The sequence below is a fragment of the Panicum virgatum genome, chromosome 5N (genome assembly GCF_016808335.1).
Source record: "Panicum virgatum strain AP13 chromosome 5N, P.virgatum_v5, whole genome shotgun sequence".
In the NCBI taxonomy this organism is placed as follows: domain Eukaryota; kingdom Viridiplantae; phylum Streptophyta; class Magnoliopsida; order Poales; family Poaceae; genus Panicum; species Panicum virgatum.
In genome coordinates, this window is record NC_053149.1 from 68,918,863 (window position 1) to 69,032,930 (window position 114,068).

The 114,068-nt window shown below is 46.1% G+C and overlaps 6 protein-coding genes and 2 long non-coding RNA genes across 12 annotated transcripts; 5 read left to right on the forward strand and 3 right to left on the reverse strand.

Moving 5' to 3' along the window:
• Positions 1-33,444: 33,444 nt before the first annotated feature.
• On the reverse strand, positions 33,445-34,793 carry LOC120675797. The gene is made up of 2 exons (XR_005675492.1): positions 34,653-34,793; positions 33,445-33,890 (listed from the first exon to the last, which is right to left on the reverse strand). It is a non-coding gene; the product is annotated as an uncharacterized LOC120675797 (long non-coding RNA).
• Positions 34,794-44,325: 9,532 nt separating this feature from the next.
• On the forward strand, positions 44,326-53,526 carry LOC120673467 (MADS-box transcription factor 51-like). 2 transcript variants are annotated; one of them, XR_005674661.1, is made up of 6 exons: positions 44,326-44,688; positions 51,110-51,191; positions 51,411-51,466; positions 51,549-51,645; positions 52,757-53,024; positions 53,160-53,526. XR_005674661.1 is itself a non-coding variant. In XM_039954311.1 (5 exons), exons 1-5 carry the CDS (start codon positions 44,504-44,506, stop codon positions 52,835-52,837), a joined length of 501 nt encoding a protein of 166 aa, XP_039810245.1. In that variant the 5' UTR covers positions 44,326-44,503; the 3' UTR covers positions 52,838-53,423. The 2 variants fall into 2 exon arrangements, 1 of the variants encoding a protein (XP_039810245.1); XM_039954311.1 differs by having other exon boundaries at positions 52,757-53,423.
• Positions 51,193-54,759, reverse strand: LOC120673468. Its single transcript, XR_005674662.1, has 3 exons — positions 54,202-54,759; positions 52,186-52,613; positions 51,193-52,074 (listed from the first exon to the last, which is right to left on the reverse strand). It is a non-coding gene; the product is annotated as an uncharacterized LOC120673468 (long non-coding RNA).
• Positions 54,760-63,459: 8,700 nt separating this feature from the next.
• LOC120676384 lies at positions 63,460-64,247 on the forward strand. Its single transcript, XM_039957648.1, has one exon. It carries the CDS (start codon positions 63,645-63,647, stop codon positions 63,990-63,992), a length of 348 nt encoding a protein of 115 aa, XP_039813582.1. The 5' UTR covers positions 63,460-63,644; the 3' UTR covers positions 63,993-64,247.
• Positions 64,248-66,264: 2,017 nt separating this feature from the next.
• On the forward strand, positions 66,265-67,062 carry LOC120676383. Its single transcript, XM_039957647.1, has one exon. The coding sequence runs from the start codon at positions 66,391-66,393 to the stop codon at positions 66,868-66,870; it is 480 nt and encodes a 159-aa protein (XP_039813581.1). The 5' UTR covers positions 66,265-66,390; the 3' UTR covers positions 66,871-67,062.
• Positions 67,063-68,893: 1,831 nt separating this feature from the next.
• Positions 68,894-72,939, forward strand: LOC120673833 (CBS domain-containing protein CBSCBSPB1-like). 2 transcript variants are annotated; one of them, XM_039954856.1, is made up of 14 exons: positions 68,894-69,225; positions 69,717-69,885; positions 69,980-70,112; positions 70,194-70,364; positions 70,558-70,636; positions 70,741-70,854; positions 70,942-71,008; positions 71,114-71,219; positions 71,313-71,371; positions 71,682-71,791; positions 71,883-72,016; positions 72,118-72,203; positions 72,304-72,393; positions 72,474-72,937. In XM_039954856.1, exons 1-14 carry the CDS (start codon positions 69,095-69,097, stop codon positions 72,648-72,650), a joined length of 1,626 nt encoding a protein of 541 aa, XP_039810790.1. In that variant the 5' UTR covers positions 68,894-69,094; the 3' UTR covers positions 72,651-72,937. The 2 variants fall into 2 exon arrangements, with proteins under 2 accessions (XP_039810790.1, XP_039810789.1); XM_039954855.1 differs by having other exon boundaries at positions 68,978-69,258; positions 72,474-72,939.
• A 6,964-nt stretch (positions 72,940-79,903) lies between these two features.
• Positions 79,904-86,256, forward strand: LOC120672399 (calmodulin-binding transcription activator 4-like). 2 transcript variants are annotated; one of them, XM_039952771.1, is made up of 11 exons: positions 79,904-80,286; positions 80,849-80,974; positions 81,086-81,201; positions 81,469-81,557; positions 82,232-82,277; positions 82,433-82,895; positions 83,029-83,156; positions 83,697-84,400; positions 84,647-85,193; positions 85,307-85,643; positions 85,785-86,256. In XM_039952771.1, the coding sequence occupies exons 1-11, from the start codon at positions 80,274-80,276 to the stop codon at positions 85,787-85,789; spliced, it is 2,574 nt and encodes an 857-aa protein (XP_039808705.1). In that variant the 5' UTR covers positions 79,904-80,273; the 3' UTR covers positions 85,790-86,256. The 2 variants fall into 2 exon arrangements, with proteins under 2 accessions (XP_039808705.1, XP_039808706.1); XM_039952772.1 differs by having other exon boundaries at positions 79,928-80,286; positions 83,769-84,400.
• Positions 86,257-87,638: 1,382 nt separating this feature from the next.
• On the reverse strand, positions 87,639-95,089 carry LOC120672400 (probable histidine kinase 3). 2 transcript variants are annotated; one of them, XM_039952773.1, is made up of 12 exons: positions 92,710-95,089; positions 92,351-92,626; positions 91,931-92,097; positions 91,637-91,846; positions 91,329-91,515; positions 91,151-91,202; positions 90,839-91,068; positions 90,629-90,727; positions 89,443-90,551; positions 88,947-89,301; positions 88,660-88,728; positions 87,639-88,377 (listed from the first exon to the last, which is right to left on the reverse strand). In XM_039952773.1, the coding sequence occupies exons 1-10, from the start codon at positions 93,145-93,147 to the stop codon at positions 89,043-89,045; spliced, it is 3,027 nt and encodes a 1,008-aa protein (XP_039808707.1). In that variant the 5' UTR covers positions 93,148-95,089; the 3' UTR covers positions 87,639-88,377; positions 88,660-88,728; positions 88,947-89,042. The 2 variants fall into 2 exon arrangements, with proteins under 2 accessions (XP_039808707.1, XP_039808708.1); XM_039952774.1 differs by lacking the exon at positions 88,660-88,728.
• Between the last annotated feature and the right edge of the window lie 18,979 nt (positions 95,090-114,068).

A 114,068-nucleotide genomic window follows, 5' to 3' on the forward strand; every position in this document is an offset into this window, starting at 1 on the left:
CATTTGTTTGGACACTAGTTACATAACAGGCCTTTGAGACTCTGAAACTGTCTTTGACTTCTGCTCCTGTCTTGGCCTTACCAGATTTTCAGCATGCTTTTGTTTTGGAAACTGATGCAAGTGACTTTGGCATAGGTGCAGTCCTCACGCAGAATAACCATCCTATTGCTTTTCTGAGTCAAGCACTCAGTACAAGAAATGCTGCACTGTCAACATATGAAAAGGAATGCTTGGCCATCATTCTTGCTGTGGAGAAGTGGAGATCCTATTTACAGGCTAGACCTTTCACTATCAAAACTGATCACAAAAGCTTGTTGCACCTGTCTAATCAGAAAATCGATACCAAGATTCAGCAAAAAGCTCTTCTGAAACTCATGGACTTGGATTTCACTATTGTCTACAAGCAAGGCCCCACTAACCAGGCAGCAGATGCACTATCTAGACAGCCTGGATTCTCACCCTTGTTGGCTATATCTCTGAGTACTCCTACTTGGTTGACCAATCTGACCACTGGCTATGTTGAGGATTCTCAGGCCCAATAACTCCTTACTGAACTCAGCTTGTGCTCTCCTAATGCTGCAGGGTTTGAGCTAACTAATGGCATCATCAAGTTTAAGGGCCGTGTTTGGGTAGGCAATAACACTTTGGCCCAGAATCACATTCTGCAAGCCTTACATGACAGTGCTATTGGAGGACACTCTGGATTTCCAGCGACCTATCATTGAGTAAAACAGTTGTTTGCTTGGCCCAAAATGAAACAGTTCATCAGGGATTATGTCAGATCATGCACCACATGTCAACAGGCCAAACCTGAACATGTCAAGTCACCAGATTTGTTACAGCCTCTTCCCATTCCTGATCAAGCCTGGTCCATTGTTTGCATGGATTTTGTGGAAGGTCTGCCCAGCTCATGTGGTTATACTGTTATCATGGTGATTGTGGATAAACTTTCAAAATATGCCCATTTCCTTCCACTTTCTCATCCCTTTACAGCACTACAAGTAGCTCAGTTATACTTTGATCAGATCTATCGGCTCCATGGGCTTCCAAAGGCTATTATTTCTGACAGAGATAAGATTTTCACCAGCACTATTTGGTAGACCTTGTTCAAGCTCTCTGACACAACCTTGTTGATGAGTTCGTCGTATCATCCTCAGACTGACGGTCAAACCGAACGCCTAAATCAATGTTTGGAGACCTTTCTTCGCTGTTTGGTCAGTTCTTGTCCTCGCAAATGGAAAGATTACTTACCACTGGCCGAATTCTGGTACAATACAACTATGCATTCAGCTTTGGGTCGCTCTCCCTTTGAGGTCCTATATGGCCATCCTCCTAGGATGCTCGGTATCACCCCAGAGACAGTTTGTGATCTGCCTGACTTAGATGCCTGGCTCAAGGATCGTGCTAGTTTGACTCAGGTCATTCAGATGCAGCTTCAACGTGCTCAACATCAGATGAAACAACAGGCTGACAAGAATCGCTCTCAGCGGGAATTCAATGTTGGCGACATGGTTTATCTCAAGTTGCAACCATATGTGCAGGCTTCAGTCGCCCCTCGTAGTAACCGGAAATTATCCTTTCGGTTCTATGGACCCTTCCGAGTTCTGGCCAGAGTGGGTAAGGTTGCCTACAAATTGGAGCTTCCACCAACCTGTCGCATTCATCCTGTCATCCATGTTTCTCAACTCAAGCTCCATGTGCCACCATCAGTTTAGGTTAGCTTCACCCTACCGGCACACTCGGACTCTGTCACGCCCCTGTGCCCCATGGTGCTTCTACGTCGAGCTTTGGTTCCTCATGGTGGCGCCACATCTTCCCGAGTTTTGATCAGGTGGACATCTGCTCCTTCTCACCTGGATACTTGGGAAGCTGAAGATGATCTTCGCCGGCGTTTTCCTGATGCCCCAGCCTGGGGACAGGCCGTTTCCTATGGAGGGGGGAATGTCAGGGCCTCATAGTAGTAGCGGACCGTATTGGTTATCTGGGCTTGGCCCATTTCTTCGCCAACTCATGTTGAGCTATGGCCAGCCAGTCGGCCTGTGCCGTTTAAAACTGAGACCCGGTGTCCTACTCGGGGTAACGAATAACAGAAGACAAGAACATTCCGTTGCTTCCTCTCTGCTTTTCCTCTTGTTCTTCCCCTGCTGCCGCTTCTTTCTCGTTTCTTCTCCGAATCACCCTCTTTCTTCCCTCGGATTGCCTCTGGATGCTAACTCGGCGATGGATTGTTTACGTCGGAGAGAAGACACATGGCACACGGAGACTGCGGCACAGTTTCTGCTTTGAGCTCGTACGGAGCAGCGGAGCACTGGTTTCACGGCGTCGTCGGTCAGCTGCCTTTGTCTTGTCCCGGAGCGATCGGATTTTTTTTGGACGGGAGGAGGAAGCTCTGCAAAAGTAAAACAGAAAGTGTACCGCGTCGGCTGACACAGTACTAGCGGCCCTATCCTCGCAGCCCTGCAGGTGGATCCCGATACGCTGCTTGGTTTGAAATTGGAATTCGAACAACTGCCCTTACGACTTCAAAAGCAAATTGAAAGCCATTTTCCGAACGTCGACTTCTCCGTGCCTTCCTGCAAAAGTTACGAACCCGGCTTGCTGGCACTCCTTGAGGCCTTCGATTTAATCTGTTTTTTTATTGCCCAAATACAGTACTATTTTGACGATTTTAATCCGTCGTTTATTATAGCCAACTAATCATCGTAAGGCGAAGAAATCGTCACAAGCAAATAAATACCTCCACAACCACGCCTCACGCCACACATGGCACTGATGACACACACAGAGGTGACTTAGGCTCACCAATGATGGAGCACACAAGAACATATCAAGATAATATGTTCTTATGATATTATCAAGTTCCAAATATTTTATGAAATACATGGCCTGGAAACTTTTGTAGATTTTTGGCACACAACTAGATGCAAAGTTCACTCCAGTGTCTGAACTGATGTCATCCTTCCCATTGTTTTGTTCTCTCAGCGCTTTAATTGAATTAGGATATCTTGATACGGGCTACCCTTTGCTTTTGCGTGCATGGGAATTGTATTGTGGTGCTGGTGAACACCGTCGTTTGGAGGCCCTGTGTGCTTCCGTAATGGTTTTGCTGTTGCTTTTCGTACTAGTTTATTCGGAGAGCGGCTACCAAGCACTGCCACTGTGAAGTCGATTCACTTTTCCTCGTTTCCTCTCGAAAATCTGCCGCCTTTTCATTAATCGTTATTTATTATAGTCGGTGATGCTTCGTCTGTGTGTCGGAACTGGAGGATAAATGTGCCCATGATCTGTCGATTTTTTTGTTTGGTTGTTGTTTTGGTATTTGCTATGCTCGGCATTTTTTAGAGATCGTTGTTTTTCCTTCTCGTGTGCTCTGCGGATGCTTTTGGATTTGCAAAACCCCACGAGATTTCGACCCGCAGATTTGGTCTTGGCGTGAGTTGTTCCTCGGTGTTTTTAGTGCTGTTGGTAGCAGTGTCGTTGTTGAGGGGGCCGCGGGGGCACCGATGGCTGCATGGCGATCTCCGATGGGATACTGCTTCTTCTGGTTCGTCTCGATCTCTTGATACGGGCTACCCTTTGCTTTTGTGTGCTTGGGATGTGTGCTGTCTTCGCGAGGCTCTGGATCTCTGAAACTTGGCGGACTTCGTGCTTGGCGTCGTTTATCCTTTAACGCCTTATCGTTCTTGATGATTCGTTTATGTGTGTCCCAACTGGAGGATACATCTGGCCATCATCTGTCGATCTTTTTTTTGGGTGGTTGTTTCGGTATCTGCTATGCTCATGTTTGAGAGATTGCTTTTTTTTTTTGATGTAGAGATTGCTGTTTTTGAGGACGGGGTTGAGCCCTAGTGGCTCCTAGAGCCCCCTCCCATGCCGGCAGCCCGGGTTCGATCCCCGGGGCTGGCACCGGGAGGCACCTCTGCAACTCTCCTGCTGAAAAAAAAGAGATTGCTGTTTTTGAATGTGGTTTTAGGGAAGGTGTGGTGGGATTTGAAGTTTTGAACGATTTTTTTTCTTACCCCGTTTTATGTTAATCTTTTGTTTTTCTGTTTGCTTGCATCTGACCTTTGTTGCATCACCATCTTGATTTTTTTTTCCAGAGGAGAGCCATGGCTTCCATGGCGTTCACATTGTTCGTTGGCTTGGCCACTCTGGTCTCGGCTGCCAGTGACAAGAACACGGAGGCCGCCTACTGGGTTGCCATCGCCGGTAAGACTCTCTTTGATCTTCTTCCTAATCCCCACCAAAGCAAGGTAGCAGCACGCTTGAGCACATCGACTCACTGGAAAAACTTACTACCACAAGCTTGGCGATGATTTGGTGCAACACTTACTATGAATTGGGACAGTGGGATGATACACTGCTCATGCATTGGAATTATTTCATCACTGCTAATTGAGAATTATTTCATCATTGCTAGTTGCTAGCTTAAATTTGAAGTGCCTTTAATGCCTTCTATGGAAGCAGAATATGTATTAGCACTGACTTAGAAATACAAATAGAGTATATATGATGAAACTACTCCGTGTTATTTCATATATGATTCTAAGTAGATGTATTTAAGAGTATATATGATGAAACTATTCCGTATAATAACATCCTACTCCATTTGTATTTAAAAGTAAATGTACCAAGGCTTAAATTTGAAGTACCTTTAATGTTATTACTTTTTAATGAAATTGTTATCCATCACTTGATACGCAATGTAAATGATTCAGATTTATAATACTTAGCCAATTTTATTTGGATGGAGTACTACCTATGTCGACCTATCAATGTCCCTTTCTTTTTGAAAACTGCGCCGCCTTGGCCGTGTAGACCTCAATTCTAATTCTAGTCACAAAAGTTGTTTTTTTGGTTTGATACAGGCGACGTCGCTTCACTGTTCCTCTTTGCTGCGCCACTGCGCGGACTTTCCGAAGGATCAGGAGCGACGGGTCCGTGGGGGAGGTGTCACCGTACCCATACATCGCCGGGCTCTTCAACTGTGGCATATGGTTACTGTATGCTCACGTTCTTGAGAACAGTGATCCAGTGACGTGGATCAACTTCATCGGGCTAGCTGTTCTACTACCTTGACGATGATGAGATGCGCCACACTGTTCTCAGTATGCTCGTGGGCGGGCTTTTCTTCGTCGGTGCGGTGGGGGCGATTGGGTTTGGACCAGTGTTTAAAATAGCGGGCTAATGCATTTAGCAGTTGGTGTTTGTAGAGGCTAAGATAGACTATAGCGGGCTATAGCCTAGCTAACTCATTTAGCGGTTCTGGAAATACCATGTGTTGAGAAATCGGCGCCCCTACCACTTTCACCTGGGCACTAATACGAGAGACCAACTCTATATGAGAAATCAACTCTTTATTCATCATAATTTAGTATAACACAATACTCTTACACTCTTTATATCGCTACCCTATCATGACACTACTACACTACATGGAAACTTTGCCATCTTCTACTTGAAACCTCTTATGTCTTGGTATGGCAAGAGGGGGAGGGAAGCACCCCTATTTATAGGACTCTATGGCTCATATGGTTTTGTCATGTGTTCATCTTCTACACAATGCTTTACAAAATATCTAACTTTAGAATTTTTTCCATGCTTATCTAATCATACAAATATCTAATTTCTAGAGTATTCCATATTTCACCATGAAACATAGTAACCATGGTTCATGCATGCTCTCTAATTTTCTAGAAACTTCTCACAATTATACATTTCTATTTCAATATCATCTATAAATCTATGAGTAATTTTGCATATAAATATGAAATAAAGAAAATTTCATTGACTGAAGTACATCTTGGGCTTCATTTCCCTCATTACATCATTGATGAAATACTAAGTTTTGTAAATGATGAGGTTCATTACTAAACAAATAATAAATAAAAAGTAATTATATGATTTAGCTGGCTAAATAATCCATAATTTAGCTGCTATAGCGGGATATAGCTGGCTATTAGCGGATTTAGCCATTTAGAGCTAAGAGATGCATATGCTAGTTTTCTCCTCTCCCAAAGGCTATAGCGGTGGCTATAGCCGGCTATTTAGAACCTTGGTTTGGACTGTCCCATGAGGCGTTCGCATACGTGGCTGCGGCATCTAGCAGCGCCATGTATGTCGTGCCCCTACGCGACACGGTAAGCACCCTTTCGTTGCTTATGCAATTCTATTGATATGAAACATATGTACACATGCTTATTCTGCTTGCTTGATACTTGTATGTGCATGGATTAATTAGTACATAGCGTACGAGAGTGAGAGCACGGAGGGCCTGAATCCCATCATGTCCGTGGCAATGCTGATCAACGCATTCTTCTGGATCATCTACGCGTCCATTCTCTCCAACTACTTCATCCTGATACGTGCAGCCAGCCGCTGCCTTTCACTTTTGTTGCATGCTACGGCTACACTGCGTCGAATGCAATAAATACAAAGTTCTAAATAGCCGGCTATAGCCACCGCTATAGCCGGCTATAGCCACCGCTATAGCCTGCTATAGCTTTTGGGAGAGGAGAAAACTAGGATATCCATCTCTTAGCTCTAAATGGCTAAATCCGCTAATAGTCGGCTATATCCCACTATAGCTGCTAAATTATGGATTAATTTAGCCAACTAAATTATATAATTAGTCTTTATTTATTATTAGTTTAGTAATGAACTTCATCATTTACAAAACTTAGTATTTCATCAACGATGTAACGAGGGAAATGAAGCCCAAGACGTACTTCAGTCAATGAAATTTTCTTTATTTCATATTTATATGCAAAATTACTCATAGATTTATAGATGATATTGAAATAGAAATGTATAATTGTGAGAAGTTTCTAGAAAATTAGAGAGCATGCATGAACCATGGTTACTATGTTTCATGGTGAAATATGGAATACTCTAGAAATTAGATATTTGTATGATTAGATAAGCATGGAAAAAATTCTAAAGTTAGATATTTTGTAAAGCATTGTGTAGAAGATGAACACATGACAAAACCATATGAGCCATAGAGTCCTATAAATAGGGGTGCTCCCCTCCCCCTCTTGCCATACCAAGACATAAGAGGTCTCAAGTAGAAGATGACAAGGTTGCCATGTAGTGTAGTAGTGTCATGGTAGGGTAGCGATATAAAGAGTGCAAGAGTATTGTGTTGTACTAAGTTATAATGAATAAAGAGTTGATTTCCCATATAGAGTTGGTCTCTCGTATTAATGCCTACATGAAGGTGGTAGGGGCGTCGACTTCTCAACACATGTATTTACAGAACCGCTAAATGAGTTAGCTAGTCTATAGCCAGCTATAGTTTTTCTTAGCCTCTACAATCACCAACCGCTAAATGCCTTAGCCCATTATTTTAAACACTGAATAAATAACATGGGCATTCATGCAGATACCGAACCTACTCGGCTTGGTGTCGGCTGGGGCGCAACTCTGGGTGTACATCAAACTCAAGGCACAGCATGGTGACCTCGCCTAGTGCACTTTCATGCATCCCGTTAAGTGATGAACAAATAATACATTTGGCTGATACCCCGTGTGATGTACGGGCAGTAGTCGTTTGGAAAACTTTGGTCGGTTACGTTGATGTGACAGGTTTTCATTGGATCACCTCATTATTGTAATTCATAACTAAGTTTTTGGCCTCTATGTTTTATCTATTCTCTGATGGTCAGATGACTTTCTGCCAAATTCCTAATGACATTTACTATTGTGATTTTCTTAATGTTAATTGCACTTCTCCTTTATGTTTCATTTGTTATATCATTGCTGGTATTCATTGGCTCACCTCATCATGTATCACCATTTAGCTAAATTATCAGTGCTCCTTCATAATTCATAAGTGAGATTTTAGGGCTCTCCATGTTTCAGAAACATAATGCAAGACCTAACATCATTTTTTGTGTATAGTCATGTCAGGGAAAATCTGTTTTAAAAGCTGCTCTTTTTTACACTTATTTCTGCCCTTCAATAGTAACCACTGCAAACTTGCATATGTTGATTAGCAAATAATCTGATTGTGCAGAATCTTGCATACTCAGTCTGCAACTTGCATATGTTGATTAGGCACCTCAACACATCAGTTTTGGTCTAACATTATTTCTGATCGTGGTGCTTTCCTTGAGAGTTTTGAATTGCTTGGTTCAACAAAAGTGAAAATATGTTTCTCCTTTGTACTACGACATATAGTTATGTATCTAGATCTAGCCTTGACATCAACAAAGAGCCTGCATCTTTGTTAGTTTCCTCAATCCTAAAGAAGATGGAAAGAATTGCAATGCAGATGCAGGATACATAGGTAAGCTCCATTCCATCAGCTAGGTCATATGTAGATAAAGATCGTGTTCAATTGCTTCAGTATGATTCCATCAGCTCTTGGCTCTGATGAATCACTAAACTATTCTGATCACCGCTTGGCCCCCATTGTATAAAGTTTCTGAAGGATTTAACTTGCTGGGGAAGTCGTTAGTGGCATGTGTTAATAGTCCTGTTGGTATTGCTCATTATTTGTTTTCAGCAGTTCGGAGGTGCATACAGTGGCGAAGCCAAGAAAAAATTTAGGAGGGGCTGAAAAAAAAAAACGCTATAACGACATGGCTCCACTACGACACCTCACAAAAGACAAATATAATAGTTTGAAGTAGTTTTATATTAAAACATCGGTAGACAATGAAAATCACAAAATACATCATGAAAAAAATAACGGATGCGGTTTATCCATATCGAAAAACCAAATTACGAAACTAATAGACGCCGCGCGTGACAGTGACACCCATTATTCATCTGAAGAAGCAATCTATAGAAATAGACATAATTGATTAGTCAAATATATATGGACCTCCAAATTATGAATTTAGAATAGAACAAAGCTTACCATTAATTTTTTAGGCAATAACATACGGCATTTTTTCATCTCTTTAAACATCTTTTTGATCTTTTCATTACCAATCTTTCTAAATATCTCCTTGATGTGCAAAGACCGAACTACGAAACTTTTCAGGCTTTGCCGAATTAAAGAAGAGATAGCAATAAGCTGCATCCTTGTACTCACTGTACTCTAACCAATCAAACTCATCAAACCAAGACTTCTAAAAAGATCTAAATTCACCACTCATCTATTTACGAGGAGAGATGAGATCAAGAGGTTGAGTTGGTCCATTTAAAGCATATGCCCTCTTTACTTGATCTCTAATTTCAGGCTGATAATCATCAATTGGTTTGCGCTTTCTAGGGTCCCCAATTAAATCTGAATGTCTAAACTCTGCTCTAGATTTCTTTGGTTGAGATGTGCTCTCATTAGTATGTGGAGTTGAAGAACTAGAACTTGAAAAATATGTATGTATGATTCTTTTCGACATTTTGAAGTCTGTCGTACCAATCAAAAATTGAATCATTGAAATATGATAATAGAAACGGAATCATAAATTCGCGGACAAATAGAAGTACAAATTGAATGATTGAATCCTAGAAATTGAATCATACCAAGCTACCAGCACTGCTGCAGCACTGCGGCCCCTGCCTGTAGCTGCACCTCCACTGCTGCAGCACGGCAGCGCCGCATTGCTGCCGCCTGCCACACGCCCAGCTGCGTCGCGCGCAGGTGTGCTGTCCAGCGGCTGGGTGGTGCACGGGCGCAAGCGCAGCGCAGGGAGGTGCAGCCACGCCCCTGGCCGCTTGCCGCTCGCCGGCGCCTCGCTTCGCCCCCAGTCACCCGCCGCAGGACTGACCCGCCGTGCGCCGCCGCCGCCCCTGCGAGCCTGATGCGCCGCGATGGGGATGGTCGGATGGATGGACTGGGATAGGGTTTGCTCTGTCCACTCTTCTGCTATTGGGCTTGGGCCTTGTGCTCGTGACCTTGAGTGGGCTGCTATATTCTACTACTGGCCCAACTCAACCCGGAGTCATCTTCAACCTCCAGCCCCCTAGAGCTTGCATCCAGCATCAAAAATCCATGGAGGGGCTTCAGGGGGGCTCCATGGCTCCAGCGGCGGTAGGGGAGGCTCAAGCCCCCCTGACCCACCGCTGGATCCGCCCCTGGGTGCATACATATTCAGTGTAGGCATGCTCAGTGCTTAAATAGGGCTTGCCATCTGTCTGAGCCTTATCTAAGTACCGTTTTGCTGTTGTGTTTCAGATGAAGTCAAGCAACTGGCCTAGGGGTTCCACAACAAATTAAAGTTACGTGACCTGATTTGTTCCGAGAAATTTGTTGAAGTCTACAAGAACTGCATGCCAAGCGTAAGTGGCATATGTCAGCCAGGCACTGGGAACACAAGAGGATGAAGATCGGTAGGTGGGATGAGGTAGTTCTGTATAGGCTCTCCGTGGAATTCGGTGGCAACACAACGGGATCATCTAATTGTAGAGGTTTTGTATTGCTATTTTGCGGTATTCGGTGGCAACGCAACGGAATCATCTAATTGTAGAGGTTTTGTACTGCTATTTTTTTTGCTAGAAGTTCTGGCATAAAACTAAGTTTCCGTTTAAGCAGATAGAAAACTCTGTTTGATACGCTGTGTCACTAACTTTTGACTGGCCGACCTAATTTTGTTTTTGATTTTGCCGAATCTAAATCTAAAAATATTACCATATAACTAATAAATATAGCAAACCTAAACATATTGTTCAGAAAATCTTGCCTATTTCCCTAACGACTTTTGCTCATCGATTCAGGCTCCAGCAGCATGGACAAAAGCATCGGACCAAATCTAATCTATTTATCTATCTATCTATCTCTAATATATATATTCCTCCTCCCTAATAATAAAAAAGGCAAAATTTCAGGCGTCCAGCCCATTCGAATTGGCCCAACCAATCTTTCCAATTCGCTTGGATCCAGCCCACTCTCTCGCATGCAGCGCAGCTCACGGGATTTAGCTCATGTCTGATGTCTCGCTCGGAATTAAAAAAATAAAATGGCCGTCTCCTTAGTCCTCACGCCGCCGCCGCATCTCTTTCGCGCAGCGCTGCTGCTCCTCCCGTCCGTGCGCAGGAACGAGGTCGCCGCTCTCTCGTCCAGGGCGCTTTGCCATGGCGGATTATGATCAAGATGGTGCTGACCGTTGTGAGAAATTGATTACAACGAGGGAGGGAATCCAGACCATTGCTTTGTACTCCTCGTCCATTGGGAGGTGATTTAGCTTGTCTGAACTTTTCCTTGTCCGCTGTGGAAAACCACATATATCAATATATATCATATTATATAATGCTTTGTTTATTAATCCGTCTTTCATATAGCTTTAGAGAAGATATATGCAATCTAACATGTAAAATCTTAAAATAACATAACTGTGGCGGTATAATTTTACATTTTATTTTTCACCATACAGGTTCGCTAATGCAGAATGCGCTTTCATTTATCCCAGTGGCGGATCTAGGATTTCAATCATAGGGGTACGGATCTAAGTGATGCAATTTGCTAATGATTTAATATGACGACTTAAGTGATGTGATTTACTAAGAGTAATTTGAAAAAGGTTCTTTATATTGTTTATCATTTATGGGAATAGAGATTTTGGTGAAGAAAATTCCCTCCAACAGCCTCTTTAATTAGATCTCCAAATATAGACATCCTTTATTTTGGATATTCGTATTTAGTTAAAGATAGAGAACGGTTATGGCTCTCTATGTGTGCACACCAAAACAGATATCATTTGTTACCTCTTGTAAAACCATTGGCATACCAACCAGGACTTGGTGCCGCTTTCATAATTCTCGGTGAACAAATGATGATATAATTTTTTAATATTCTCTTCGTTCCAAAACAAACCAAGTTCTACAAATGGCGCGGGCCCAGTCCACAGTGAACATGCCACTTTAGCAAAACTGGGCTGGTTTTGGCATTTGGACCTGGGGCGAACGGTTTCGCAAGTTTGAGAGACTAGATATTTGGTTTCTTAGTCCATGGACCTATTTGACACAACGATGCAAGTTCAGGGGCCTACAGTGCATTTTACTCGTTAAGTTAAGGGAAGAAAAAATTAAGCAACTCTAAAGAATCTTAATCTACAATGGAAAGTATATTTTACGTATAAAAAACTCTTAATCTACCATGCAAAATATATTTTAGCTTCGCTTAATAGGATCTATAGTCTTCGTGTGGAGCGGCGTTGCGCAAAAGCCGGTTCAAGAGGCGGCAATGTCCACCGACTCGGGCTTCTATAACTTGGACCACAGTATTGGATCAAATCCAACACAAATTTCTTACTGTCTAACACATAGACTTCGCGAGAGTCTGAGTCCTGCATGACCAGGAGTTTAAACCTAACAGAAAAAACACCGTGGAGTCGAATATCAAAAGAGGATTTCGTCAAAAAAGGAAAAATAATCAAAAAATGCATCTTTATTGGCATTATTATTCAAAAGGTGTTCATCGGCCGATCAAAACATATTGGCATTATTATTTCTACTCTATTAATTCACCAACTTTATCTTTTCTAGGTCCACACAAAAAAACGTCCCCCGCTGAGAGACTCATCCTTCATCCACCCAACAAACGTACCCAGAAAAATAACATCTTTCAAAATAAACGGTCAGATTTATTCTTTAACTTTCTCTTTCCTCACTCACTCATCATCCAAGGGCCAAGATTAAGTGTGTCAACTCATCTGTCATCCTCCCTCCCACACCCGCGCCAGCGCCCGATCGCCGCCATTCACGCGCGCGGAGCGGACATCCCGCTTCCGCAAACCATCCATGGGTCTCGATCGCGTACCTCGCAACCACCAGCCTCCCACATCCGCTCCACCGGCTAGGCTTCCCCGCAGCCGCCACACCGGTGCCACCCTGCGGCCCGTGGGAGCATCTCCAAGGACGGCTGCCTAGCGCGCCGCCGCCTCTGTGTGTGCCTGTCGCAGTCTTGTGCACTCGAAGTCCAACGCCACCCTGCCGCCGCTGTGCCCCTCATCGCAGAGGCAGAGCAGCTGTCGCGGTGAACCGGGCGCTGGACGCGGCCATCACTGCCTGGGGAGCCCCCGTGGCGCTGCACGATGCAATGCGAGACGCACTGCAAGCGGGCGGGCCGGCCGCGCGTGCGCCCCACGCTGTGCCTGGCATTGTTTAGATGGACTGGGTCGCATATGTGGTTTTTTTGAAGACTTTATACCATCATGCATGTATGGCTTCTGCGTATGTTGTCATTCCCTTTTGGTTTCATCCTGCAATTAAATTATGCTACTGAAATTTGGTGGTGCTATATTGCACAGATTTCTGCCTTTCATTACTGCTGTATTGTCTATTCCTAAATTGCTGATTTGGATTTCTCATCCTCTGTGCGTCGCGTTCAAGCTGTATTGATCGAAGGGGGACAGGTTACATACAAAGAAGAGGTGATCGTCCATTCAGTCTCATATGTGTTTGTTTGCAACGATCTCGTTATTATTCTAACATGTATTGTACCGGTCTGTTTGGAGTGCAGAGGTTCAGTCCAGCGGACTCAAATGGAGACGGCATGATATGTCCTGAAGAATTGGAGTCGGAGGGAGTTGCGTTGTATTTCTTAAATTGCTATTTCTTGTCCTTTCCTTTCCAAGTGATGTTCCCTTGTTAAAAAAAAATTGACATTTCCAAGCTTCATAATCCGTTCTGAAGCCAGTGACTGAAATATTTTTGTACAGCTCGTGTATAAGGAAGCACAATTCCATAAGCTCTGTTGTGCCATAGTTTCTCCTGAAATTTTTGAGGTTGAGGGCAAATTCGACTTTAGCATAGTCCATGGCATGACGCGTCATATATAGCAAGTTCAGAATGGAGCTGCAACAAGTGCATGAGGGGTGCTGCCATACGCTGAAACCTAGCAAGATGGTGACAGAAAAGATCATCTAAATGATAAGCTTCAGGTGTTAACTAGGCCATGATTTTCCACTATCAATGCATTGTGCAGGAATTTACCAGGCAATAATACATCTATGAATGTTACAATAAGCAGCCACTTTAGCTGTTGCCAGTCCCTATATATATAATTATATGCAGCACAAGTGGCTTGTTATTTAGACAATGTATAGTTTTCCGTGGCACTTGTTTGCACAAAAAAAGGTAAGGTCAATGCCTTCTGCACAATTTTTTTAATTAAATTTTGGTGCTGCCTATATCATTACCTCTTTTTTACTCTCTTATTACTTTTTTTGAACGAAGTATTCTCTTATTACTTGGCAACTGTGTTTGCAAATTTCCACTAGCTAGACTATACATTCTATTTTATGCATTTAAGCTACCTATCCACGATTTATGTTAGATCAGTAACAGGTAAACATGTATACCTATTGCATCTGGATAGTTTCAGTAAGGAGATTTCTTGTTCCAATTTGGCATTGAAGTGAAACTATTAAGAAATTTTGTTGTAGTGTTATGCATATTAGTGTTTTCGGATTAAACTATGAAAAAAGAGTCTTTTGGTTGTTTTTATGTGCATCCAGAAATAAAGCTGTACAACTCTCATCTCAGTAATGAACATACTATCTTTTTGCTCATATAAATATTGTCATGTTGGCAATCACAGCCAGCTAAGGGCATGAGGTTGACAAATCCATAGAGTTCTCAATAATTCCTTGTTGAACTGAAGATTTGACACGCGTCCATCACTTGAATCTGGCTGGTGATCTTAGATACAAGGGCATGACTCATAGGTTATGTTGGTGTAGGACGCTCTTCGGGACGAAGAGGTCACAACAGTTCGGTTGACAAACAGCGAAGTCTACGAAGGAGTGGAAAAGACACAATAATGGCACGAAAATCAAAGCGATAGCATTTGCTCTCTGTTTCATAATGATTTGTACAGTTACAGAGGGGGTATTTATAGACCAACGGTTCACCTACCCACCTGCTATAATTCCCATATTGCCCCCTAACTGCCCCAAATACAGAATATTCCATGGGTCATTTGGTAATATCAGATATACCAACTTAGTGGATTACAGCTGGCCCGACACGTGGGGCTCTGTCTTGCTCTGAATCCTTTGCCGTCCGGCATCTTTGATTAGGCCCCCGCCGAACAGGCCTTCGCCGAGTGAGCCGTCCGCTGCACCCGCTCGGTTTCCGCGCGGCTTCGCCCCCTTCGTCTTTGGGTCTTCGCTCAGTACCTTTGCGACAGCGCGGGACAGGAGCCGCCAGACTCGAAGACGTCATGCGGCGTCTTCGTCTGAGCTCCCTTGATCACAGTCCTTCGCACCAGGGTCTTCGTTCTGATGTCTTCGCTCTCGCCCGAGGAAGCTTCGTCCTGAACTGGCGTCTTCGCCCTCAGCGAAGGTGGCTCCCCAATAGTAGCCCCTCGAGGCTTCGACTGCTCTTCGGGGCATTCGAAGGCTCGAACACCATGCTTGCGTGGAACATAGGCTCAAGCGCCACCCTTCGGGCGTGTGAGCGTGCGAGGACGTCCTGAACCTGTGGAGTTATTAAAAGAAAGCAGCTAGGAAAATATTTCTCGAAATCAGGGAATGTTTGTAATCTTTTCACGAGATTGACACAGATTTATCCAAACTGAGAACGGGTTGTTTATTTTTTGTGAAAAGACGTCTATGTCCCGCGACTCTTCGGCTTTCTTTTTGTTTTCTGTATGGGCAAAATCGATATTTCGCGTTGGCGGCGCGCTTTTCCATGCGCCGTGGGTGGGGGGCCGGCACTATATAAGTTGACCCCCGCTGGGGGCGAGAGCTCACCTCCCCTGCTTTTCAGCCCCCCAGCCCCTGGCGTTTTCTTTGCTCTTACTCTTCGAGACCTTCGCGAGGCTCAGGCTGGCTGTCTTGCTTCGTTCACACTCCTCGGGCACAACAGACTCTTCAGAGGAAATGGCATCCCGCGACAGGACCCATCTTCCTCCGACGAAGATTCTTGGCAAAAGCTACATGACTCGCGACATGATCAAAGACCTGGAGAGATGTGGCGTGCTGGGGGTTGGTATGGCGCGGCCTCCTGTAACGAACATGGCACCGTTTATGTCATTTCGAGTGATTTTGGTGATCGAATGACAACGCAATCAATGAGACTAATGGTTTTGTTAAGTGAACATTTCTAGATCCCAAGAATGAAGTAAGAAGGCTATACAAAGCAAAACACGAAGAAAGAACTCAAAGAAACGATGAATTGGACGAGTTCTATTAAAATCAGTAGCACCGGAAGAACCGATGCCCATAGCATCGGTGCATCTGATGGTTGTCGGAAGATCCGACGCCCTGGCATTGGTGCAGGACTGAGCGCCTCTAGAGATCAAGTAAAGAAAGAAGTGAAGCACCGGTTGAAACGACGGCTTCAAGATAGGCATCGGTGTATTCAACGTACCATGTTCCAGAGACGATGTCAAGCGAGCAGGAGCGAAGTCTTCAGCACCGATTGAACCGGTGGTGCGTCGGAGCAAGGCGTCGGAGCAATGACGTCAGCAAGGGCAACGGCTACGAGATGATCAAGAGTCACCGGTTAAACCGACACTAAGGCATCGGTTTAACCGATGGGTGCCAGCTCAGCTGCAGAAGCGTCAGATAAGCTAACGGCTAGTTTTAGCCTGTGAGTGATCGGTTGAACCGACGCTACCCTATGCAGAGGCATCGGTTCAACCGGTGGTTTGCTGATTTCTGCAGACCGTTGGAGCAACGGCTCTCTTGAGTTGGTGGCCTATATATACACCTCACCCCGGTCATTTTGAGTTTGCTGGAGTCCCAAGACATCTCATACACACCCAAGAACACCTCCAAGCCATACAAGAGCTCATTGATCATATCCTTAGGTTTTAGCACTAGCTTTGTAAAGTGTGAGTGCTAGATTAGCTCTTGAGTGAGTGAACAAGCAAGGTTGAGATCCTTGTGGCTGGTTCTAGAGTGAACCACACTTGTATTACGGTGCACCGCCCCTTGGAGCAATTGGTGGCTCGCCGGCAAGTCAAAGACCCTCCGGCTTGGTGTGGAGCGGCGTCGACGACATTGTGCGGGGGACGGAGACCCCTCCTTCGTGGGCAATCTCCCTTAGTGAAGATTGGGATCAAGGTGACCGTGATTGTGTTCACGGAAGAGACTTGATTGCCGGGAAGCGATACTCTTAGTGAGTGCTTCAACAACGTGGATGTAGGGGCGCCTTTGTGGCAAACCGAACCACGGGATAAATTCTCGTGTCGAGAGTTCGCTTCCTCTCATCCCTCTCTTTAAGCTTCCGCATTTCTTATTGCAACTTGTATGCCTTTACTTTCTTAGTGTAGTATCGTGCTAGGATTGGCTATAGATTGTAAAACTCTTTTTGGGATGAGGGTTACACACTAAGGTGAACCGTAGTAGCACATCTAGATAGCTTGTTTTAGTTTAAGTTTTGTGCAAACTAGTTGGAGCCATATGTTAAAGTTTTTAATTGTGCCTAATTCACCCCCTCCCCCTCTTAGGCTAGAGCACCCGATCGCTTTCAATTGGTATCAGAGCCAGGACTCACTTCTCTCACAAAGAAAGCCAATTCCATTGGTAAATTTGTGTTTGCCGGCTCATTAGATCGGTAGGCTTCACTGCCTAGTGAGTTAGCTCTTAGGGGGAAAGGATGGATCCTTTTAGACCTATTCCATGTTTCGATGGCACGGGCTTCCAACGTTGGAAGGTGTTAATGCAAGCCAATCTCCAAGCAATGGGACTAAATGTTTGGAGAATTGTGAGTGAGGGCATAAAAAATAATGGTCAACAAGAGAAGCAATATGATGTCACCGCAAAATGCATAATTTTGTCTTCTCTTAGTGATAATGTGTTCAATCGTGTTTATTCTTATGAAAATGCTAAAAGAGCCCTTTCCTGTAGGACTCAAGGTCGGCCTCAAGCTCGGACCGGGCGGCGGTGGCACGGGAGGCTTCGGCCTTCGTGCGCTCCTCCAGGCGGATATGCCAGTCGCCGAGGCGTTGACGCTCGCTCTCAAGAGCTGCCCACTCCCGCCGGAATGCTGCCTCGACGGTAGAGGTCGCCTCTTCTATCGTCCGCCGGACCCGGACCAGCACCCGGGGGAGGGGAACCGCATCCTCCTCTGGGGGACCCTGCAAGAGCCGCCTACCAAAGACCACCTCCAGCTCTTTCTCTGCTGTAGGTTGAGAGCTGGGGGAGGGGATATCCGGCACAGACGTCGGGACCTCGGGTACCGAGGTGCTCGCCGTTGCCGCGCCCACTGCCACTGTGCTCGCCGCCGCCAAGCCCGGTGTCGGTGTGCATGCCGCCGTAGCCGGGGCCTCGGGGGCCACCGTGTCGAGCATTATCGGGTTAGCGGAGGTCGCCGCACCCGAGCTCCCAACATCCGCCGTCGCTTCCGCCGTTGCCGCCGAGGCGCCGGTCGCCTGGACCCCCGCTGACGAGCCAGCGGCGGTGGAAGAACTGCCTGGGCGAGAGGCCTTGGCAAACAAAGAGAAGAAGCCCTTCAGCAAAAAGCGAAGCACTGGGAATAAGGGGAGTGAACGGAAGAACACTTACCCGGGAAGAGGCACCTCGCGGTGGTGGTGGCTGCCGTGGTGTCAGCAGAGGCGCACCTCGTGGCTGCTGTTGCTGCTGCTGCCGGGGGGAGCCACCTCCCGGTGGTGGTGGCGGCGGCGCGTTTACTCCAGGGGTCCCGCGTGAGCCGGGGGCCCGGGAGCTACCCTGGCCCGCGTCCTCAGCGGTCCTCTGACGCTTTGAGGCGGGCTCCATAACTGGGGTCCCGTCGCTATGGTGCAACCTACGCCGGCTCGCTTCCTCCAGCGATGCGCCGGAGCTGCTCCGGGCCTGGCTGGGACCGCTCGCGGCGGAGCTACCAGCCACGGCCTGCTTGCCCTTGGCAGAAGGGCCAAACCCCGCGGCGCTCGGCACGGCCTGTTCCTCGGACGCACCAGGGATCCAGATCCCACGGTCCGGGACACCCCCAGTTTGGCGCGCTGATAGCCCACCGTCGTCGAGGGTCGGTAGGGTGGCCAGCACCGCAGCCCTCAGGTTCGAGTCCTCGCAGAGGGAACGATGCCCTGAGGGAGGATCAGGTGCTCTGGGATGAAGATCACCCCCGTCACCGCCCACACCAAGACCTCCAGGCCTTCCTGGGTCAGATCGCTGCCCTCCCCGCGGTGGCTCCTACTGCAGTCTTGGAGTCCGGTGAAGCTCTAGGCAGGACGCGGCCGTTGCTTCAAAGGGGTGATCCGGCGCTTCAGGAAGTCCCCGAGCACGTGCAGTGAGGTGAGGCCGCTCTCCGCCAGCGCCCTGATCTTGCTCAGCACGGGGTCAAACTCCGACGGCAGGGACGGCTTGGCCCTCCAGGACTGGCGGTCGGAGGCGGGTCCCCCGGTCGGCATGACGAGGCGCTCGTTGGCTTCGGTAGTGGCGATCACCCACTCCTTACGCCAATCCTCTCACTTCCCGCCAGTAAGCCCGGGAATGTAGGGCGTCCGCAAATCGCTCCTCGTCTGGAAGTAGTACGCCACCACTTCATCCTTGCCCTTCCCGGACTTCACCAGGACGAAGAAGTGGCGGAAGAGAATGATGCAGGGCCACACCCCCATGAACATCTCGCATAGGTGGACGAAGATCGACGTCATGAGGATGGAGTGGGGTGTGAGATGCTGGAGCTGGAGGCCAAAATCCTCTAGCAGCAGCAGGAAGAACGAAGATATCGGTAGCCCCAAGCCGGTGGAAATGTGCAAAATAAATAGCACAAATTCCCCGGTGTGCAGATCGCCGAGGGGAACCGAGCCTACTCGAATCCCCTAGCAACCTCCTGTGGACTCCACCCAAGCAGGCGGCGCACCGTGTTCAGTTCCTCCTCGATTTGGAAACGACGGGGACGAACGAGGGACACCATCTTGCTGTGGAGGCGAGGAACAATATGCGCAGAAGAGCTAGGGGCGAGGAGGCTCGAAGGCACAGGGGCGCAAAGGTTTGGAAGGAAGAAGGCAAATGCGGAAAAGTAACCGCTGAATGCGGTTCGGTCCTTTATGAAGCCTGATTCATCCGGCGCGCCTCGGAACCGTCGCTGGAAGCCAAGCGACGCTCACGCCTGGCGTTAGCCACCCAGTCCATGACCAGGGGGCCCAGGCCCGCCTGTCAGGGGAGGCGGGTAACAAACGAAGGTGTAAAAAGGTGGGATCTGAACTGTCGCCCGCACGCGAAGCGAGGCGGAAGCTGAGCTAACGTGCGTGCACAAAGCGCTGGCAAGACCAGGCTTTTCTGGAACTACGCTGGTGGTAAAGATCCCATTTAACCCGGCCGAAACAATGCCGAGCGTCGCTCGCGTGACTAGGTGTACCAATGTATGTGGGGGCCATGAGTCAGTAAGCCGTTGCGATGTGATGAGGCAGCAAGAAACCCGATGGATGGTCAAAGCCGGACAAGACTCCTGCAGCGTGCATAGTCTAACGCTAGAGGCTTCAAGTTATGCAGAGCCAAATCACAGTTGTGGCCCCACCTGCGGATTCGTCGCCTCTCCCGAGGTGGACCCGGGGGCCACTGTCGGTACCCTGTAGCAAGGATACCCACTCCTACTACCGCAAGGTAGGACTCGCGTAGTCATCTGTAACTACGCCCTAAGGGGCGAAGCAGCCAGCCCCACGGGTCAGGCTCTTACCTCACCGGCCCAACGGCCTCGGACCCGCTCCCCGCTCTAGGACGGGTCCGGAGACGCCACGTGTTCCTGAGGAGGGGAAGCTCTGGACCTCCCACACGCGTAGAACCAATACACCGCCGGGGCGGGGTCCGGGGGCACCACGTGTCCCGCAGGCGCAGGCGCGGGCGCGAGTCTTCCGCTGGAAGACTCGCCCACCCACCGCATTCAATGCGGGTGGTTGAGGCGTGCTCTGTCGCCATGGCACGCGGGGCAGCTTTTGTCAGGCCTCACTGTAGACCGCATATTACCGAGGTACACAGTGCAACCGCATGCGCCGCATCCGTGCAGAGCCCGTCTGCCGCATTAAATGGATACGACGACACGGCACCTTTTCATCATACCGCCTACGCTGCAAGCTACACGGCCCGCAAGCTATGCTGGACGGAAGATTCCCACGGGCAGAGCAAGGAAATCCAGGAATGAGATCTCCGTCGCCTGCAATGCCATAATGTCTATACAGTATGTTATTTTGAACTACATCGTTGGGCCCATCTGTCGGTGACTCAATGGCCATGTACGCGCCTCCCTTGAGATATAAAAGGGAGGCGCTCGCTGCACACTCCAGACACTCCAAGACTCTCACAACACAAGCTCGGTTTCACGCCGAACAACCATGCTATCAACCTCTTGAGAGCACAAGCAATACAACACACAGTGGACATAGGGTATTATGCTCCGGCGGCCCGAACCACTCTAAACTGCTGTGTTCATCGCGTTCTTCCACCGAGATTGGGCTAATCCTAGCTAACCACCGAGTACGCACCCTCAGGGTTTAGGCGGGTGCACTACGCCACCCGGCTATGGGTTTGCACACCACGACAACGACCCTCCGGCTTGGTGTGGAGCGGCGTCGACGACATTGTGTGGGGGACGGAGACCCCTCCTTCGTGGGCAATCTCCCTTAGTGAAAATTGGGGTCAAGGTGACCGTGATTGTGTTCACGAAAGAGACTTGATTGCCGGGAAGCGATACTCTTAGTGAGTGCTTCAACAACGTGGATGTAGGGACGCCTTTGTGGCAAACCGAACCACGGGATAAATCCTCGTGTCGAGAGTTCGCTTTCTCTCATCCCTCCCTTTAAGCTTCCGCATTTCTTATTGCAACTTGTATGCCTTTACTTTCTTAGTGTAGTATCGTGCTAGGATTGGCTATAGGTTGTAAAACTCTTTTTGGGATGAGGGTTACACACTAAGGTGAACCGTAGTTGCACATCTAGATAGCTTGTTTTAGTTTAAGTTTTATGCAAACTAGTTGGAGCCATAGGTTAAAGTTTTTTATTGTGCCTAATTCACCCCCTCCCCCTCTTAGGCTAGAGCACCCGATCGCTTTCACCTCCTCCAAAGGGTGAAATTGAAGCGAAGCCCCAAGGTGACAAAGTCGTTGTCTTTCGTGACTTCTTCATCGCTGGATTTCATTTTCCGCTGGATCCTGTGGTGGTGGAAATTTTCTAGCTCTTTGGCATGTACACCCACCAGATGACGCCGACGAGCTTCGTTCGGCTGAACCTGTACATGTGGCTGTCGAAGACCTACAAGTTGAAGCCTTCCGCCACGGGCTTCGCCCGCCTCTTCAGGTGCCACTATCAACCGAAGACTGTCTTTGTTAAAACTAGCAAAGATGCTGAGGCGATAGAGGCGGACCCCCAGTTCGGTGTGTATACCTTCGTGTTTCACAACCAACTACCGAGCCCTGTCGTTGCGTACCGCAACAGGTGGGGCGCGTGGCAGACGATGTGGTTTTATCACAAGGTTGCCCTCGATGGATCATCCGGGACTCATCCTCTGGTGGTGAAGGAGATTGGTTTTCTCCCGGAACAGCCTCCGTCAGTGGAAGTTGACGAAGGGACGGAAGAAGCGAAGGCTCACATTACGATGCTCCGTGAGGTGTCGAAGCTGTTTTCTACAAGAGATATTGTTGAAGAATATGTTGCTTGCAAGTGCTTTCCCGTTCACGAAGGTTGATCTATTACTTCGTGGGTGGGAAAGGAGAAGCGTTTGGGCAGTCTTCCTATGCCAAACTTCTCTACATCTTTTGGGGTCACGAAGGATGGTTAGCCCCTAGTTTCCCTTCATATATATATATATATATATATATATATATATATATATATATATATATATATATATATATATATATATATATATATAATTTATTTTTTTAACGCTCGGCTTGCTATGGCCGAGGAGAGGAAAAAAGCGAAGGTGGAGGCTTCTGGTGCTGCGGGGGGCAAGCACAAGAAGTCCAAAGGCGGCAGCAGCACGGGGCCCTGGAAAAGAAAAAAACGCAAGAACGAGGGTGGGGGAAAACTCGCTACGAAGCATTCCCGCCTTCTCGACACTATTGTGGTGCCGCCCCCGGCTCCGTCACCTCTTCGCAACAAGGGGACATCTGAGGACAGAATTGAAGAGTCTAGTGCTGACAGTGCGGCTGCGCCGCGAAGCCCCGCTGCTCCCACTGGAACCGCTCCAGAGCGGGCGATGCCCACCTTCCCCGCCTTCTCTGTCCAATTCAGCGAGCCAGAGACGGAGAGTGACGATAACGAAGCCCCGAAGACTCATGCTGCTACTGGCTCGGCTGTGGAGGCAGAGAAGCGCGCCGAGAAGACGGCTTCGTCTTCCTCCGGCCAAGAGGAGGTTGAGGATGAAGCTGATGTTAACATTGTGGATTCTGATGCTAATGCAAATGGAAAAGAAGTTGCGTCTGATGATGACTGAGACTCGGATAGCAGCGCATATCTGATTAGCCAGTCAGTTCCATCTGAGATTGCGGCAGAACTTGGGATGAGTGATGCGAAGCTGATTGGAGGACAGGTGGTCGGGAAACTTCGCTCTAAGAGTGGGCAGCACGAGCGGGACTATCTCGCCGAGGCTGGTGGCTCGTTTTGCTTCCCGCTCATGGAGCGAAGGCTGATGTTGACTGGTTCAAAGAATGCTCTACAATGTGCCGAGGATCTGGCTCTAAAGTCCTATGTTGCGGCGAGGTGTGCTAGCCGGCTGTTGAATGCAAAGAGTGACCAATCTCTTCGCATTACCAGTTTGGAGCAAAAGGCTCGTGGCCTGGAGGAGGATAAGGCTTCGCTTGAAGCTGAACTTGCTACTGCTCGCACCGACGCAGAGAGGGAGCTACAAGCAGCCCGCCTCGAAGTTGAGACGAAGGCTGAGGCGGCTGAACTTCGTTGGTCGTTGGAGACGAAGGCTGCCAAGCTAAAGGATGCGGAATGTCGAGAGCAGGCTGCAACCCAAGCGGTCAACGCCTATCACGAAGCCGTTCGTGCTGGCGCAGAGCCTCTCCAGCGTGACATTGCGGCCTTCCTTGAGACCTTGAGCCTTTCACCGCCCGATCTCTCTCCGACAGCCAATTCCATCTCGATTTCTGAACTGTTTCGTTGGCTTCGCACCTGTATTTCTATGGCAACTTGCGGCAATCGCGCAATAGGCGACTTGAGCGCCGCAGTGGTAGTGCGGTCTCTCAGCGCTGCTATCTGCAAAATGCTTCCCGAAGGCGGCGGTAGCGAAGCTTCTCTGACGAAGGCCCAGTTGCGTACAATGAGGGATTCATCCTTTGCGTGGCCTTCACCAGAAGAAGTTCGTCCGGACACTCTGCCTGCCCTTCCAAAAAATATTGCGAAGAATTTCGCCGCAGGCTTTTTCAAGACCCATGGGAGGGAACTCGTCCGGGGCGAAGCTGAGCGACTTCGGAGACAGGTTGGCTTTCTTCCTTTATGCAAAGTGTCGACTTGTTTTGAACTGGCTCTAACTTTAGCTCTCTCAGCTACAAGATAATGCCGAAGCCTTCGCTCGTTCCTTTCTTGGTCCTGCTGATGCTGGGAACCTTCGTGGTGCTTCAACAAGCGGCGCTGCGGCAACTGCTGAGGGCGAAGGTGGACAAGGCGCTCCTCGCACTGACGAAGTAAACGCCGCTGATGAATGATTTGTGAATGTAACTATTTTTGGAGAGAATTTTTTGTAAAAAACTAATGCCTTCAGTGATTGCGCAGGACCCTGCGTTGGAACCTGCGTGGGTCACCGAAGGTACATTGCCTTTGTGGATGCGATTCAGTTCTTTTCATGTTGCTGGTCAAGCGTGGGCCAAATATCATTATGAGCACCCATGGGGTTCTTTTGCGGAGTGGTTGGAGCGTTTGGAGCGGAGATACGATAGAGACAACGCGGAGTCCAAAAAGTTTTGGGCCGAGTTTTCGAGTGATCCAGAAAAGCAAGCGAAGATTCTTGCTGATAGGGCTCTTCGTCGTGAGACGAAGCGTATTTTAGACACTGATCGCCCCTACTTTCTTGCTAGGGGTCTTCTTGAACCTAAGCCTGAACCCATCGATGATGTTTCTGATGTTGGCAGCTTCACGTATCGTTTCAGAGGGGACTTTATGTCCGAGTGAGACTTACATAGGACTTCGCTTGTTTACAGGCCTTGGGTTCGAAGCATATTTGCGGAAGACGGCCGAAGAAATGATTGACCGTGCGGTTCACATGGTCATCGAAGATGTAGAACGCAATATTTTCGAAGAGGAGATGTCGAATGTGATTGTAAATGAATCAGACGTGACTGTGTAAAATGAATTGATGGGCGAAGCCCTTTCTGTCGATGTAAATGTTAATGTACACTTTATTTGTTTAGTTGACAGGAGAGTCCCTTCGAGGACAATGTTTGCTGAAAACGAAAGCACCACCCTTAATGATGTGACTTTTTTAGAGTTTGGTCCTCCGAGGACGCATTGTTTTTTAATCGCGAAGCGCCACCCCCCTTCTGCGTTCTTGGAGGGCGATGTGACTTTAAAGAAAAGATCGTTAGTCTTCGACTTTTGCGAAGCCAAGCCTACTTTGTTCCTTCAAGGGCGCATTTTGTTTTATTTGTGAAGTGCCACCCCCCCTTCTGTGTTCTTGGAGGGACACTCAACTTGCGAAGCTTCTGATTAATTTACGAAGTGGCTAACGACTGCAAGAACTCAATTTTTAGGTTTGCGAAGCGCCACCCCCCCCCCCCTTCTGCGTTATTGAAGGAGTTAGACGCATCTTGCTGATCTATACTTATGTGCCCTGGGCCTTCGGCTCTTGTGCGTTGGGAGTGACACATGCATGCCCTCGGCGCTTTGGCGCGGAGGGACTTTTTCGATACCTTCGGCGCTTTGCGCGGAAGGTCTTTTTCATGCCCTCGGCGCTTTGACGCTGAGGGACTTTTCGTTATCTTCGGCGCTTTGCGCGGAAGGTCTTTGCATGCCCTCGGCGCTTCGACGCGGAGGGACTTTTCGTTGCCTTCGGCGCTTTGCGCGGAAGGTCTTTTCCATGCCCTCGGCGCTTAGGCTCGGAGGGACTTTTTCTTGCCTTCGGCGCTTTGCGCGGAAGGTCTTTTCCAATTGGAAAATAAAGAATAAAGAATAAAAAATAAAAAATAAGAACTGAGGCTCAAGGGTGCTGCGGGCCACTCAGCTCCGCGAGCCCTGGGCTCATTTCTAGAAGTGTTTAAGCACACACATCGCACCGATGACTCCCCCCTTCACTGCGACGGAGGGGGAAAGATGCTTCGGTGCTTTTTCACAGCCATATTTTTATGGGGACCTTGTTTATATTTCACAAGGGGTTACAATGGGTTGCCGCCTTGTTAAAAACCTCACAACTTCGGCAACCGAAGCGATTACGCGAAGACTTTCCCTGTGAGGAAAAGAGTATGTGCCCTTGAATACATTGTTCAAATAAACTGGATTAATATTACAAATTATTTCAAAAAAGAAGACAACTTGGAACTAGACAAAGTAGCGCTGGAGCATATCCTTGTTCCAGGAGTATGGCTCCTCGACTCCTTCGAGTGTGCGAAGCCTGCAGGCTTCCGGTCTTGCCATCGAAGCGACCAAGAATGGTCCTTCCCATTTGCTATGCATTTTCCCTTGTTGCTTACTCTTCGGGATGCGTCGAAGGACGAGATCACCCTCCTTGATTTCCCGAGGACTCACTTTCTTGTTGCGCCACCTTCGTGTTTCGTCCTGGTATTTGCCGAGGTTGATTGCCGCTTGGGTTTTGATGGCTTCGATTGTGTCTATTGTTGGTTTGATGTCCTCGTCGGGTGCTTCTGTCCTATAAGACCCGTGTCGAAACTCTTCTAGAGTCATGGCCTCTTCGCCATAGAGGAGTTTGAAAGGCGTGAATTTTGTGGCCCTCGACTCCGTTGTGTCGTGAGACCAGATTACTTTTGGCAGCTCGTCAACCCACTTGCCCTTCGGCTGCTCTGTGATATTCTTCTTGATCCCTATGAAGATGATCCCATTTGCTCTTTCAACTGCCCCATTCGACTGCGGGTGGTATACTGAGGCGAAGCACAGCTTGGTGCCCAAATGCTGACAAAATTCTCTAAATTTTGTGCAGTCAAATTGTTTGCCGTTGTCCACTGTGACTTCTCTGGGTACGCCGAAGCGGCATACGATGTTTTGCCAGAAACATTTTTGCAAAGTGGCGGCTGTGATGTCGCGAAGAGCTTTGGCTTCGATCCACTTCGAGAAGTACTCCACAGCTACTGCTGCGTACTTGAAATTGCCTGGAGCTGTTGGCAAGGGTCCCACTATATCTATGCCCCATCGCGCGAGGGGCCAGACTGGGGGTATGAGGCAGACTTCTTCGGGTGGGAATCACGATTTCATGAGCGTCAGCCATGGCCGAAGGCCAATAGAACCCTTCGCGGAAAGCTTTTCCCACTAGGGCTCGTGTTCCAATGTGCGAGGAGCACATTCCAGTGTGTATCTCTTGCAATAATTGTCTGCCTTCGGCTTGTGAGATGCATTTCAACAACGGAGCGCAAACACCCCCTCGGTACAATGTGTCACTGATTATTGAGTAGCTTCGCGCCCGAAGGGCGAGTTGTTTTTCTTCCTTTTCATCTTCCGGTACGAAATGCCCCCGAAGGTAAGCCATGATTTTTGACCTCCAGTCTTCGCTTGAAATAGCATTGACGAACTTCGCTGGCTCTTAAGCGCAATTTACCGAACCACTTTTGATCGTTTCAAAGAATACATCCGGAGGCAACGGGTCATTTTCTGCTGTTGCCTTCGCCAGTACATCTGCATGTTTGTTCTGTGTTCTAGGGTAGCTTCGCAAGCTGAAACCCAAGAAGTATTTTTCCATGCTTCAAACAGCTGCCAGGTACTTCGCTAACTCTGGGTTGAGTGCTCTGTATGTTTTGCCAATATGGTCTGTGATGAGTTTAGAGTCAGACTTGATAGACAATCTCCTCGCGCCGAGTGCCCTTGCCTTGCGAAGGCTTAGAAGCAGACCTTCGTATTCTGCAACATTATTTGTGCACCCCGGAAAGTCTAGCCTTGCGGTGTATTTCAATTGAGTCCCCGAAGGTGCCATGAGGATTGCCGAAGCGCCTGACCCATTCTTGCAATAGGCTCCATCACATTCCAACTGCCAAATGGATTCAATGACCGGAAGATTCTGTGAAGGTGTTGCTGGTGTCCAATTGGCGACAAAATCTGCCAAGACTTGAGACTTGATTGCGCTTCGCGGAATGAAATCAATGGTGTGCGATGCCAATAGTGTTGCCCATTTCCCAATTCTGCCTGAAGCCTCTCTGTTTTCAAACATGTCCCGAAGGAGAAAAGTTGTTGGGACTTTGATCTTAAAACTCTGGAAATAATGGCGAAGCTTCCTAGTCGCCATTACCACTGCATAGGCCATCTTCTCCATCTCTGAGTAGAGGAGCTTCGATCCGTTTAGAGCTTCGGATACGAAGTAGATTGGTAAATGCTTTAGAGTGCCCTCTATCATTCTTTCTTCGACTAGAGCTGCACTCACCGCCGAGCTCGAAGTTGCGATGTACAACAAGAGCTCTGCTCCGAGAGTTGGGCTTGTCATTACCGCCAAGTTTTCCAAGTAATTTTTCAGATCTTCGAAGGCTTTGTCTTGGTCAGGACCCCAATGAAAATTTTCCGAGCCCTTCAACACCTTGAAAAATGGAAGAGATTTCTCCACCGAGCGCGAAATGAACCTGTCGAGCGAAGCTAGATGGCCTGTCAACTTCTGCACATCCTTCTTGGACGAAGGTGGTTGCATTCTTCTTATGGCTTCGATCTTTATCGGATTTGCCTCGATGCCCCTCTCAGTGATCATGCATCCCATAATCTTTCCCCTTCTGACACCGAAAACACACTTCTCTGGATTCAATCTTAGCCCATGCTTGCGAAGGTTGGCGAAGGTTTTGCGAAGGTCAACTATGTGGTCTTCGCGCTTTTTGCTTCACACGACAACATCGTTGACGTACGCAGAGATATTCCTGTCCAGCTGAGTGTCAAGTACTGCTGCGATGGTTCTGTTGAACGTGCACCCAGCATTACGAAGCCCTTCAGGCATCCTTACGTAGCAGTACGTGCCGAAGGGTGTGGTAAAACTGATCTTCTCCTCATCTGATTTCTTCATGAATATCTGATGATAAACGGAAAAACAATCTAGCATGCTTAGCATTTCTGACCCAGCAGCCGCGTCTACCAAGGTGTCTATGCGGGGTAAGGGAAACTCATCCTTCGGGCAAAACTTGTTCAGAGTGGTGAAGTCGATGCACATTCTTCAATTTCCATTATTTTTTGGGACCATGACTACATTTGCCAGCCATTCTGGGTACTGTACTTCGCGGATTACCCCCGCATCAAGTAACTTTTGAACCTCGCTTTGAGCGGCTTTCTTGCGGTCTTCGGACATGGTACGAAGACGCTGCTTGCGTGGCTTGACCTTCGGATCGACCTTCAGTTCATGCTCCATGATTTCTCGGCTGACTCCTCGTAGGTCCGAGGAGGACCATGCGAAGACGTCTTGATTGTTCCTCAGAAATTGTATCAATCTGGACTCTTCGGCTTCTTCGAGGCCTTTGCCAATTGTCACTGTGCGGTCTGGCACATCTTCGCAGTGCAAGACTTTTTTGGTGTGCTCTGCCGGTGTAACACCTTCTTTTTCAGTCCGCCCGGAACTAAGTGGCTTCGCTTCCTCCTCTTCGGTGTCATTGTTACTTGCTTCAATGGCATAGACATTTTTCATTGTGCACGCTGCATTGTCTTCGCATCTTCTGGCTTCCTCCTGGTTGCCGAGGATCATGATGACCCCTCCGGCTGTTGGAATTTTCATGCATAGGTAGGCTTGGTTGATTACTGCCGCGAACTTGATAATGTTGTTGCGGCCGAAGATGGCATTGTACGGGTAGGCGATGTCTATGACATCGAAGGTTATGACTTCTGTTCTTTGGGTATTGCCTTCGCCAAAAGTTACATACAGATCGATCTTGCCGAGGGCTTCGATTCTTTTGCCCCCGAAGCCGATGAGTGGGTACTTGGACTTGAGCAGGTTCTTCTCTGTGAACCCCATCTTTAAAAAACACTGCCAGGTGAGGACATCCGCGGAGCTACCGTTGTCGACGAGGATTCGACCGACATCGTTTCCCGCAAAGTGAACGGAATTTCTTCCAATGTTTGCAAGAATGACGAGGGGATCATTGTGCGGGCAATGTTGAAGCCTAAGGTCAGCTTCGGAGAAGGTAATTGGGACATGAGACCAGGTGGTGCGGAATTGTTTGCCTTCACAAACGTGTGAGACTGTGCAGAGGTATTCTTTCCTCTGACGCTTCATCTCATGCATTGGTTCGTTTGATCCGCCGGAAATGGCGTTGATGACATTCACCGTACCTCCGACCGGGTAGTTGACTCTCTCTGGGATTGTGCCGGGCTCTAGTTTCGGGGGGTGGAGGGAGGTAGTTGGAAGTTTGTGGTTGGGATTGTGGACGCCACCCTTGATGTTGCGCCGAAGGGTTTTGGATTTGTGGGAAATGTGGAGCCGAAGGTGCTGGTAGGGCTGGCGGGGTATATGTGGGGTTATATTGGAATGTTGGGAAGGATGGCGAGAGGGTGGGGTATGCCGAAGTCCAATGGGGCTGATGCGAAGGCTGCCATTGGATTTGCGAGGGTGGACCTTGCGGTTGATGCGAAGGCTGCCACTGAATTTGCGAAGGTGGACCTTGCGGTTGGCTTGTGTGTGTAGAATTGACGGGCTCCGCTGGCTGTTCGCTATTTGTGGCTCTCTCCAACTCTTCTTTTTTCTCCTTGATGAGGAAGCACTCATTGGTCCAATGGCCTTTGTCCCTGACGTGGATGCAGCAGTAGGGTACTTTCTGTTTTCGGCCGGAATTTTCTTTCCGACCACGATTGGAATTGCTTCGATCGCTTCATTGGACTGATACTGGTTTTGTCGGTCGCGGTTGCGCCCCCTTTTTTCATTCATCTCTTCTATTCTCCGATGTTTTCCTATGTTAGAAACACAGTACTCTTGCATGATCTCGAAGAGTCTACTTAGGGTCTTCGGCCTGCGGCGTTCGAGGTACTCTCAGCATGTCCCGAGACTCAAACCGGCGATTGCGGCATCGATGATGGTCTTCTCGTCTACATTCGGAGCTCTTGCACGAAGCCTAACGAGGCTGTGCATATATTCTTGCAGCGAACACCCCCTTGCTTTAAGTTGTGGAAGGCACATGAGTTGACCTCTTCAGGCTTCGGCGCCCTGAAGGCAGCGGTGAGCTCTTTTTTGAGCTAGTCCCAAGTATGGATGTGGCCTGCCGGGAGATTGGAGTACCAATGCTAAGCGAGGCCCTTCAACGAGAGGACGAAGGCTTTAACTTTGCAAGCCGCTCCGCCTCCGGACGCTTCGATGGCCGTTTCGTACTTGAGTAGGAAATCTCTTGGATCAGAGTCCCCATCGAATTGTGGGGGGATAGTTGGGTTGAAACGTGGAGGCCACGGGATCTCTTCGAATTCTACAGAGAGGGGTGTGGTGGGATTTTGCTGTGGGTAATGATGTTGAGGGCGAAGCTGGTTTGTTATCATGTACTCGCCTTCCTCATGGTCCGAGTACTGGTCTTCGATGAAGGGGGCTTGCCTGCGAAGCCCTTGAGGCTGAGGCACTTGTTGCACTAGTCTTGGTTCTTGACGAGGGGGCTTCATCATCACCAAATGATCACGAATGGCTTGGCGCATCGCTTTGCAGCAAAGCTCCTGTTCCTTTAACTTGTTTAGTTGGTCCTCCATCTCTTCGGGAGTGAGCTGGAGGCCTTTTCCCTTTGCTCCTGCAGGTGGTGGCCCATTTGATGGGCCGGCTTGTGCTTGCTGTGCTTGATGTTGTCGCTCTGCGAGGCGTGCGTCGATTCTCTTCATAGCTTGGATGTCTTCGGCGGAGATGCCGAGATCGTGGAGGTCGACCTCAAGGCCTCCGTCGGCGAGGTCCTTGATCTCGAGGTCGTCGGCTTGGTCTTCGTTGTTGTCGCCGTGTGTCGCGACAACGACGGTGTTGTTCGTGGGCAAGGCTTCGCATTAGCCTCCGAAGCCACTGGGTTTGTTTTCTTCTTCGCTGCCATGTGGTCGTGTCGAGGACGAACTGTGGGTGGGCGCCAAAACTATTGGTGTAGGACGCTTTCCGGGATGAAGAGGTCACAACAGTTCGGTTGACAAACAGCGAAGTCTACGAAGGAGTGGAAAAGACACAATAATGGCACGAAAATCAAAGTGATAGCATTTGCTCTCTGTTTCATAATGATTTGTACAGTTACATGGGGTATTTATAGCCCAACGGTTCACCTACCCACCTGCTATAATTCCCATATTGCCCCCTAACTACCCCAAATACAGAATATTCCATGGGTCATTTGGTAATATCAGATATACAAACTTAGTGGATTATAGCTGGCTCGATATGTGGGGCTCTGTCTTGCTCTGAATCCGTCGCCGTCCAGCATCTTTGATCAGGCCCCCGCCAAATAGGCCTTCGCTGAGTGAGCTGCCCGCTGCACCCGCTCAGTTTCCGCGCGGCTTTGCCTCCTTCATCTTTGGGTCTTCGCTCAGTACCTTCGCGACAGAGCGGGACAGGAGCCGCCAGACTCGAAGACGTCATGCGGTGTCTTCGTCCGAGCTCCCTCGATCACAAGCCTTCGCACCAGGGTCTTCATTCCGATGTCTTTGCTCTCGCCCGAGGCAGGGCCGGCTCAGGCACCATGCGGCGGAGGCGACCGCCGGGGGCCCAGCACGGAAGGGGGCCCAATGTCTGAGAATCCCCAGGTAGCCAAATGTGCTAATCGCTGATCAGCGGATAGCGATACGTCGCGCTGCTCCGAGCCTCTAATTGGCGATTGAGCATACGAGCGACGAGGAGGAGGAGGAAGCTCTCGCCGTCGCCGACATGCCCTGGTCTCTACATGCCTGTCGCTCCAGCTGCCGTAGGGCAGACACTGTCTGTCTCCATCACGACTTCACAAGCTAAGCAAACTCTGCAGTCTGCACCCTTGCAGGAATCAGGATTCGATGGGCTTGGCGAGCCTGTCCGCGTGCTAGTGCTGTACTGTTGCAGCTAGCTGCACTTTTTATTTTGTACTAGGCAATTATGTCCGTGTGTTGCTACAGACAAAATTAGTATAAGTATCGGATATGTGTTGGTGCCCGTGTGTTAATTTGTAGGGATCTACGTGATCGAACCGTGGATAGAGAGGGTTGGTTCGACTCACATACAGGATGGACTAAGACCAATATACCAAACTAAAAATTTAGATGAAAATCTTACTTGCTTTAGTAATAGGTAAAATTTAGGTGAAAATCTTACTCGCTTTAGTAATAGATATAGAGTAGATTATATATATTATTTTTTAAGAATTATATATATGCCAATATTTAGCCTAAAGGCCCATAAAGTCTGGTTCGCTCTGGGGCACTCAAAATCATAGAGCCGGCGCTGGCCCGAGGAAGCTTCGTCCTGAACTGGCGTCTTCGCTCTCAGCGAAGGTGGCTCAACGAAGGTGGCTCCCCAACTGGTTAACTTTGGTTAATATGAGTCGTAACGTTAGCACGGGCAATATACTAGTAACTTATTAAATACACATCTATTTCACCAATATCCAGAGATTACCAAAACTTACATAACCCACACAGATCACCGAAACTTAATGCAGACACGAAGTAGGTATATTTTACTAAAACTTTGAACAAGATGAAACGTAGATTACCGGAACTTAATTAATTAATCTAGTACTGAAATAAGCAAACTACAGTCTACATATAAGCAGCCGTAGCAGCAGCGGTAGCAGCAACTGCTCTCGTCGTCGTCGTGGCAGCCTTCTTCTTCAGCCTTCGGTGATTCCGGCGTCGGCGACAAAACTAGCGGGCTTCCTGCTTCCCGTAGGTCTTCTCGTAGCGTCTTTGGGATCATGATGTTGACGACCCTGTAATTTTGCGCCACATACGCGCCCACCCCTGTGCCATCCAGACCATTATTGCTCTCTTAAAAGCGGGGTAATCCTGTTTCGAAAACAAACTGCACTGAAAAGTCAAGAAATCGCCCCAAAACTGGAGATATCTGATTACTTTAATCTCGTGGATCTGCTTGTTTTCCGCATGCTGCACATGCATAGGTCATGCTGGATAACAGTGATTATATTAAGTGTTCTTGATGGACCACTTCTGTAGCCTGAGTTGTAGGGACAAACTTGTTGGAGACAACTATGCTCCACGGCTCATATCTTTAATCTCTGCTCCCTGTGTCTGAAAACAATCTAGGACTGAAGAATACGTATACTGCAATAGATGTTTTGGAGCAAAGCTCGGCCAAAGCGACAGATCAATTCCACACGTGCTAACAGATTATGCTTAGTAGTGGCAGTGGGTTCAGGGCCTTCAGGCCTTAAGAAGCAATTGATAGCCCAACAAAGTACTGTACAAATTGGAGCAAGTTCAGACGATCTGCTACACTGGCTCCTTCAACTCTTCTTGCAAAACTATAGTTTAAAACAGAAAAAGGCCATGGAAGTACACATCAAGAGCTACTGCCCTACTTGTTGTACCTAGGTCCATGGCAAATTGGCAATCCAGGAGGCATTGTTATAAATAATAACCTCTTCTGGACTTTCTACCCATCTTTTTCTTGAGCAAATCCTTTCTACATATTACTGTGTTCATTCTTGAAGCGCTCCCGGACGGCCAGAATGAAAGCCGATGCCCTTTCATCGATGTCGTCGATGTAGGAGGCACTTGCTGCTGCACCTACAGGAGAGGGCTTGAGCTGGTGCTTAATACTTACAGCAGAGTTGCTCTGGGGCTTGACGTACTTAGAGTAGACCATCGCCACCTTGCCCTTGGCACCTCTAGCACTAGTCTTCGTCATCGCCTCCATTTGTTTGCTTGGATGGTTGTGGTGGTTGCTTGGCAATGCAACTGGAGGTAGCCCCTGTATATATATGCAGGTTGGTGTGTGATCCACTGGATGCCAGTGACCAACTTTGCCTTTGGACGCCAGTGGATAACATGCATGCAGAAAAGAATCAAGGAATCATCTTTCATATATTTTCCAAGAAGATGCCGGAGATATGCGCATCTTTATCAATTATTATCATCCGTATATTCATGTTTCGCACGCAAGAATCTCTACAACATTGAGTCATTGACTGACAAGCGAGTCCCAAGATGAGAAGGGTCCAGTGAAGAGCGAGAGTAGTCAGAAAGCTCGGTGATCCTTCTGTAACTGCAGGTGCTCACCATGGCATGACATTACACGTTAGTTGTGTCCTCTTGATAAGATCCGGGTCAAGGTTCTTTGGGGCCCGTTCCTTTATTTTCCAGATCAGAAAAGATCTTTTGATTTGAATATACCTCTCGATAATACGTTGCAACAGAGCAGTTTTATCACATCCTCGTCGATCAAAAGATTCCTCTCTATCCCTTCTGATACATCCATGAAACAACACTTGATCACTAGCTTTGATACATCAATGAAACAACACTTGATCACTAGCTTTGATTCTGTGTATATGTTCTCTCCTCAGGCTGTCCGCACCGGTACTGGGAGAGGCACGCTACAGCCTCCTCCAGTACCGGTTTAGCGGAAAAATTGTCACATCGGGCTACTGGAAAGGATCCACTAAAATAGCGGAGACCTCCCATTCCGCCACTGCAAGCGGATGTATGGGAGCCCATCGAGGTGGCCGGTCCCATGGGCCCCACCCCAATGCCCTTGCGCCCTCCGCCGCGTCACGCGCCGCTACCCTTCCGAGCAGGGTTTCAGAAACCGTCCGGGAACCGCCGGTTTTCGGGATTTTTTTCCGTTTCCGGTCCGGTCCGAGATAGTAAACCGGGTCCGGTTTTTTATATTTTAGGATTCTAAATCCAAAAATACAAAAGTAAAATTTTTGTGCTACTGTTCCGGTTTTAAACAGTAACACCGGTTTTTTAAACCCTGCTTCCGAGTCGCGTGTCGCCGTGGAGCAGCCAGCGCGCTCTCTCCACTGCAGCTCCGCTCGCACGCCGTGGCCTCGAAACCGGCGAGGGAGGAGGAGATGCCGGCGTGGATCCGCTGCAGCCATGGAGGGAGGAGGGAGGAGCGAGGCGTCCGGAGCGCTTGAGGAGCCGCCAAGATCTGCGCGAGCTCGGCGTGGTGGAGCTCGAGGCCGCTGCGCCATGGCCTCCGCCGCCGGAGTGCGAGGGAGGAGGAGGGAGGATGCACCGGCGGAGCTCAAGGCCACCGCTCCATGGCCTCTGCCGGCGTGGCTTGTCCCGCCCGTGAGCTGGAGGAGGGCCGGAGCAGGGAGGGGACGGCGGAAACTAGACGAGCCAGAGCTGAACCTATATAGTAAAGGAGTACTTGTCAATTGTAGTAGGGGATTATCCCCTCCCGTTTCATCAAAAAAAAAACTGAAACTCTACTCTACAAGAGCAACCTTAATAATCGATATTCTGACGGGCTCTTTTTTTTTCTAGCAATCTCACTGCATAGACCACTAATATAAGTGGCACAAGCACATGATCAATTAGTCCATGCAAAGCATCAGAAATATCTTTTCTTCAAACTTGGAGTTGGGAGGAAAGGGCAGGTTGCAAGGGACGTCCACTACTGCCTCTACCCAGATGATCGGCGAGAGCCGTGACAAAACCTGAAGCTTTTTGGCCGGCAAAAGATCGGCCATGGGGAGCTTTACAGCGTGGCGCGTCGACCACCCATATGTCCTCTCCGATCACGAGTACATTCTTCTAGCAGAAGCAGTTGATCCTCATACGCATCTGCCGCCTCTCGCGACATTCGCGACGGCGGCTTGACTGAGCGGTGGTAGGAATCCATGGGAAAGGTGAAGCAGAGATGGATCCATGGCGAGGAGGAGGAGGATTGAAAGCGTCGGCGCTGCTGCGAGCTTATCCGCGCCGCGCCGATGGAGGATATGGCATCTGTCCGGTTACGTCTACTGGAATCTCAAGACGCGACCGCCATGTGATGGTGCGTTCTAGTTCCTCGGGGAGCCCCGCTCCGCCTGCTATCTGCTACAGCCATTGACATGACATCTGCCGACTCAGCTCCGCGTCATCCATCTAGACTGATCCAAGGCTTAAAACCGGCTGCAGTTTCAGTTCATATTCGTACACGTCCGCTAATTGCATCAGAAGCAAGGGAGAAAAGAGGAGAGAGGATGACGCGACGGACCTTTCGGCTGCTTGGGCGGCGGCCGCACGCGTCGAGTGAAACTGGGGTGTGGCGTCACTCTGGGCCGCGTCCGGCGGCGAGGCGAACACTTCTCCGCTGGGCCGACGCCTTGGGCCGTCTTGTTTGCCTACTCTCTGGGCCTTTTTCTGTTTGGATAGGAAAAAAGCGTATCCCGCTCGCTGGGCCTCCATTACGAGCTATCCGGCCTCGAGCCGGAGGTCAAGTAGGAGCCTCTCTTGGTCTAACAGGAGGAGGGAGGCCAAGCGGGGGAACTAGGCCTGTGGGCTTGCTCTGGGCGAGGCCCATCTGGGCGCTTTTTTCTTTTTTATATTTTAAAAAATTAAAATTTCAAAAATATATGTCCGTTTTGGAAAATTTCAAAAGTATACCCCGGTCGCCCCCCATAGGGCGACATGCCCCTTGCATGGGCCTGTCGCCCATCCAGAGGGCGACAGGGACCCGTTTGTAATAAAAATATTTACAACCAGACTTCTGAAGACCTATTTGTAATAAAAATATTTACGTATAGACTGGGGGCCGGTCGCCCGTTCCACGGGCGACAGGGGAGGCCGGTCGCCCCCCCATCAGGCGACAGGCCTCCCACGTTGTTGTTTCCTGGTCTTCATGTTTGGTCCGGTCGCTGGCTCGTTGCTCCAGTTCGGTTTAAGTAAAAAAAATGACGAGGGAGCTTTGGATGGCTGCATGCGTCTTCTTTGACTTTGTGAAAGGGCGTGCATGCTCGTGGGGTCCCACATATGCATGCAGCGTGTGCAAGTTTCCCAGCCACTTCCCTTTGGGTGAGTGAAAATTTGAAAAGTCAGTTGTGGGCTCTAGCTTTGTGCATAATATTGCTATTGGCTGGGCTCCTATTGCTGCTGTACTCTAGCCTGCCCTGCTGCTATGAGGCCGCTCGTGGATGTGCTCGAGCAAGTGCGCGTGAGGCCGGTCTGCCACGGCCTGAGGCCTGTCGCATATGTGGGACCCACGAGCATGCACGCCCTTTCACAAAGTCAAAGAAGACGCATGCAGCCATCCAAAACTCCCTCGCCATTTGTTTTACTTAAACCGAACTGGAGCAACGAGCCAGCGACCGGACCAAACAGCGACCGGACCAAACAACCAGGAAACAACAACGCGGGAGGCCTGTCGCCTGATGGGGGGCGACCGGCCTCCCCTGTCGCCCGTGGAACGGGCGACCGGCCCCCCATTCTATGCGTAAATATTTTTATTACAAATAAGTCTCCAGAAGTCTGGTTGTAAATATTTTTATTACAAACGGGCCCCTGTCGCCCTCTGGATGGGCGACAGGCCCATGCAAGGGTCTGTCGCCCTATGGGGGAGCGACCGGGGTATACTTTTGAAATTTTCCAAAACGGATATATATTTTTGAATTTTTTTTTAAAAAAGCGCCCCATCTGGGCCGCCTCTCGAGTCTCAACTCGAGATAGTTTGTTTGATTCGGCGCCTTCCTTTTCTGACGACGGGCCAGTGGGCCACGTTAGGCCTCCGTAGTCCTTACCCCCCTGGAGGCTGGATATTTTGGAGGCGGCGGTGGTCGTTTTCTGCCCGTGGACGCTGGTCGTTTTTCCGCATCCTTGTCCGACTTTCCAAATAGATGCCACTTTCACTATACTCCTTTTTCAAATCCTCTCTCTCTCAAGAATATTTGTAAAGTCACAAACGTCCGCAGATACAGGCATCCCAAATATCAAAACCTTTTTCTAGTGCAATGCTACCCAAGTGTTCGATTCGGTACATTTTAATTTTCTAATGCTGGGTGCACATGGGCGTGCCGGACAGTGCAACAGAGCTACAGGAGCTGCCTCATGATCTATCTATCCATCTCATAAAATATAGTATAAATGCATGGCTCACACAGTCACCAGCAATGCATAACCGGGGCCTTGTCTACTTTTCAGAGCTAGCTACAAGAGAGGTTTGAATGGTATAACTGGGGCCTTTCCTACTTTTCAGGGGAAGAGAGGTACTGTGGACCACAACGCCGGATCCACAAAAAGCGTAGGAGTATACCGTATAAGAGAATAATCTATCATGCTTGCTTGCGGGACGTACGCGTACGTGTGCATGTATACAGCCAAAATAGAGAATATGTATATGTATGAGCAATCACATATATGTGTCTACCGTATATTATTGAAATTGACCTGCAGGTTGTTTGTATACTAACAAACCTTTAACTTTTGAAATTTTTGAAAGCACATGGACGGCACGGAGAACGAGAGCTACAGGAGTTCTCTGCACTACCCCTCCGATCTACTATCTCATAAAATATACGGTATGTGGGGAGCACGCATTCACCTGCAACTATTTCACCGAGGCTGTGTTCACTTCCCTCTAATTTCTTCAAATTTTTCAAATTTTCCATCACATCGAAATCACATCGAAACATTAAATATAACAAATAACTCATGCATGGAGTACTAAATGTAGGTAAATAAAAAAACTAATTGTGTAGTTTTGATGTACGTTGCGAGACGAATCTTTTGAGCCTAGTTAGCCTATAATAGGACAATATTTACTACAAATGTTGTCGATGTGACCTTTTTTTTATCGGATTTTCGCGGATTTACACAGCCCGAGTGCCCTTATTCCTTCTTTTCAGAGAGAGAAGAGGAGGTGGACTCCACCAATTAACGCGCAGGCCCAGCGTTAGCGATAGCGTAAGAAACGACGACGACCATTGCTATGCAGACAAGAAACGCGTCAGCTGCGGCGGATCGCGGTCTTCCGACTCCGGTTGCGATGTTATTGTAGTAACAAACTGGTGGCTCTTGTTTATTTGGAAATATAATAAGCAGAACAAATTCAGCGGGCCGCGCGCGGCATTTTGAATAATTTCGGTACGTTTTGAGCTGCCGATTTCTAAGGCGGCTGCGATCGATGCGAGCAACACCGTCATGACATGCATGGATTCACGATACGCGCTTATTTTGGTTTTCGATAATGCTACAGTATGGTCGTCTGAAATTTAAAATCACTAGAAATTATGCGCGTGCGTTGTTACGGACGGAGTTGGTATAAAGATCGGATACATATATTAGTTGTTTACGGAGGGCTGGTCGGACTTGCATATAAGACGGACTAAGGCCCCACCTGTCAATGACACAAGATGGACCATCAAAAATTCAGGTGGAAACCTTACTTGCTTTAGAAATATATATGTATAGATAGCATAGTGCCCGTGTATTGCTATGGGTACTATGTAATAGATCTACGTAATATTATCGACAAAGTAATATCATCTCATTCACTCCGTGTACAGGTCATGCTGTGGTCATACGAGGCATTGATTGTCTGGGATTCGATTGGGACCCTAGTCGATTTATTTGGGTTCTAAATAGGATTTCGAATCATTTCTGGATTGCAGTTAGGAGTCCGATTGATGAAAAGCTAGTCCGACTCGCATATGGGATGAACTAAGACCCATTTGTCAATGGCATAAGACGGATCAAATCAAAAATTTAGGTAGAAACCTTACTCGCTTTATAAATAGATATAAATATGTTGCAACAGTTAATTATCAATGTTGCAACTTTTGTTTAATTTCTACATATTATATAATAAATGTTGAATGAAACATAGTGTTCATATTGCGCGGTAAGAATTTTCTTTCGAACGCGGCTAACTTAGGGCCGGCCGTAAATTGGATCGATGGTACGTGCCCCCTGTCAGTGATGTGTGCATGCATGTGAGGGGCAATGACAGAACCAACAGCGCATGCATGTGAGGGGCAATGACAGAACCAACAGCGTATGCATGCACATAATTTTGAAGATAAAAAATACTATAGTTTCAACACCGAGCATCGAAATCAAAATCCGATTGCACAGGTGTGTTTGGTTCAATAAAAGCTTCAAAACAAGATCTCACACCACTATATTTTGATGACATATTTTTTTTTGAGAGAAAGTACTTTTTCGCGTATTCTAATTTGACTATGATGTTTGCAAAAATTGCTTATGGATTTACACCATGTTGCTTTTGCATGCCTGAGTTCAGTTAAGTGGATATTGGTGTTCATATTGTGAAGATAGGATGTTTAGTGTCAACAGTGGATAAGGATAAACAATTTTGTTAGGTAGGTGAATGTTGATCGCATGATCAATAATAGACAACTTTAGCAGATCGATTGAGAATTTTGACTAATTGATTTTGGCATTTTTTTCATTGTGCCTAAAGCAATTTATGTGTTTTGAAAATTATCATCGAAATATATTCAAGTGGGGTCTTGGTCTAAAGGTCTCCTCGAAAGACATACACCTGTGCAATCAGATTTTGATTTTGATGGGTGGTTTAAGAACTACAACTTTTTTAAGTTCTAAAATTGCTTGCGTGTGTCATTGCCTGCACGTTGATTCCTAATCATTGTATTCCTAAAACGGTGCCATACGGCCAGTCTGATTTATGGCCGGCCGTAAATAAGTCACGCGGCTAACCTAGGGCCGGCCGTAAATTGGATCGATTGTACGGCCCCCTGTCAGTGATGTGTGCATGCATGTAAGGGGCAATAACAGAACCAAAAGCGCATGCATGCACATAATTTTGAAGATAAAAAATACTATAGTTTCAACACCGAGCATCGAAATCAAAATCTGATTGCACAGGTGTGTTTGGTTCAATAAAAGTTTCAAAACAAGATCTCACACCACTATATTTTGATGACATATTTTTTTGAGAGAAAGTACTTTTTCGCGTATTCTAATTTGCCTATCATTTTTGCAAAAATTGCTTATGGATTTACATCATGTTGCTTTTGCATGCCTCAGTTCAGTTAAGTAGATATTGGTGTTCATATTGTGAAGATATGATGTTTAGTGTCAATAGTGGATAAGGGTAAAGAACTTTGTTAGGTAGGTGAATGTTGATCGCATGATCAATAATAGCCAACTTTAGTAGATCGACTGAGCATTTTGACTAATTGATTTTGGCATTTGACTAATCAATAATAGACAACTTTGTTAGAGTATTTTTTTCATTGTACATAAAACAATTTATGTGTTTTGAAAAGTATCGTCGAAATATATTCAAGTGGGATCTTTGTTTAAATATCTCCTCTAAAGACATACACATGTGCAATCGGATTTTGATTTTGATGGGTGGTTTAAGAACTACAACTTTTTTAAGTTCTAAAATTTCGTGCACGTGTCACTACCCGCACGTTGATTCCTAATAATTGTATTCCTAAAACGATGCCGACCAGTTTATAATTGTATTCCTAAAACGATGCCGACCAGTTTAATTTACGGCTGGCCGTAAATAAGTCTTTACCTTTTTTATTATAGAGTCGAACGATATAGTTATTTTACAAATCATCTTTTATATTATAAATATTAATTTCTAATGTCGCACGACGTTGCACTAATTATTTTTTAATATTTTATCAGAGCGTGCAATGGATCGGAAGTCGGGTACATTTGTTCCCAGCGAGTTTGCAAGGCGGTTTGGACCGTGTTTAGTTGTTTACGTGTAAAAATTTTGTAAAGGAATTTTGCTAATTTGAAGTACTAAATGAATTTTATTTACAAAACTTTTTACACAGATGAGTTGTAAATCGCGAGACGAATCTAATAATGGTAACTAATCCATGATTAATCCATAATTAGTGGATGGTTATTGTAGCATCACTGTTGTAAATCATGGATTAAGTAGGCTCATTAGATTCGTCTCGCGATTTACAGCCCATCCATACAAAAAGTTTTATAAATAGAATTCATTTAGTACTCCATGCATATGTTTAAATATTTGATGTGACATTTTTTTCGCGTTTACAAGATTTTAGGGGGCGTTTAGTTCCCAAACGAGAAAATTTTTGGGCATCACGTCAATGTTTGACCAGATGTCGGGAGGGCTTTTCGAACACTAATTAAAAAACTAATTTCAGAACTCATTTGGAAACCGCGAGACGAATCTTTTGAGGCCTTTGACCGCATCATTAGCACATGTGGGGGTACTGTAGCACTTATGGCTAATCATGCACTAATTAAGCTCAAAAAATTCGTCTCGTCGTGTACATCCAAACTGTGTAATTAGTTTTGTTATTTAATTATATTTAGTGCTTCACACATGTGTTTAAAGGGGTGGTGAAAATTTTTGGGTGAAAATTTTTGGTAACTAAACGGCCTCTTACGGGTTATGATCTAAAGAGCCTCGGTTGTTTGCAGGCTCGACGCAGTCGCATGCACTGCACCTGCATTTCCATCTGCATCTGCATCTGCATGGTCGTCCGTCGGCCGTCGCCGGCTCTCTCCGCCTTCCTCCTTATCCTGTACCTATTCTTTCTTCTTTACCTAAAAAAAAGAGAAAGACGGGCATGTCCTTTACCATCCCCATTCACACTGCCACACCTGCTTCAGCATGTCCCTTACCATCCCCATTCACACTGCTTTTTTTTCGTTTTTACCGCACCGCCATGGCCAACCGTACGTGAGAGAGAGAGTTTTTTTTTCTTCGAAAACTTCATTAAGTATACTCATTAAATTCGTCTCGCGATTTACAGCCCATTCATACAAAAAAATTATAAATAGACTAGTATGTGTCAAAATATTCGATGTGACGTTTTTTTACGGAGTTTATAGAGTGGAAACTGACCTTTCCATACATGACAGAGCATTGGTCGAAATGCTACAGGCACGCACGAGCCCATGAACGGTACGGTGCACGTTGCGCACAAACTAGTTTGCCTTTGGTATGGGATAGTCGTCGCTTAGGTTTATTGATCGATTTCAAATATGACTGATGGCTTCATCAATATCATAAATTAGGACCTGTTTCTCGAATACCCTTTATGAGCTAAAATGAGTGAGATGAAAAGAACTACTCACTTGACCGGCTTCAGCTGTCACAGTGGCCGGTTGGAACGAGGGACAGTCGGGTTGCTGCACGGCTTCTGCTGGCTGCAGCAGCTCCAGTCTAGAGCAGCCGCTACGTGACCAGCCTAACAAAGCAATATTTCTGAGCAAGATAAATTAAGGCGAGAAACAACAAATCACTAAATTTCCTTTCCAAGGTAATTTGATAATATTTTTATGGTGAGTACTTGCGGTGGCCAAGGAAGGCCACGAAGCTACTGGTCCTGCAGATGCTAGGGTAAGTTGTGATTAACTCAAGGAGTACATTGGTCATCAACTCAAGGAGTTACCTTTGAGGAAAAACAAAATCAACTCTCGGAGTACCCGGAGCAAATGTTCTAGTCAAAACCGACCTACTCGTAGCTGCTTGGGAGCCCAAGATAAGTACACACAGGAACGACGCTCCGAGGTGTACAAGCACCAAAGCCGGGCTGTGGGTCCTCCTATTCCTCCGTCGTTCTCATCCCCTGCTCCCCACACCTCGCCGCGCTCTTCCGTCTTCCCCCCTCCATTCCAATCACCGACGTGACGAGACGTGAGGGCGAGTGGAGGCTAGGGTTCCCGCCGCATCGCACCGAGGGACGGAGGCGATTGATGGCACGACGCGGGCGCGTGGAGCTGCGGCGGATCGAGGACAAGGCGAGCCGGCAGGTGCGCTTCTCCAAGCGCCGCTCGGGGCTGTTCAAAAAGGCGTTCGAGCTCGCCCTCCTCTGCGACGCCGAGGTCGCGCTGCTCGTCTTCTCCCCCGCCGGCAAGCTCTACGAGTACTCCTCCACCAGGTTCGCATCCCCCGCCTCCCTCTCCCTAGAATTACACCCTGTTGTCGATCGAAGTAAACTGAAGCAGGGGAATAGCCCCGCCCAATCTGGCGGCAGAGCAGCAGGGTGATCTTCGATTCACTCCGATCCCATTTTGGAATCTCGCCGTCGCTCCGAGGCCTCTCGCGCGCGTTGCAATCCACCAGCCGCCCTGCTCGCGCACGCCATGTGCTCGAGACAATCCCCCAAGACTAGGAGGCCTAGCTTGTACCAACTTGCATGAACCTGTTCGAGATCTCTATGGCTGTGTTCACTTCCCTCCCATTTCTCCTAACTTTCCAAATTTTCCATCACATCAAAATCACATCGAAATATTAAATATAGCAAATGACCCATGTATGGAGTACTAAATGTAGATAAATAAAAAAACTAATGGTATAGTTTTGATGGACGTTGCGAGACGAATCTTTTGAGCTAATTAGCCTATAATAAAACAATATTTACCACAATCAAACGAAAAGTACTACAGTATACTATAGTGTCCGATGTGACCATTTCTACCCGTTTTTCACGAATCTAAACACAGCCTATCCTGCCTGCCGCTGCGCCTCTGGAGTGTACTGTTGGCTGATCCTCTGGAGTGTACTGTTGGCTGCTCCTCTGGCTCTCCAATGGCGTCGAGTACGGCTGTTTCTTCTCGCCTTTCCGCACGTGGTTCACAGCAAGGGATGCAGGGGAGGACGTCTCGCTAGTGCGCGACTGTCCCAAGCACGGGCACCGACAAACAAAGCGCGCACCCCACCCTGCGTCCTGTACCCCCGGTTTTGGTCAATCCGTTTTTCTCTGCTCCTCCTCCTCGTCCTTATTTGGACTTACAGGAGTGGGATTTACTGTTCTTGCGTGCAGGAAAAGTTACCTTAGATCGATAAACTTGTTTCACCACTGATCTTCTTTTGATCACATTGTTTGACGATTAGCATCCACGTCAGACCATCAAAATGTAGAATTAGTAATCGCGTTAGAGACATTTTCCTGCTCATGTACAGGTTACTTGCAACTTTAAATATAACTAGAGATTTACTTGACATTTTCTCTTACTGAACTAGCAAATGTTTGTAAGATTAGAACCACACCTTGTACATTTCATTCAACTTAAATAGCGGATCTTCTTTAGCCGATGCAACGAGAATATGGCGTGAACATTTATTTTCTAGCTCGGCAATAGGTTAGGGCTTTGTCAGGGGTTTTCGAAGTATTCTATGCTTAAGGGAAAGCCGCGCAGGCTAGCTAGTTAATGACGATTAACTGCGCAGGGGTAGACGGTGACGTGATAGAGGTCAGTCTGGCCATGTATTAGGGAGGACTACCGAATGCGGAGGTGAAAGGCTAGGGTGAGCCCATGGAATTCGGGATGGGTAAATTTAATCGAGAACCGAGAACCGAACCAAAAGAACCGGAACCAAGAAATTCGGTCCCTGTTTCTTAGGAACAAGATTTACTCAGTTAATTCGGTTCCATTCCTAGTTAACTAAGTGAACCGAGACTAATAAATATTTAGCCCATTACTCATTAAGCCCACTAGCCCAGTAGAGTACCGGCTAGCCCAACTGGCAGGCAAACCCTAGTCCCATCCTACCACAGACCCCGACCCCAGTTTTGCCTCCCACTACCAGTCCCAGCCGCCCCCCAACCACTATCCCTCCATACACATCCCATGCTATGCACCAGCCACTAGGCGCCGCCAGCACCATCCACCCCGCCGGTCGCCGCCGACCCAGCGCCTACGGCCCGCCCTAGCTCCGATCACTGCCCAGCGCTCGCCGCCTCTAGCCCATGCCCTTGGCCAAAGCTCGCCGCCTAGCGCCGGGCATGCCGCTGGCACAGGCGCACGCTGCAGCCTCGCAGCCGACTGCCTTACTGATGCCCGACCGACTGACCGACTGGCACATACGATCGGTTGCTTGTGCTAGCCATGTGGCGGCGATGGGGACGGGGGGCGCCAAAGCTTCGCTCGGGGGATGAATCGGTCGGCGACGGTGATGCACGCACGCACGAGCCTCCAGCAAATAATTTTACCCCAGGAAGCTGCACAGAATTCGACGAGGAGGAATCCCCAGGCGTCTAGATCATGTTGCAAGAGATCCATCTTCACGCTGCACGTTTTGGCTTAGCTTGGTTTGTTAATTGATCAGTATACAATTTTAGTTCTATCAGTTAGAACTGGAAGCGATCCGAATTAACTGAAACTGAAATTCCTCGGTTCCAGTTCTAAATTCCTCGGTTCCCACTTCTGAAAAGAATCATCGGTTCCTGTTTCCTGAGAACCAATTTCTAAAGGAACTGAGGAACTGAACCGATCGGTTCGGTTCTAACCGATGCCCAGCCCTACATGGGATTGGCTTGGCGGTGTTAGGTAGGAGTGCACCTCGCAACATGTTACGCTATCAGAGATGGACGGATCCTAGACATTGATAACAAGCACGGAAGTATGAAGGCTACTTTGAGAAAGTGAACATCACATGTAGAGTTGGAAGATGAAGAATCAGATTGTTTGATCACGATCCCGTGTTTACGAACATCGAATACATCTCTTAATTTACTTACCAAAAGAGTAGCACCCCTTTAGGATTGTCATGAGGGGCATATGTGGGGGTTATCCTAAAACAATACCATTTTAATAGACTCACAAAAATAGGTGGGAAACTTCGATGATTGCGCCATGCCTTACTAACATTTAGGTTGGGTAATGGACCAATCGGCGTCTTTGCGGACTTGCGGGTTATACACTCATACTACTACATTGCAATTGGTCCCTCCATGGGCCATTAGGGCCCACCTGATGCCCAAGCGTCAATTGGCGGGTATGACTGGCTAACAATTTGTGTGTGAAATTAAATAGCAACTTTTATACAAGATCAAGGAATAAATAAATTTATAACATGATTGCAAATTTTGATGAATTGTAGAACAAGTTTGTTATTTCTTTTGAACATTAAATAAGAGAAAACATATGAAATTTCCTATAATTAACTATATATGTTAAGAAAATATAGATCCATTTCTAAAATTGTTCAATAGCAACTCATGACCACATTGCAAAATAGGACTAGCACATTTTAAATAATATTTTTTTGCAAACTTTGGCCAATTTTGAATCACGATTAATATTTCTTTTGGAAGGTGAAACAAATACAAACAACATGAAATTTGCAACATACAAAGTTGTGTGTTGAGAATCTCTTTGTAAAGTTAAACAAGTGCAAAAAACTCAAAAGTTTCCAAAATATGATGTTGTATAAGAAAAAATTTGACACTTTTGAATTAAACAAAACAAATTATATTGCACCAACTCATGATTTGTATGCAGAATGGAATCTACACATTTGTATATCATGTTTGCAAACAAAAATTAATGTTAAAACACATTCGCTATTTCTTTTGGATTGTTTATTGATGAGGGTAAAACAATATTTTTTACACATTATTTGCTTGCTGGTGTAGCGTGGATAGGAGCCTAAGTGGCCCAACCGCCAATGGTCGACGTGGAGGACAATTAGACCTCCTATTCTTTCTCGACTAGCTGATAGTAGTATGTTGGTTATTGGATGGAGCATATCCCTAGAAATTGAAATACCAATGACTAAGAAATCACATTATTTTTTAATTTTGTTACATATTTTCACACTTCTCCATTTGAATAGTATTATTTCAGAAAATAATGAACAACACTCCTTAATAACTACACGGTCCATTTTGCATAGTGGGTTTTCCCCTCAAAGGTGTTGGGAGCGACTTTTCAAGATCTGTAATAACTAGAGTTAATAAATATTTCCATAAGTGAGTACATTTTAATAGCGCACAATAGAACAATAGAAACTAATTATCTCAGTCCATAAATGATGAACTATAATTTAATTTAATTTAAAACACAAAAAAGATAGTACCAGCCTTCGTCTTTATGATACATGTTCTATAAAAAAAACAATTTCTTCTATTAGCATCTTCGTCTTTAAGATACATGTGCTACAAAAAGAAACAATTTCTTCTATTAACATCGCTGATTCAGATTCGATCAAACAATCTTTTTTGTGTTTGTGTTAGAATTTGCTTATCCTATTTGACATTTAACAAAACCTTTGGTGTAAAAATATGTGTTTGTGTTAGAATTAGGCAAGGAAATGCAAACAAGAGTTTGTTAGCTACCACATTAGGTGGCATATAAAAAACTTTCTGCTTGTACTATATATTGAATTGCATGCACCATCCGATTCAACCCGAAAGCTTAAACTGATAAAGAGAGGTGGGCAATTCGCTTATATATCAACACTCCCCTCACGGGTAGGCTCCCTCGGACCTGAAGTGTGGAAATTAGGAATCGGCTACAATTATTTTATTTAATCGCGCTTTCAAGAATTCGAACTCGACACTTATAGCTCTGATATCAGATTGAGTTACGTGCATAAACCAATTCAACCCAAAAGCTAAGCTAACAAAGAAAGGTGGAAAATTCACTTATACGTCAACGCTATAATTCTTTAATTTGGCATGAACATGGTGTTCCAATGGTCACACACCACTCCATCACTCCTTAAATATTCAAGATTTCTAATCAAAGATAACCAAATGTTGATTGTGTTCTTTTCATTACAAGTTACATCAAAAATGAAAATGATCCAACTAGGAACACACATACACCACAATTTTACAAAATATTGTTGGATACATAGAAGTGCCAATTATGTTACGCACTTGTGCCTTGCACAACACACACATGGAATTAACAATTAAGGAATAAAATTATGTGAAAAAGTGAAAATATTTCCATAGAAAATGCCTATTTGTTAGTTGGACTCAAGGTGGTTGTGTTTGCTAATACGAAGAAAGATGGTTCCATTGCCTACATATAAGTTGAATTAAAGGTTGTTATGTTTGCTTCTTCCTTTTATTTAGTTCCATGATGGTTTTTCTTCCTTTTATCGAGCCTCTTGTCCTTGCTAACAAATGTGGTTAGCTTTCTCACTCTTTTCAATTGATTTTAGTGCTCTTTTCTAGTAACTAAGAAAAAAAATATATGTAGCTACCTTGTGACATGGACAAGAGAACCTAAATTTGGATGTTTGCATACTGTGGGAAGACAAATCATAAATTTGTATCATCTATATTTATAGTTATACATCTAGCCCCAAATACAATCTTCTTATTTCAAAATTTTATTGATCTTGTCCTTTAAAAGAACAAGCAAACAATTTGTTTGTGTAGAATATGCAATACTTGTTTGTGCGGAATATAAGCCCGCATTTTTTTTTGCGGTTAGTTAATTTTCACAATGCAAGCAATTGTACCACTACTTTTGACCTTTAATAAACCTTATTTTGCTAAATTATTACATGTTGACTTCCTAATCTATTGATCAAGCTCTAGCAATCCAATTCCGTAACTTTCACTTCAGGAGGTCTTCTCAAGGAGAAGGAAGTTCCATGAAATCTTTGCCAAACTTTGATTCGAGGTCTTTTGATGTCATTAGGGGAAGCATCGTCTTATTGTTATTTGGTTTCTCTTCCTATCGCCTTTGACTTATGAATCTTTAAAGAACCTTTCAATTTCGCCCTTAATTCTTGAGGTGAAATTCTACGTCAAGTCTATAAACTATCATCCTATGCATTTATATGAAATCTTTTTGTCTTCGCCTTGCTCTCTCAATTGCATCCTATCTATTTCTTTGTTGGTTCTATTGTCACCTAGCATGGCAGCGTTCTATTCTTAGACAATGAAACACATATTTTGGATAGCTCTATCGAGGGCGGAAAAGAAGCCAAATCCTTGACCACCATAGTTTGTGGCCCTATGCTACAAGGTTCCTCTATGTTCGTGAATCGATTCAAAACGGACATCTCCAAGTTTGTCTAATGCCCCCACTAAGTTTTTCTATATAAGATTCTTCAACTCCAAAACTTGTTCAGGCTTGTATTACTCATTAATTGACTTTAAAATTGTTGTCTAGGATCCTATTCCGTTTTTAGGAACAACTCAATTCTCACAAAATATATTTCATTGATATTTGTTCTCTCTTGCTAAACCTCACAAGGTCTCTAAGGTCTCTAGAATCAATTTCTAGGTGGAATATTGAAAACTTGAAATTAATGTTCCCAAGCTATGATAATGAAATCAATAGTCTTTTGGGAGGAACAAAGGAATTTTTTATTTAAGTGGAAATATATAAAATTTGTGATCAAGTATGATTTCTCACATAATTTTGTTTTCTTAGATATAAACATCTAGTAATTATCTACATAGAACATAGACATTCGTGATATGTGGTGGTTCCTCCGTCATAAATCAAACTTAAACTAAGGGTACATTAATTCAGATATAATCCCACCTCTTCTTACGGAGGTGGATGCAAATAGAGCTGATGTGCTGTTGTCGTGTTTTTCATTTTCAGCATAGAAGATACATATGAGCGTTACCAGCGATTTGCGGGGGCAGGAAGAAATGCGAATGAAGGAGACCAAAATAACAACGATGTAAAGATCTCAATATGGCTTTTTAGATGCATAACATACAATATATTATTTGGAAGCAAGCCATGATGATATTATGGAATCCATTAGTCTATTGCTACATTTGCCATCACTATGTTCTTTTGTACTGAACTGCCTGCGCAGTTCATGTAATAGAGCCTAAAAGAGCTACAATGCAAGTGTTCTGATAAGCATAGCTGACTACAGTATTTTTTGGTCCAGAACCAGGATGCTGCTGCTTCAGATTTACAGTCCAAGCTTAGGCAGATCTCAACATGGTAACCCTAAGTTCTTGCCATTCGCTCTACTTTAATTGTTTGTTCCTCAAGTGGCAAAAGTTGAAACGTACCTAACTTGCAGGTCAGAACGAAACAATGCTGACAAGTCAGATCCCAATGAACTAGAGAAACTGGAGAAACTCCTGACAAATGCTTTGAGGGATACCAAAACCAAAAAGGTACACTTGAGTGGCTTTGTTTTCTTCCATTGTTTCAGTTGATTTAGATAAGGGTCACTCTAGTTCAGTGTGTTCCAAAATGACATGACTCAGCTGTTATTTTGGCTTTGTGCTTTTTATTTCGAGCTGGACACTATAACTGGGTCTGTATTCAGCATACAATTTATTTTTATATCCTGCTGATATTGCTGTGTAATAGATTTGTCAATTTGCCACTTGGAATAATGCCATAGAAATATTGCACCTAGACATTGTGTGATTGGTTCTGAAATTTTGGCCGGTGATATGCCGACAATAAATGAATATTTTGAGTCATGTTCCTTTAGATTTTGCTCACCGTCAGTTGATCTTTACGAACATAAGTTCCCGTAACCCCAAATATCAGCACCCTGTGTATGCGCAGTTTCACCATTGGAAGTGTACAGCACCCTGTGTATGTGCAGTTTCACCATTGGAAGTGTTAGTACGTCCCTGACTTAAAAACAAAGGATAGAAAAAAAAGCCATGCTAGCACTACTCAACCATGCAGTGAGATCTAACCTCGATGCAGAACTGGTGGGTCTTTCATGAAAGCACTGTCGGAGAGCTCAACTCTTTAGTTATGTTGGAACCGAAGAGCCAAAAAGATCTTCTCACTATATTGTAATTAAGCTTCTTTTTTGTATGATTGCGACAAGTGGATTCTGCTGCCTTGCTATTCCAGACCACTGGTGAGCTAGACACCATATAGGTGTATAAGAACTGGCACTCACAAAATGCTCTGTTTGAATAGCCTGAAGCTTGAAATGGCATCTCTTGAACATTCATCAGTATAAATTCTATTTTGTATGATTGCAATGACAAGTGGATTCTGCTGCCTTGCTATTCCAGAGTCCAGACCATTGGTAAGCTAGACACCATATAGGTGTATAAGAACTGGCAGTCACAAGATGCTCTGTTTGAATGGCTTGAAGCTTGAAATGGCATCTCTGGAACATTCATCAGTATAAAGCTTGTTAGTAACCTTAAGGAAGGATACTGCTGCCTATTTTGGACCATTCTGCGTAATTGCTAAATTCAATGAAGTCTAGGCATGCTGATCTAGGCTTTAACTTTTCCTGATGTAATGCAGATGTTGGCAAAACAAAATAAAGGTGGTGCTGGGGCAAGTACAAGCAGCCAGAACAGCAATGGACCTACGAGACAGGATTAAGTACTGGCTCTCAGCAAATCAGCACAGAGCAAGGTGCCCTGACTTCTGTGCAGTTGGCAAATGAAACGGGCATGCATCATCTGTTGCTATCAGTATCTCCTACTATTGCTGGGTAGCCGAGATCTGTCGAGAACGCTGCTGGCAAGGTGTGCAGGGAAAGGAAATTCAATAACAGGATGCGCAAATGGTGCCAGCCTTGCCGAACCTGACCTTATGTTGTTGTACCTTATGTTCCCTAGAATTGTGCTTGCTGAGTGGTCTTTATACTGGTTGTGAGCTTATGTAACCTGGTGATGTTTGCTTGGATCTGTCAAATATGCAGTGACCCTCGAGGAATTGTGGTTTCTTGCAACTTGAGTCCTTGCCTCTGGTGAGAGCGGATGATTAGCAAAGTTCGGTGCTGTAATCAGGTGAGTGCCTGACAGATGTAGGTGCATGAGTTATTTCTTTGAGCTGGTGTAGGCGTGCATGATTTCATCTGCAGAAATTGGTTAGCATGCTAAATCTAGCCCAATGGTTTTACAAGTTTTGAGACAGAAACTGTTGTTAGCTCGTCGGGTTCTTTATGCCTTAGGATATGAGGTGATTTCTGTGTTGATATGCAGCCGTTGCTGTGCGTGTGGTGTCGTGTGTGGGTGGTATATGGCAGATTGGCAGTAGCCAGCAGGCCTGGCTATTGGGTTGGGCTACTTTGATGTTACCGTGGCTCTTTATTTTTTTTTTCACTATTATTTCTCTTGCGGCAATGATTTAGGTACTTGTCTATCTAATGTCTTTTTCAGAAGCTAGAGGAAATGCATCCGATCCGGGCAAATTGCCAAAGTATTTGACGGTTGACTTTTTCATTAAGTTTGGCGAGAATAATATTCTAAACAGCGGAGCTAGCGTGAGGTTGGGGGTTCAAGTCCCCTACCTAAGAACTCCATGGAAATTAGAGAGAGGAAGGAGGGATTAGAGAAAGGAAGGGGGGAGAGGAAGAGAAAAATTATAGAGATGAAAAGGAAAAGCGGGCTCAAGGAAGGAGAAGGGAGATGAGTCCCCACCTTCATTTCCTGCATCCACCCATATGGTACGACTAGCAGTACTTTTGGGGCTGTTCGGCTGGTGGAAAAGCCGGTTGATTTCGGCTAATTTAATAGTACCATGTAAGAGGAAATAAGCCAAAACAAGCCGAAATAAGCCGGAAAAAGACAAGCGAACAGGGCCTTTACCGAGTCCCCATGTCTCCCTTGGTTAGTTTTCTTTCACAAGAGCGGGGCGCCTGAACATGTTGGCCTTTTGAGTATTCACGGTGCTCGGCCCATTTTGCACCGAGAGATCATACAAGAGAGTGGTGTTGGGGCGGGAAAGGTTGCATCATGTACCTGACACTGAAACTCGTCCTAGAGCCGCAGGAAGAATGAATGGTGAGCCTGCCTGGTGATGCTTGCCCGGTTCAGGAGACCTCTTCCCCTGCCTGATCAATCACGGCTATCAGACTCGAATAAACCAAGGAAACAACCAACGCGCCGCATTTGCGCGAGACCATGACATGGACGGGCACTCGGGCAGTGCGAGGCGGTGGCAGCGTGCGCCGTGCCGTCCGATAGGGGTGGTCACCATGACCGCCTGAGAGGCTGAGCGCGCGCGACGCCACCGGCGGCTGGCACGGAGAAGGGGCCCAGCTGCCGCATGTTATTGTTACCTGGACTCCTGGAGGCCTGGCGGGTATCGCGACTCACCCTGCAGCCGCATGTCAGTCGATGGCCGGCCAACCTGCCTCGATGGCTCAATGCCCATCAAGAGCGTCGTCACTGCAGCGCGATGCGTAATGCACTGCAGAAATAAACGAAAGGAGCGACGAGTCGTCCGCCGCTGGCGACGTACCTGCGCAGGAAAAGCCCTCGCCGGCCCATTTGTCTCCCGGCCGCCGGCACGCCACGCCACGCTGTGTTCCGCCACGCCGGCGTCCCGGCGCCCGAGCGCGGCTCCCCATTCCCCAACCCACTCTCTCCAACATATATACCGGTGACAGCTTGCGACCGCCTCCCGATGGGCTCGGGTGCGGGGTGCCCGCGTCCAGCCCGGCAAGCGACACATCAGAGCCGCTTACCCGCCGCTGGGAACAAAAAAAAAGGCCCCCGGGCACGGCGCGCGCCGCCGTGTCGGCGCGCCATTGCGCGGCCGCCCCAGCTTTCTGCCGCGCCAGCGCCCCGCATCTTGTATTTCATAGAAATTGGGGTTATATAGGCCTTGTTTGGATGGAGGGGTAAATGGGGTAAAAAGGGTAAAAGAATGTACTTTTTACCTTCAACATCCAAACATGAGGGTAAAAGGAGTTGAGGTAAATGTTTTACCCCTCAAATTTTCTTTACCCCTCTTTGGGTGTCAAATAGGGTAAAATTTGCCTAGATCCCACCAAAAATAGGACAATTATTGTATGGCTCTCTCATGGCTATCTTTCCAAGCCTAGCTACCTACTAAACTTTGAATGTTATCCCCAACTATATTTACCCCTAATCCAAACACTTTTATAGAGTAAAACTATTAGAGGCAAATGATAGGAGTAAAACATTTACCTTGAGGTAAATTTATCCCGAATCATCCAAACAGGGCCATAGTCCTTAGTCCTTACGTCCGCCGTGTCGGCGCGCCATTGCGCGGCCGCCCCAGCTTTCTGCCGCGCCAGCGCCCCGAGGCGACGGGTGGCGCGGGACCGCCCCCACCGCGCGCCCCCGCCGACACGTCGGACCTGCAAGGCTGCGCCCCCCAAGCGGTGGGTTCCCCTTCTTTACGGGGGGACTAGCGACGCGGCGTGGCTGGATTGGGGGGTTCGTTAGGAAAGGGCAAGGCGGCTGCCGCCTTCAGGCCGATAGCCCTTGGCGAGTAGGAGGAGTCGTCGACCCGAGGGCACGGACCGCAACGCCGGTGGGTTGCGCTCCCGAGTTCGCCAAGACGCTTCTGGTGCGAGTGCGAGCGATGGCTTCGGGACGCTAGTTCGTTTCAACGTTCCTCACTCAGTCAGTGGCCAATCTTTTCCTTTGGGCCTAATCCGGCCCGTCGTAGCTTCCCTCCGTTAGCGGTTTTTTCATTTTTATATTTTTTAAAAATTAAAATTTCAAAAATATATGTCCGTTTTCAAATATTTCAAAAATATACCCCGGTCGCCCTTCCATAGGGCGACAAGCCCAAAGTGTAATTTTTTTCTTCAAATTTACAACGAAGTCCCTGGAGAAAAAAAAAGGGGACCTGTCGCCCCCCCAACGGGCGACAGGACCCTGTCGCCCCCCCACCCCTCGGGCGACAGGCCCCTGTCGCCCATTGGGGGGGCGACAGGCCCTCTTTTTTTTCCAGGGACTTTTATTTTTCCAGGGACCTATTTTGAGCTATTCGAGCGTGTATTCGTCATCATCGTCGGCAAGATCTCGGCCGCTAACTCCTACCGCACGTAATTTGTCCTTCATTAAATCACGGGAAAAAATCGCAAGAACTTCCCTTATTTCACGAGCATTATGGAACCCACAAACATAATAAGTTCACATCAATAATATCTATAGAAACAAATGACAAGTAACCTACCACAATCATAAACATCGGATACAAATAAGCGATCCACAGCTATCTCATTACAAATAAACATCAGATACATCTAACCACCCCTAGGGCGTCGGACCCTCTTAGCCCTCTGCTGGGCACGGACATGTCCCTCGGCGTAGGTGAGAACATCCGGAGACCTCACCTGTCGCTCCCGGAGACCTCCCTGCGGTGTCTGCTGCTGAGAGATACCAAGTGGTGCTCCTCCTAGCTGTGAATACCCCAAGACATCGGGGTCACCTTGCGCGGCAGGCTCTTCTGGACTCAAGCTGTCGAAGTCGTCTAAGGTGAAGGTCTCGTTATCTGGTCGAAAGGAGGAAGAAGAAGGTTCGGCGCTCGCATGGGGGTAGAATCCTACGCAAAAAATGTGGATGTTAGCGTCCGCTCGTATATTTTGTCATGCCATGTAGAAACCGAAATACGAAACATAAACTAACCTGTGTAGGCCGGTATCTGTGGCCCCGGTACCATCCCTGGATACGGTCTGCCAACTGGTGATGTCCCTCTAAACATTCCAGTATGGCCGAACGCTGTAGCTGGATCGTATCCTGTATGTGATATTAGTAAATATGTAGGAACAGTTGATGTAATTTTAAATAGATATGTACGTTACCTGCACTTGGGAAGAACTGCGACGTCGGCCCGTGCATGGTCGACGGACACGGGAACGACGACGAGGCCTGAGACGACCCGTGGCTGTCTTCGTACTGCACACGGCTTCCGAAGTTGTGCACTACCTGACGCAACTGATCACGCTGCCTCGACCATGCCTCTGTCTGCTCAAACTGGGTCATTGGGGATCCAGCACGTACCCTCGTCAAGTAAGTCGAGCAGTCCGTCTCCATCATGTTGCAAAGGCGAAGCTACATCAATTCAGTAAAGGTACAGTTACAAACACATGAATTATCTTATGAATATGATTATATATATATGCAAATATAATCAATAGACTCACCGCGCCAGCTAGTGCCTCCACGTGGTGCCGGGCATAGCCATTCTGAGGCCTCGCCTGGTGTGGCTGCGGGTGAGTGTCAACAAAAACCAGACGAGCCCGAGTCCGGGGTAAGTACCAAGTGAGGTAAGCCCTAAAGGAGCTGTCTGTGTGTGGTCCTGTTGGAGGGACCAAGAGCTCGTCTGCCTGTTCCCATTGGTCCACCCACGGCTGGATCTTGGTGAGCCAATCATCAGAGCACGGCAAGCCACTCCTTGACAACCTACAAAGTGGACCACGAAGAATCGTTAGATTTGACACGAATGTATAAGCCAAGTTCATTCATAATTACCTGTGGTCCTGGCGACTGACACGCTCCAACGCGGTGGGCACCGGAAACTCCTGGTGCTGCCCAAACTGTCTCCTGACTCTCCAGGGGCAATATGCCTCAACCGCGATGTCATAAACCAGGACGGCGGAAGTAAGCCACAGGCTCGCATTCGCGGAGCAGTGCGAAGACAGGCCTGCTGGTGCACGGGTAGCCACAGCTTCTGGGCTGTAAGGCTCCCAGACAACGTCCTCGGGCGTCAGCATGTCGAGCTCCGAAACAAACTCAGGATAAGCGCGTCTAACCCGCTTATGTGCCCAGGACCTCTGCATTCCGAATAAGTAAAATTAAAAGTGCGCTAATATATCATGTAACAATGAATAACAAAATTAGATTTGTTGCGATCGTACCTGACGCCAGATCCAGATAGTTCCCATAGTGGGCCTCTCGTCCTCCTCGTCGCCGTACATGCCCCCGTGGTAAGGCTCGTGGCTGACAAAGGGCCGACCAACGGCTAGCCTCTCGTACGACCAAAGCTGTAGCAGTAGTGGGCACCCTGACAGGATAGCGTTCCCTTGCGTCTTCATGCAGCCGTCACAGAGTCCACGGTAAGTGGCTGCAAGTACCGCCTCACCCCAGCTGTAGGGCGGTACATCCTCGTCCCCATCCGCAATCTCCCGTGCATACGGAAGGAGAATCCTATCGACCGAGTTGCCATGAGTGTTGTTGAACATGATGTAACCAAACAACCAAAGTAGGTACGCCTCCAGCGATCTGGTCACACTGTACTCGTCGGCATCCGCAGCCAACAGGGCAGGCTGCATAAACAATTAAGATTAATGGTTTCAACTATCAATGGAATATGTGAATTGTAACAATTAAATTTATAAATGAAATGAATACGTACTGTAAACTGTAGGAACCAGGTCTTCGAAGGACCTGCTGCTCGCGGGTGCGGGTTGATCGGACCTGCTTCTTCCACGCGGTCAACCAGGGCAAAACGGGCCTCCAGCTCATCCTTCCATGAGGCCGCCACCACACGCGGACCTACAGCCTCCCCGACGATAGGGAGGCCGAGGAGGTAGGCCACGTCCTGCAGCGTAGTAGTCATCTCCCCACACGGGAGGTGGAACGTGTGTGTCTCCGGCCTCCATCTGTCAACGAGCGCCGTCAGGAGGGATCGGTCGAGCTCAATAGGCCCAACCTCGACAAGACGGCTCAGAGTCAGTAGGCCGGCCTCACGTAACCTGCAAAAAAACAAAAAATGTCGAAACAAAGGAATACCGGCGAATACATAAGTGATAAACAATAATATTTCATTACATACCGGTCACACCAATCATGGTGTATAGAGATCGCCTCGCCGGGTGGACGAGGACGTAGCACCTCTAGGGCTCGGTGCTCAACAGCTGCAAAGTAAGACCTGTGGCTCGAGTCGATCACTGGGTCTAGTAAGGAGTCCATCTCCATACCTGCATTCAAAAATATATGAGAACACATAGGTAAATATATATTTCATACAAACTGGACACATAAATACAATAATACTTTATTACATACCTGTCATATTTCATTACATCCCTATCCTCTGCAGCCTGACTCGTGCCTGCTCCTGATGCCCTTATCTTCACTAGCTCTGCAGTCAACTGATCAAGCATTTGCCATAATGCATTGAATTTTCTATGTTGATTTTGGGTGCACAACCTCTTAAACAGGTTCTTAAGATCCTTGTTCTTGAAGTGTTCATAGAAGTTTGCACCCATATGCCTAATGCACCACCTGTTTTGGACATCAGGCCATAATGGAGGCGTTGTCGCAGTTCCACGTTGCAATTTCAGTATTGATTGCAGGATACCTGCATGCCTATCACTAATAAGGCACACATCTGGACGTGCAGCAACAACATGATTCTTCACTCGTTCAAGGAACCAATACCAACTGTCTATGTTCTCATTCTCAACAAATGCAAATGCGAGCGGAATAATTTGGTTGTTGCAATCTAGACCGATTGCGGTGAGTATCTGACATTTATACCTTCCAGTCAAAAATGTGCCATCAATGCAGATCACCGGAAGACAAAACTGAAATACTCTAACAGAAGCACCTATGCAAAAGAAGGCTCGTTGCATAATTCTTTGTCCCCTAGTCACGGCTGGTAAAAGATATGTGTCATAAAAGCTTCCAGGATTTCTAGCAGCAACCTGGGATAACATACAAGGTAGGTTATCATATGATGCCTCGTATGTGCCGAACCGCATCTCGAACACCCTTTGTTTAGCCCGCCATGCCTTCAAATAACTGATGGTGTACTGGTAAGTCTGCTCAATGTGTCGAACAATCATTTTTGGCTCATAATTTATGTTGTCCATAATAAACCCATACATTTACTTTGCAACAAAGTCGCATGATATATTGCGATGCGAGGGAAGAACTTCTGACAGCAAACAAGTGTGCTCTGTGACAATGGAGCATTTCCAGTTTGACTTCCATTTTACCTTGAATGCATGTACTCGCCATGGACATCCAGCATTCACACATTTCACATCATATTCTTTACTGCCAGACTTTACGACTCTGAATTCTCGTTTCAATGAGATTGCCCATAGTCTCACAGCATCTTTTACGGCTTCAATGTTTGGATATGTTGCACCTTGCACTACCTCATTCCCTCTGTACTCCCACTCCTGATTTCGTACATCTTCTGCGACATGATTGCCAAAACCATGCTCTTTCCACTCTTTTGGCAATGAGTACTGCTCGTCATCAGATGAGTCCTCATATTCTTCCATCTCTATTGCGGTTTGGTCTTCTGCCTCCATCTCGTCCACAATGTTATGTATCCTCTCTCCCTCATCAGTAAGGCCCTGTGGTCCCATGTTTTGGTTCTCTGTCTCTTCTGACTCATCGTGCTCAACATAATTGGTCTCTCTTCGAATACTCGGAGTTCCTTGATCTGCACAATGTTGGATTTCATTTTGTGTCTTCTCCCGGATTTGAACAAGAATGGCCAGAGGCCACCCACGCTCTAGAGCTGCTTGCATGTACTTCTGCCAGTCATCAGTGCTGTGTATCATCATTAATTCCCATAATTCACTTTCTACCTCCCAATTAACAAGAGACTGGACAGTGATCACATGTGTCAACGGATCAACATGGAACCCACGCTGCAGCCACTTACATATGGAACCAAAACTCCTTTCCATTGGTTTATCTATGCCGCTAGATGTGCGCTTAAAGGCAGAAAGATCTACTCCATTTGGCCCATACATAACATTGTATTCACCATAAAATACTTGAAACTGCATCTTGCTCGACATATCTGTATATCACATAATACTTATCGAGTTATACTCTTTACTTCACTACCTTATTCAATAATCCGTAAAAACTAAGTATGAAATTCAATTACAACGTATAAGTATTCATAACTACGTGATGACACTCAAATTCTATACTGCATAAATGGTTCTACTAATTTTCTAAACTAATTTAGTACTACGTAACTAACTAAAGTATCATTGAACTCCTACTTAAATGGTTCTACTATAGCATTAATTAAATCAAATTACTCATATTAAAATACGTAGTACTTAAATATAACAATATTTAAACTAAATGTACTAACCTGTAGATCACAAGTGCTGAATCCGGCAGGGCTTCGCCGCTTTACTTCTCCTCACTCCTCTCTTTTTTTCTGGATTTTTGGTGGAATTTTCGGGCTCAAATGAGGAGGGAAAGGGAGGGCTTGAGCTTATATAGGGGGGTACCCCCGGTCGTCCGGCGGTCGCTCGTGGGCTGGGCGACAGGCCCCTGTCGCCCCCCCAACGGGCGACAAGTTTTTTTTATTTCCAGGGACCTGATTGCGAATTTGAAAAAAAAAAATTCACTTAAGGCCTGTCGCCCTATGGGGGGCGACCGGGGGGTATTTTTGAAATATTTCAAAACGGACATATATTTTTAAAATTTTAATTTTTAAAAAATATAAAAATGAAAAAACCGCCTCCGTTAGTTTCGGCCAGGCCAGTTACCGGCCCGCCGACATTATGGTAGGCACATCCATCCGACCGACATTATCGTAGGGACAACGACACAGGGCGAACAGAGAAAAGTGTCTCTTGAGTTGCGAAATTCAAAATTCCAAATGTATCACATCTAGATAGAATTTTACATGCATAAAATATTAAATCTAGATGAAATAAAAAATAAATTACATAGTTTGCTTGTAAATTATGAGACGAATCTAATGAGCCTAATTAGACTATAATTAGGTACTAAATTGCTACATTAATTGCTATATAAATTAATTAAGCTCATTAGATTCGTCTTGTAGTTTACAGACGAGTTCTGTAATTATTTTTATAATTAGTCTATATTTAATATTTTAAATATACAAAAATTTTATTTTACAATTTTACACTAGCAACTAAACAACTCCGCAACAGAAAAACCGGTCCATGGCGACGCAAAAGCGGGAAAGCGAACAGGCCCAGGTCCTCTTATCTTCCACGTCACCTCGCGCTTACGCCGCTACACGTCATCCTACCTTTCACATTTCTTACTGTAAAAAAAATGTGCGAAACATCTGCAGCCGCAGAACCCTCCCTCTGCCCGTGGGCCCCACGGCATGGGCCGGCCTGTCAGATAAGCGATAACACCAATCAAACGATGCGGCGGCGGCCATGACTCGGCGGCGGAAAGGGATGGGCCGTGTCCATTTTTGTTTAATCCGTTCCGGTCCATCCCGGCCTCTCTGTCCTCCTCGCCCTATCCGGCCACGAAGCTCAATCTGCGGTCACTGTGACTTCCGTCTTCGGCTGTCGATTTTTCCCAACAACTCCCACATGTTGCGACCCACCACCCACTCCCATTTTCTGGATCCCGCACCCCTCCTTCCTCTCTCAGGCAGTCCACAGCTCTCCTTCCTCCTTCCCTCTCAGTGGATCCCGCGCCCCTTCTTCCTCCCGCAGCTCTCCTTCCTCCTTCCCTCTCAGAACCACGGCGTGCGGCGGCCCTTCTCCTTCCTCCTGCATCCTCGGCGCGGCGGCGGCGGCCACGAGTCCAGGCGCGCGGCGCGGCGGCGACGGCCACGGGGGAGCTCCGCCCGCTGCGCGGCGGTGGCGGCCGCGGGGAGATCCGCCCGCGGCGGCGACGGGGCGGGGAGCTCCGCCCGCGAGCTCGCCCCTGGCGGCGGGGAGGCGGCGACGACGAGCAGCGCCACCCCCTGCGCACCGGCATGTTTTTTTTCTTTTTTTTTCAAAATGTTTACCTGATATTTTTTTATGTAAAAGTTTTTCTCATGATACTTTTAAATTTATTTCTGTACAACCTTCTAAATTTTTTCTTTGAAAGTTTCCCCTCTCCCTTAATTTTTTCTTTGAAAAAATCTTTGTGGTCGCCAATTTTTTTTAAAAAAATTCTGTTGCTCTCCATTTTCCCTTGAAATTTTTTTTCGCTCTCCAGAAATTTTTCTTCAACTTTTTTATTTTTTTTACTCTTTCATAAAATAATAAAAAAGTTACTAAAAGTGTAAAAGTGGAAAAAAAATGTAGCTGTCGGAAATCAATCGTACGGACTCCTTCCGTACGGTCCACGGTAAATTAGTCTCCCGCCTATCCGGCGCGGCGCACCGCGCACCACACGACCACCGTCCCAACGCCCACCCACTCGGGCCCAAACCGCCGCGCGCCCCACTGGCACGTGGGGTCAGCCACAACCTTCCCTACGTATCCGTGACTTGCCTTCCGTGCGTGGACGGTGGACCCGACGGGGGCTGCAGGTGGGCCCCGCTCCGGCCCCTGGGCCACCGGTGGTCTATAAAGACCCGTTCCACGCGCCAAGCCCCCCTTCCATATTCTTCCTTGTTCCTTGCTCGTTTTGCCTCCTGTTCCTGCGCGCTGATCCATCTCGCCGCTCGCCCAAGCTCCGAGTCATCAATTTCGCCTCTCCGCACAGCCACAAGGAACCCAGCGCGAGCCATGACGGGGACCGGCGGCGGCGGCGGCGACGAGCACTACTCGCGGCAGATCCGCGAGCTCTGCGCGCTGCTGCTCACGCTCGTCTCCCCCATGCCGGCGCAGGCGCCGGGCCGGATGTCGCCGGCCGCGGCGGCGTCCATGCTCCTCGGCGCGTCGGTGGCGCTCATGCTCTGCGGCTCCGTCACGTTCGCCATCGGCCTCCTCCTCATGCCCTGGGTCGCCGGCCTCGCGCTGCTCTTCGGCTTCGCCGGCGCCGTCTCCAACCTCTCCTCGGGCTTCTTCTTCGGCAAGCCCTCGCCGCGGGGGCGGATCTGCTCCCCGATCGACGCCGATTTGCTCGTAGCGTAGCTCAATCAGCAGCAGCAGCAGCAGCAGCGTAGATTTGATTTCTTCCTTCCTCAATTACTACTACGAGAGCTGATGATCCCTGTAAAAATGCGCCCTTTGTTGTAGGGCTCTCACAAGTCATTCCCCGAGAGGCGTTTGCTTGTGGATTAAAGGTAACGGCACAAGAATTAAGTGATTGTTTTTAACACTCCCATGTTTTGATTTGTTCTGATGGTTGCAACGCCAAAAAATATATATATTCTTGTTGAGGAGAAATGAAGATGCTAATACCCTTTTTCTATGACAACACCAATGATGTCATGGAACACATGATTATTACAAGGAAAAAACTCAATACAAAAGCGTGAGAAATCATATTGGTGTGGTGTTCATCTGCCAGTTTCTTCATCCGTTGGATCACGAAACGTGGTTAGCGTGTGAGCTACGGAGCAGTACAAGTTTGCTACTGGTAAGCTGTGTCCATGTGTGTGGTGGGTGTCCTAAAAAAAAATGTGTGTGGTGGGAGATGTGTACAAGCCTGTACTGAGCGGACATGCCGGACAGTGATGCGAGTGTTTTGAGCGTGTTCGTCAGCTGTGATAGAGAAGTAACCAGCATGTGGCCCACGAGCTGGCCATTACGTGTAAAAGTGTGGTGGGGATAGTTTGCTTGTCGCTATCAGATGGTTTCTGGTAGGGATCGGATCATGCATCCTGTCTGAGCTCTTTGCAACACCACTTATTACTAGGTCAGGACTCAGGATAAGATATTATGGCACTTGGGACGACTCGGAATTCTCATGGTTTTGGAAGATTTTGAACCAAACTTCCAAAATATTCTTGATGCCACCTATCCTCCCAACACAAGCCCTGTCGTTAAGAGTAAAGACTGGTCCCCTCACGATTGGTTTGGCTTGGGGAAGAACTCCAGATGCACCTGATCATTTATTTCTCTGCTTTAACAACGTAGTCTGAATGACCGCCATTTGTGCGTTTAACTAGTTTTCAGGCACCAGAATTGCATGTCGACTAGCATCTTGAGGCAGAATACCAGAATGTGACACAAACCACCTGTTTCCGTCACGGTCACAGCCTAGCGGGAGGAGGAAGCAAAACAATGTTTGATTTGAGAAGGACGTCTCTGCTTTCATGGAGAGTAGCACTGAATGTTTGCTGCTCCGGCATCCGGGATCCACAAAGGAAACATTATGTTTGTTTGCTTTTCTCTGCTTAACACATTGATTAGTTCAATTCAGTAATATTATGCTTCAATTTGATTTCCTTTTTTCTATGTTTCCTTTTTGTTTCTAGCTCAGTATTCGGCATTCCAGCTTCTGAACTTTATTTAGTCCCTGCGCATTCTGAGAAATGCTTTGCTCTGATCATATATCTTTGTGTTTTGTAACGTGATGTTACAGATTAGCTAACTACGTATCTTCTGCTTGTTATTGGCAGTGGCACTAGTTATTGTATGTAGATAGCGTGGAAATTTTCAGATGAGGCCCTGTTTAGTTCCAAAATTTTTCAAGATTCCCCGTCACATCAAATTTTTGGATACATGCATGAAGTATTAAATGTAATTTTAAAAAATAACTAATTGCACAATTTAGCTGGAAACGATGAGATGAATCTTTTGAGCCTAATTAGTACATGATTTGACATTAATTATTAAATAAAAATGAAAGTGCTACAGTAGCCAAACCCAAAAAATTTCACGAACTAAACACGCCCTGAATTGATCGACGGTCTTGTCTCCATTATCCATTGCTTGTTGCAGGGATGCAGCCAGAAGATTCTGCAGGATGTTGTCCCCTGCAGAGTCCTCTGTTTCTGAACAATTACTTGATGCTGGTGAGGCCCTGTTTAGTTCTCAAAAAATTTTGCACAGTACTGGTCACATCGAATCTTCGGACACATGCATGGAGCAAATACAGTTGAAAAAAATAATTGATTAGCACAAGCTGAATCTTTTAAGCCTAATTAGTCCATAATTGAATATTATTTGTTAAGTAACAATGAAATATGCTACAGTACCAAAATCCAAACTTTTTCACCAACGAAATGTGTTGTGTGATCACGTATTCTCGGAGACTTCTCTGGTTCTCTCTGAGTCCGAGCTAGAAGCAACTTTGCACTCTCTGCAAACCTTCAGGTTTCAGCCTTCAGGGGACTGTCTCCGTCTACCAGCTAGGCGGTTTAGAGCAAGGCAGCATCTCATGATTCTCACCTGGAAGGCCAGCCAGCCAAAACGCGTTGCCTTTAATCACTTCTTTTTCTTGGTAAGATTGCTAGCCATTGCTGAGCTATTTCCTCTGGCCTAAAGCCCTAAACCACTGCAAAGGAGCACCTCTCTGGAGACTGGAGCCCTCTTCAGACTGTAAAGCGAGCAAAGGCATCTCGTTGTATGCCTCCTGTCCAACATGTATTCCCTCGCTCTTGCTTCGCGCACAAGCAGGGCATTCCTTCCTTCCTCCCCTTCCTTCCTTGAAGATCCTTCTCCATCTCCACGCAGCCAGGCAGCCAGCGCTAAGCAACCTCACTCACTACATATCGGCCTTGTACATTGCTTCCAGCTTCCTGCTGCATCCGTTAGGACATACAGACATTGGTCGAGCAGAGCTGCCGAGAAGAGCTTGAGCGAGGAGCCGTACGCGCTGGAGGACATGAACGCCGGCATGTCGCCGCGGCCGAGCACGGACTGGGGCCCCATCATCGTGGCGGTGATCCTGTTCGTGGTGCTCTCGCCGGGGCTGCTCTTCCAGCTCCCCGCGCGGACGCGGGTGGTGGAGTTCGGCAACATGGGCACCAGCGCCATCGCCATCCTCGTCCACGCCATCATCTTCTTCTGCCTCCTCACCATCTTCGTCGTCGCCATCGGCGTCCACGTCTACGCCGCCTAGGCCTAGCCAGCTCGATCCCCAGGCTGCTTTGACACGGTGATGATGTACGGTTTTCTGCAGTCCCTTGTAATCCTGCTGCTCGTTTCAATGAAGCAGAGTGAGAGACAGTACAGTTGTCTGTTGTCAGTTGAGAATTTAGCTGTTCATGTACACAAAAACTTCAATTTGGCTTATTTTTTTCCGGCAACCCAATGTTTCTGTTGGAAATTAGAGGATGCTGCGTGTTGCGCTGTTCATCAATAATTTTGGCCAGGTGGTAGCTTATTTTCGCTTCACAATCACCACCTTTCCCAAATGCCAGGTCATACTGACGCCGTAACCAGCATAAACTGGTAGCAGGACCTGCTGTCAGTATCAAATGCACGTTTTTTTTTTCAAATCCAAGCAGTCAGCCAGGTCAATGCTCACAGTTCGGACCACAAATCAGATGCTCCATCGAAACTCAGGGGGTGTTTTGGAATAGGGACTTAAAAAAAGTCCCAGGGACTTTTTAGTATTTAGAAGTATTAAATAAATGTTAATTATAAAACTAACTGCAGAACCCTAGGGCTAAACTGCGAGACGAATCTAATGAGGTATCTTAATCCATAATTAGCGAATGGTTACTGTAGCATCACTGTAGCAAATTATGAATTAATTAGGCTCATTAGATTCGTCTCGCGAAAAAGCACTCAGCTGTCAAAAAACATTTATAAACAGATTTTATTTAATACTATAAAATAGTAAGATTCCTTTTGATGTGATAGGGACTTCTGAAAAAAGTTGGGATCCAAACAGTGCCTCAAGTATTCCAAACTTCCTAGGAGTTCCATACCAAACACGTGTCGCGTGTGTGCAGAAGCAGGTCCATCTAGTTCAGACATGGGTGTTGCCCTACGCTACCCATATGGTCACATCTGAACTTTTAGCTCCTTGTTCTTTTCAAACATTTCATCCATTTCTTTCTCTCTTCTAACTCCCACCGTTCTTCTTAATTTATTAGTATTTGTCTCCCTTACGACATGAATAGCAAACGACTTGCCATTTTGACCAACTCTACTCTACACTCCCCCAAACAAGACCTTGACGCTCCCGCCCACCTTGTCCTCCAGTTTTCGATCTAGCGTCACAATAGCCTGCCAATTCCCAACCTTTAAAACCCCCTACCGGAGATGAAATAGAAAGGGGGTCAATCTTGCCGAAGCCGAAGAAAGGATAAATTTGAGTGAAGAAAAAAAACTTTGATATGGATAGTTCAAAGCTATGCGGGTGTCGTATAACAATTTTACTACAAAATAATGATATAAAGAAACTCAATGCAAAACGAGATGAGCAAGCCAATTGAGCATGTTTAGCTGCTTCCGAGTACTAGGTCATAATTGGCGAAGCCCGACGAAAAAGTTGCCAAGGTCGGAAGCGTTAAATGTCGAGGTCGGTCAACTAGATAGACAATGGTAAACAATGTTTTTTCATTGATTTTGGCAAATTTCATCGGGGCCCGACGACCACGATGGCCCTGCACGACTTGCATTTTCTTTGTTTTTACTCTATGAATCAAAATAGCATTATCTTTTAACTGGTAAGTGATGTGTTTGTCACCAGCATGATACCTAGGGTGTTTTCGATCTTCCGACTCAGTCTCTCGAAGAATTAGAGGTGCTATGTGTATGTATGCATGCGTTCGTATTGGTGGATGTGTATAGGTTTGTAATTATGTATAGATACTTGATTTTCACTGTTTTTCGAGGACGACAAAAATGACACTAGATAGTCACGGCACATCTGAGCTGGCGTGACTCCGGCCCAAGCAACGAACCCAACGCAACCCAGCAACGACCGAAACGGTGCTCCTCCCACCGTCCCGGTGCTCCTCGGGCTCACGCATCTCATCCGGACCCAGCCGTCAGCTTCCGGACCCACACGCGCAAACCCACGTGGCCAACGCGCACGCACGGATCCAACCCTTTTGCGCGCATCAACACGGGAGCCAGGAGCCAGCAGCCACCCGAGCTGGGAAAAAAAAAAGAAAGGGAAGGGTAATTCGGAGAAATTCCATTGGCCGAGAAAACCTCAGCCGCAGGCCGCGACCTTCGCTTCCGTCTCCGGTCTCCACCCCCATCTTGCGGGAGCTCCCGATTCGGGGGAGGAGGCACCGCACCCCGCCGCCGCCCCCCGCCTGCGGATCAGCGCCGTCGCCGATCGGAGGCCCCTCGCCTTCCCCCGGTGGGCGGCGCGCGGTGGGAGGATGGACGGCGGCGCGGGGGCGGCCGGGCACGGCGGCCCCGGCCGGAGGACCATATCCTCCGCCGCCGCCTCCAGGAGGAGGCTCCCGCCCGCCGAGAACGGCCACGGCCACGACGGCGCCGCCTCCAGGAGGTCCTCCGCCTCCATCTCCCGGGCCAACTCCCCGTACGTGCTCATTTGGGTGCTCCAGATTTTTGGCCGTAGCTTCCGTGTCTCTCTGTGGTTGGGTGTGGAGGAGCGTTCGGTCCGACCCTCGCGTCGCGCGATTGATTAGCTGGAGTAGCTTCCATGTCTCGCTTCGCTTGCAGCCTAGGAGCTCCTGTAGCCTGGATTTGGTCAGGAGTCGAGAGATTGGTACTTTTCAGCCTAACGATTCCTTTCAGTTGCAATAGAAAGTGCTGGATCCCATCCAGCTGTTACAACATGCCTCTGCTTTTGGAATTTTGTGTAACGTAAACTATACACATTTTAACTAGAAGCAATAGCTTGGCTACAAAACGACCTTGATTGCTGCTGTACTCGGATTGGTCAACAATTGTTTCTGCTGTGAGATGGATAGAGCTTTGTGCACAAGTTATGGGATTTATATCTGAAAAATGCCACCTCATGTAATGCGTTTTTAGGTCACTGACTGGCGAGAGAACCGTGAAAAGGCTGAGATTGTCCAAGGCGCTGACGATACCGGATAACACAACCATGCACGAGGCTTGTCGGAGGATGGCCTCACGCAGGGTCGATGCCGTGTTGCTGACTGACTCCAATGCTTTGCTCTGCGGGATCCTCACTGACAAGGTGAGGAATATGCGCCGCTTCACTTTTCATGTCTTTGCTGCGTCAGAGATTCTTGATTTCTCACTGTATGCTGTCGTTTGGCAATGCTGACCAGGACATAACCACAAGGGTCATTGCTCGTGGATTGAAGATGGAAGAGACACCAGTCTCGAAGGTCATGACCAGAAACCCTGTATTTGTGCTCGCAGACACGCTTGCAGTCGAGGCATTGCAGAAGATGGTGCAAGGTATGTGAATGCTCTGACATTTTTTGCGTACCTTACCTGCAATATCTTAATGTTGCCTGAAAATTGTCCTTTTGGTTCCAGGTAAGTTTAGACATCTGCCTGTTGTGGAGAATGGTGAAGTCATTGCACTGCTGGACATTGCCAAGTGCCTGTATGATGCTATTGCACGGATGGAAAGGGCGGCAGAGAAAGGAAAAGCAATTGCCGCTGCTGTTGAGGGTGTAGAAAAGCATTGGGGAACAGCTGGATCTGGTCAGTAATTGACATTTTCCCTGCCCCTTTTCATCTTCATTCTTTTTATAAAAAAGAAGTAATTATGCATTCAGCTTCACCCCACCCTTCTCTTTTATGTTTTACCTGTATTGACCACCTGTGTTATGTATAAAATTTGCCTTAATGGCTTTGGCAGTGTTCCACTTTAATCCTTTCTCTATTTATTTTGCAGGCCCTAACAATTTTATCGAAACTCTTCGAGAACGGATGTTTCGGCCAGCGCTGTCTACCATTATCTCTGAGAATTCAAAGTAGGTAATATCCTTTCTTTTTCAAATTAAGTGCCTTCTTGAGCATTCAAATAATATATAAGTGCCAGTTCAGAACAACTTATTTCTTGATCTTGATTGCTTAGAGTGGTCACTGTTGCACCAACAGACACGGTGTTGACAGCATCAAAGAAGATGCTGGAATTAAAAGTGAGTTCAGCTGTTGTAGCAATTGAAAATAAACCTGGAGGAATTTTGACGTGAGTTCCTTCTATCAATCTAATTATAGTAACAGCTATTTCTACATCTGCTTCAAACTAAAAGCCTTGCTTTGTTTTCTATGACAGCTCTAGAGATATATTGATGCGTGTTATCGCCCAAAATCTTCCTCCTGAGTCCACCACAGTTGAGAAGGCAAGTCTCAGTATAATTATCTTTGCATTACTTTCCGGTCATATTTTGTTATTCTGCACCTTCTTCTTTACTAACCGCAACCATGTTTGAAATTCCTTTCAACAGGTCATGACACAGAGTCCTGAATGTGCCACAGTTGACACCCCAATCCTTGATGCTCTTCACACAATGCATGATGGGAAATTCTTACATTTGCCTGTTCTAGACAGGGGTATGTCTGTGAACCATGAATGGGTTAAATTCAGCTGATAATGATATCTTTTGTAAAACTGTTAAATGTGTATGACATGTTGTCTTTATCCAGATGGAAATGTTGTGACTGTTGTTGATGTTCTTCACATAACTCATGCTGCAATTGCAACGGTGAGTGGCAACTTCTTCTGCTTGGATCTAGTCCAGAACATCTGTGTTTCCTATGCTCATGCTTTTGGGTTTGAGATTAGAAGCCATTTTTACTGTATGATAGTGCCCTCAAAACTCAGCTGTTCAGTTTGCAAAATAAAATATGTTACTTTAGTGCAATTCATATTAATTGTTATGCACTGCAATGTAGAAGTAACTATACTGACTTTCTGTATACTGCAATACAAGTTACACGACTGTTATATTAGTGGATGTCTACTCAACGGATCATGCTTGAATGCCTTATTAGTTATTACTTTTTTGTGTTTAGGTCGGGAACACCGGAGCAGCTGGATCTGAGGCGACATCTGCCATGATGCAGAGGTTCTGGGATTCAGCAATGTCCATTGGACCTCTAGATGATGATGATGACTCCAGGAGGTCAGAATTGCCCTTTCATCCCAATCTTACATTCTGATGGCTCTGGTGTCTTCCACATGACTACTGACTAGTTTACCTTGCATTTTCTCAGTGAAGGATCAACAAAAGTGGCATCTGAGGCAGCAGATATAGGAAGATCTGCCTTTTTTCCAGCTTCTGGTTTATCAAGCACTTTTGGGTTCAAGATTCAGGACAAGCAAGGCAGGATGCACAGATTTAACTGCGGTATATATATCCTTATGTTACTTCACGTGATATGGTTTTAATAATCATTTTGTCTCAGTGATTTAAATTACATTCTGAACTTCATGCCTTTCGAATGTCAGAAACGAGCAGCTTGACAGACCTGATAACCAGCATTCTTCAGAGGGTCGGCGATGACATTGATAGAAAAAACCTTCCGCAAATTTTGGTAATTTGCTGAATCTACATGCCTATGTCAATATGTAACCATACCCATACCGCTATTTCAAATTTGTAAGTTTTTATTCATTTGCGGAACCACTTCACAGTATGAAGATGAGGATCATGATAAGGTCATACTTTCATCAGACAGTGACCTTATAGCTGCTGTTGACCACGCAAGACAGATTGGTTGGAAGGTAATTTCCTATTCTTCTAGCAAAGATGAGTAGATGATTATTCTTCCTGCCAAGGATGCTCATCTAGGCTTCTCTTGCAGAGTTTGAGGTTGCACTTGGATTATGTTGGTGTTGGCCGTCGGAAGAGAGGTGGCGGTTCTTCAGATTTTGAGTACGCTAGAAAGGATGCTTGGGCCTCCGCGTACAGCGCTGTCGCCGCCGGAGCGGCTCTAGTTGCAGGGCTTGGGGTTATGGCTTACCTGAAACGAGCGGGTTAAGCTTCGAGGCAAGCACGACAGGGAGCATGTTCCAGTCATCTTCGTGATACAAGAAAATGTTGGGTGTGTAATTAATTCTTGCGAGGAGAAAAGAAAGAAAAAACTGTAATAAAACTTCACGGCAGTGGATGACCGCCCGCATGCGTCTACACGGTGTTGGTCAAAGTATTGGTGGTTGGAAATCTCCATGATTACCATGGCTGTCAGTGTCGCGATTGTATTTGTATCATAAATCAAATGATCAGTATACAACAGAGAAGCATGATTATGCCTTCATTTGTGCTGTTTCCGGAGGATTGTTGCATATGAAGACATCTGTTTGATTAAATTCTGGTTGACCTTCCTGTGGCAAGTGCTCCTTCGGCTGCACAATCTGAGTTCTGTTGAGCCTGACTTCAAATTCAGTCGCATCTGGCTGACTTGTAGCAATTGTAGATGGGGAACTCTGAGACGGGCCTGAAGTCGCATGAGCTGTACAGCAACTGGGCCTCTGCTATCAAGCACACATCCTTTGTACTATCTACATTGTGCTGACCAATGACAGCCCAAGTAGGACCAACCCATCATCATGAGATGCCAGCCAAGTAAGAGCTATATACTACGTACTACTATGCTAGTTGGCGACTGGGCGATCGTTCGACAATCTACATTGCATGCTGCGGCTGCAGTGTGTTTTACCCTTGCCTTGAATTCCGATCGCCCCTATATATGCCAGTATGTCGTCGTCCTGCTGCAGCCCTAGCTGCCTGGCTGGCTGGCTGGTCCGCAGGCATGTGCATGGTGCTGCATGGCATGCCAACGTGCGGCAGCTAGGCACATGCAGTGCACATCGATCGATCGCTCGGACGACATCCAGCAACGAAATTAATCAGTCAAAACCCTTGTCTGAATTGAATAATGTGCCCGCTTGGCCCTTCGATCCCAAGCTGCTCACCATCTGTTCCTGTTGAAGAGAGGATTCGTGCGTGCAGTGCCGGGGAATTATTGGTGGAATTCAAAGAAACACGAGTAGGTGAAAAAAAAATTAACCATCGGATGGACAGGATAGATATCAGATATGCATTGTGTACGAGAGCAACTCTAAGAGACTCTCTATATCTTTCTCCATTATTAGGAATAGAAATTTGATGAAAAAAATACCCTCCAACAACTTCTCTAAGGGGTTATCCAAATGTAGTCACCCTCCATTCCACACTTCTCACTAGGTAAAAATATATAAGGAAAATGGTTTTCTAAGTGTACACAAGATATAGAAAAATTATTGGATAGTGAAAAATATATATGTAAAGGGGTTTTTATGCAGCAGGCTCCCAAGTAATAACTTAGAGAGCGATGCTCTGATAATTGACTCAATTGAGAGATGGATGGCCAAGAAAACCAAGTGCAAGTAAAGCGTACTGCCGGCACAGTCTGCAGTGCAGGGGCAAGGTAAAATAAAGGGTGACCAAGTGGGCAAGATTCATCAGTATTCTGCTTTAGCGTAAAGCTAGTGTAGTAGCGATGACGCGGAGATGCCAAGAGCGACTTGGTCGGAACGGAATCACCCAATCAAGGGCAAGTCAGCAAAGTACTACTGCCTCCGTTTCATATTGTAAGGAAGTCAAACTATTTTATATTTGAATTAAAATTATAAAAAAGATTAAAAAAATTATAGCACCAAATAGATATACTATAAAAATATAATGTGATATCTATTTGGTATCATAAATATTAACACTTTATTGTATAAATTTAATTAAAAATTGAACTGTTTTGCACACAGAAAAATTACAATGATTTACAATTTGAAACTGAGGAATTGTCGTTGAGACCGATCGACCTGTGAATTGAATATATTGGACTTGCATTGCAAGTTGAGAAACCAACAGGCAGATAAATGCCAAACCTAGAGACCGACTTGGTCGGAACTTGATGAATGTGTGTGGGAACAAGTAGGGGTGTGTTTAGATACTCCAAACTCCTCCCAACTTTTCATGTTTTTCATCACATCAAAATCACATCGAAACATTAAATATAACAAATGATCCATACATGGAGTATTAAATATAGATAAATAAAAAAACTAATTGCATAGTTTTGATGTACGTTGCGAGATGAATCTTTTGAGCCTAGTTAGGTCATGGTAGGACAATATTTACCACAAACAAACGAAAAATGCTACAATAAACTACTGTGTCTAATGTGATTTTTCCATCCACCTTTTTTCGTGTATCTAAACACACCCAGTTCGGACGTGGGATCGAGTTCAGACTTGACAGAAACAACTAGTTCCGGCAAGTCCGCGCGCGGTTTCGATGTGACAGCCAGCCCCCCCAGACCACTAGCAGAGTCTACTGCACATCAGAGAGACGGAGTCCGGCTACGTTTGCAACGAGGAGGGATATGCTGAAACATCACCAAGTGGCAAGTGCATGCTCCCGTGTGAATTGAAATCATTAACCGTGTTTGGTTTGAAAACTGCGATATTTTTTGCGAATGAATCTTACATAGACGGCGTATCAAATGAAGTTTATTTGTAAAATCTTTTCATATATAGGTGTAAATTTGCGAGCCGAATCTAATGAACCTAATTCGATAATGATTAGATACAGTAATGCTATAGTAATCATACTCTAATCATCCTCTAATCGTACGGTCAAATGACTCATTAGATACAGTAACTATACCATAGTTGCAGAGATGGTTTTATAGTTAGACTTTATTTAATACCTCTAATTAGTAGTCAAAGCTACAAAAAAATCCACCAAATTTTTTTCACCCCAAACCAAACATGATACATATATTGATGCCTCGAGAGTCAAACGCAACTTTACCCGCCATCGCCACCACTTTCGTATGCTACTATTTTTTTTACAAGCTTTAGTATACTACAAGTACTTGATTACACTGTCAATAAACTGGGCCCGTTTAGTTTCCAAAAAATTTCGTGCACTACAGTGTAACATCCCAAAATTCGCTAAGTCAAATCAGTTTCAAAATCGAGTTTCCGTCGTTGAGCTCAAGTTTTTCCCTAAAACCCTAACCCTAATTTTTTCGGGAACTTTCCCTGTTCTGCCCAATCTCCCGATACCCCGAGGAACCGAGCCTGGTATCTAAATCTCCCGCTGTCCCATCTCCCTTTTAGCCCTCATCCCGCACGCCACGTGCGACCGGTGCGCTTGCGCGACCGGCCGCGGTCGGCGCCGCGAATCCCGTCCCATCTCTCTCTTCTCTTCTCTCTCTCCCCTCCTTTTCTTTTTCTCTCTCCCATTTTCCTTTTTCCTTTTCTTCTTTTCTTTTCCTCCCTCCTTCCTCTTTTCTCTCCCTCCTCTGTCGCGTGGCCCGACCACGCCGCCCCTCCCTGCTCGGCCGCTCTGCTCCGCTTGGCCGGCCCCCCTCCTCTCTCTCGCCTCCTGCTCGGCCCGCTCCAGCGCCGCCGCGTCGCGCGCGCACGCACGCACGCACACGCGCTCAGGCTCACCACCGGCCCGTGCGCCACCCCGCCGCGCGCGCTCCCCGCTCCGCCCGCGCGACCACGCATGCGCACGCGCCACACCGCGACGACCCGAGCTGTGTGCGCGCCCACGCCGCCGGTCCCGCTCGCCCTGCACCCCGTACCCCGCCCGCTCACCCTGCACCCCCGTGACCCGCCTCAGCGCACACGCTCACGCAAAGCCACACCGCTCGCCGACCGCCCGGCCCCGCTCGCCCACTGCCGCCGTTGACGCCACACAGCGCCGCCTGCCCGAGGCGTCACATCGCCGGCACTCGCCTCGCCACAGCTCGCCATTGACGTCGCACAGCACCAGCCTGCCCGACGCGTCCCGTCATCGCCGTGCTGCCTCGCCGCCAGCGCCGCCGCGTCGTGACGCCCTTAACTCGGCCGCACCGCCCGCCGTCCTCCGCCCGCGCCCCGCCCAACCCTCACCGCCTTTCCGCACCTATAAAAGGCCCCCCGGCGCCGCTCCGCAGCACCACACCTCAAGCCCACCGCCCTAGCCTCCTCCCCAGCGCCAGCGCCGCCGCCACGCGCCATCAGCACCGCCGCCGCCCTCTCCCGTTGCCCCGCCTCCTCGCCGCGCCTCAGGGCAAGGTGAGCAGGGGAATCGAACCCCTGCACCCCGCTGCCCCTTTTCCCCTCATCTCCGGCCGCCGCCGTGACTCCGAGCCGTCGACCCACCGCCGCCACCGCCCCGTTACCGCACCCCGCCGCGACCGGGCCGACCCGGGCTGCCTCCGCCCGAGCTGCGGCCGGGGATCGACCCCGCATGGCCCCCTCTCCCTTTCCTCTCACCCCGGAGCCGCCCCCGAGGCCCTGGCCGCCGGAATCGGCACCGCCGGCGACGCGCCGCCCCCTCCCCTGTTTCCCAGCGCGAGGGGAGGGAGAAGACAGGGTGTTTTGCCCATAACCCCCTGGCCCTTCCTCTATTTACTCAAAAATCCTTCCACCTTTTAACATGTTTGCAAATAAAACCCTTCTCTTTAATGTATTTCGAAATAAACCCTCCTCCCATATAAACATAATTACAAATAAACCCCTGAATCTTTTAGAATAACCCAAATAATTTCTAGAATACAAACCAAGCCGCTGCCTTCTTAAATTTAATTATAAATAGCCCCCTGGACCTTTATTTAACCCCTAAACCTTTGATTAACCTATCATTTCATGCACCAAACGAACTCTGATCAACCCGAAACTCTACCACGCCTTTCTTAACCTAGTTTCGGCCATGCCATTAAGAATCCACCCAAAAATATTACTCCGTACTCCATATCTTATGTGTTCCCGATTCGAGCTCAACGATAGATCTTTATCTTCTGAGTATTGATTGTGTGCTTGTTTGTGTGCGCTGTAGACCACGGAGTGAACGAAGGAGAGCCCGTCAACGAGCAGTACTGTGAGCAGGTGAACGAGGACCCGTTCTGCGACCCCGAGCCCGAAGAACAGGACATCCCAGAAGGCTTTGAAGACGGCAAGTTCAATCCCATCCTTTGATGCATGTTTCTGTCCTAGTTTTTATAAACACAACCCAATAGCCTGCTTTATAAAATTGCATATGTTTTGCTTGCATAAAAATATGGTTGGATAGCCACTCCTTGATTTGTGATGACCATTCCTTGACCACCTAGATTAATGTCTGATTTTTGCTCGGACGTTAATCGATATTAGAATGCTTAGGACTTTACTCATAATATGATTTATTTTTTATAAAGAAAATGTGTGCGTATGTGGGATGTGATAAATGTGGTGTTTTTGTAAAGGAAGTTTAGACGGGATGGATGGCATTTCTATGGATTTGTCATTTGGTGTGCTCGTGCCATTGTGGCAGGGCAAAGAAGGGAGATATCCATCTTGTCGTGTCTAAGGACCGAGTTGGTGTGTCATCTCACCTAACTCCACTCTCGTGCAAACCACTCGACCGTTGAATGGGCAACGGCTTAGCATAAATCCCACTAGTTAATTTGATATCCATCAGGAGAGCTGAGAGCAACGGGTGACTAAGGAGAAGGTATAAGCCCCGAGTGACTTATGCCCGGTTATACCTAAGTGAACGGTCGATGACCCCTTGGTGCATCCCGTGATGGCTAGTCAGGTTTAGCTAAGATGGATAATGGCTATGTCGGGATCTACACCGACACTTCGGTGCTTGTGTTGTGGTACCCGCTTGTGGGTAATGTTGCACATCTCTGCAGAGTTAAAAGCTATTCGAATAGCCGTGCCCACGGTATTGGGCGAGTTACGGTGTGGTCACATAACTAGTGTTTCTTTGGGGATGGATTAGCGTGAGTTGTTTTGGAATTGTGTCCGGCAGTTGTGCCGTGTGCTACGTTGGACGGGAGTCCGGTAGCAGTTTAAAACTTGAACCCCGTGTTACTCAATATAAAAATTGATTTCTAAAATGTTTTTAGCTAAACAAACCCCTGCATAAAACTTAGCTTTCCGCAAATTATACCGTAACCTCACCCTTGATTTACCAGCGCATATTATTCTGATATAACCCCCTCCGTGGGTGTGGTTGGACTTGCTAAGTACGTTTGTACTCACCCCATTCTTACTTTTTTCAGAGGAAGACCCAGACTTCGTACCAGACGACGCCGAGTAGGGTTATCGTTCTACACCCAACCTTGCTTGTGGAACCGGCCCTGTTCGAGATGTTTTCGCTGACGCAGTACTCTGAGCCCGAGCTAGACCCCATATGGGTTGCGGTCTGGTGTTATGTTGTAGCTTGGTTACTTGTTAGTATCATCTGTATCGAGTGTCCTCCTCGGAGGTTTGTACGGTAATGGACCATCTGATGTAATAAATGTGGCATCAGCCTCCTGGGACTGATGTTTGTATCACATTTAAGTTCTCTCTTATGAGGGGACGCTTCATACAGTAACTTCAAATGTTTAACTACTAATTAGGAGTGTTAAATGTGGATAACTGACAAAACTCATTCCACAACCCCGGGCAAAATCGCGAGACGAATCTAATGAACCTAATTATGCAAATGATTAGAAAATGTCGTACTACAGTAATCAATCTCTAATGACGGATTAATTAGGTTTAATAGATTCGTCTCGCGATTTCTCGTCCATCCGTGTAAGTAATCAATCTCTAATGACGGATTAATTAGGTTTAATAGATTCGTCTCGCGATTTTCCGTCCATCTGTGTAATTAGATTTACAATTAGATTATATTTAGCCCTCCTAACATTCGGTTGAAAATTGCTACAATAATTTTCCCCAAAAATTTGGAGGAACTAAACGCGCCCTGAAGGGCTAATGCCGTTCGCTGATTAAGACATCAAATCGTGCACCGGATAACACCTGCATATAAAGGCCTTGTTTAGATGAAACGAATTTTTTTTGCGATAGAATCTTACTAATTTAAAGTACTAAGTGAAGTCTATTTACAAATTTTTTTTCACAGATGGGTTGTAAATCACGAGACGAATCTAATGATACTAATTAATCCATGATTAATTAATAATCAGCTGATGGTTACTGTAGCATCACTGTTGCAAATTATGGATTAAGTAGCCTCATTAGATTCGTCTCGCGATTTACAGCACATCCATGCAAAAAGGTTTGTAAATAGACTTCATTTAATACTCCATACATATGTCTAAATATTCGATGTCACATTTTTTTTGTTTACGAGTCCAAACAGGGCCAAATTTCACTAAAACATGCCCGTACGTCACCACCAAACCCAAGCTGGAGCAGGCGACCAGCAATTATTATGTCGTTCAGAAGGGGACGTGTGTGACAGCGTGCTTAGTGTAACCACCTCCAGCAGATCGATGCTTTAGTTATCCGCCTCCGCTAAAAAGAAATCCCCCCATGTTTAGCAACCGCCGCGTTGCGCAAGGGGAGGGAGGAATCTGCCGGGCACTTTACCCCCTTTCCTGCGCCGGCTCACGTGTTCATCGTTGGTTCTTGCTCTGCCCCCGGTCACTCTCCCCGTCAATCGGTCGCGGGACGAACAATAAGTTTGCGCGTCGCGGGAACTAATCGCTGGCAGGCGGCACTGCCACTCGGCGACTGCGACTTGACGAACAAGCGAGGAGGCGCCACAGGTTTCCGAACCGCCGCGAGTTCTTGTTAGATTCGCTGGGGGCGGGGGCGGGGGCGCGGACTCGTCGGGCCAGCGCGCGATGCAGCAGCAAGGTAAGGCCAAATCCCGTGGCGCCTCGCTTCGAAGTTGCAGTCTTTCGATGCTTTTGAGCGATCCTCGAGTGCGATTTCGGGCCTGAAGAACCGATGTTGGAAGAGGAGATGGGGGAAGGGAGAGATTGAGCCAGGCCCCAAAAAATGCTACCGATTTATCTTGGGTTTTGTTGCTCTGCTATTAGCAGGAGCGGAATGCTACAACTCATCATAATATATATGGCTTTTAGCAAGTCGAGCTCTTGACGGACGATGATATCAAGTGTAGTTGCTGTGAAAACATAATTTTTTTTTCTATTTCTTTTATTTATGAGGGACCACGGGGGTGGTTTTGGGATGGACTTCTCACGCTCACTTCAGTGGCGGGCGCCTCTGTTGTTAAGTAGCCATTATGGAGTAGCGATGGGATTTAGGGTTATGAATTTGTCCATCAATTAATGTACCAAATTGGACTGTAGTCTTAATGACGCCTCTATGTGTAGCATTTAGTTGCTTTGCGTATGGCGTGCTGTCATTTCCAATATCTTATCAGCAAATTTTGCCTATGGTTTTACTGTTCCAGGCTTGGACATACACAAGCTACAACAGGTAGTGAAGACCCGCTGGCTGAAGCCTCAAGAAGTTCTGCAGATACTACGGAATCATGAGCTGTTCACGGTCTCACATAATCCCCCACAGAAGCCACCGAGTAATAAATGCATCCTTTGGTTTTAGCCTGTAAATATGATCAAAGCCTGCGCTTGGTTGCTTTAATCCTGAATGTGATTCATCGAACCAATCCCGGTTCCCGATACTGCAGGTGGTTCTTGGTTTCTTTTCAACCGAAGAGTACTTCGGTACTTCCGAAACGATGGTTTCGAATGGCAAAAGAAGAAGAATGGGAAGACCATTAGTGAAGCCCATGAGCGCCTCAAGGTCCGTTCATTTATCTTTTGTTGAACACAAACTAATGGTCATGTCTAGGTTAAAGATCTTTCATAAAATTAATAGTTATGTTTTACTAGTCATGGTATGTTCAGGAGTAATCAGCTTGATAAGCTGATAGGTTACTGATAGATGTTTGTGGTTCTGAATGAGGCGGGGAATAGGTTTGTGGTTAGAAATGAATTAGGCAGGCAATAAGCACTTCCATACTAAAATGTCTAGCTAAGACCATTTCTGTTTTGATGCTGGAAATTTCAGGTTGATAACATGGATGCGCTGAATTGCTACTATGCTCGTGGAGACAAAAATCCCACATTTCAGAGGCGGATATATTGGATGCTTGATCCGTAAGAAATTATTTAGTCGCTTTTCTCTTCGTGTTCTTTCTGGTTCTGAAAGTCTTCATAAAAATGTTTCTTACCCTCTGGGTCTTTTCACTTATGGAGGAATATACGACCATCTCGTTTTCATAACTACATGCAGTATCTACATTTTTCATAACTACGCAAAGTACTATTCGTGTCTTATATGTTTTGCATTAACTTACATTCACAATTTATTCATGCCAATGGCTTAGTTGACTTGTACATCTGAGATTCCCAAGAGCTAGAGATTGCCCTGAGTCCATTTTATTGAAGAAACCATCATGCATGTCCTTGTAAAACCGTTATGATTTATAAAATATTATACCAGTTCAGTTTTCAAAAAGAAATATTATACCAGTTTTTTTACACTTTTGTGGCTGCTGCAAAATGATGTGGAGATTGTGTTTTTGAAAATCTAAAACCTCCATTCATTAGGATGTGCCAGCCAGCTGTTGCATTTACGGAACTAACAAATTCCAGGCGCTGATGGCAGTGTACCAGTCATAATACAGTGCTGAAATGATGGTATTATACCTGAGTTGTTATGACATATGACTTCTACTTTTGATTATGATCTGCTCCTTCTATTTTGTTGAAACTCATTGGCCAGTATGTAAATCAATTTGCCTCTTGATAAGAGCAATTCATCTTTGCAGGGCTTATGAACACATTGTTCTTGTCCACTATAGAGATGTTCTAGAGGTTTGACTCCTTTTCTCTCTTTTTTTGGCAATGAAAATATGCAATTTGGATGATTAACAATTAGGACGTTTCTGGCAACTACTAGCCAGACAAGATTGCATCTTTGAACTTTGGTTTGTGCCGTGTCTCACCTTAATTTGTTGATTGCTTACCAGGGCAGCATTTCAGTATCAGCACGAAATGATTCTTCAACGTCGAATCAGAATGGCAGTGCTAGCAGAGCTGAAGTACACAGTTCACCCGGTTGGACAAGCCAGTTAGTTTTACCATGTCCCAATTCATCCAGTCCAGGATCTGCAGAAGAAGTTAGTTCCCGAACTGTGACCATAAACAATGAATCCAATGGTAGAAGTGGATCTGATTGGATTCAACATAAAGCAGCCTTGCGGAAACTTGAAATGCAGCTGAGTCTGGAAGACAAAGAAGATTCATATGTTATAGCTGAAGAAGTTCCAACAAATAATGAGCATGTTATTTTCCCTGGGATTCAGACTGGGGAGCCAGACAGTTCTGCAAATTTTGAGGACATCTTTAATGTACTGGGCTTTAGTGGAGATCATACCAAAGAAACTCGAACAGACCCATGTCCCAGTGCTATCGATGTGTTAAAAAATTCAGGTGAAGTAATCTCATATGCTAGAAAAATACCATGTCCATGCATTCTGATTCTTTCATTGCTAAGAACTGGCTGAGAGATAGTTGGAATCTTTCTTAAAATTGGTAGCTTTTGCATTTATTTCTTGATAATCAGACACATGGTTGGAGGAGGATCAACTTGAGGCAATTCTGCATCCAGCTTCTATGGCACTAACCGAAAACCAATGGTTCGATATCCATGAGGTTTCTCCAGAATCGGCATTTTCTTCTGAAATTACAAAGGTGACATATGGAACTATAAGCTGATATTCTAGATTACACACTGCAACATGCAATCCTTCTTTCTTCTTTTCTATTGGCAAGATATTGAAAAATTCTGTCATTTGTCATGCATCATCATGTGGTATTTGTATACTCTGATTGAAAAATATATGTTGTTTCAGACTTGTACAAAGGAATTAAGAACCTTATTGGGTATTGCGATTATGGTACATTAGAACGGATACATCATTTATTCATAAGAGTGATAGCACTTAATTAGCAGGGGCATAAGAAGAAAAAGTGAGGGACAAGTAGGTACAATCCTATAACGACTTACATTTAGAGAAGTGTGCTGAAGTAAAAGATGGCTTGCTTTTAGAATTGGACAGGGTAATACTATATAAAAACTATCATGATCTTAGTGTGCTTGACGCCGAAGTTATTCTATGGTCTTCAAGGACATGAAAAAGAATTTGTTACTTAGGGCGGCAAACCTGCATTAAGACTATTTTTGCAGTGATATTACTACACTGGCTGGAGACTTATGTAAATTTGGTGCAGGTTATTGTTTTAGGAGACTTCCTTTGCAATCCTTCTCATAGCTCATTGGCAATGCTGTTTGGTGATGTTAAGGTACCTGTGGAAATTATCCAGCAAGGTGCCATCCGTTGCCACACTCCATGCCTTAATGCTGGAAAAGTGACCATGTGCTTGATTGATGGGAACGGGAAACCCTGCAGTGAAGCATGGGAATTTGAATTCCACGAGAAGCCTACCAAGAGCATGATTGATGGAAATGAGAAACCGTGCAATGAAGCACAAGATATCAAAGTCCATAAGACACCTGCCAATAGTAATGATGAGCTATTGTTGCTGATCAATTATGTGCAGATCCTTTTTGATGGTCATGATTGTGACGTATTTTCACAATTTAGCCCACAACTCCCAAATCCTGGCTGTGGATCCCTAGTTAACCAAATGGATATTATGAGGAAGACATATGAGCAGCTAGACCCTGAGAAGACATTACATAGTGTCATGGAAGTATTGCTTAATGACAAGTTTAAGCAGTGGCTGTCATCCAGATGTGAACAGAATAGTGATGGAGATCATTTGCTTCCTAAGCAATATCACGGTGTTATACATACAATTGCAGCCTTGGGATATGACTTAGCTTTGAAGCCACTGCTTAGTTCTGGAGTGCCTATAAACTACCGTGATCCAAATGGATGGACTGCTCTACATTGGGCTGCAAGATTTGGCAGGTATGCTAAATTCCTTAGATCATATGTGGTATAGTGCTATTTTTTTATGGTCAAGTTTCGAGAGTATCTTGCTGGTTACATTTTTCGTGCTGTTTACCTCCAATGTATCAATTCCCAGGAACCTTTTTATTTTTGCAACCGGACACAAAATATTCCTTGCATAATCTATGCAGTCCATGTCTTGTATTATGGCTTTCTCTAATCTGTGTGTTTCTCCTGACTTTGTCATAAATATAAAAAAAATAGGGAGGATATGGTTGTGGCTCTTCTTACTGCTGGGGCTGCAGCTGGTGCACTTTCACATCCGACGTCAGAAGATCCCGCTGCCAAAACACCTGCTTCAATAGCTTTGGCTTTTGGTTTCAAGGGCCTTTCCGCATTCCTTTCAGAAGCACAATTAACAACTCATCTTGATTCTATTGAATCTAAAGAAAATGGAAAGTGCGAAGGCAAAGCTAGTGGAGGTGGAATACGTAGTGCTGTGGACAGAATATCAGATAAAAGCACCCATGTGCATGGTGGAACTGATGATCAGCTTGCGCTTAAGGATTCCCTAGGAGCTGTCCGAAATGCTGTTCAAGCTGCAGCGCGGATACAAGCTGCGTACAGAGTGTTTTCCTTTAAGAAAAAGAAAGAGACGGCTCTTCAGAACAGCTGCTTGTCCGTTCATGAGACAGTTGCAGTTTCACATGGTATGCTGGAGAAAGCTGCCTTATCGATACAGAAGAACTTCAGGTGCTATAAAAAACGTAAAGAATTCCTGAAGTTGCGGAAAAATGTCATCAAGATACAGGTAATTTTGCACAATAAAACATGCGCAAAGGAATCACCATATGTACTACCTTGGTTGAAACATCAAAAGGTTTTGTACATCTGATAGGCTAATTCTTATCTTCATCCTGATAGGCACGGGTGAGAGCTCATCAAGAAAGAAAGAAGTACAAGGAACTAATTCGAAGTGTTGGTGTCCTTGAGAAGTTGATGCTTCGCTGGTACCGAAAAGGGGTTGGTTTGCGGGGCTTCAATTCTGGAGCAATGCCAGTTGACGAAGAGGTGGAAGAAGACGTTGCCAAAGTTTTCCGGAAGCTAAGAGTGGAAACAGCCGTTGATGAAGCTGTTTCAAGGGTATCATGCATCATCGGGAGTCCTAAAGCAATGCAGCAGTACCGAAGGATGCTTCAGAGGTACCAACAAGCAAAGGTGAATATACCAAAGGATGCTTCAGAGGTTCCAACAAGTAAAGGTGAATTTCTAGTCACAAGCTTGAAATCCGCTAATGGTGGGCCATTACAAACTTGCATGAGAAGTTCTGTGAAACAATTTTTGAATTGAAAAGGTACCTTTGTTGTTCATTTCGACTTACTAGGGAGTTTCCCGATTGCAGGGTGACCATGAAAAGTGGTGCTTGTGTTAAGCCTACAGTGATGGAGCAAGCACAAGCCACCCACTATTCTCTATCTCCAGTGCTGAAGGATCTGAATAACAGTTTGCGTTGGTGAAGAGTAAAGCTGTGGTGACTGGAAGGACAGTGGATCCTGAGTACCGTCTCCAATTCATGCTGAACGCTGTGTGTGTACATAGCAACGTCATGTGCAACAGCTGACTTTCGGCTGAAAGTCGAGAAAGGTGAAGGGCTTTGTACATGAAGAAGCCTCAAAGGCTAGGCCTAGACAGAGGTGAGATGAAGCTCACCTCGTTCGATGTATCGTGTATATACCGTGTGTTCACGAGTACTAGGTTTTCAGTAACTTCGTACTAGTAGTAAATATGGGCAAAGCTGCTGTAGCACAATGAATCATGTATGGAATCTCAGTTGCCATTTGCCAACGAGTAATGCTCCCATCTCTTTTACACAAGGGGTCAAATGATGAACGATGATCACCTTTGCATTTCTCGCTGCAGATTAATAGAATTAAATACGCTAAACTCTAGTCCCACTCCAGTTCTTCAGGACACTGACATGCCAACAGTTCAGCACCAGTGGTTTCATGCTTTTGGCATCAGCTTTCAAATGGAGCAACGATCAACGAGGACTCGTCGCACTAAACTTCTCTCGCTGATCAGAGTTCTGATGGCTCAAGCAACTACCAATAGAATAAATAATCACGCAGGGTGCGAGCCACTGGTGCAAGCACTGGACAAAGACAAACACAAGGCGATTGACAGGCTCCATTGAAGGTGCAGGAACCAGAGGATTAGGCGCCTGTAACCACTGGCATTAGTTTAAAGAGCAGCAATCAGTGCATCACTTTGGACCTTTCAGGGCGATTAACATATTGCAGCAGTTAGGTACCGTCGCAATATGCTACAGGCCACACATTAAACAAGCTCCGTGACATCAGGCAAAAGGCATTTCATCAGATAAAGCCACACCAACAGGCAGTTTTCAAGTAGAATAATCGGCTGGTGAGAAACTTCAGGGCGACAAGCTGAGGGACGACGGAGACCCGTGTTTTTGTCAAACAAAATCTCCATCTTTGACTGTGTCATTTACATTTTACGGTTCGGACCCATGTGTCGGTACCCTGCAACCTGTAACTAGGTACCTACTCCTACTGTGCCAAGACTCGTGTAGTTATCCGTAACTACATTCTAAGGAGCTGAGCAGCCGGACCCCTGGGGTCCGACTCCATCTCACCGGACCAACGGTCCCGGACTCGCTTTCCGCTCGGGGACGGGTCCGGTGTCACCACGTGTCCCAAAGGTGGAAATGCTCAGCACCTGTGCCCGCAGACCCGAACCCCCACAGGTGGGTCCGGGACCTCCACATGCCTATTCGGACCCCCGTGAGCTCTCGGCTCAGCTAGCTGATCGGAAGGGGTCCGGAGCCTCCACGTGTCACGCAGACGCGGACGCAAGCCTTCCGCTAGAAGCTCCCTCACCCACCCGCATTAAGTGTGAGTGGTTGAGGCGTGCTATGCTGCCACTGAGCACGGGGGTAGCTTTTGTCAGTCCACACTGTGGATCGCCAGTTACCGAGGCGGCTCATCAGTTACCAAGGCAAGCATTAAAGACTCAGCGCCGGGCGTATGGGCGACGAGTCATGATGACCAGCTACTAACTGAAACAGCAGTGCACGCTGCTACAGCGGACTGAGTTAGTAGTTCGACGCTTCATCATGACCTCGACGCGCAGCTCCAGAGGGTAGACTCTACTCCGACAGAACAGTTCAAGACCATCCCTGGTCAGAAGCTACGCACGGAAACCGACGACAAAATCTCAAGATCTGAGGCATTGAAGACCAAAGTGTAGTTTATAATACATCACCGGGCCCACCTGTCGGGACCCCGCTCAGTGTACGTGCTCCCCTTTGATATATAAAAGAGAGAGCACGCCCGCTAAAACATAGGTTCACACAAGACACGATATACACACAGACTCAGCTAAGGCCAAGAAAAGACAGACACAACACAAGCTCAGTTTCCACTCCGAGCAACCCGACTCTCAACCTCTTGAGAGCGCAAGCAATACAACACACAGTGGACGTAGGATATTACGCTCCGGCGGCCCGAACCACTCTAGACTTACTGTGTTCGTCGTGTTCTTACATCTAGATTGAATTAATCCTAGCTAACCCCCGAGTACACACCCTCAGGGTTTAGACGGGTGCATTATGCCACTCGGCTGTGGATTTGCACACTACGACACCATGCATTGTGAAGAAGATGCATACAAAAATGCCAAAAAAATGCCTGCACAAACAACTAACACCTACTATGTACAGCTGTAAGTTCCCGAGCAAAAAGTGGAACGAAAATTTCTCTCCCTACGGCTAAATTACAGTGGCAGAGGAGATCTGCAGCTAGTGAATGCTGCTGGACTTTTTCACACGCCTTGACTTCAAGAAATTGTCGAGTAAATTGCTGCACATGCATCTTGATTTCAAGAAATTGTACACTCAGTTTTGCAGCTTGGTCAGATGGTGCACAATGGAATTGAACATGGGTGGTTCCATCTCCAGCATAAAGTCTTTCCACCTGAAAGGACGAGAAAAATCATGACATTGGACCTTACATTCCATGCACTTATACAATAAGCTCAAAAATATCAACACCAGAGCTTGCTTTAAGAAAGCATCACATTTCTTTAGAACCCCTACCAACAACTTCAGCAAAAAAGGTGGTGCTAAGATATATTAAGATTTTTAGATCTTGATAGTTGTCTAGCAGCATCATTTTGATCTTAAATTGACGAAGTCATGTTTTGGCTTAATATCCACCATGACATGCCTATTAAACAGTGGTTTTGAATAAGTTTACCTAACTGCAGGCCACATCCCAGCATTCTAGCGTTTAACAGGGCCCCTAACTCTGCAAATTGCTGCCCACCTGTATAGCAATGTGAAGCCACGGTGATGCAAAAACTTAACGATATAAGCAAAAAATGTTTACTACTTATTTATATTTTAGCATGCACTGTGACTGGGTCAGTGTTTATGCTAAAAAACAAAGTGAACAGAAAAGAAACAGATAAAAAGAGAAGCATTTTCCACAGCATATTATGAATTATATTGTGCTCGTGAGGCACGGAGAAGTCAAGCACTTACTCTTTAGAACACGGAATCTTTGGCAACATTCTTTGTGCCTCGACGGGTGAACGGTTGGTGATATCCTCCACTATTTTACACTCCATATGAGCCTACCTACTGCACTTGGTCTTGATTTTGAAAAAAACGGGCTACTTCTCTGTACAATTGCTCGCCCTCGAATGGCTTGGACACATAACCATCCATTTCATATTTCAAGCATTCTTCATATGTTGCTTGGATAACATCCGCCGTCATGGCCAATATTGGAGTTCTCCATCGCTGAACGCTTGCACATTCTGGCGGAACTTCTCCGCGCTCTATTTGCTCATTGAGATCTCTTTCCATCACTCTAATCCTTTTCGTGGCTTGAAATCTGCAAAAGGTACCACATGCATGATAAAGGAGTTGCGCAAGAAACCTAAGCAATCAATGACAAGAACAAATAATATGTATTAACTGAATAGCTAAAGTAGGGTGACATGTCACATGACGAGAAGCCAAGGATAAGACTCACCCATCCATTTCTGGCATCTGTATGTCCATGAAACAAGCATCAAAACTGTGAGGAGGTTTCAGCAGTGTGATTGCTTTCTTCCCGGTGTCAGCACAAGTTACTTCTGCACCATACTTCTTAAGAGCACCTGCAGCGACCTTGAGATTTACAATGTTGTCATCAACCACGAGGATTTGCTTCTTGTGAAGAAGGCTGCCCAATGTTGAATTGCCAACTACTCCATTCCTGCAGTTGACTTTATCTATCCCACCCAGTGCTCTCTGTAGAGAGACCTGAAGCATGCTTGCACGAAGCGGCTTCATAATTACATTCAAGTGGAATTCCCTGGATATATCTGAACTGTTCATGACAGAACTTTTAGGGTTCTCCAAAAGAAATAACTTTGGAGAGTCTCGCTGATCTTTGTTCCTCAATTTACTAACCAACATAGGCATGGAATGGGATTCCTTCAGCCAGGTTTCTTTGTCAATCAGCACAAGCTTTGCAACCTGTAATCCAAAATTTACTTTAGAAATATACTGATCTAGGTCAGTCATCGATTCAGTCTGAACTCCCAGTCTCTGCAAATGGTACTTGGTAACCTTGGCTCGGACCGGTCTATGATCAAACACCAATGCACTGATCTCTTTAAACTCTGACGGTTTATTCTCATTTCCGCTAGAACAGGCCCTCGTAAGCACTGCAGTGAAGGTGAAAGTAGAACCAACTTGGGGTTTACTTGCAAATCCGATCTCTCCCTTCATGAGACCAACCAAGCATTTGCTGATGCTTAATCCAATGCCAGTGCCCCCATGGATGCGAGCAATGGACGGACCTACTTGCATGAAAGGGGTGAAGACACGGGACTGAGCTTCGAATGGAATACCAACACCAGTATCTTCAACTGATATTATCAAGTTTACTGAGTCAGATGCAACGGGTGCAAAAGGCATCTCACATGAGTTCAGTTCCCTATTAAAAAGTCGAAAGTTTTCCCAACTGCGCTTCCTGTTCACCACAGGGTAGCCACTTAACGTATTTGCATACTGAGCTCCTGTCCCAACATCTAAAGAAGGCATGACCTCTTCAATGACATGAACTGTCAAGTAGATATGACCCCTCTCTGTGAACTGTGGAAAGTAATAAAACTCTTAGCCAGCAAAGAATCAATAAAAATATACACTGCCATGTAGAGCAAATATCTTACTTTTATGGAGTTCCCAACAAGATTTGTAATTATCTGCCTTATTCTGCCGGGATCACCGATTAGTGTCTCTGGAACTTGATCAGAAACATACACTGCCAACTGCTCCCATCGTACGCCATAGTAAGGAACAACAAATATAAAGTCAGTGCCATTATGACAAAATAGAGTAAAACTGCAGTGCATGACAGCATGGATATACTCTTTGCTTACCTCTAGTCCTTTCTCCTGAGCTTTCCCACAGAAGAGAGACAAAATGTCATCACAAACTGTTCTAAGATCAAAAGGCACCATCTCAAGCTCAAGTTTACCAGACTCGATCTTCGCCTGATCAAGAACCTCGTTTATGAGTGAAACCAATGCTTTTCCACTAGCCTGTGCAGTTCTAACATAATCCTGTTGTGTTGTGTCCAAATCAGTATCCATGATCATTTGAAGCATCCCTGAAAAATTGGGAACCGTTCATATCCTTGTACTCTATATAACAATGAAGATTATTGTACGGATGATAGATTAAGCACTCACCTAGAACACCATTCATTGGAGTTCTGATCTCATGCGAAACAGTTGCCAAGAACTGCATCCAAACAATGAAATGGAATTAATAAGGTGTCATTTTAGCTTAGGTAAGTAATACATAATCATCTGGTCATGAGGAGTAACAGTAACACATGAAGCCATTATGTGCAGTGAAGCTAATCACCTGTGACTTGGCAATATCTGCAGCCTCTGCACGCTTCTTGAGCTCAGTCATCTTTTGAAAGTCAGCTTCAACTTTGGCAATCCGTTTTACAGTAGCTTGAAATATGTATCCAATCAGTAAAGCAATCACAAGAGTTCCCAAAGATGATGTAATTGCCAACCACGGCCATGGTTGCTTCTGCATGAACCTGTTAAAGAGAACCGGATCAGACACAGTCTTTTAAAGAACAAGGCTACACAGACAACGAGCCATTCTGAACGCATTCCAGCTACAGGATTCAAGGATTCATACAAGAACAAATTAATCACCTGCAGTGCATCTCGTGCTTCCTTGACGGGTCACCAAAGTTCAGTGTGCTCTTGTAGTACATGCCACTGCCAGTATCATTCGAACCGTACATACTGATTGGCCTCTCATTAGTAGTATCATACACGTTCACCATGATAGATTGCTTGCCTGCGAGCTGGTGAAGCAACTTATCAACAAGTGCTTCAATGTCAAATATGCCGCCTAAATAGCTGTTTGCAGGGGAAAATAAAAGTCAATGGGAATTCAGCTGTGTGAATCGTGATAGGAGGGCAGGCAGACTCATGAAAGCTTACCCTATAGCAGCCTGAATGCGCTCTTGCGGCCTGGCATTTGGGGGAAGCTCAGTCTTGTACACGGTGTAGGTTAAGATTACTCCGAGGCGATTATTGAGCAGCTTAAAAGGAGCAGTAAGAACACCCTTCCCAGATTCTCTTGCTCTGAGTACGTTTTCGCGGTCCTCCTGTAAAGGGCAAAAGATTAGTTGATAGACAAACCCTGTTGCTCATGACAGGAACCATTTTTTTTTACCATCAGTAATTCTGTCCCGGAGTACAAAGAAGGGGCAACAGAAGATGACTGGTAAGCGCATTTTTTTTCTGAAACTTTGGTGAGCACATGGTGATCGCCAAAGATTGCAGCTTTTTTTACGGCCCTGGGCCTGCGCTGTGAAAAAAGATGAAATCTTGAGAGGGGTGGAGGCGGAGGGTGCTCACGTTGCCGGAGAGCATGTCGAAGGAGATGACGTGCTTGTAGGCGTCCTGCGCGAAGATGACGGGAGCATACTCCTCGGCCGGCTCCCGCACCTCGGCATCCCCCGGCCCCGGCGAAGGCGACGACTGCTTCTTAGAGGAGTACATCTTCTTGATGCTCCACCCCTGCTGGCGCTCAAACTGCTCCCGCTCAGCGTGCGTGACCCGCACCGCGTAGGCCACCCCGCTCGTCAGCGGGCGCTCGAACGCCGTCCTCTCCGCGTACCTGGCGAACGTCGTCTGCGACAGCAGCAGCAGCAATAAGCAAGCAAAATTCATGGCTGGCGTACATCAAATCGAATCCAATACCTGCAGGTACCAACCTGGTCGATGGCTGACGGACTCTTGGAGTGGTGGAAGGTGGAGACGAGGATGGCGAGCGCCTGGAGGTGGTTCATGCTGACGTTGAACTGGTCCTGCAGCATGCGCGCGCGCTCGTCGCACATGCTGGCGAGCGACTCCCGTTGCTTGTCGACGGCCTGGTTGGTCATGAACCAGAGGATGCTGCAGGAGGCGAATACCCAGAACAACACCCAGACCAGGAGCACCTGGCGCCAGCGATCCTGCAACCAGCGCCAGCGCCAGTTGAGGTGGAAGCCGCACAGGTGGGCCCGCAGCGTCCTCGCCGACAGCTTCTCCGGCAGCGGCAGCGGCAGCAGGAGGCGCATCCTGTCGAGCCCCAGGAAGCCCAGCCCCGCCGCCTCGCCCTTGTCCTCCATCCCCGCCCCGCCGCCCCTGCCCCCGCGAGCTGTGCCGGTCATCTCCTCGCGGGTTGCAGAGCTACATCGCCTCCCTGGCTGTGGCGGCGCCGGTGGTGGTGCTGCTCCGGCGGCCGAGGCCCGCCGCGCGCATGCTCCGGCGGGCGTCCGCGTGATCGAGGAGTCGATGGGGACGGACAGGGGCAGGGCAGGGCCGGGCCGACTCGGGGAGCTCGCTAATTTATGGATGCCGCCGTGCTGTAGCTGCCGCCTACCCGGCCACTGTTGCCTCCAATTGAATGCCCCGACCCCGAGCGAGCAGGCGAGCGAGCGCCTCCGCCCCTCCACCCCGGGCTCTCCCTTGTCCAGTACCAGCAGCAGCAGTAGTCTCCTGCCTCCCTTTTCTCCCTCCTGTCTCTCGACCTGATTCTTGCGGCTCCGGCTCCTCTCCTCTCCCCCCTCCAGGAAGCAGCAGCGCTTTGACCTTGTGAAGGGAGGCGGCAGGAGGAGGTGAGCAGCGAGGGAGAGAACAGCAACAGGAACCAAGCACCCAAGCAAGCAGAGCTGAACAGGAAGCTAAGCTAGGGGATGAGGGGTGGGAGAGGGGAACACCGGAACAGCGGGAGGGACACGGGGGAGATGAGATTGGGCTGATTGGAAGAGGGAGGAGTAAAGCAGGTGAGGAGGTGAGAGGGGGGAGGGTGGAAAAGCAGCAAGGGGAGCAGAGCAGAGCAGCCACCCGCACCGCAGTAGTAGGGGAGAGGGTGGGATTGGGGGAGAAAGGAAGGGGAGGTGGCACCAGTCACAACAGTGGGAGAGGCCAGCACGCAAGTGGTTCCTCTCCTCTCCTCTCCGGGGTGGGCCTCCCCCTCCCCCTCCCTCCTTTGGCTCTGTCCCCTTCCTCTCGCTCACTAATCTCACTCCACCTCAAAAGAAAGACCGAGTATAACTCTTGGTATGGTTTCTTCATTCGCAGCTCAGCTCTTCCATCAACGAGTGATCGATCCAATATCTCGGTGCCGTATTCTTTCTAGTGTTTCATTAGAACATGTATTATTAGGATATTTTTTTTACATAAACGTGAGCGAAATCCGTAACTCAGAGAACAACTAACAGGATTAACATCTAATTTTTATCGAAAGACGGTTTAACATCTAATTTTTAGCATACGTTAGCATATCATGAAAGTAAAGTAGTAGATATTTAATGAATTGCACCATAGGAATATATACAGTTATAGATGAGATAGTGCCATGTTGTCGTATTATTGTTTGTAGTAAAAAAAGTATCAACGCGTGTATAATTGGAACTCTAAAATAATTTGAATTTTTGAGCTGGATTTAATATAAGAGAATTTTTACAATGATTAAAAAAATAAAAGCCGCCCATCTGACAGAATCATATGGTGGTTAAGGTAGGAAGTATCTAGATTAAAGTAACGTGGAACCAAGTACCAAAAACTTTTACCGAATACTAATTTAATTTAACTTTTGTAAATACTTTTCATTGATCAACAGTGAGAAAATTTTTTAAAGTACCCATTGGTAATTTACACATTGTAACAAAGCTTTTAATATAATATTATAAACATTCTTTTTTGGTACTCCACTTGCTAAATAATAATACTTCCATTAAATTTAAATAGATTAATAGCAATTCCAATTTATGCCGAGGTTTGACCACAAGGACATTGTTTATTACTCTATCAAAGTGAAAGCGATAAACAATGGTAGCGAGTACGATTCCCACGCCCTCTAACACGTACTTATACTGATAGTGGTGGTTTTTTTATATTATATCGTCGTAGTAAACTAAAGAAACCGCACGGACGGTAAGTAACCCAGAGCAGCAAGGCAGCTAGCAAAGCCATCCATGTGAGTTGTGACTGTGTGAGGGCGTCAGGCCAGGATCGGAGCTGAGGATGAATGGATGACATGTTACGCGTGTAGAGCGCGGTGGTGGACGGAGCGCGGGAGAGCTAGTAGGTAGGAAGCGGACGAGACGACCACCGTGTGGGACGATAAGCGGGACGGCGGGTGGGCCCCGCATAAAGGCAGCCGCCAGCACTTGGGGACAAGTTCGTCTTCCTTCCACAGGCGGAGGAGGGAGGAGACGGCGCCCGCCGATCAGCTGCCGCTGCCGGGCCGGCCGCTGGCTGCTGCTCCACTCTGTCCTCTCTCCTGCCGCTGCCTCTCTAGCTGTAGCTTGGGCTCCTCCAATCCGTTCTCCGTCTGGGCCGCGGGCAGCCGTCGCCCCCATCCCTGAGCTCGCCTTGTTGTTGTACTACCCTATACTAGCGGCCGGCGGAGGCGGAGGAGGAGCCAGCCGCCCCCGTTGGAGGTTGGACGCTACCCTACCCAGCCGTCTTCGTCCCCAATTATATGAGAGAGAGAGAGAGAGAGAGAGAGAGAGAGCGTGACAGCACGGACCTTAGGCCTTAGGTGAGTGTGGATGGATGATGATGGATCGCTCCAAGCTCAGCTCTCGCCTCATCTGGTTTTGGTTCCCTGATGGATGCATGCAGCCACAGCCCACAAGCTAAAAGAGGGGGATGGATGGGCACAGTGAGTGAGTCCTGCGGCGGCCGGACCGTGACATGTGCCGACGAGTGGGTGGAAAACAAAAACGAAAATTTTCGATTACGGGGAACTATTTTCGAGGTTTTACCGAGATTCTGGTGTAAATAAAAATAAAAACGGCTACCGAAAATATAAAAACGAAAAATGATATTTTTATCCGGAACTATTTTCGAGGTTTTACCGAGATTCTGTGTAAATAAAAATAAAAACGGCTACCGAAAATATAAAAACAAAAATGATATTTTTATCCGGAACTGAAAGCGAAAATAATTTCAGCCTCTACCTACTATTTTCGAAAATTACCGTATTTATGCGGTAATTTACCGCCTGTATTACCATATTTTAGAGATTCTACCGTATTTAAAGCCCAGCCCAACACATATTTTCTCGGCCCAATAGTTCGCGGGCTTCTCTGCTGGCCCAGCCTTTCAGGTTAACCCTAGCCCCAAAATCCCCCACTCCCCACTGCCTGACCCAGTGATGATGATGACATGCCTGAGGTTCAGCTGGAGGCATAGGCAGCCTGCGGCCCTGCACTAGTACTATTTTTAATGGCATGCTAGTATATGTTTAAGTCTCTATTTGAATTTGGTTAATAATCATGTATGACTATGTCACGTATGTTGTGTGCAACTTTGTGCCATACTATCGTACATGCTACTATGTGTCAATTATCACGGATTGGTTCGATATTTGGATTAATATCTTAATCGAATTTTCACTACTTACATATGAAATGTGTCAAGTCATATTGTTAATGTTATGCTCTATTGTTTGATATGTTTATTATTTTTTAAATATCGTTTTGATGGGTTTCGACCATTATTGATGTGTTCTCGACCGTATATTTCCGTTTTCGAAATTACCGGAATACCGATGCCGTTTTTGTTTCTGAAAATACCGTTCCGCTTTCATTTTTGATAAAAAAATATGAAAGTAAAAATGGTGGAGTCTTTCACCAGATGTTTTCGATCGTTTTCATCCCTTCCGATAAGGGCCTTGGTGCGGGGAAGGAAACCTAGAACAACAACAGCTTCCTTCCTTCCTCCCCTCGCTGACGTGGCACGACAGCGCCAGCTCGGACGGTCAAGGGAGCCCAAAGCAGGAACAACAAGGCTCCGCCAGCTGCAGTACGAACAGCCGCTTGATTGATGGCACGTCAAATCCAAGAACGCACTAACGTACTACTCCATTAATAATATTAATATCCTATCCCCCGAATTTACAATTATTACTACTGCTATTACTGCAAATTAATTAGCCCCCCTCCCACGGCTTCAATAATGCCGACGAGACCGCTGTTTCCTCCGGAAGGAGCGAAAACTATCTCCGCGCAGGACGCCACATATGCCCTCCTCCCTCTTCTTCCATTTCCCTTTCGTGCTGCGGCGCATGTGCACCAAATACTTCTATAGTCACTCTTTTTGGCAGCTCCAGCAGCCCCCAGCCTAACAATATTTTCCTCTCACACCGCTCCAGCACCAGCTTCCAGTCACCAACCAGCCAACAGTATTTTTCTTTCACACCACTCCAGCTATCAACTCCAGCTCCATCCCAGCGAACAAATTGAGTATAACATATATAATACATATAGTATATAATATATATATATATATAATATACATCTACCACAGTTTAGTTTTCCCTCTCCCCTGCGTTCTGTTAATTGCGTGGCAGAGTCGTGGAGTGGCATCATTTTACCGCGACGAGGCTATGAACGAGTATTAATTAACTGGTACCAGTGACCTGCAGTTGGCGTCGCTGTTCAAGCAATCAAGCTCCAGCAAGCAAGAAGAAAAAGCCTCTGTTCATGGCGCTCAGCGATGATGAGAAGTACTAGTACTCTGTTCCGCAGGCCTGGGCGCGAGCGGAAGGAAGCGCAGGCTACGACAAAAGCTGAACGGGCGAGTTACTTGGCGGCTCGCACCGCAGCAGCGGAAGATCCATCCGGATTTGTTCTTCATCAATGACCCGGCCGCGGCAAGTGATTAACCAGCTTCCTCCTCGGCTCGTGTCTGTCCAATGGCTAAGTTTCAGCACGCCGTGCCAAGGATCAAGCCGCCATTAAATATGAGTAACATGTTGCTTAGTGTGTACTACAGTATATATATGGCTGCCCTCTCTCTCTCTCTCTCTCTCTCTCTGCAATTGCGGCTAGCAGCGGAAATAATAGTCGACAGTGTTTTGGACTGGGCTGTGTTTTTCTTTTCAGGGTTTGTGTGTTGGCACCTGATTCGGGAGGCGTGCTTTTGGGTGTCTTTTGTATTAGCATCAGGTGCCGCTCGTTACAGTTGTCAATGACGTCTCGCAAGGCCATGTGTGTGGAATCTAGTAACCTTAGGAGTACCATGTTGGAGTAGGTAGTAACATGTATGGGCCATTATTCTAGTAACATTAGTATCAATAAACAATGCAACTTGCATATATAGTAGTTGGAGTGCCACGCATTATGGCTCATCTTAAATTTTTCCCTAGAAATAATTCAAATACTTCATGAGATTGAATTATAAAGCAGATTTTTATTAACTTCATTCTCGGCACGTGTCAAAATTCAAAAGAATTGCCATCCGACCACGGTCAACGACCCGATCCGCGTCGTTGATTTGCCATCTCACGGCCTGTGAAATGCACAGTGCTCGGCAGCGGATCCGAGCTTGTAATTCGCAGCCTGCTGGGCCCTCCCTGCAGCTCAAAGGACGTGCACTGTTGCATTAACAACCCCCCCCCCCCCTCCCGGGTCATTATTAATTAAGCACTCGAGGTCGCCAGGTTTTGACACATTACCCCTCTGTAACCAGGATCAACATACGGTCACATGCCGCTGCAGCTTAAGATCCGGTAAAAAAAGGCTACCACTCCTACTACTCCTACTCTTCTGCACAGTAATTAACGCGGAGTTTATTTTACCATTATTACCCCCTTGTTCATCTTGGGTTTATTACTGCCTCTCTCTATCTCTGATAGTAGTTGTGTTCAGCAGGGCCGCAGGGGGGGGGGGGGGCATTGAAAAGCTAGCACATGAGGGAGTAGGAAAGGCTGCGCGGTAAATTGATGTGTGAGATGATACCGGCCACTGGAGACTGGAGTGTACTACCAGTACTACTTGCGTGCCACAGGATCGATGATGCAAATTCATTAGCTTGTATGATAGGGACCATAAATTTGTGAAGGATTTGGCATCTAGAATTGGCTCTCAACTAGATACTACTAGTAGATCAGGGCTGTTTAAAGAGAGAGGATGATGGATGAGAAAGTAATGTGAGTGGAATAATCATGGATGCCCTTTTTTGGAGGCTTTGGTGTTGCCCTGCTCCTCTAATTAGATGCATCCCCTCACATTATCCTGCATGTTGGGGAGGAGGACAGGGGCTGTTGCTTTCCTTCTTCTCGTTTCCCCTTTTGCCCGGACCAAACGGCAGGCTGCATAATTTGCACACGCACCCTCCAAGAACCTCCTTGCTCTGCTGCCTGATGATACCAGCACTGCACTTTTTTAAGCCTAGATATCTCTTGGTCACTTCTGGCAACCCAGCCAGGATAGATTAGATGGATGGATAGATACCCAGGGCTTTTCTTTTCTTTTCTTTTGGGCAGGAATCACTTGGGGGAGAATAATTGACTTTGCTAATATCGATCTCACCGTCACCGCGCCCTCCTTTTTCTTTTTTAGAAGAAAAAAAACATGTGGAAATGGATCGTGCAAGTGCACGCCTAGATTCTGGAAGTCGTACTCACTAGGCGCACCCATCTCTGATACCTACCTACAACTGAAAAGCTTGAGTTTTTACACGGGTGTGACAACTTTGATAAATCGACCGGCACTAGTATATTTGGCTCAACCAAAACAAGTTGTTGACCTTTTCCTTTCTCCGACTTATATTAGAAGTAGGCGTATAGCCCGCGCATTTGCGTGGCTAGTATTGAAAATTCAAAAATCTGCATGTCATTGTTATATTATATTATTTTTTTACCATACATCACCATGTTTATTATAGTAAATTATGTCTTATTGTTGGTTAAACAATTCAAATATGATCACTATAATAACAATTTGATTTGTTGAGCTTTAATAATATTATACATATAATTATTCTTATTTTCATTTTGTTTTGATTGATGATTGTTAGCTTTAGCTTTTATTAATAGTATATATTTGCAAATGATACATAGCTAAATAATATTTTATATTTAACTTTTTATAATGGCATTGGTGGGTGATTTTTAATTAGGCGCAGTGGTATTTTGGGCCAATTTTTATTATAATAGCAGTGGTGGGTATTTTTTATTTTTTTATTTTTCTTCAATTAACGTGGGAATTTCTAGGCCTTGAGAGCGAGCGTGGAGGCTCCGTTTGTTGGCCAAATAATAAGATAATAGATTAAGCGTTAAGTTCGCTTTCATGAAATTCTATGATCAATATAGGAATTATATTAGAGCCTAGCTTATTAAAACAAACATTATTTCCATATAATACGATGGTTATTAATGCATGGAAATGAGATAACAGATAAGGTGGCAGCACACAATAACGGTTAAGGTGGCAGCACACAACACTGAATAATGGTAGCGAAAAGAGATAACATCATGGCAGCATAGATCATTTTGACAGAGCGAGCAAAGCTGTTTCACTGTACGGGCAACCTGTTTGCACAACTCGCTCATTTACAATCAAGAGTGCAAAACCCTTACTAAAAATTCAAGAGTTAGTTACTTTTCAAACAAAAAAAAAAGAGTTCAGAACAAGCCATTTCTCATTTATTGATCGAGGTCACGGCTGTACTGAGGTTGGATAGTAAGTAAGTACTGCGCGAAATTATATTATTCCCATTTGAAACACATTTATCAAATACTAATAAACAAATTCTTTTTGCAAGGATTTGCACTTGGCGCATCATTTGCATGCTCTAGTTCACAGCAACGATCGAGCAGACGGCAAAATACACGAGCATGGAACATGGGTAAATTAATCGTTACAAAATAAAAATATACTGGTACTAGATTGAATGGCAGAATATAATAGGCGAGCAAGAATAAAACATAAAAAGTTATAAATCACGGAACATTCAAGGATGGGCAAACCTAACAATGGGAACAAAGAAGCCAACATTAAAGACGGCCGTCCCGGCCAGTTGCTTGCCGATTTTAAATTCGAGAAGATGGTTGGAGTTGGAGCGCGTCAAATTCCCCGGCCCGGTCGTACCAACAGTGCTTTAATTAGGAGCATAATTTATGGCGCGCATGGACGAATACTCCTACGAGGCCGGCTTGCTTGTTAATTTATCGGCTTCTTATTAGTCTGATGAGATGTGATTCAAACGATAATAATTTACTAAGCACTTCCTCCGTTTGCACAATGATTCTTATCTAGGACGATCTCCGGAGAAAACGTTAATTAATTAGTGTGATATCTTTTTTTTGCTTTCAGCGCTCGCGCACCACGACATCTGTGTGCTGTGCTGCCGCCGCCGCAGCTGCCTTTTTTTCCCCCCCTTCCCGATCCTGAACGTGCGTGCCGTGCCTGATGGCTGGGCAGGCTATTCTATCATCCGTCGTGCCGGCGTGACGCGATGCCGCAACGCGCCGGCAGCCGGCGGATCGGCTGGATCCGGCCGTCGAGGGGCGAGGGGGAGGGCGGAGATGGATCCGATCGATCCCGCCGCCCTCTTTTGTGTCCACTGGATCGGCAACAGGTGGATTGCAGCGCTGGATTCCTGTGAATGAAGTTGCTTTGGTGCGTGGATAAGGTTGCCGGCCGGGGTGAGAGCGAGGCAAAAGCGAAAGCACGCAAGCATGGTACGCTGCCTGCACACGTATGTAGTACCATGCACAAAAAAGCTGGCGGGAATTGTAAAAAGATGGACGGAAGAGGTGAAGGGGTTTTAGTGCGTGCTGGATAAGGCATATTCATTTGTTCAAGCGAACAATATATAGTACCAACTCAAATCATTCATTTTTCATTCTGACATGCATCTTATTACAACTATTGACTAAAGGAGTTAATCGTCATGGATAGCGGCGGATCCAGAAGTATCGCATCAAATATTGTGGCACCTAAATTAAAAAAAATAAAATGTAAATAAAATAAAAAATTAATGGCACAGTTTGCTTGTAAATTGCGAGATGAATCTAATGAGTTTAATTAGGCCGTGACTAGACACTAAACTGCTACAGTAACATACGCTCGAATGATGAATTAATTAGACTTAATAAATTTATCTCATAGTTTACAGATGGATTATGTAATTTATTTTGTAATTCCACGTTTAATACTTCAAATGAGTGCATTACACCATCTAAGCAAGAATTGTTCAAGCAAACTATATAGTACCAACTAAAATCATTCATTCTAACATGCATCTTACTATAACTATTGACTAAAGGTGTGTTCAGTTTTTTTGGTGTAAAGTTTTTAAAGTATACGGACACACATTTGAAGTATTAAACATAAACTAATAATAAAACAAATTACAGATTCCACCTGTAAACTGTGAGATGAATTTATTAAGCATAAATAATTCATCATTAGCAAATGTTTACTGTAGCATCATATTGTCAGATCATGGCACAATTAGGCTCAAAAGATTCATATCGCAATTTACATATCTCAACTGTGCACTTGTTTTTTTTGTCCACATTTAAGTCTCCATGCACGAACTGTATAGCAGCTAACTTTTTACGATTGTAGTCTCATTTCTCTTTGTTTCCATGCAAACACGGAACATATGTTAAAACTCGACCTAGCTAGAGGGCAAAATACTCTGAAATGGACTATTTTACTATTACTAATTGAAGGCTCATTTGAAGCCTCCACGTGAAGCCACCTAGGATCCTAGGTGGACACTCTAAAAAATAGAGAAATCATAGACTACTCTAATCATAATAGTCATTGGATCTGTTATGTTCCTAATAAATTACCCACATCTGTCATTATAAAAATAGACTAAAGGAACCCCCTAAATATGAATCTAAATTACCCACCTCTGTTATTATAAAAATAGACTAAAGTAACCCCCTAAACATGCATCTAAATTACCCACATCTGTCATTATAAAAAACCCAAGTAACTGTGGCAGAACCACCTGAATTATCCCGGCTTAAGTGCGCTGGCCATCATCATAAGGCAATACCGACTCAAACGCACTTCAAACGGAACAATCCTTGGTCTGTCGGGTAACGTCCCGATACAACCACCGGTTCTTGGATCGAACAAGCATACCCCGCACGAAGGCGAGTCCAGAGGTATTACAACCACAAATTTTACATCACCGGCACAAAAGTTATTACAAACCAGTTCTAAAGCATTATTACAAGATCAACCTTAGTAAAACAGTTATACAAACCATAACTATAACTTCAGAGTTTAAACAGCGAAAGATAAAACACGATGGCTACAACACGTCGCAAAAGTATACCAGGCTAGCCCAAGCCTGGTATCACTCGTCAAAGTCATTGCCGGCCGAGGACGTATCCCACTCGACGAACCAGCCAGGAGGCAAAGAGCATGGGTAGGTCAAGCTAGTGATCTGCTCCTCAAAACTCATACCTGAAAAGGTTTTCAACAGCAAGGCTGAGTATTCTAATACTCAGCAAGACTTAACCGTCAACGGGTATACTAAACCCACTGTAGCTAGACTATGCAGGGTTTGTGAGGCTCTAGTTTTTCTTTTTGCTAAAAAGCAATAAAGAGTAGGTCCTTACTTTCAAGTTTTAGCTTTCAAGATTCTAGTTGATTAACCATTCTATGTAAGCAACTACTATCCAACCATGGTAGATCTTTAAGCAAACATCAAAATTGAATATCATAATGTTGCTCTTATTACTCTGTGTGGCAAAGATATCAAGCAGTCTCATTTCATCATGAGAGGCGGACGATTCTGAATCAAAATTCAACCTGGCCAGGCAAACCTAACACACACGTTTGGAACACCGTCGGGTCGTTTCCAAACAACCATTTGCCTTTCTTTCCGGCTTGTGGATAGGAACACTCTCCCCGACTACAGGGCTCCAAGGCCGAACCTTGTCCCTCGAAGTCGTAGTGTTGCGCAACATAAAAATAAAACCTATCCCTAAGAGAGAGTGTCAGTTATATCCACTCCCCGGTCCAATCGGTTACTAGGCTTACCGCGTACCATATTTACGGCATGTGGCTAGTACGTTCAAAAACTTAACCAGCACTACCACACACCGCGACCTTAGCAAGTTCATCAATACAGACGGAGTCTCACCAAAGGTCATGATATTGAACACGACCCCGTCCGTCGTCCTTATATTGATAACATAAAGTAAACACGCAATTCCTATAAAGCTCGCGAGTGACAGGCAATCACTCGACTTTTACCGGTCCTAAAAGCTTAGCAAGTAGTCAAACTCAGGTCTAGTGTTCAGTACATAGGTTCCTAGGATCATGCATCTAAGGTTTCAATTCAAATCCTAAGAACTGTAAATGCACAAGCAAGTAATAACAGTAAATGATAATAATTTGAAATATAGGTTATGTCCGGGGCTTGCCTTCTCGGTAGTCGCTAACTATTTCAGCTCTAGGCTCTTTCCGAACTTTGGTCCGGGGCTTCAGTTAGTTCAGCAGTGTTCACTTGAGCTTCGGGATCACCTCCGTCAGACTCCGGGATCAGCTCGTACATCCCGTCCGACAAAGTAGTCGTATCTATATGTAATGTAAGAACAACATTATAAACACACATGGGCAATCATTTACAGAGTAGTTAAACAACAAATCTAACTACACAAGACATCATGATCAACAGCACAAATGAAGTTTACTAACTTCATAAACAAGTGGGGGTGATTTCCTATAACAAGTAATTCATGGTTTGCTAATAAATAAACAACTCAAAGCACAAACATAAATAAATTTATAAAAAATTACCCTAAACAGAAAATGAACATATTAAGCTACCCTGTAAAAATGATGCCAAAACATGTAGCCATTTATTCACAACAAATCATTCATTCAGACAACACCTAGAACAAGTTTGAATTATACAGGTCAAACTGGAGCAAATCAGAAGTTCAAAATTTAACAGGAGGTCGACATAGTGACGAGTTAGCTACTGTAAATTTTCCATGATTTTATCTACACAGAACTAATTATGAGAAAACAAACAAAACAGACATCAGATTAGCAAGATTCATTTTTAGCTCCTGTTCTAGTCATGAAATAGGGCTCAAACTTCATGTACAAGCTAAGATATCCAAAAAGATCACTCAGAAATATTTTCATGATTTATCATCAGCACAAACTATTTATCATAATTAAAGTCTACTAAACAAAGATTAAATCAAATAAATAGCTACACAAGAGAACTAACCACGAAATTTTTATAGAAATACTAGTGTTACAAGAACAAACTACCATAAAAGTTTCACTGCAAGAAATGACTTCAATCATCAGTTAGGAAAAAGATAAAACACCTAGTATTTATTTACCTAGTGACACAAAACCATTTATACAGCAAAACTTTCAACAAAAGCCTAACATATTATGATTCTACTGCATATATCTTTACACAAGGATTCCAAAACATCAAGATTTACTATTTTACAAATTTCGTACGAATTTCTACAGAATTTCAAAGTTCACTGCTAGAAATTACAAAGAAGTCCTTAGAGCACTATTCAACTGAGTCACGGCCTACTCAAATAACACCCTGGAGTTTCTAGAATTCTAAACCCGAGGTCCTTGGGCCGGGTCAGAGGGGGAGCATGGGTTTGACCGGCCGTTTCCCGGCGAGGGGCTCACCGGCGGCGAGGGTAGAGGGGTGTGGAAGCTTCACGGGTTCAAGATGCACCTCAGGGTGGTCTTGGGGTGCTGAGAGGGGCTCGGAGGCTGTGGCTCGACGGAGCAGGGTGGGTCGGCGGCGGAGGAGAACGGCGGCGGGGTGACTCCGGTGAGGGTTGGGCGAGGGGAGGTGGTCGAGGAGCTACGCGGGGTCGAGGCGCAACTGCTGGAGTGGTCAGTGTGGGCGGTGGAGCTATGAAGCTACGGGTTCCACTGCGGACAGGCGGCGGCGGAGCTCGGGCTACGACGGCGAGGGGGCTCCGGTGGAAATTGGTCGACGGGAAGTAGTCAGGAAGGTGTGCGAGGGTGAGGCGGAGCTGTTAGGGGTGCTGGTGTGAGCGGAGCGGCTCTGGGAAGGCGGGTCAACAGCGAGGTGAGCTCGCCAGCGTGCTGCGGAGCGGCGGCGTTCTGAGGCGTGGAAGCGAGGAGAATGCAAAAGAGCGAGAGGAATGGATTTCTGGGGCTTTTGTAGTGCCCGTGCGCTCGCTAGAAGAGGGCGGTGGTCTCTGCAGCGAGCTCGCCAGTGCGGCGCGAGGTGGCGGCAGCGCGGACGGTTCTGGGCTCGGCGTGGCGCGTGGCACGGCAGGGGAGGCTCCAGCGCGAGGCAACAGGCGGGGGAGGAGGAGGAGCGCGACGCGTGGGCGCCAACGCGAAGCAAGAGGTGGCCGGGAAGGCTCTCCACGGCGCCGGCGGTGGCGCTCTGCACAGCGGCGGCGAGAACAGAGCAGGGAGCTGGAGGAAGGGGATAAGGGCTAGTTTGCAATTTCTGAAAATTCCCAGGGACTAAACTGTAAACCAATGATAACTTTTAAAATAGGGCTCAAATGAAAAAGTGCCCAACATGAAAGTTGTTCAATTTTTCAAGATCTACAACTTTGATGTTGTGCAAAATTTATTTGATCAAAGATTCAAGAGCTAATTTTGAAAACATAAGAGGGATTTTGGATTCTAGGAATTTTGTCTTTTTCAATGCAATTTCACTTCAAATTTAGACTTAAAAGCAAAATTTGCTGCCATGCAATAAATGCATTGAATTTTGCAAAAACACCCTCCATAAAAGCTATAATCACAACCTATTCAAATATAACTATAAAAAAGACCTTGCATAAAATCATAATTACACATATAACCTTTATATTTACAAAAAGGTCCTTTTTCAAGCAATTCACGCACATGACGCATATAAAATATACACAACTATTGTGCAGACACATAGGGTGTTACATCAACCCCCCTAATCTTTGTGTAAATTACCCACCTATGCTATTAAACAATAATGCAAAACAACCCCTAAATTTGTATATAAATTATTCAATTATGTCACCATTAAAAGTTAAAATAACACCTAAATTTAAATCTAAAATACATAATTTTAATAAAATATTAAAATATATCAATATAAAATTCTAAATTATTATTTCTATTATTATATTATTATGTATATAAAAATACTACCCACGATATGTGTCACTGTATATTCGTGTACGACGAAAGAGATAAGAACACTAATTCATAAATAAATAGTTTAATTTAATATATATATATATCAAACACATGGAGGTGTGGTGCAAAATAAAATATTATGATAAATATATATTTTATAGTATGTGTTAGAATATTAAATAGATGAGAGTGCGTGAGATAGATAATTATAATTATTAGTTGTATGATTTATTTTTAAAATAACTCTAATTAGCCGTGCGGAGTTAAACCTAATATGGACTGCTGGAAATGACCACATGCATGGTTTCTTCCACATTCCACAAAGGAGGCCGATGGATGAGATGAGATCATCCCTGTCAACCCCGGCTCACGGCATGCATAATTCTGCCACCTTTCCGAAAAGCCTCTCTTTTTAGGTTTCATATAAATGTTGGGGAGCTGATGGTCCTGCTTCATGATTAGCTCATCACCAACCCCATCATCCACCTTCCTCAATCCTCAGCTCGGCTCATCTCATCGCATCGCAGCCGTTCCAGGACAGCGACTCCCCCGGCCGGACGGCCGCAGAGATGCCTCCAGTCCACGCGGGCTCCCCGCCCACTCGCCTCGCGACGCGTGGAGCCACCACCGTACCCGGCCGGACGGATCCGCCGATCCCGCTGCGCCGCCGAGCCCTGTGCACCGCCGTGTGGCCCTCTAGTTTGGCGCGGACAGCAGGGACAGACGGTCGACGGAGGCCTCGGCCGGCGTTCTTATCTGGTTCGTTGTCCGGCGTCCAAGTGGCTGGTCTCGCGTCCCTGTCGCGCCCCTGCGAATGTGAGCACGATGGGATCGATCCATGGATAAGATATATACTATCTACTCCGGCAAGGGTACGTAACAAGGACGGCGGCGCCCGGAGATTCAAATCCAATGGAAGCCGAGGAGGCCGGAGCAAGAAGAAGAACAACCCTAGATCTAGCCCTGCTAGCTTTATGCGCTCAGCACTGCCGGCTGCCGCCATGGTTGGTTGCGTCCTTTCTTTCCTGCCAATTGCTGGGCGTGATGGTTGAGTCCCTTGCAAGGCATTTAATTGCGAGAGGAGGCCATCGGTGTCACATGATGTTGAAATTAAAGTTCCATATATGACCATGTTTAGTTGGCGAAAATTTTTGGATTTTGATACTATAGCACTTCGTTGTTATTTAGAAACTAATGTTCAATCATGAACTAATTAGGTTTAAAAGATTCATCTCGTTATATTCAGTTAAACTGTGTAATTAGTTATTTTTTCAACTGCATTTAGTGCTCCATGCATGTGTCTGAAGATTCGATATGATGGGTACTGTAGAAAAAAAATGCTCCATGCATTTTTGATAATTAGTTATTCTGATGTGTGCATCCTTCCTCAGCTCTACTAACTCTAGTTGTGTGCGTCTGCAATGAACTAGGGGGTATTCCGAACCAAATCAGTTTCCCTTTATGCCCAAACACGCACTCGCCTTTACCACCGATGCAGATAGATAGATGTCTGTTAGTATTTCCTGTTCACGTGCATTAGCACAAAAGCTTTACAATGACATATATTATGCCTGTGGAAGATTGATACTTCTAAAAGGATCCATGTTAATAAGGGACAATGATTCTTCAATTCCATTACCAAAGCATGCTTTTGTCATGCCAGTAGTTTGCTTCCTCTACCAATCCTAAGTGGTACCAAGTACGTTACGTCTAGGTTTCGCTAAAACAATTGTTCCTGAATTTCTTTTTCTTCTTGTTTTCGCATGCCAAGAATTATAATAGATATATAAGATCGTGCGCTCTTGCTAGCTAGTTCCAAGGTACCCTAAATTATCATGTATTTCTTTCTGAACCATGATCATTCTTCTTTTACATTAAAACTTGTACTCTTGTGTGTGTGTGTGTGTGTGTGTGTGTGTGTGTGTGTGTGTGTGTGTGTGTGTGTGTGTGTGTGTGAGGCCTCAGCTTTATTCCTAATGTACTTTAGGCATCGATTTATGGTATTATTGGGCTAGCTAGCTACACAATTCCATCCACCGTACCCCTTCTTTTCATTCTTTTTGCTCCATCCAAGCAGTGGTGTTTATTTGGGGCTTTTATTTGTTCTCCTGTAGGGCCAAGCGGTTTGGTGTGTTTGGAACCAGATTTCACAAGGAAGCAACAGGAAAGCACGGAAACAATATTCTTCGGCTTGGAAAAACTTGGGCCATTCATGATGCTTACTTGCTGATTAGGCCTAGCTGCTAGCTAATAAACACGCATATGGGTCTTTTGCCCTCGCTTGTTTATTTATTGATCCGACCCCTTTGTCTTTTCAAGATGTTGATGCTAAAGCTAGGGACCTCACTTCCAAGAAAGCCCTATTAATTAGTGCTAATCATGTTGTTAATCCCTAAAGCCCCATACTTGTTGCTTTTCACAAGCATCCATGAGGATACAAGGCTACTTTGATCCGGCCACAATCAAGATAATAGTGGATCCAAGACCATATTGCCTTCCAGCGTCTTTGCATAAATTTAAAAACGAATGAGGCAAGTACTTCCTACAAAATTTATCAAACCTAACCTTGGCTTGCAATGGAGACCTATACATATGGAACATCGCTCCTAGGGTCATAAATATTATTCTACTACTACTATATATATACCAATTAGTAAAATATATACATCACTCAAGATAATTATATTGTTCAAGCAGACCTATATAGCTACACATAGTAAATTTCTAGCATTTGCTTGTCTTGATGGTGTTTGGATTTTAAGAAATAAAGTGCCCACTGCTCGGTTAATGGAATCCGTTCGACAGCAAGCATTAGAGTACACGTCATATGGGAGCGGTTGGATTAATTAAGTACGTGTCTTAATGCCCAAGTGGTGATAGAGATGGAGTAAAGCATTACTTAAAAGCACGCATTCGACTGGAATTATGACACGTGGTCATGGATTACTTGCATTACTCGCCCATTACAATAGTATTAAGAATGTTCCTTGCAGCACCTAACTTGTCGATCATAAAGTAGCTCCTGCCATGGTCTACAAAGCATTAGCATGGGGTTTTTCCCCTTAATTTTCTTCCCCAAGTTAGGCTTGCTTTCATGGCATGATGTGATGTCTGAAAGATTAACAGTGTGAAAGTAACCGGAGAAGGCATCAACTTATGAGGAGGGATTATTGCTAAGTCTAATCTTGTGTCCTTTGTATATATGGGACCCACACAAAAGGTAAAACAAACCATTTCTATCCCTGATATTTTCGAGGCTCGTTTGTATTACATAACCAGCAGTGGACATTGTCAAAAGGCACCAGATTGAAAAGCAGATATACATTACCGGATACGATTAGAGAGCTCCACACACAACTGGATTATTAGATAATGGATGATGATGATCCCATATGCAGTCTACAGGAGGATAAGAAAGATTAAGTTCAGCACAAATTACAGTGACAACAGCATTCATTAGCTAGGTAGGGCGCGGAAAAGGTGACCGATGCAAATGACGCTTCGTTTATTACCCAAGCATGTTGCTCTGTTTTTTTTTTTGGTGCATCTCTGTTGTATCGTTCTCGATCTCGATTTTTTTCGATCGAGTCGTCGCATGCAGGAGATCGACATGCAGCTGCTGCATGTACTCTCTTCTTCCTCCCCTTTGCTCCAATCCTTCCGGTCTGAATTCTCATGTGTGATGCAACAGGATCATGCAACTCCAACGCGGTGGAGGTAATAATGCGCGCGGAGAAAGAGATGGGGGGATGCAGATGCAGACGGCGATGGAGATGGGAGAAAAGGCCGAGGGCTTATAGGTCGGGAGGTGACAAGGGTCCCTCCACTCCCGTCGTCCTTGCCCTCTTTTATATATATATATATCATGTGTGGTGAAGCGAACAGAGACAAGCTACCTAAAGATGGGGGGAGCCCGGGAGCTGGATCACTGGATGGACCATTTAATTTTAGGTCAGGAAGCATTCAGCTTGCTATTAGCTTCATCGCATTGTATTATTATACTACTAGCTATGTGTTTTTGCATCATCGATCTCTCTGCAGGCAGCAGCCATGCCCCCTCAGACCCGGTCTCCCTATTCATGATCCATCCTTCTATCACTCACTAGCTGCTTGGTAACCAATGATGGCAAGGACCAAGCGAGCTTATTAGCCTACCCCTCTACTCTTACTACAGTATGTGCCTTTTCTTTGATTTGCCTGCTGAACGCATGTTTTTACAGTTCAGTTCGCTCTCTAGCTCCCCGGGCAGATGCAACATGCCGCAGTTGCATGCACGCGGTAGCTTCCTTTTGCGTTGGACTTTTGCTTGCGAGTCTGAGTCCGAGTCCTCCTCGATCGATTTCTTTCCAAAATAAAGAATGATTAGTCCTCCTCAAGCTCGCTCGTAGATTCTGGCAGTAGCAGGGTACCAGAGGTACCATCCCCGAACAAATGCATTGCAGGATTGCACTAGCTAGAGGACAAGGACAACATGCAGCTTGTGGGCAAAAGGAGTAATAAACAAATACTACTAGCGTACATTATTCGTGCAACCCAACAGTAGCTATACTAGCTAGTGTCCTACCACCCAAACCCAAACAGGATGCTCAATAATGGAGCCGCAGGACCTTGCATGTGTTGCAACTTGCAACTGACGATGCATACTGTATATATATAGAAGAAGACCCTCTCTCTCATCAGCACCATGCGTTCTCCTCCAGCTAATAATTAATGCCGTCCACACACAGACACGTAGAGCAGCTAGATATCGGCTGTGTTTAGATGGAGGGAAAAGATGCGAAAAGCCATATCGGATATTGTAGCACACTGTATCACTTTTCATTTGTTTGTGGTAAATATTGTCCTACCATAACTTAACTAGTCTCAAAAGATTCGTCTCGCAACGTACATCAAAACTATGCAATTAGTTTTTTTATTTACCTATATTTAGTACTCCATGCATGAGTTATTTGCTATATTTAATATTTCGATGTCATTTTGATGTGATGAAAAGTTTGGATGTGGGGGGTTTTGTGGGATCTAAACAACCCATCGATGCACAGTCAGATCGTCTTCAAAAAATTCGATGGTAAACACTTGCTGCTGACAGTGATTATTCATTCAGCCCGGAGCTGCTGTACTGTTTGGCACATGATTGATGCGTACGGTGGCATCTCTCGTCTTCGGTCCTGTTTGGGACCGCGATAAGGATGAGCGCGACCGCGATAAGCGCAACGCGGCTCCCGGCCCGCTTTTGTGATTTTGCTCCGCGCGGTTCATTTGACCGCGTTTTGCGTGGTGGGCGGCCGGCAAACGCGCGTTGGACACAGATCATTCGGCGGGATTTTTTTTTGCTTCTTTCGCTCAGACGCGCCGCAGCCGCCGTCCCAAACGAGGCCTTAGCTTTGCTCTGGTGAGTGATCGATCTGCTAGTCGATCTGTGCATGCGGATAGGATTAAGTAACTCATCCTGTCGACCATTTATGCTTATGCATAATATAAAGAACACGCACGTACGGGAGACAACACACATGTTTGGGTTTGGTTGAATTGCTCGAGGAGAGATGCGATCGATCATCCAGCGCTGGTCAATGCATCGCATCCCTCCGGCAACCCGGGGCCGGAGATTCCTCCCTGTTAGTTTGGTACCAACCGACCGACCGACCATGCATCATCCAACTCCAAGCCGCGCGCATTAGGGAGACATGCATGCGTGTGTAAACTAAGCGCGCTGCCTTCTCGAGAGCTTTGACCAACAACGCCGGCCCTCCTGGTAGCCGATCTTTGCACAGGGAGAGATCGACAATAAAGAGATCAGAGAGCGAGAGATCGGGCCCGGCCGGAAAAGGGTAGTTCGAGTCAGAGCAGTACGTAGTAATATAACCACCGTACATCTTCCTCCTCAATGACAGCAGCAGCCCGTGACGGAATTGAAGAAGATTCTGAAAGTCAAGGCCACACTCGATTGCTAGCTAGCTAGCTAGGAACGATCAGGACCGATCGAGGGAGGTACCACTCTTCTCTAACGCTAGCTTTCTTCCCTGACAGAGCGATGAGCATTGGCTCGGATCCTGGAGTGCCATCGCTCCGCTTTTCATCAGGGCTTGCAGGCCCTGATGGCCACCTGGGCAGCGCTCGGATGGAGGTGGTCATGATTGCTGCATCTTAACGCAGGGTGAGCGAGGAGTAAATCATCTTGTTGGTGGTCAGCAGGCAGTCCAGCAGCTAGGCACACACCATCTGCGACGACAAGATGAAATTAAACGACCCCCTGTTCTGTGCTGTTCCGTTCCTGTCCTCCGGTTGGCTCGTACTACGTACGAAGATCCGGCCGGCTGCCGGCGACGAGAGTAAAACAGATGCAGCGCCGTACGGACCACCTGGTGGTGACGTATGACGCGGGCTGGCATAGGAGGAGTGGCTACCGGCCTCTGCCTGCCGGTGCCGGAGATCCAGCAGCCAGGCAGGTAGCAGCAGCACGATGCCAGTAGGCCGGGCTGGGCCGGGTAGCAGGCAGCCAGCCCAACATGCGTCCAGGCGGAGGCAGGCCTCGAATCGAATGCCTGCGGAAAAAGTCTGTTTTGCCTCCCCTAACTTTCACGAAAATCTGATTTTTCTCCTCCAACTATAAAACCGGACATATGGCCTCCCTCAACTTATCAAAACCGGACAACTTTCCTCCCTGAGTGGTTTGAGACTGAGGTGACAACGGTTTTGACAATTTTTTTTATTTTTCATATGTGCAACTTTAGAAGTAACAAAGTATCACTTAGAGAGCTCTCAAAATCATGATATTTTATAAAAAGCTAAAAAAACCATAGATAACAGTACAATAAGATGTGCAAGATTTTGTTGAATAAAATTTAAATTGTTCAAATTTAAAAAGGAGTCTTAATAAAAACTTTTCAAATTTGTATGGTACCCAAATGATTGGTATCTTTGTTTGGCACATGCTATATACAATATATATTATATATAGCATGTGCCAAATAAAGATACCACATCAACAAGGTTTAAAAGGATACACAAATATAATGTTATCAAATTTTTAGCAATCATTTGGGTACCTAAAAAATTAGAAAAAATTTGATTCTATGTCTATTTGAAATTCAACAATTTAAGTTTCGTCAATAAAATCTTGCACATCTTATTGTAATGTTATCCATGCTCTATGGTTTAGCATTTTG

Bases quoted from the DNA above. Each gene is read 5' to 3' on its own strand.
- LOC120672400 (XM_039952774.1), bottom strand. From the start codon at position 93,147: ATGACCGGCACAGCTCGCGGGGGCAGGGGCGGCGGGGCGGGGATGGAG. The intron at 92,627-92,709 runs GTTGGTACCTGC...CTGCTGTCGCAG, and splicing joins GTCCGTCAGCCATCGACCAG to ACGACGTTCGCCAGGTACGC. The intron at 90,728-90,838 runs GTAAGCAAAGAG...CGATGGGAGCAG, and splicing joins CTCAGGAGAAAGGACTAGAG to TTGGCAGTGTATGTTTCTGA.
- LOC120673467 (XM_039954311.1), top strand. From the start codon at position 44,504: ATGGCACGACGCGGGCGCGTGGAGCTGCGGCGGATCGAGGACAAGGCG. The intron at 51,467-51,548 runs GTAACCCTAAGT...CCTAACTTGCAG, and splicing joins CTTAGGCAGATCTCAACATG to GTCAGAACGAAACAATGCTG. The intron at 51,646-52,756 runs GTACACTTGAGT...GATGTAATGCAG, and splicing joins GGGATACCAAAACCAAAAAG to ATGTTGGCAAAACAAAATAA.
- LOC120673833 (XM_039954855.1), top strand. From the start codon at position 69,095: ATGGACGGCGGCGCGGGGGCGGCCGGGCACGGCGGCCCCGGCCGGAGG. The intron at 70,365-70,557 runs GTCAGTAATTGA...TTTATTTTGCAG, and splicing joins TTGGGGAACAGCTGGATCTG to GCCCTAACAATTTTATCGAA. The intron at 71,009-71,113 runs GCAAGTCTCAGT...TCCTTTCAACAG, and splicing joins AGTCCACCACAGTTGAGAAG to GTCATGACACAGAGTCCTGA.
- LOC120676384 (XM_039957648.1), top strand. From the start codon at position 63,645: ATGACGGGGACCGGCGGCGGCGGCGGCGACGAGCACTACTCGCGGCAG.
- LOC120676383 (XM_039957647.1), top strand. From the start codon at position 66,391: ATGTATTCCCTCGCTCTTGCTTCGCGCACAAGCAGGGCATTCCTTCCT.
- LOC120672399 (XM_039952771.1), top strand. The intron at 82,896-83,028 runs GTGAAGTAATCT...CTTGATAATCAG, and splicing joins CGATGTGTTAAAAAATTCAG to ACACATGGTTGGAGGAGGAT. The intron at 83,157-83,696 runs GTGACATATGGA...AATTTGGTGCAG, and splicing joins TTTCTTCTGAAATTACAAAG to GTTATTGTTTTAGGAGACTT.